At 42.7% G+C, this 110,790-nt stretch overlaps 3 protein-coding genes across 3 annotated transcripts; all 3 read right to left on the bottom strand.

The window, feature by feature from the left end:
• Window positions 1–16,405: 16,405 nt before the first annotated feature.
• LOC115384437 (alpha-tectorin-like) lies at window positions 16,406–34,324 on the bottom strand. The gene is made up of 23 exons (XM_030086711.1): window positions 34,318–34,324; window positions 25,027–25,142; window positions 24,659–24,941; window positions 24,464–24,555; window positions 24,212–24,371; window positions 23,699–24,099; window positions 23,028–23,601; window positions 22,355–22,938; window positions 21,709–22,261; window positions 20,944–21,539; window positions 20,430–20,587; window positions 19,857–20,254; window positions 19,576–19,772; window positions 19,044–19,439; window positions 18,666–18,949; window positions 18,243–18,520; window positions 17,970–18,089; window positions 17,693–17,877; window positions 17,448–17,608; window positions 17,057–17,308; window positions 16,812–16,971; window positions 16,632–16,737; window positions 16,406–16,548 (listed from the first exon to the last, which is right to left on the bottom strand). The coding sequence occupies exons 1-23, from the start codon at window positions 34,322–34,324 to the stop codon at window positions 16,406–16,408; spliced, it is 6,204 nt and encodes a 2,067-aa protein (XP_029942571.1).
• A 6,859-nt stretch (window positions 34,325–41,183) lies between these two features.
• LOC115384436 (alpha-tectorin-like) lies at window positions 41,184–70,421 on the bottom strand. Its single transcript, XM_030086710.1, has 24 exons — window positions 70,376–70,421; window positions 70,267–70,290; window positions 69,612–69,727; window positions 69,245–69,527; window positions 69,063–69,154; window positions 68,811–68,970; window positions 48,470–48,870; window positions 47,799–48,372; window positions 47,126–47,709; window positions 46,480–47,032; window positions 45,715–46,310; window positions 45,203–45,360; window positions 44,630–45,027; window positions 44,349–44,545; window positions 43,817–44,212; window positions 43,439–43,722; window positions 43,020–43,297; window positions 42,746–42,865; window positions 42,470–42,654; window positions 42,226–42,386; window positions 41,835–42,086; window positions 41,590–41,749; window positions 41,410–41,515; window positions 41,184–41,326 (listed from the first exon to the last, which is right to left on the bottom strand). The coding sequence occupies exons 1-24, from the start codon at window positions 70,419–70,421 to the stop codon at window positions 41,184–41,186; spliced, it is 6,267 nt and encodes a 2,088-aa protein (XP_029942570.1).
• A 14,061-nt stretch (window positions 70,422–84,482) lies between these two features.
• LOC115384435 (alpha-tectorin-like) lies at window positions 84,483–94,970 on the bottom strand. Its single transcript, XM_030086709.1, has 23 exons — window positions 94,952–94,970; window positions 94,282–94,397; window positions 93,914–94,196; window positions 93,718–93,809; window positions 93,469–93,628; window positions 92,956–93,356; window positions 92,281–92,854; window positions 91,607–92,190; window positions 90,961–91,513; window positions 89,480–90,075; window positions 88,968–89,125; window positions 88,402–88,799; window positions 88,121–88,317; window positions 87,635–88,030; window positions 87,257–87,540; window positions 86,826–87,103; window positions 86,552–86,671; window positions 86,271–86,455; window positions 86,027–86,187; window positions 85,672–85,923; window positions 85,426–85,585; window positions 85,251–85,356; window positions 84,483–85,167 (listed from the first exon to the last, which is right to left on the bottom strand). The coding sequence occupies exons 1-23, from the start codon at window positions 94,968–94,970 to the stop codon at window positions 85,022–85,024; spliced, it is 6,219 nt and encodes a 2,072-aa protein (XP_029942569.1). The 3' UTR covers window positions 84,483–85,021.
• Between the last annotated feature and the right edge of the window lie 15,820 nt (window positions 94,971–110,790).

Below are 110,790 nucleotides of genomic sequence, written 5' to 3'. Positions count from 1 at the left end.
TAATAAGCCACCTCGTACCAGGTTGCTACAAACCACCGAGACGGCTTGGAAAGTTCAGCCCCGGGAAATACTGATTGACGTCCCTGCGTAGCTTGTGGAGAATGTGGCCACCTCTGTGTTCTTTGTAGATGATCTGACCTCTTTCACGGTTGTCTATGTCTGTCCAAAACGGAGCGATGACGTCTCTTGATCCATTGATCGGGAAGCGTTGAGGCTGTGAAACTCTCCACGGAGCCGGTGCAAGGTCAGGTGTCCGTTATGGGTCACCTGCGAAAAAAACACACAGTCAGCTCTCAGTACAACCACTGCGAGGTTAGAACATTTCAAGTTCTCGAAAAGAAAGAGAAACATACATAAATCTGTGAGTACGAATGTCCGAAGTAAACAAATGGTTGGCTGAGAATGAATCCGAGGCGAATTGCCATCGTCGATCGTGAACTTCGTCTTCCATTATTCGGGTACAGAGGTCCTATGAGGTAGAATAATGCAAATATTTGAAGTAACAAAAAATAATATATCTATAGCCATAGTCTTTCTGTATTGCTTTAATATTGGTTGAATTCACTTTTTTAATGAAGGTATACAAAACAAAAAAATTAAAAGAAACATGTATGAGCACTTAAATCTAAAAATCTTTTTCTGGAAAAAAATTATTTAAATTCTTTATTTGATGATTTCAGCTGCACAGGTCTGAGGCCCTATTTCTCTTGACAGAGATCGAGGATTAGGATTTCAGTGAACTCACCTGACTGCCGAGGAGCCACTCAACTAGAAAAAAAAAACATTATAAAATGAAAAATGCATGAATTTGGGTTCATACACCCACATAAATGTGATGAATTGACTTTTATAACTTACTTATGATGCTGAAAAGCACCACAAACAAAATCATGTGTCTTGGCCATTCTCTGACGCTCAGAAGAAAAACCTGTGAACAGAAAATGAATGAAAGTGAAAGATGGACAAGGTCATATACAGTTTGAGTAATTGATTATCAAAACTGCAAATAATAAATACAACTTGAAAATCTCCCTATCTTGCTATGCTGCAACAGCAGTTTGAAAAACAATGCTCAATCCAAATTGATTACCTTCTCCTGTCTTCTCCCTGTGTTCCCATCAAGTTGATGTGAGCTCCGAAGGATACCTGAAGGGTTTATATACGCAAATGTAGTTCCTCATAGCATTCAGTCATTTCTTTGCAATGCCCTCTGGCAAAGAAATTATGGGCCAAAAGCCTGTTTTAAAAAAATCTGTCCTGGCCCCGATCGCAAAAGTCTTTGGGCCCATATCTGGCCCATCCCCTGACATGTTCATATGGCCCACATACCGCATGAAAGGATGGCACTTGGGAGGGCCGCTCCTGTTTGCCAAAAGTGGGCCACAACCAAGCCTAGAGCAATTTCAGATTGTCAACCAGAACAGGCCAAATAAACCAGCTCTCAACACCGAATGTGGGCCACTAGCAAAATTCTTTTGGCCCATATCTGGCCCATATCTGACAGGTTCAAACGGCCCACATATCCGAATTGAATGCTGGCATTTGGGAGGCCCCGTCTCTGTTGCCAAAAGTAGGCCACACTAAGCCTTCACATGTCACATGTCAACCAGAACAGACCAAATTGATTGATTGATTTTATGTTGTTTCATTCTTTTAAAAGAAATGAAAGGGAAAGAAAGAAGTGAGACTTATAATGTCTGCCCCCCATCAAATAAAATAAATGACAATTGCCCAAATTTGTCAACAGATATCAAAAAACTTTACGAAAGCAAATACAACCATTTCACAAAATCAAATACAAAAAACCATCACGAAATATTTACAACAAAGTAAAGAAGCAATCACTCTAATTTTTTGACTATACTTTAAAGCAGAGTCGTAGCCTCCCAATAACTGTGCTTTTAAACATTTCTGAAGGTGTAAATGGACTGAGACCTCTTAATTTTCACTGTCAAGTTTTATTCCATAATTTGAGTTCCTTTTGTTGTAATGCATCTTTCCTTCAATTTAGTTCTTTACTCCGGTAGTTTGAAGACTTCAGTTCCTCTTAAACTATATTGACTGTCTCGCTTTGCAATCTATTCTGTATGTTATATGGTACCGTATTGGCCCAAATATAAGCGATGTTTTATTACAGAAATTGCATCCTCAAAAGTGGGGTCGCGTTATAATCGGGACTTACGGTAGATGGTCAATACGCATCCGCACCGCGACATGGAGCCAAAGTATCACTGACCAGAGAGCGAGTGGAGCGACGAAATGAGATCAAATGATCTGATGAAAAATGGCGGATCATCTGGAACAAAGGGGCTCCAACGCTGGACAACTGAGCAAACAACAGAGGCGACGTTATGATACCAACTTTAAACTGATGGTGATCAATGCAGCAGAGTCAAAAATGAAAAAAATGCCCACCACCAGAGCCGGGATTTAGCTAAAAGAACTGGAAAGTTATTTACATCATTTATGCAGTTTTGACCTCTTGAGGCTTCTTATTTGTTGCTTATTGTTTCTTATTTTGAGAAAGAGAATATATTTTTTCATTTTATATCACGGAAATGTTATCTCAGTTGTGCATTTTTGAGTTTATAATTGTATAATAAAAAGTTGTTTTATGAGTGACCTTATTGTCTTCAGCATTTTTTTTTTTTTTTTTCACAAAATGATCTTTGAAAATAGGGGTCGTGTTATAATCGGAGTCGTCTTATATTCGGGCCAATACGGTAATTTTTTCCAGTGAGCTTTATACATTGTTTTAAGAAGGTTTCGTTCAACCAATTCCTTGAGTTTTAAGGATTTCAATGTTATAAGTATTGTATAGTGTTGTCTCTGTAACCACTTCCATTCACCACACGAATCGCTCGTTTCGGTAAAAGGAAGAGTGGTTCAATGTAGGTCTTACAAGCATTTCCCCAGACTTCAACACAGTAGGTCAGATATGGTATGATCAATGAATTTTACAATAGAAACAAAGAATTATTGTGAAGTGACTTTCAATTTGTACATCACGGCGATGGTTTGAGAAATCTTAGTTTTAACGTACTCTATATGGGATTTCCATGTTAGTTGTTCGTCCAGCGATACACCTAAGAACTTAACTTCATTTGTTCTTTCAATCTCTATACCTTCCACTGTCAGTGTTGAGTCGACATCTTCTTTCCTTCTGCAACGAGAAATCATATTTGGTTTACTGATATTCAGAGAAAGTTTTTAGCGTTGAACCATTTTATAACATTCTTAACCTCTTTCTCCACATTTTCTAATACTTCATTCATATTGTCTCCAGCATAATACAACATAGTATCGTCCACAAACAAGATGCATTTCAATAAGTTGGAAGCAGTTTCAATGTCAATAATATAGAGAAGAAAGAGTACTGGTCCAAGAATGGATCCTTGAGGAACCCCTACACGTTACGTTACTATTTTTAGATGTTATGTCGTTAATTTGAACAAATTGTTCTCCATCTTTTATATAACTTTGACCCATTCATAAGCAACATCTCTTATACCGTACCTATTAATTTACACAGTAATATGTCATGATCTAGATATCAAATGCTTTTGAAGATCCACGAAGACACTTACTAAAAACATTTCTTGTCTATTGCATTTGTAATTTCTTTTTGCCAGTTCCGTAATTGCTGTGGCGGTGGAGTGTGATTAGTCCGGCAATCCATATTGATTGTTACTTAAAATTTTTTGTTTATCAATAAATTTATTTAATCTGATCACAAATAATTTTTATAAAATTTTAGAAAGCTGAGGACAGGTAACGATATGGGTCTGTAATTGGAGACATCAATTTTATTTCCTTTTTGAAAGTAGAATTACTTTGGCTATTTTCACACTCTGGAAATGTTCCTGTGGTAAATGACAAGCTACAGATTTATTTAAAGGTTCAATCACAACATCTATTATTTGTTTATTAGTAACATGTTCATGTCTGTATAGTCATTGGAATTTTTATTTGGAAAATTACGAACAATACTGAATATTTCACTTGCTCGTACAGGCTCAAGAAAGATGCACATTGATTATTTTGTATTATTCCAATATCTATGTTTCGTCTGGGATATTTTGAGATAGATGTTTTTTCCTATATTCTCAAGTAATAATTAGATTCCTCTACAATGTCCTTTTTTCAAAAATGTCTATTTGTTTTTTGTTAATAGTTTGGAATTATGGGTTTAAACTTGCCTTTGTGCAAGACTGTGTTGATTACAACCCAGGTGTTTTTTGTACTATTTTGCTTTTCTCTATTAATTATGTGTTGTAATCCTTTTCTGTTGTCTTAAGATTGATATCAGTTTATTTTATATTTTTTATACCAAACCTCAGCTTCTTTGTTCTTAGGTTGAGAAACTGTGTAGAGATATTTTTTTTCTTACAGGCGTTATTCAGACTGCTTGTCACCATGGGTTTTAATAGTATTTTTCTCACCACAAGCAATTTTCGTTACTTGCAATTTTGCTATATAAATTAATAAGTATTTGCAGGCATATTTAAATTTCCCGTATAAACTTGATCCCAATTTTGCTTCTTTAATCCTCTCTGATGGCATCAATAGCTTTGTTGGATTTGTCTCGTAGAAAAATTGAAGGTTTTCAGGTAAGGTGATCACTCACATCGGTCATAAGATTGCCAATAAATATGGCTCCGTGGAAACTGTGGTACTATGTTATCAATGATTGGGTGCGCTATGGGTAGTAATTCTGGTTGGTTTTGTAATCATCGGACATAGTCACTGCCATTTGCATATAATTGTTAAAATCATTTGATGCTGCATTATTACTCACCACAGACTACAATTGATTTATTTTTAAACATCTGCCAACAATGCCAATAACCAAATCAACCAGCTCTCTAACCGAAATGTGGGCCACTTGCAAAATTCTTTTGTCCCATATCTGGCCCATACCTGACATGTTCAAACGGCCCACATACCGCATGGAATGATGGCACCTGGGAGGGCCGCTTCCTGTTGCCAAAACTAGGCCGCAACTAAGCCTTCACAATGTTACATGTCAACCAGAAACAGGCGAATAAACCAGCACTCAACCCGAATGTGGGCCACTGTACGCTTTTATTCTGTCCAAGTACAATAGTGGAATGATGGCACAAAGGTGGTCAACAGTTGTTTGCCAGCAGTGGGCCACAACAAAACCAACACAGTGCCTAATATCAGCCAAGAAGAGACCAAATAAACCAGCACTCACCCAAATTTGGGCCACTACGCACTTTATTCTGACCCACCTACCACATGGACTGACACGAGTGGTCCACACTTATTTCTCACATATGACCCACAGCCCAGTCATAATGCCACATTTCAAGCAAGAGCGTGAATACGTTAGTACTCAGTCAACGGAGCCACAGCTCTCAGACTTACCCAGAACTGGTTTACAGTCTATGATCTTGTCTAGCCTAAACCATGACAAAGTTCTAGGTCAAATATGAACACATCATATAAGTAAACCAGAACTAGTCTGAATTTGTGGCTACATTTCATTATGGTGCCTCCAGATATTGTGTTCAATGGTGGCATGCAGTGGTCCAGTCTTGCTGGGACTCATCTCAGGGTCAAAGATGAAGATACGTTCTGAAGAATTGAAGAACTAACCAGACACGAGAAACAACTTGTGAAAAGTAGAGAACTATGATCTTTTATTTTTTTTGACCTGTGCCACAAAATAGGCAAAACAAAATCAAACATGAACAAAATTCTGACTAAATGTGGAACACTGTTGTTGACCTCTAATGCTCATTGCGAAACAATCATGGCCCCAACATTGTCTCGTCTTCATTGGCCCTTTAAGAAATGCACAAAAGAACATATTTTGTTGACTCAGTACAGCAGTTCTGTAGTTCCTGCTCATGGTTTCAGTGAAGTGCAAAGCACAAAACCTTGTCAGGAGACAAACTAAAAAAAGGTTTTTAATTACAATTATTCTGAAGCTACAGTTGATATTATGTCTGATCACTGACCCAATATCTGCTTGCTCAGAAAACAATGAAGGCAGAGACTGAAGCTCACTAACCTGTTGTTAACACAGCAAAAAATATGGAACAGTGAAGCTGTGGAGGAGCTGCGGACATGTGTAGCGTAGATGTGTAGTATGTTATGTGAGAGAGTCCTGCTTTGGCGATGAGAAGAGTCCTGCTTTGGACATGGAAAGAGTCCTGCTTTGGCCTAGGTGAGGTCCAGTTGTGGCCTGGCTTAGGGTCCTGTTATGAAGAAATGATACATATACACCTTTCAGACATAACATTTTGTTATGTTTTGTTAAAACATTCACAATTTGCACAATGATGTGTGATGTTGCTTGTGATTATCGCACTCCAACTGTTGTAGATTTAAATTTTACCTTATTTTTCATGTCTGCCTTCTCACTTCTCCAATGGTTGTACACTTTGTCCAGGTTGATGGCTTCGTCTGCTTCTTGCTTTGACTTTATGCTCATCAGCTGGTCCAAATGTGCCATTTCAAGACGATTTCTGGATGCTGTTTTGATGTGATTCATTAAACTAAATCCTCTTTCACAATCTGCACTGGAAGCTTGAAATGTAGCACAAATATCCACAAGTTAGCTGTAGATCTCTTTTAGCTCCTCACATCGAAGTGCTGCAGCAACCGTATCTAAGAATGTGCTGACTGACTCCATTTTAAGTTTTGCTTCATTATGTACTTGAATTCGGCGTATTGACTGTTGATGGCCTCCATAGACTGTGGGTGGTGGAGAATGGCCTCATACTTCTTTGCCAAGTGGCAACATCTGATCCATAGTCAAACTAGTGATGTGTCCAGCAATACCGATGCGTCGCGCGTGCGTCGAGCTCATAGAGCGAAACCCGTGTCGGTGCATGTATCGCTTTAAGAAAGTCACGTGACCGATACTGGAACTGTTTCAAACTGACACTGACGCGCCAAACTGTGTGAAAAGGAAGCGCATCTGTCGTGTATCGGGATGTATGGGCCATCTCTGAGAGACGAATCTCTGATGTACTCAAACGTGATCATCCTAAAATTCATCAAGAATTATGGAGCAGCCTCAAGCAAAGAGAAAGGTTTCCACCTTGTGGGACCATTTTGATCTCGTGAAATAAGGTAATTGTTTTAACATCCTTGTTGTTTCATCCTGTTCCTCTCAGATTTTCCGCTTGATTTGTCTGAATTCAAATTAATTTCAAAGTGGCTCTTAGTTTAATATTCATATTGTTTTCTGCAGATGTCGCATTTGTTCAACAGAACTCTCTTATTTGAACAGAAGCACCTATTCAGTGCTGAGGCATTATCGGGCCAAGCATGAAAATGAAGTCCCAGATACATCCAGGATGAACTCAGGTATTATTTCACTTTATTTTATGTATCGATTTGTTATTATTATTTTATTTATTTATTTTCTCTTTTTACCGGTTTTCTATCTGCCTCTTCTATCTTCCTGATGTAATGTTGTCAACCTTCAACAGTCTTAAATTAATCTATGTATCTGTACGAGTTATTTTCTTGTCATTATGCATTTTACCAGCTGTTTCAATCCATCCACTTTATTCTGTTTTTCTCTCATTTGTTGTTTAGTTATACTAAAACATGACCTAGTTTTTCTAACTAGGTCATGGAATCAGTGTCAGTTGAGTCTTTCAACTCGGTTGCCTGTAGGGATTTTTAGGGACCAGCAGGTGTCAGTATTCAGCGACACAGTATCAAACACAGTATCAATACAGTTTTGCATTGTGTCGAAATGCTTCATGACGCCTCATTGACCCATCACTAGTCAAAACTGATGTCGGAGCTCAGTGCTTCAATATCAAATGCAGACCACTCCTTTTTTTTTTTTTTTATCAAGTCTTTATTTTTTACTTGGTACATGACAATCATACCTCCTCAATACTAACCAGTACCTCCTTTAAATGTAAATAAAGACCAACTCAAAAGTTTTGAACATTGCTTCAAGAGAGAGAAAGATCAATCAATCAATCAATCAATTTATTTTTGTATAGCCCAGTGTCACAACAACAGTTGCCTCAGAGGGCTTCAAGATGTTACATTGGTTGGTAAAAAAAAAAAGAAAAAAAAAGTGAATAACCATAATGTTAATATGTCAAATTCACAGTAACGAGACAAAACGAAGCAACCACCGCCTTAGACCCTCACATCTGGCAAGAAAAAACTCCAAAAAGCCCAGTGGGAAAAGAAGAAATCTTGGGGAGAACCACAGCATGGAAGGATCCACTCCAGGGACGGACAGCTTTGGCAACAGCTGGCATGTGACAATAAGAAGTAAAGCCTAGGACAATGTTGAGTACAGTCCGTTGGACGGTCCAGCACAAGAAGCACGGATCCCAGAAGTAGAACCGAAGCCAGTCCGCAGGCACAGCACCGACAGGAGTGTCCTCCCGGTCCGGACGGAGCTTGTTCGTAGGCCCTCGTAATAGTGGAGTCAGCAACTGAAACTCGAGAAGACTCCCCCTCGAAGGGGGGGACAACAGGTGAAAAGCAATGAATGGACTAAAGGGAATAACATTCAGACATTAGAGGATAGGGCTCAGTGCACCGTACTTCCCACAGCATTCTAGCTCCGAGGGCAGCTTTGTGGATAGTTTAGTATTTAAACTAGTATTAGCAGAGTAGTCTTCAATCAAAACCTGAAAAGTAATCAAAAAAATGGTCTGAGAGTATGGGGTTCTGAGAGAGAACATTTAGGTCACTGACCTCTATCCCATATCTTAAGACCAGATCCAGGGTGTGCTTGTGACTATGAGTGGATTCATCAACATTTGGAGTGAAACCGATGCCATCTAATACTGCAATAAACGCATTACTCAAACTGTCACCAGAATCATCCACATGGATGTTAAAGTCACCTATTATAAGGATCTTGTTATGAGCCAATACTATATTGCTTAAAAACTCTGAGAACTCAGTTAAAAAGTCAGAGTAAGGACCAGGAGGTCGATACACAATAATTAATAGCACAGCTTTTTGATTCTTCCAATTTGGACAAGTAAGCGTGAGTATTAAGCTTTCAAAAGAGTTGAATTTAACATTAGTTTTGGGTTTAAGAAGAAGACTGGAGTGCGATATCACTGCCACACCACCACCTCGACCTGCTGATGCAGCTGTTTGGAAATTAACATAGGTTGGAGGGGTACATTCATTGAGCCTCACATAGTCATCTTGCTGAAGCCAAGTTTCTGTTAGAGCAAGGAAAAGAGAAGAAAAAAGAGAAAAGAGAGAGAAGAAAGACAAAAAATCACAAGTTAGACAAAATAATTAATACACCAGAAAAAAGAGGGAGGAGAAAAAAGAAAAAAAAATAGGTATCATCCAATTGGGCAGTATTAACAGTAATATAAGACCAGAAATGTTCCCAATCAGCTGCTGTGGCCACTGAAATCCCTACCATAATAACAGAGAATTTGATTTTGATATGTTAGCTATCTGTCCTTTATCACCCAGTAAACACAGTCTTGGGCTGAGTGGCACATTTCTACCCAACCACGCCTCCAGCACACAAACAACAAGTCACCAAGCACATTGTGGATCGAGTGTCCCATGGTGGTGGTTGGGTTACTCACCGGACATGTCACCCATTGAGCATGTTTGGGATGTGCTTGACCGGCGTATACGACAGCGTGGACCAGTTCCCACTAATATCCAGCAACTTCGCACAGCCTTGGAAGAGGAGTGGACAAACATTCCACACGCCACAACTGATAATCTGACAAACTCTGTGCGAAGAAGATGCGTTGCACTGCATGACGCAAATGCTGGTCACACCAGATACTGACTGGTTCTGAGTCCCCAGACCCCCAATAAAGCAAAAAAACAAAACAAAGAAAGCACATTTCAGGGTTTCAGGGTGGCCTTTTATTGTGGACAGTGTGAGGCACATCTGTGCACCAATCATGGTGTCTTGATGTAGCATACCTGTGAGGTGGGATGGATTATCTCAGCAAAGCAACAGTGCTCACAAACACACATTTAGACAGATTTGTGAACAATGTTTGAAAGAAATGGTAATATTGTGTATCTGCAATGGATTTTCGATCTTTAAGTCCATCTCATGAAAAATGGGAGCAAAAACAAGTGTTGCGTTTATATTTTGTTGAGTGTTATATATATATATATATATATATATAATATATATATATATATATATATATATATATATACATATACAAAATGAGAAGTGGTTCATCTTTACACAGTGCTCACATCAAACATGTCCATAAACTCAAACAGATCCAAGTAAACGGACACCTTTCCAGCTGTTTTTGTAATTGTTTATTGTTTTAGAAATTCTTCTTCCTGCGCATAAGAAACCCAAACAAAATACGTGACAGGAACAAACGGAAAACAATTGATTCCATCACTCAGTGGCCAAGGCCTCAAACAATGGCCAAAGGCCTCTGACAGGCCAGCCACAGCAACGGTCTGGCCTTGGCTGAGAGGGGACCTGCACTTTGGGCAACCATCACCTCTTGCAGGCTGCGGTGGGAGACAGCAGGGCCCTCCATCTCCGCTGAAACGACATTAATACAACAAAGACGGCCAATGTCGTTCAAATTAATAAAGACATCATATACTGTGACAATAAAAAATACAACCTTGAAGAAGAAATGTTGAGGTTTCAGCTGTCTTTGAATGAAGAAATTATTAAAATATCCCCACTGCTTCCAGTAAAACATTGTATTGCTGTGTCCTGTATCATACTTACTTTATGTAGAAACACGGATGAGATGCTGCAGAGCATCCTCTCATGGCCCGGGATTATTGTTGACTGTGTGGTCAAACAATGCTGAGAGATCTCCAAAAGCTTCTGAGAAACGTCCCTGTGCATGATCTCTCTCTTCCTCAGATGCAAAAGGATCGCTCCCGAATGAGGACTGTCTGGTCAACGATGAGCCTCTCTCCGCATCATAAAGATCAGCTACATCTGAAGCGCAGGGTAGGAGATCCCCAGCTATCCTGACTGGACAGCCACCTGATGCCAAAGCATTAGGAATCCCTCTGCCTGATAGAAATTTGAACACATAGCATTACTGGCACAAGGCAAAAAATGAAGATCCAGAGCTTAAAAAAAATAGGAGGTAGGTAAATTTCAAAATGGGATAGCCTTCCTCAGACTAAGTTGTATTCCAGACTCCTGAGAATAACAACAATTAAGCAACTGCAAAATATTAAACATACTGAATGTATCAAATTACAAGTTAATTATTTCCAATACCAAAACAACATGCAACATGCAAAATTAGAAAAAGAAAGACATACAGAGAGGAAGACTGACAGTGAGAGTGTGAGAATATGAACACCTGGCACCCTGTGGGCATTCCATGACTCAACAAAATGGTTCAAGCCGACACAAGCAACCTGGCACGCTAAAGCTGACACACAGAGTTTGATGGTCTGATCCTCCATATTTATGACCTCTTGATTCAGCAAATGAGTCAGGACAGGCCCTTAACAAGGTAATTGACCCTATTATTCACCTAGAAGGAAAGCATACATGATGTCAAAGATCAATTTCTGAATTGATATGACCAGTATTATTATATGTTACTAGTTAAACTAAAAAAAAAAAATTCCTGCACTGTAGTGCTTGTTAACTACTAACTACTACTAACGGTAGAAAAAGGTAAAGACGTTTTACACTATGGAAAAAGCTTTTGTTTGAACAGACAACCTCTGGCCAAATCCTCTCAATACGATAGTTCTGGAATTGAGCAAGGAAAAGTTATGTTCAAGTTTATAAATGTGAATGGAAGCAAAACATCTCAACGGCTCTACCCAACAATGCATTACATTTACTCCCAAACCAAACTTACCAATGTTGACGTTGTCTGAAGAAATGGTGGTCGGTCTGTGCTGTGTCTGCAGGCTGCCAGTTTCTCCTCCATGAACACGGTCAGGTGGAACTCGATCCCACAGTCAGTTCACAGCTGATCCCATAATCCATAGCTACAAACTGCTTCCCTAAGACACAAATGAATGAACAAAAATAAACGAAATGGAAAAAAAAGAAGATATTTTTCTCGCTAACAGGTTTTAAATAGATCTGAATTGAATAGATGATCGATGGTTCTATAAATCACAGTAGAACCATTCAGCTCTATAATTTATATTTTGCAATTTGACCTGAATTTTAAATAGTTATTCATGATCTTTTCTAAGAATACTATGGATACTTAGAAGATGATTTATTCTGGGTTAAGTTGTTCTGTCTTTTTTTTCTTTCAACTTCAACCCACCTAAATTACACAACTGTAAAAGCTATGAAATAATATACACAACACAACACACAACTCAACATTGCAGGCATACCTGCAAATCTCTCCATAGATGGTGAGGTTATGTTTATGGGCATTGTGGAATAGCCACCACCTTTCCACTATAGCCATCAATGGCTACCACATGAGTCATACCGAACATGACCAGCTTTTCATTTTGGTCCATGTGAAGTTTCTGGCCAAAATATTCTGCACAGTAAGGGTGAGGATTCAGGTTCCGGGCACTCTGAGAAGACATGAAAAGTAATAATAAGAAGAATAACGAGAGAGAGAGAGAGAGAGAGAGAGAGAGAGAGAGAGAGAGAGAGAGAGAGAGAGAGAGTTACTTATTGATCTCAAACTGGGAAATTCTGTAATAGATAAAGATATTCATATCTTCATAATAATCATCATGATAGGGCTGGACAAAATTTCGATATCAATATATACCTCGGTATATTTTTTTTCAATAACGGTGATATGAGTTTTAAACACATTTTCGATATAGTGCATTACAGTATGCGTTTCACAATCACTAATTGCTGTTCACGGCACCACTGATTCAAGCCGAGCAGAAAGCGATGCAAGAGAGTGGTCACTACTCCGCACGCACACCACAGCTGGCTGTCCTCAGCTCAGGCTACAAGCTAGCTCCACCGCGGTAAGTTTGAGCTCCAAAATGAGAACTCATGATGTCAGCGCGACTGAATAAGCTTCCACAAGCTAATTTGTGGCCGCGAAATAATAAATTGTGCACACGAATTACTCATTCGTGGCTACGAATTAGGTATATCATTCACTGAACAGTCCATTAAAGTTAGCAGCGTATTGACAGATGCGGACTTTCGGTCTCAAGAACTCTTTAACAAACGCCAGTAACATACAAAGGGCGCCTCCAGCCCATCGTTGTGAGGTGGACTATTTGCTACAAGCTCATTTTTATTAAAAGTATCTGTCTATCAAGCGCCAGAAGCAATATTGTTTTCGATTAGCAGCTGGTGGTGCTGCGGGATTAAGGGACCATCTACAACAGGGTGTTCCTAACAGACGTCACGTGACCTTCCACAACAGTCGCCATGTTGGAGGGCACACACACGGTGTGGTCACACAGCGGTTTCAGGGGGACTGAATAGATTGTCCGGTTCAAATCATCGCCCGTGCATGACTAGAATAGTCCAGACTGACAATGGTGAACTTTTGTGCTGTTGTGGGATGCGGGCAGACCGCGATGTGCTCGTTTTTTTTTTTTGTTTTTTTTTTATTTCGGATACCGGCTGTTTTCACGCACCAAGGAGAGCAGACTCAACAAGTCTCTCAAAGAAGACGGCTAGCTGGCTAACGAGGATTTCAAGAGCAGATGTGCTGGAATCAAGCATAAAGAACATGAGAGTCTATGATCTCCACTTTGTATCCGGTAAGCTCAGCGTTATTACTTGATGATTTTATGCAGCATTTGATCAGAATGACTTTTGTGGGAACCCTGTGCTCTGCACTGTGGCGCAACCGAACTTATATTAGACTACTGTCTAAAATTAGAGCATACGTTTTGGTGTTGGAGTTAGGATTGACTATTACTGAGGGTTAGTGCTGCTTCAGAAACAATTTCGAATCAGAGCAACTGATACTTGGGAGCAGCCACTCCAGGGGACCCTCAAGTAAATGTGCCCAAAATAACAAATCAACTTCCAATGCACCATATAACTTGTTTGGTATTGTAAGGATAGAGTTCAGCATTTCTTAATCTTCAAGGTTTAGAGTAATTCTGTGAGCATGTATGGATGTGTATAGAATACTACAGCCTTTATTCATCTCACCATGGAGAAATTTACCATTACAGAGGCTCAAAGAACACATAGGGGCAAAACAGTCAGGCAATGTGTAAATAAGGAATAAGAATAAATAATAGTCCAAATCTTAATAAGAATTTCAATAGGATAATATAATAATAATATAGATCTAAAAGGAGGAAAGACCTAACTTAAAATAGAGCATGAATCTAAAATATAACAGGAGCTATAATATATATACTAATATGTACAGTATGTTTTAGTGCAACAGAATGTGTGGATGATGAAGTGACTATGATTTATTATGAGAGTTAAAAGTGACCGTGATTACAAGACAGTATGTCCAGGGTTATTCCTCATATTCTATATAGTAGAGTCTATGTAAATTGTAGTTCATGTAATGACCTGTTTGTGACACAGATTTTTTTTTTTAATGTCTTTTTTTTTTTTTTTTTTCATCTGTCCACTCCAGGACATCCATCAGACCTGTTTCCCCCAGACACAACTGACTGGTTGCCATTAGTGGATCTGGGCCACAACAAGGTCCCAGCACCACCTCCAGCAGCCCAGGCCTGTGATGAACATGCTAGAGGCTGCAACAAGAGGAGGAAAAATTTAGAAGCTGCTGAGAGTTTGGTGGCTTTACAGACCATGTCATGAAGTGACTGTGCGACCAGTGGTTGTGAACCAGTGGAGGAGCAGACCTACATGCTGCAGCCAGAAGAGGATGAAGACAAAACTGTGCAACTGTGCTGTGCACTGACAAACATCGGTGACACCGTTGTGCCTTTTGACTGAACTATAAATGTGTTTGTGCAGTATTAAAGAACAGCTGTATTCTTTTTCATGAAAACTTCGGACTTCATTAGGACTTCGCTTTTTACGTTTTGTCATAACATGTTTCACATGACTTGTATTTGAACTGCCAAATAAATAAATGCCCTTCCGTTTTAGCCGGTTACCAATTGAATGATAAACAAAGAAACAATTCCACTCGAAACACAGCTTTATTTGGTATCAGCATGCCTGCAGATTCACGGATAATTAAGAGGTAAGAACCTATTACATTAAACACATATATTGTAGGTTCCTGAATAATGAAGCCCAACCTTGATGCTCCAATCTCCTCTTGAAATCCACACATGAAATACAAAAAACTCCACAGAATCCTCTCGATTCACTCAAACTGTTAAACTTCAAAGTCGTGTGACAAAACATAATGTCTAGAGAAATAAATAAATAGCAAAGGTAATGTCCAGAGGTATAAAGAAAAAGAGAAAGAGAGGTAAAAAAAAAAAACTGTGGCTCCACTCCACTTGCCCAACTGTCTGTCTGATGCAGGACAGCCACACCCAAAGCGAAACTTTTTTTTAACAGGCAATTAAAGATGCAAACTTCCAGAAAACCTCAGTTTACTCCATAACATCCAACAAACCTTATCCATATGGATTTTTAACCTTCACTTATTTATACACATATTTTAAAAAGTAATTAACCACAACATGAACTGTACCTAATCATCTGTGAATATTTTAACCTGTAATTACAGGTTAAATGCTTATTTGTGTTTGAGATGTGAAGTGATCATTTAAATAATCACTTCACATCTAAAACACAAATGAGCATTTAAATATGAAATGGCAATTTTCACATTGATAACTCAAACTGTATTTAAGCTCCTTCATATGTTGGTATGGATTTTGTCACAATCACTTCAGAATATGTAAAATGTTTCAGCAAGCTGAGTATACATCAAAACACATCTCCAGCATTTATATAAAAACAAACAAGAAAAGGCCAGATAACTTCAAAATAACACATATCGATCAATTACTACCACAGCTTGAGTCACATGTCACATCAGACTTCAGTAACAACTCGAGCAGGTGTAAAGCAACTGAGGAGCTGTAATGTCATGAGCTGCTTTTAACGACTATTTTTTCCTGCTACCTCTGCATTCTGGACAGAACCCAGAACCCCGCACACCCTTTGGGGTTTCCTTGATGTTCACACAGCCTAAATAGAACCGCTGCTGTTTTCATTGTCACAGCGTACAGACGGTTTGATCTAATGGCAGCAGTTAAAGTTTCTTGGCCTTCATTATACATAATTACATCCAACAATAATATAATAAAATAATTTAAATCAATACAATCAATAATTATTATTAATCATAAAAGAAACAACTGAAAGCAATCAGTGCAGTACGTTTTAAAAGTTGCCCTCTCCCCTCATCTTTTCAAAACTTCACATAAACAATATATTTGAATACTATTGCAAGCATCTCAAGAAAAAAAAACCTTCTGAGAAAGAATACCACCAAGACGTTAATTCACAGAAAGTGATGCCTCAGTTCTTTTTCTGTTGGATCTTTCTTTTCACCCAGAGCACAACTGTGGCCATCAGGACGGTGCCGAGCAGGGCCGCCGCCGCCGCCGCCACGTGGGCCGGCGTCGCTTGGGCCACAGCACTCTGTGCACGAACCACCAAGCCTGTAAGAGAGGAAATGGAGTCCAGTGATTCACAATAAATGGATTGATCAGGCTCTGAGTCATCCACAAGATGGCAGAGTCACCTCTTTTGTCCCGTTTCAGGGTGAGCGGTCCGACCGAGATGGCCGTCGAGTCGTGGTAGGACACGTCCCTCCGAGATCGCCGGTGGCTGTAACCCGGGTAGCAGTTCTGTGGAGAGAGACGCCACGCCGTTAGAGAGCTCCGGAGACGCCACGCTGCACCGTCCACCAGCAGAGACGTACCGTGGTGCAGTTGTTGTGCTGCAACAGGCACAGGTGCACATGGCAGTGCAGGTAGATGGAGGTGTAGTTGGTGAAGGTGAACATCCTGAAGGAGAAACGGGACACGGTGGAGACGCCGTTCTGGATCACGTCTACGGTCCCATCTGCTGGATTAGGACACCTGAAGATAAGGAGAGTGGAATAATGATTATTACAAAGGAGATTCACAATCAGAAAACTGAGTCAAAGATAGTAAGAATAGTTACTGTGAAATGAGGAGATCCCAGCGGACAGGGTGGTCAGCAACGTTGACGGGTGTGGCCCAGCATGAGTCCAGGATGGTGGAGAGCTGGCTGGCATCGACCCCTTCGGACTGCACTTCCACATACAGCTCCTGGTCCAATTCTATCGTTGCATTCCTGTTGCTGGCGAAGGGTTGACGGAACTCGGCGTCGTAGTAGGGCAGCATCTTAGTCTGATACAGTCCCCGGCCGGCCGGGAGCTTCTTCCCAACGATGCTATGAGAGGAACATGAAAGAGGAAAAGAAGTCTAAATATTAACATGTTTCATTTGTTTTGACTGTATTATCAGTCTGAATGTAAGACTTCAAACACATTTTAATCACAAGCTGAAGAATGGAAGGAAACCATCGTCACCTTTCTACCGGGTTGATTCCCACAGCCATGGACAGGGCTTGAGTCAGAGGGTATTCACAGCAGAACCGCAGATTGATGCTCCTCTGGCGGCTGATCAGACCTCCGTGAGAATCTATGTCTCCTTTTATGACGTTCTCGTACATGAAGTGGGTTCCATTGCTCTTTCAATCGAAAAGACAAAACAAAAAAAATCATCAATCACCTGCAGTAAGATCATTATTGCAGTCGACAATAGAAATCTGTACCCTGAGGACAGTCCCACACAGCTGGTCGCTGTTGTCAAAGCGGAACACCAGGCGTCCGTTCTCAAGCGTCCCGTTGCAGGAGTCATCTTGAAGGTGCAGGACGGTGAAGGGGAAACCAGCCTCAAACAGCTGACAGCGGGACACAGACATGGTGCCTGAGCTGCTCACACAAGTGACGGACGAATCTGTGGGATACAAATGGGAAACAATTTGTGCAAAGTTCATCCAGACGATCAATTTTTACTGTTTGGAGCAAAAATCGTGGAGTTGCTGATACCATAGCTCTCATTGTTGGGCCGATGGTGGTGTTCGTCACAGAAGCAGCCATACACGCCGTTCTTCTGGCCACACCACTCATGTTCTACACAGTCCAGCTGCTCACAGGGATCTGACTCGGCTGCATGGACAAAAAAGAGGAAAAACCGACAAGTTACACAAAGAAACAGCAAATTCTGAAACAAAGTTCAGAAAGATCCCCGATCTGCTCTATTCAGTCATCACATGATCACTTTTTGTAGAAGAACAACCTGAGGGGGGAAATAGAACATACCACAGGACAATCCAGAGCGCCACTCGGAGACGTTCACTCCCGCCACGGCGCAGGTTCTCTCGTAAGCGGCCACTGCAGAACACAGCATGCCATTGGCTGTGGTGTAGAGGCAGAGGTCATAGACGCAGGAGCTGAAGAACGGTCGAGGGTCCGAGTGTGGGTGGCAGGCGGCGAAGGGGCCGCTGGTGTTGGTGATGATGCTGCAGAGCGCAGAGTATCCTTCCACGTTGGTGAGGTCACTCAGCTGATCGGTGATTCTCTCATCAGTGGATCCACATCTGGACAAACACAGCAGCCTTTAAACAACCTAGAAAATGTTTTTATCTTGCCTGGTTGCGTATAATAACTTTCAAAATTACCATTTAGGACATGTTCTTTTTGATTTATTTATTTGCAGTAATTAAGTATTTCATAAGTGTTCACCTTGGTTGGCTTGTGGATGCCTTCCAGCTGTGTCCAAACTCATCGTCGTTCACTGCCAGAGTGCCGTTGGGAAACGCTTTGTCATCTGCTGGATCATTGTTGGCGTTCCCGCACATCCCCGTGAGTCTGTTCTTGCGGTTCTCGGCCGTTCTGACGAGCAGAGTACTCTGACCGTCGAACTGGACAACCAAGTCCCCGGCATTGACCACTATGAAGTTTCCCTGCCGTTCCAGCTGAGCTAAGGTCCCTGCAATGGTGGGAAGAGACACCGCACTTCCATTTATCTGTGAGGGTGAAAGGTCAAAGGCAGGTTAGAAGTAAAGAAACATCTGTTTTCCCAACAGATCAAGCAGCAAATGTTAAAGTTAAAGATATTACCTTTACTCTCCTGTTGGGTCCAATCCTGACATGCACGCTCTCAGGGTGGTTTGAGAGGTAAACATCCACTGCTGATACAAATGACACAAGGTTGTTGCCACGGTGGTTATTGGTTCCTATCACTCTAAACTGGGTTTCGTTGGCGCGGTGCCGGACACTCTTGGTAATAATGTAAGAGCATGTGCCCTGGAAATGACTCAGCGCTCCATCAAAGCTGACATAGTGTGGATCTCCCCACACGGTGCAAGTCGACATTGCATCAAAGCAGCCCAGAAGACCGTTTTTGATGGTGCAGCGTTGGTCTAAGATGCAAGACGCAGCAGAGCAGCGCAGGTCATTGGGAGCATGACATTTGCACCTCTGGGAGCAGCCGTCTGTCCAGAAGGAGTCTCCAGCCTGTCGTATGACAGAAAGGTTAGATGACTCTTATATTAATATTATATAATGTAATATATAATATTATATTAATATTCTTAATATTCTGACAAAAAGTTCCAATCAATGACGACTGGGTGAAGCAAATGTCACTTACATTGTAGTAGAAGCCGTCATACTGGCAGCCGCAGCTTTCCATAGGAACACACTGCGTCCCACTCCTCAGGAAGCCTTCATCACAGAAGCATCCCTCAGAGCAAACATGCTCACAGGTGGCATCGGGGCTGCTGGCACAGGTGTGCCCACAGTCGGTACCACACAGCTCATAGTGACTGTTAGCCGGACAGTCCAGTCCTAACAAAGCAAGGGAATAAAAGATGGTGTTCATCGATTTACAGACTTACACAGACTTGCTTCAAAAATGACAGCTGGACTCACTGCATGTGGTGTTCTGTCTCCACGGGAAGATTGGAACATTAGCAGACTGACAGGCACTGACGTAAGCCTCGATGGCTTGGCACAAAAGATCGGGACCCCCGCTCCCTGACACGCATACGTCGAACACGCAGTCACTGAAAAATGGCGCTGGGTCCACCTGGTCGTGGCAGAAGCTGAAGGGGCCGTCGGCTGCTCGGATCACCTGGCACTGGTCTCTGGCAGGCTGTTCGTCGGTACACCGTGGGCAGGAAGAGCCACAGCCGTCACTGCAGCTGTAATTACCCGCCACCTTCCAGGCGGCCCCGAATTCATCTGGAGATGTGACTGTTCCAGATGGTGCGTCGAAATCGTCGCTGCTGTTTCCATTGAAGTTTCCACAAAGTCCACATGTTTTTCCTCTGATGGTATTGAATGAAACAGGAAATGTCTCGTTATTATGAGTCGAAGGAAGATTGACTTTTATTGGAAAAAAATAAAGCAAGACAACTAGTGTTTCAACAAAATGCATGGAATGTTTTCAACCATTTCAGGTTGCTGGTAGTTGAAATCAAAGCATTTGAATTTAAAAAGTACCTGAAGTCGGAGGGCAGAGTGATGAACACCGTGGAGCGTCCGTCGAAAGTGACACTCAGGCCAAAATCAGCATTGACGAATGTTCGAGACCCAGAAACAAAGATAGTGACGCGACTTCCATTCAAGACCACTGGCAAGTTTGTTATTATTCCATCCACCTGTAGAATCACAGAACAAATCATAAAAGCAGGCTAATATCATGTGACTGTTCACTTAATTTTTTTTTTTTTTTTTTTTTTTGTGACTATTGATGATGGTGAAAGCTCAACAGATATGTATATCTATCCTGACGAATACATTCAGAGCTATGTTCAATGAATTTAAAATGACTGTATGTGGACCAAATAATGCATTAGTATTGCTGCATCGAAACTACTTTATAAATATCTTAATCTACTTGGATTTCTGGTCATAAAACAACAGTCCTGGGTCATAGTTGGGGTGAAATATCATCTGCACTCGGAAAGATTGACAACTTTGCTGAAATTAGACATTTGGAAATGATTCCTCTCACCTCCACCATGCCCCGATTGTTTCTTGACATGCGCACTTCATACCCCCAGACTTTCACAAAAACCTCAGCTGTTACTGAAACCAGCTGGCCATTCCACGGCTCATTCTTAGCTTCCACAGAAAACTGACGGAGCCCGGTCGCATTGCAGTCTTTTGCCAGGATGTAGCGGCAGGTTCCCTGAAAGTCATATTTCATGCCGTCAAAGGTTTTGTAGTGAGGGTCTCCGGAGGCGTAGCAGGTGCCGTGGGGTTTGGGGTGGCAGCCAAAGACGCCCTCCACCACACGACAGGACTCCTGAGGACCGCAGGAGCTGGGGACACAGTGAACAGTCCCAGTTGTGCCGTTACATGTGCACAAGCTCTGGCATTCCTCGCCATCATTGAATTGCTCGCCGCCGTGCCGATAGCGTCCTTGATGATAGCATCCACAGGATGTAGGCGGCACACACTGGTTCCCATTGAGGACAAAACCGTCATCACACTGGCAGCCCTCTTGACACTGAGTGTTGCAGGTGAAGGGGAAAGAGAGGCTGGGGCAGGCAGAAGGGCAGGAGTCTCCACAGAGTTCATAATGACTGTTTGCAGGGCAGGCCAACTCTGTCAAGACAGAAAAATACAAGAGATTTAAGTTAATAATCAAAGTGTTTCAGCCATATGGATTGATGGTGAATGAAATATAACAGGCGTGAAATGGTCAATTGCAGTTTTAAAAACAACAAATCAAATCTCGAAAAGAAAGAAAAATTTTAAGTATTTTGGCACTTACCACAGCCTGTCACATTCCTCCACTCTTCCAGGACAACACCGTTCTGTTGACACATGAGTGCATAATCTCGGAGAACCTCACACACCTTCGATGCCGGATCCTCAGATCCCTGAATGATCTGCTCACACACATGCACCTGCTGGTGTGGGTCCACCGTCGACCAACACGGCGCAAAAGGTCCTTGCGGCGAGGTGAGAATGCCACAGTACTCACTGACGTTGTGATTATTCTTGGTATCTTCATCCAGATTTTCCACACAGTGTGCGGACAGGGAGCCATCTCTCCAGCTGTCCCCAAACGCCTGAGAAATGTTGACCAGCACACCGTTGGGCGTGTGGAAGTCATCACGAGGGTGACCATTGTAATTACCACAGAGTCCACCGAGTGAACCAGCATAGACGCTTGGCGCAGTGACCTGGACAAAGTGAGGCCAAACGGTCTGCACGGTCACGCCAAAGGAGGTGCGAAGGGTGACACTGTGGAGGCTGCTGTGATAGATTTGGATCCGGTTGGATGCAGAGCTGTAGGGCAGTTTGATCAGCTGACTGTCGACCTGCAAGTATGAAAATATGTTGAAATGTATGTTTTCAGTATTCATGACATAAAATAAAATTGAACGATGTTTTACTTTTATTGGGTGTCTTACCTGAACATGACTGAACATTGACATCTCTATGGAGATTTGTGTTCCCTCTGCCTCAAAGTTTAAAATCCGGATGAAACCCTCCCTGACCCTCGGCACCTTTTCTGCAGTAACCATAAAGTGCGGGTGGCTCGACGTCCCCATTACTTTTGCGAGGGTCAATCGGCATGCTCCGGGATATCGGTAGGTCAGTTTGTCGAATGTCTGGTAGGACCCCGGGCCCCTTATCCAACACGTCGCATAGCTATTTGGTCGGCATCCTCGCTCTCCTTCCTCCACGCTGCAGGATTCATGCGGGCCACAAGCGTGAGAGCTGCAAGTCATGGAGCCGTAACTGCAGCTGCAGCGTCTCCCACAGTCCTCGCGGAGTATCACAGTTTCCCCAGAGCTGTAGTAGCGGCCTTCGAAGCTGCAACCGCACTCGGCATGAGGAACGCAGACTCCAGCGCTGAGGACGTAGCCCGCATTGCAGACGCAGCTCTCTCGGGCAGGAAGGGGGCAGTCTTCGGTGAAATTGGGATTGACGCAAGTCGGTGGACATCCAGTGCCTTGGGATTCAAAGTGGCTGTTGGCTGGGCAGGGAATTTCTAAAAGATCAAAAAGAAATTACCATAAACTTGACAAGAAAATATTAAAAAGACTGGTGAAATGAATTATTAGGGAATAACAGTCTTACCACAGAAGCCAGGTCTCCTCCAGCTTACTTGTACACCGTTTTGTTGGCACTGAGTGGCGTAGGCTTCAATGGCTTGACAGAGAAAAGGCTGGTACCCTCCTCCTACACACAGATCATACACACAACTCTCCACAAACCTCTGGGGGGGATGTTGTTGATGGCAGGCAGCAAAAGGTCCTGAGCTGCTCTGAATGATGCCACAATGGGCAGTGGTGCTGTAGAGCTCCGTCTGCTCAGCTGTGCAGCCAGAGCAGTCCAGACCTCCACATCGGACATTACAGCTGGGCTCGTCATCTCCGGACGCTCTCCAGCTGTTGGCGAAATCCACATCCGAGCTCACGATCTCACCCTGACGGGTTCGGAAGTCGTCTTCGGGACGATTGTTGAAATTTCCACACAGGCCACACGTGGAGTTTCGGTAATTGAGGGGCACGCTGATCCGGACATGATGATTGGTGTCATAAGACACCTCCAAGCCAAAGTCAGTGTTGATGACCACGAAAAAACCTGACTGATAAACCTGCACTGTGCCATTATTGAGAGAGATTGGAGTTGACACAAAGTCCCCGTTAACCTGTAAACATAACAGCAAGAATGCTCAGTTTGATAAACCTGCATTTAATCAAACATTGTATTTCTTTATACTAGAATCAATAAAGGCAATAACCAACCTTCGCTTTGCCACGATGTCCTTTGACCAACTCGATGACTTCATCGTAGACAAACACTTTGACCAGTCGAACCCAAGACACTCTGGTACTTCCCCTGTGCTCATTTTTGCCTTCGACTCTGTAATATGGCAGCGCACTGCCACACTGCTCAGAGAGGACATAAGTGCACGTGCCCTGAAAGTGAAAGACTTGGTTGTCGAAGGTGTAGTAATGGGGATCGCCGACGATGGTGCACGTGCGTCTCTGTATCGTCTGGCAGGAGAACTGAAAGGCGGCGGGCCGACAGATCTGGGAAAAGGAGCAGGGCTGGCTTTGACACTGCAGGCCTTCTGATGTGCACGTGCACCTCTCCGCACACGTCCCGTCGCTCCAGAAGGAGTCGCCCAGCTGCACCGGCACACCTGCAGAGGAAGCAGAAGAAATTCCTCCTTGAAAGGCTTTGATTTCATCAACAGTCATTCTAACGTTGGCCAGCATTCAGAAAAGCAGGTCATCAAGCTGCTTAAGTCTCACCATCAAAAGCACAGCCACTCGTTCCAGAGTCTGTCCGGAAGGCAAAGCGACCGGGGACATTCACGTTGCTTCTCTGTTGGAAAACCCTCCCATCGGCATCAGTGCCAAAGTAGAAGGGGATGGAGTGATGATGAACTGAATGGACTGTGTCGTACCCAATCTGGAAATCACAAGGCACACAGCATTTTAAGTTGTACTTCACTCATTTTCAAAAAAATTCAACATTATAAAGTAGAATTTAATGACTCTTACCTGTATGCTGAGATTCGTCCTGTCTATTGCCCCATAATTCATGAGCACAAATGAGTACCGTCCACCAGAAATCAGGACTGCCTGAAATGTGGCTTCCTGAAAAAGAAAAAAATTAAAGGTTCATTTTATTCATATAATCAGCATGCACATGAAATCACCAAGCACATAAACATTTGTTTTGAGGATAAAGAGGACTCACAGTTGATGTTCTTGGATAATAAGCCACCTCGTACCAGGTTGCTACAAACACCGAGACGGCTTGGAAGTTCAGCCCCGGGAAATACTGATTGACGTCCTGCGTAGCTTGTTGGAGAATGTGGCCACTTCTGTGTTCTTTGTAGATGATCTGACCTCTTTCACGGTTGTCTATGTCTGTCCAAAACGGAGCGATGACGTCTCTTGATCCATTGATCGGGAAGCGTTGAGGCGTGAAACTTCTCCACGGGCCGGTGAAGGTCAGGTGTCCGTTATGGTTCACCTGCGAAAAAAACACACAGTCAGCTCTCAGTACAACCACTGCGAGGTAGAACCATTTCAAGTTCTCGAAAGAAAGAGAAACATACATAAATCTGTGAGTACGAATGTCCGAAGTAAACAAATGGTTGGCTGAGATGAATCCGAGGCGAATTGCCATCGTCCGATCGTGAACTTCGTCTTCCATTTATCGGGTACAGAGGTCCTATGAGGTAGAATAATGCAAATATTGAAGTAACAAAAAATAATATATCTATAGCCATAGTCTTTCTGTATTGCTTTAATATTGGTTGAATTCACTTTTTTAATGAAGGTATACAAAACAAAAAAATTAAAAGAAACATGTATGAGCACTTAAATCTAAAAATCTTTTTCTGGAAAAAAATTATTTAAATTCTTTATTTGATGATTTCAGCTGCACACGTCTGAGGCCCTATTTCTCTTGACAGAGATCGAGGATTAGGATTTCAGTGAACTCACCTGACTGCCGAGGAGCCACTCCAACTAGAAAAAAAAACATTATAAAATGAAAAATGCATGAATTTGGGTTCATACACCCACATAAATGTGATTGAATTGACTTTTATAACTTACTTATGATGCTGAAAAGCACCACAAACAAAATCATGTGTCTTGCCATTCTCTGACGCTCAGAAGAAAAACCTGTGAACAGAAAATGAATGAAAGTGAAAGATGGACAAGGTCATATACAGTTTAGTAATTGATTATCAAAACTGCAAATAATAAATACAACTTGAAAATCTCCCTATCTTGCTATGCTGAACAGCAGTTTGAAAACAATGCTCAATCCAAATTGATTACCTTCTCCTGTCTTCTCCCTGTGTTCCCATCAAGTTGATGTGAGCTCCGAGGATACCTGAAGGGTTTATATACGCAAATGTAGTTCCTCATAGCATTCAGTCATTTCTTTGCAATGCCTCTGGCAAAAGAAATTATGGGCCAAAAGCCTGTTTTAAAAAAATCTGTCCTGGCCCAGATCGCAAAATTCTTTGGGCCCATATCTGGCCCATCCCTGACATGTTCATATGGCCCACATACCGCATGAAAGGATGGCACTTGGGAGGGCCGCTCCTGTTTGCCAAAAGTGGGCCACAACCAAGCCTAGACAATTTCAGATGTCAACCAGAAACAGGCCAAATAAACCAGCTCTCAACCGAATGTGGGCCACTAGCAAAATTCTTTTGGCCCATATCTGGCCCATATCTGACAGGTTCAAACGGCCCACATACCGAATTGAATGATGGCATTTGGGAGGGCCGCTCCTGTTTGCCAAAAGTAGGCCACAACTAAGCCTTCACAATGTCACATGTCAACCAGAAACAGACCAAATTGATTGATTGATTTTATTTGTTTCATTCTTTTAAAAGAAATGAAAGGGAACAGAAAGAAGTGAGACTTATAATGTCTGCCCCCATCAACATAAAATAAATGACAATTTGCCAAAATTTGTCAACAGATATCAAAAAACTTTACGAAATCAAATACAACCATTTCACAAAATCAAAATACAAAAAAACATCACGAAATATTTACAACAAAATAAAGAAGCAATCACTCTAATTTTTGACTATACTTTAAAGCAGAGTCGTAGCCTCCCAATAACTGTGCTTTTAAAACATTTCCTGAAGGTGTAAATGGACTGAGACCTCTTATTTTCACTGTCAAGTTTATTCCATAATTTGATTCCTTTTGTTGTAATGCATCTTTCCTTCAATTTAGTTCTTGACTCCGGTAGTTTGAAGACTTCAGTTCCTCTTAAACTATATTGACTGTCTCGCTTTGCAGATCTATTCTGTATGTTATATGGTACCGTATTGACCCAAATATAAGACGATGTTTTATTACAGAAATTGCATCCTCAAAAGTGGGGTCGTGTTATAATCGTGGACTTACGGTAGATGGTCAATACGCATCCGCGCTGCTACATGGAGCTAAAGTATCACTGACCAGAGAGCGAGTGGAGCGACGAAATGAGATCAAATGATCTGATGAAAAATGGCGGATCATCTGGAACAAAGGGGCTCCAACGCTGGACAACTGAGCAAACAACAGAGGCGACGTTATGATACCAACTTTAAACTGATGGTGATCAATGCAGCAGAGTCAAAAGAATGAAAAAAGAATGCCCACCACCAGAGCCGGGATTTAGCTAAAAGAACTGGAAAGTTATTTACATCATTTATGCAGTTTTGACCTCTTGAGGCTTCTTATTTGTTGCTTATTGTTTCTTATTTTGAGAAAGAGAATATATTTTTTCATTTTATATCACGTGAAATGTTATCTCAGTTGTGCATTTTTGAGTTTATAATTGTATAATAAAAAGTTGTTTTATGAGTGACCTTATTGTCTTCAGCATTTTTTTTTTTTTTTTCACAAAATGATCTTTGAAAAATAGGGGTCGTGTTATAATCGGAGTCGTCTTATATTCGGGCCAATACGGTAATTTTTTCCAGTGAGCTTTATACATTGTTTTAAGAAGGTTTCGTTCAACCAATTCCTTGAGTTTTAAGGATTTCAATGTTATAAGTATTGTATTAGTGTTGTCTCTGTAACCACTTCCATTCACCACACGAATCGCTCGTTTCGGTAAAAGGAAGAGTGGTTCACTGTAGGTCTTACAAGCATTTCCCCAGACTTCAACACAGTAGGTCAGATATGGTATGATCAATGAATTTTACAATAGAAACAAAGAATTATTGTGAAGTGACTTTCAATTTGTACATCACGGCGATGGTTTGAGAAATCTTAGTTTTAACGTACTCTATATGGGATTTCCATGTTAGTTGTTCGTCCAGCGATACACCTAAGAACTTAACTTCATTTGTTCTTTCAATCTCTATACCTTCCACTGTCAGTGTTGAGTCGACATCTTCTTTCCTTCTGCAACGAGAAATCGTATATTTGGTTTTACTGATATTCAGAGAAAGTTTGTTAGCGTTGAACCATTTTATAACATTCTTAACCTCTTTCTCCACATTTTCTAATACTTCATTCATATTGTCTCCAGCATAATACAGCATGGTATCGTCCACAAACAAGATGCATTTCAATAAGTTGGAAGCAGTTTCAATGTCAATAATATAGAGAAGAAAGAGTACTGGTCCAAGAATGGATCCTTGAGGAACCCCACACGTTACATTACTATTTTTAGATTTTATGTCGTTAATTTGAACAAATTGTTCTCCATCTTTTATATAACTTTTGACCCATTCATAAGCAACATCTCTTATACCGTACCTATATAATTTACACAGTAATATGTCATGATCTAGAGTATCAAATGCTTTTTGAAGATCCACGAAGACACTTACTAAAAAACATTTCTTGTCTATTGCATTTGTAATTTCTTTTGCCAGTTCCGTAATTGCTGTGGCGGTTGAGTGATTAGTCCGGAATCCATATTGATTGTTACTTAAAATTTTGTGTTTATCAATAAATTTATTTAATCTGATCACAAATAATTTTTATAAAATTTTAGAAAGCTGAGGAAGTAACGATATGGGTCTGTAATTGGAGACATCAATTTTATTTCCTTTTTTGAAAAGTAGAATTACTTTGGCTATTTTCACACTCTGGAAATGTTCCTGTGGTAAATGACAAGCTACAGATTTATTTAAAGGGTTCAATCACAACATCTATTATTTGTTTTATTAGTAACATGTTCATGTCTGTATAGTCATTGGAATTTTTATTTGGAAAATTACGAACAATACTGAATATTTCACTTGCTCGTACAGGCTCAAGAAAGATGCTGCATTCATTATTTTGTATTATTCCAATATCTATGTTTTCGTCTGGGATATTTTGAGATAGATTTTTTTTCCTATATTCTCAAGGTAATAATTAAATTCCTCTACAATGTCCTTTTTTTCAAAAATGTCTATTTTGTTTTTGGTTATATAGTTTGGAATTATGGGTTTAAACTTGCCTTTGTGCAAGACTGTGTTGATTACAACCCAGGTGTTTTTTGTACTATTTTTGCTTTTCTCTATTAATTATGTGTAGTAATCCTTTTTCTGTTGTCTTAAGATTGATATCAGTTTATTTTTATATTTTTTATACCAAACCTCAGCTTCTTTTGTTCTTAGGTTGAGAAACTCTGTAGAGATATTTTTTTTCTTACAAGCGTTATTCAGACCGCTTGTCATCCATGGGTTGTTAATAGTATTTTTCTCACCACAAGCAATTTTTGTTACTTTGCAATTTTTGCTATATAAATTAATAAGGTATTGCAGGCATAATTTAAATTTCCCGTATAAACTTGATCCCAATTTTGCTTCTTTAAATCCTCTCTGATGGCCTCAATAGCTTTGTTGGATTTGTCTCGTAGAAAAATTGAAGGTTTTTCAGGTAAGTGATCACTCACATCGGTCATAAGATTGCCAATAAATATGGCTCCGTGGAAACTTGTGTATATGTTATCAATGATGGTTGCGCTATGGGTAGTAATTCTGGTTGGTTTTGTAATCATCGGACATAGTCCTGCCATTTGCATATAATTTTTAAAATCATTTGATGCTGCATTATTACTCACCACAGACTACAATTGATTTATTTTTAACATCTGCCAACAATGCAATAACCAAATAAACCAGCTCTCAACCGAATGTGGGCCACTTGCAAAAATTCTTTTGTCCCATATCTGGCCCATACCTGACATGTTCAAACGGCCCACATACCGCATGGAATGATGGCACCTGGGAGGGCCGCTCCTGTTTGCCAAAACTAGGCCGCAACTAAGCCTTCACAATGTTACATGTCAACCAGAAACAGGCCGAATAAACCAGCACTCAACCGAATGTGGGCCACTGTACGCTTTTATTCTGGTCCAAGTACGATGTGGAATGATGGCACAAAGGTGGTCAACAGTTGTTTGCCAGCAGTGGGCCACAACAAAACCAACACAGTGCCTAATATCAGCCAAGAAGAGACCAAATAAACCAGCACTCACCCAAATTTGGGCCACTACGCACTTTTATTCTGACCCACCTACCACATGGAATGACACGAGTGGTCCACACTTATTTCTCACATATGACCCACAGCCCAGTCATAATGCCACATTTCAAACAAGAGCTGAATACGTTAGTACTCACTCAAACGGGAGCCACAGCTCTCAGACTTACCCAGAACTGGTTTACAGTCTATGATCTTGTCTAGCCTAAACCATGACAAAGTTCTAGGTCAAATATGAACACATCATATAAGTAAACCAGAACTAGTCTGAATTTGTGGCTACATTTCATTATGGTGCCTCCAGATATTGTGTTAAATGGTGGCATGCAGTGGTCCAGTCTTGTTGGGACTCATCTCAGGGTCAAAGATGAAGATACCTTCTGAAGAATTGAAGAACTAACCAGACACGAGAAACAACTTGTGAAAAGTAGAGAACTATGATCTTTTATTTTTTTTAACCTGTGCTACAAAATAGGCAAAACAAAATCAAACATGAACAAAATTCTGACTAAATGTGGAACACTGTTGTTGACCTCTAATGCTCATTGCGAAACAATCATGGCCCCAACATTGTCTCGTCTTCATCTGGCCCTTTAAGAAATGCACAAAAGAACATATTTTGTTGACTCAGTACAGCAGTTCTGTAGTTCCTGCTCATGGTTTCAGTGAAGTGCAAAGCACAAAACCTTGTCAGGAGACCAAACTAAAAAAAGGTTTTTAATTACAATTATTCTGAAGCTACAGTTGATATTATGTCTGATCACTGACCCAATATCTGCTTGCTCAGAAAACAATGAAGGCAGAGACTGAAGCTCACTAAACCTGTTGTTAACACAGCAAAAAATATGGACCAGTGAAGCTGTGGAGGAGCTGCGGACATGTGTAGCGTAGATGTGTAGTATGTTATGTGAGAGAGTCCTGCTTTGGCGATGAGAAGAGTCCTGCTTTGGCGATGAGAAGAGTCCTGTTTTGGACATGGAAAGAGTCCTGCTTTGGCCTAGGTGAGGTCCAGTTGTGGCCTGGCTTAGGGTCCTGTTATGAAAGAAATGATACATATACACCTTTCAGACATAACATTTTGTTATGTTTTGTTAAAACATTCACAATTTGCACAATGATGTGTGATGTTGCTTGTGATTGTCGCACTCCAACTGTTGTAGATTTAAATTTTACCTTATTTTTCATGTCTGGCCTTCTCACTTCTCCAATGGTTGTACACTTTGTCCAGGTTGATGGCTTCGTCTGCTTCTTGCTTTGACTTTATGCTCATCAGCTGGTCCAAATGTGCCACTTCAAGACGATTTCTGGATGCTGTTTTGATGTGATTCATTAAACTAAATCCTCTTTCACAATCTGCACTGGAAGCTTGAAATGTAGCACAAATATCCACAAGTTAGCTGCCAGATCTCTTTTAGCTCCTCACATCGAAGTGCTGCAGCAACCGTATCTAAGAATGTGCTGACTGACTCCATTTTAAGTTTTTGCTTCATTATGTACTTGAATTCGGCATATTGACTGTTGATGGCCTCCATAGACTGTGGATGGTGGAGAATGGCCTCATACTTCTTTGCCAAAGTGGCAACATCTGCTGATCCATAGTCAAAACTAGTGATGTGTCCAGCAATACCGATGCGTCGGCGCGTGCGTCGAGCTCATAGAGCGAAACCCTGTGTCGGTGCATGTATCGCTTTAAGAAAGTCACGTGACCGATACTGGAACTGTTTCAAACTGACACTGACGCGCCAAACTGTGTTGAAAAGGAAGCGCATCTGTCATGTATCGGGATGTATGGGCCATCTCTGAGAGACGAATCTCTGATGTACTCAAACGTGATCATCCTAAAATTCATCAAGAATTATGGAGCAGCCTCAAGCAAAGAGAAAGGTTTCCACCTTGTGGGACCATTTTGATCTCGTGAAATAAGGTAATTGTTTTAACATCCTTGTTGTTTCGTCCTGTTCCTCTCAGATTTTCTGCTTGATTTGTCTGAATTCAGATTAATTTCATAGTGGCTCTGAGTTTAATATTCATATTGTTTTCTGCAGATGTCGCATTTGTTCAACAGAACTCTCTTATTTGAACAGAAGCACCTATTCAGTGCTGAGGCATTATCGGGCCAAGCATGAAAATGAAGTCCCAGATACATCCAGGATGAACTCAGGTATTATTTCACTTTATTTTATGTATCGATTTGTTATTATTTTATTTATTTATTTATTTTCTCTTTTTACCGGTTTTCTATCTCCCTCTTCTATCTTCCTGATGTAATGTTGTCAACCTTCAACAGTCTTAAATTAATCTATGTATCTGTACGAGTTATTTTCTTGTCATTATGCATTTTACCAGCTGTTTCAATCCATCCACTTTATTCTGTTTTTCTCTCATTTGTTGTTTTAGTTATACTAAAACATGACCTAGTTATACTAACTAGGTCATGGAATCAGTGTCAGTTGAGTCTTTCAACTAGGTTGCCTGTAGGGATTTTTAGGGACCAGCAGGTGTCAGTATTCAGCGACACAGTATCAAACACAGTATCAATACAGTTTTGCATTGTGTCGAAATGCTTCATGACGCCTCATTGACCCATCACTAGTCAAAACTGATGTCGGAGCTCAGTGCTTCAATATCAAATGCAGACCACTCCTTTTTTTTTTTTTTTTATCAAGTCTTTATTTTTTACTTGGTACATGACAATCATACCTCCTCAATACTAAGCAGTAACCTCCTTTAAATGTAAATAAAGACCAACCCAAAAGTTTTGAACATTGCTTCAAGAGAGAGAAAGATCAATCAATAAATCAATCAATTTATTTTTGTATAGCCCAGTGTCACAACAACAGTTGCCTCAGAGGGCTTCAAGATGTTACATTGGTTGGAAAAAAAAAAAAAGGAAAAAAAGGTGAATAAGCATAATGTTAATATGTCAAATTCAAAGTAACGAGACAAAACGAAGCAACCACCGCCTTAGACCCTCACATCCGGCAAGAAAAAACTCCAAAAAGCCCAGTGGGAAAAGAAGAAATCTTGGGGAGAACCACAGCATGGAGGGATCCCACTCCCAGGGACGGACAGCTTTGGCAACAGCTGGCATGTGACAATAAGAACTAAAGCCTAGGACAATGTTGAGTACAGTCCGTTGGACGGTCCAGCACAAGAAGCACGGATCCCAGAAGTAGAACCGAAGCCAGTCCGCAGGCACAGCACCGACAGGAGTGTCCTCCCGGTCCGGACGGAGCTTGTTCGTAGGCCCTCGTAATAGTGGAGTCAGCAACTGAAACTCGAGAAGACTCCCCCTCGAAGGGGGGGACAACAGGTGAAAAGCAATGAATGGACTAAAGGGAATAACATTCAGACATTAGAGGATAGGGCTCAGTGCACCGTACTTCCCACAGCATTCTAGCTCCGAGGGCAGCTTTGTGGATAGTTTAGTATTTAAACTAGTATTAGCAGAGTAGTCTTCAATCAAAACCTGAAAAGTAATCAAAAAATGGTCTGAGAGTATGGGGTTCTGAGAGAGAACATTTAGGTCACTGACCTCTATCCCATATCTTAAGACCAGATCCAGGGTGTGCTTGTGACTATGAGTGGATTCATCAACATTTTGAGTGAAACCGATGCTATCTCATACTGCAATAAACGCATTACTCAAACTGTCACCAGAATCATCCACATGGATGTTAAAGTCACCTATTATAAGGATCTTGTTATGAGCCAATACTATATTGCTTAAAAACTCTGAGAACTCAGTTAAAAAGTCAGAGTAAGGACCAGGAGGTCGATACACAATAATTAATAGCACAGCTTTTTGATTCTTCCAATTTGGACAAGTAAGCGTGAGTATTAAGCTTTCAAAAGAGTTGAATTTAACATTAGTTTTGGGTTTAAGAAGAAGACTGGAGTGCGATATCACTGCCACACCTCCACCTCGACCTGTTGATCCAGCTGTTTGGAAATTAACATAGGTTGGAGGGGTACATTCATTGAGCCTCACATAGTCATCTTGCTGAAGCCAAGTTTCTGTTAGAGCAAGGAAAAGAGAAGAAAAAAGAGAAAAGAGAGAGAAGAAAGAGAAAAAAAATCACAAGTTAGACAAAATAATTAATACACCAGAAAAAAGAGGGAGGAGAAAAAAAGAAAAAAAATAGGTATCATCCAATTGGGCAGTATTAACAGTAATATAAGACCAGAAATGTTCCCAATCAGCTGCTGTGGCCATTGAAATCCCTACCATAATAACAGAGAATTTGATTTTGATATGTTAGCTATCTGTCCTTTATCACCCAGTAAACACAGTCTTGGGCTGAGTGGCACATTTCTACCCAACCACGCCTCCAGCACACAAACAACAAGTAACCAAGCACATTGTGGATCGAGTGTCCCATGGTGGTGGTTGGGTTACTCACCGGACATGTCACCCATTGAGCATGTTTGGGATGTGCTTGACCGGCGTATACGACAGCGTGGACCAGTTCCCACTAATATCCAGCAACTTCGCACAGCCTTGGAAGAGGAGTGGACAAACATTCCACACGCCACAACTGATAATCTGACAAACTCTGTGCGAAGAAGATGCGTTGCACTGCATGACGCAAATGCTGGTCACACCAGATACTGACTGGTTCTGAGTCCCCAGACCCCCAATAAAGCAAAAAACAAAACAAAGAAAGCACATTTCAGGGTTTCAGGGTGGCCTTTTATTGTGGACAGTGTGAGGCACATCTGTGCACCAATCATGGTGTCTTGATGTAGCATACCTGTGAGGTGGGATGGATTATCTCAGCAAAGCAACAGTGCTCACTATCACACATTTAGACAGATTTGTGAACAATGTTTGAAAGAAATGGTAATATTGTGTTTCTGGAATGGATTTTCGATCTTTAAGTCCATCTCATGAAAAATGGGAGCAAAAACAAGTGTTGCGTTTATATTTTTGTTGAGTGTATATATATATATATATATATATATATATATATATATATATATATATATATATATATATATATATATATATATATATATATATATATACATATACAAAAATGAGAAGTGGTTCATCTTTACACAGTGCTCACATCAAACATGTCCATAAACTCAAACAGATCCAAGTAAACGGACACCTTTCCAGCTGTTTTTGTAATTGTTTATTGTTTTAGAAATTCTTCTTCCTGCGCATAAGAAACCCAAACAAAATACGTGACAGGAACAAACGGAAAACAATTGATTCCATCACTCAGTGGCCAAGGCCTCAAACAATGGCCAAAGGCCTCTGACAGGCCAGCCACAGCAACGGTCTGGCCTTGGCTGAGAGGGGACCTGCACTTTGGGCAACCATCACCTCTTGCAGGCTGCGGTGGGAGACAGCAGGGCCCTCCATCTCCGCTGAAACGACATTAATACAACAAAGACGGCCAATGTCGTTCAAATTAATAAAGACATCATATACTGTGACAATAAAAAATACAACCTTGAAGAAGAAATGTTGAGGTTCAGCTGTCTTTGAATGAAGAAATTATTAAAATATCCCCACTGCTTCCAGTAAAACATTTGTATTGCTGTGTCCTGTATCATACTTACTTTATGTAGAAACACGGATGAGATGCTGCAGAGCATCCTCTCATGGCCCGGGATTATTGTTGACTGTGTGGTCAAACAATGCTGAGAGATCTCCAAAAGCTTCTGAGAAACGTCCCTGTGCATGATCTCTCTCTTCCTCAGATGCAAAAGGATCGCTCCCGAATGAGGACTGTCTGGTCAACGATGAGCCTCTCTCCGCATCATAAAGATCAGCTACATCTGAAGCGCAGGGTAGGAGATCCCCAGCTATCCTGACTGGACAGCCACCTGATGCCAAAGCATTAGGAATCCCTCTGCCTGATAGAAATTTGAACACATAGCATTACTGGCACAAGGCAAAAAATGAAGATCCAGAGCTTAAAAAAAATAGGAGGTAGGTAAATTTCAAAATGGGATAGCCTTCCTCAGACTAAGTTGTATTCCAGACTCCTGAGAATAACAACAATTAAGCAACTGCAAAATATTAAACATACTGAATGTATCAAATTACAAGTTAATTATTTCCAATACCAAAACAACATGCAACATGCAAAATTAGAAAAAGAAAGACATACAGAGAGGAAGACTGACAGTGAGAGTGTGAGAATATGAACACCTGGCACCCTGTGGGCATTCCATGACTCAACAAAATGGTTCAAGCCGACACAAGCAACCTGGCACGCTAAAGCTGACACACAGAGTTTGATGGTCTGATCCTCCATATTTATGACCTCTTGATTCAGCAAATGAGTCAGACAGGCCTTAACAAGGTAATTGACCCTATTATTCACCTAGAAAGGAAAGCATACATGATGTCAAAGATCAATTTCTGAATTGATATGACCAGTATTATTATATGTTACTAGTTAAACTAAAAAAAAAAAAATTCCTGCACTGTAGTGCTTGTTAACTACTAACTACTACTAACGGTAGAAAAAGGTAAAGACGTTTTTACACTATGGAAAAAGCTTTTGTTTGAACAGACAAACCTCTGGCCAAATCCTCTCAATACGATAGTTCTGGAATTGAGCAAGGAAAAGTTATGTTCAAGTTTATAAATGTGAATGGAAGCAAAACATCTCAACGGCTCTACCCAACAATGCATTACATTTACTCCCAAACCAAACTTACCAATGTTGACGTTGTCTGAAGAAATGGTGGTCGGTCTGTGCTGTATCTGTAGGCTGCCAGTTTCTCCTCCATGAACACGGTCAGGTGGAACTCGATCCCACAGTCAGTTCACAGCTGATCCCATAATCCATAGCTACAAACTGCTTCCCTAAGACACAAATGAATGAACAAAAATAAACGAAATGGAAAAAAAAGAAGATATTTTTCTCGCTAACAGGTTTTAAATAGATCTGAATTGAATAGATGATCGATGGTTCTATAAATCACAGTAGAACCATTCAGCTCTATAATTTATATTTTGCAATTTGACCTGAATTTTAAATAGTTATTCATGATCTTTTCTAAGAATACTATGGATACTTAGAAGATGATTTATTCTGGGTTAAGTTGTTCTGTCTTTTTTTTCTTTCAACTTCAACCCACCTAAATTACACAACTGTAAAAGCTATGAAATAATATACACAACACAACACACAACTCAACATTGCAGGCATACCTGCAAATCTCTCCATAGATGGTGAGGTTATGTTTTATGGGCATTGTGGAATAGCCAACCACCTTTCCACTATAGCCATCAATGGCTACCACATGAGTCATACCGAACATGACCAGCTTTTCATTTTGGTCCATGTGAAGTTTCTGGCCAAAATATTCTGCACAGTAAGGGTGAGGATTCAGGTTCCGGGCACTCTGAGAAGACATGAAAAGTAATAATAAGAAGAATAACGAGAGAGAGAGAGAGAGAGAGAGAGAGAGAGAGAGAGAGAGAGAGAGAGAGAGAGAGTTACTTTATTGATCTCAAACTGGGAAATTCTGTAATAGATAAAGATATTCATATCTTCATAATAATCATCATGATAGGGCTGGACAAAATTTCGATATCAATATATACCTCGGTATATTTTTTTTCAATAACGGTGATATGAGTTTTAAACACATTTTCGATATAGTGCATTACAGTATGCGTTTCACAATCACTAATTGCTGTTCACGGCACCACTGATTCAAGCCGAGCAGAAAGCGATGCAAGAGAGTGGTCACTACTCCGCACGCACACCACAGCTGGCTGTCCTCAGCTCAGGCTACAAGCTAGCTCCACCGCGGTAAGTTTGAGCTCCAAAATGAGAACTCATGATGTCAGCGCGACTGAATAAGCTTCCACAAGCTAATTTGTGGCCGCGAAATAATAAATTGTGCACACGAATTACTCATTCGTGGCTACGAATTAGGTATATCATTCACTGAACAGTCCATTAAAGTTAGCAGCGTATTGACAGATGCGGACTTTCGGTCTCAAGAACTCTTTAACAAACGCCAGTAACATACAAAGGGCGCCTCCAGCCCATCGTTGTGAGGTGGACTATTTGCTACAAGCTCATTTTTATTAAAAGTATCTGTCTATCAAGCGCCAGAAGCAATATTGTTTTCGATTAGCAGCTGGTGGTGCTGCGGGATTAAGGGACCATCTACAACAGGGTGTTCCTAACAGACGTCACGTGACCTTCCACAACAGTCGCCATGTTGGAGGGCACACACACGGTGTGGTCACACAGCGGTTTCAGGGGGACTGAATAGATTGTCCGGTTCAAATCATCGCCCGTGCATGACTAGAATAGTCCAGACTGACAATGGTGAACTTTTGTGCTGTTGTGGGATGCGGGCAGACCGCGATGTGCTCGTTTTTTTTTTTTTTTTTTTTTTTTATTTCGGATACCGGCTGTTTTCACGCACCAAGGAGAGCAGACTCAACAAGTCTCTCAAAGAAGACGGCTAGCTGGCTAACGAGGATTTCAAGAGCAGATGTGCTGGAATCAAGCATAAAGAACATGAGAGTCTATGATCTCCACTTTGTATCCGGTAAGCTCAGCGTTATTACTTGATGATTTTATGCAGCATTTGATCAGAATGACTTTTGTGGGAACCCTGTGCTCTGCACTGTGGCGCAACCGAACTTATATTAGACTACTGTCTAAAATTAGAGCATACGTTTTGGTGTTGGAGTTAGGATTGACTATTACTGAGGGTTAGTGCTGCTTCAGAAACAATTTCGAATCAGAGCAACTGATACTTGGGAGCAGCCACTCCAGGGGACCCTCAAGTAAATGTGCCCAAAATAACAAATCAACTTCCAATGCACCATATAACTTGTTTGGTATTGTAAGGATAGAGTTCAGCATTTCTTAATCTTCAAGGTTTAGAGTAATTCTGTGAGCATGTATGGATGTGTATAGAATACTACAGCCTTTATTCATCTCACCATGGAGAAATTTACCATTACAGAGGCTCAAAGAACACACAGGGGCAAAACAGTCAGGCAATGTGTAAATAAGGAATAAGAATAAATAATAGTCCAAATCTTAATAAGAATTTCAATAGGATAATATAATAATAATATAGATCTAAAAGGAGGAAAGACCTAACTTAAAATAGAGCATGAATCTAAAATATAACAGGAGCTATAATATATATACTAATATGTACAGTATGTTTTAGTGCAACAGAATGTGTGGATGATGAAGTGACTATGATTTATTATGAGAGTTAAAAAGTGACCGTGATTACAAGACAGTATGTCCAGGGTTATTCCTCATATTCTATATAGTAGAGTCTATGTAAATTGTAGTTCATGTAATGACCTGTTTGTGACACAGATTTTTTTTTTTAATGTCTTTTTTTTTTTTTTTTTTTCATCTGTCCACTCCAGGACATCCATCAGACCTGTTTCCCCCAGACACAACTGACTGGTTGCCATTAGTGGATCTGGGCCACAACAAGGTCCCAGCACCACCTCCAGCAGCCCAGGCCTGTGATGAACATGCTAGAGGCTGCAACAAGAGGAGGAAAAATTTAGAAGCTGCTGAGAGTTTGGTGGCTTTACAGACCATGTCATGAAGTGACTGTGCGACCAGTGGTTGTGAACCAGTGGAGGAGCAGACCTACATGCTGCAGCCAGAAGAGGATGAAGACAAAACTGTGCAACTGTGCTGTGCACTGACAAACATCGGTGACACCGTTGTGCCTTTTGACTGAACTATAAATGTGTTTGTGCAGTATTAAAGAACAGCTGTATTCTTTTTCATGAAAACTTCGGACTTCATTAGGACTTCGCTTTTTACGTTTTGTCATAACATGTTTCACATGACTTGTATTTGAACTGCCAAATAAATAAATGCCCTTCCGTTTTAGCCGGTTACCAATTGAATGATAAACAAAGAAACAATTCCACTCGAAACACAGCTTTATTTGGTATCAGCATGCCTGCAGATTCACGGATAATTAAGAGGTAAGAACCTATTACATTAAACACATATATTGTAGGTTCCTGAATAATGAAGCCCAACCTTGATGCTCCAATCTCCTCTTGAAATCCACACATGAAATACAAAAAACTCCACAGAATCCTCTCGATTCACTCAAACTGTTAAACTTCAAAGTCGTGTGACAAAAACATAATGTCTAGAGAAATAAATAAAATAGCAAAGGTAATGTCCAGAGGTATAAAGAAAAAGAGAAAGAGAGGTAAAAAAAAAAAACTGTGGCTCCACTCCACTTGCCCAACTGTCTGTCTGATGCAGGACAGCCACACCCAAAGCGAAACTTTTTTTTAACAGGCAATTAAAGATGCAAACTTCCAGAAAACCTCAGTTTACTCCATAACATCCAACAAACCTTATCCATATGGATTTTTAACCTTCACTTATTTATACACATATTTTAAAAAGTAATTAACCACAACATGAACTGTACCTAATCATCTGTGAATATTTTAACCTGTAATTACAGGTTAAATGCTTATTTGTGTTTGAGATGTGAAGTGATCATTTAAATAATCACTTCACATCTAAAACACAAATGAGCATTTAAATATGAAATGGCAATTTTCACATTGATAAACTCAAACTGTATTTAAGCTCCTTCATATGTTGGTATGGATTTTGTCACAATCACTTCAGAATATGTAAAATGTTTCAGCAAGCTGAGTATACATCAAAACACATCTCCAGCATTTATATAAAAACAAACAAGAAAAGGCCAGATAACTTCAAAATAACACATATCGATCAATTACTACCACAGCTTGAGTCACATGTCACATCAGACTTCAGTAACAACTCGAGCAGGTGTAAAGCAACTGAGGAGCTGTAATGTCATGAGCTGCTTTTAACGACTATTTTTTCCTGCTACCTCTGCATTCTGGACAGAACCCAGAACCCCGCACACCCTTTGGGGTTTCCTTGATGTTCACACAGCCTAAATAGAACCGCTGCTGTTTTCATTGTCACAGCGTACAGACGGTTTGATCTAATGGCAGCAGTTAAAGTTTCTTGGCCTTCATTATACATAATTACATCCAACAATAATATAATAAAATAATTTAAATCAATACAATCAACAATTATTATTAATCATAAAAGAAACAACTGAAAGCAATCAGTGCAGTACGTTTTAAAAGTTGCCCTCTCCCCTCATCTTTTCAAAACTTCACATAAACAATATATTTGAATACTATTGCAAGCATCTCAAGAAAAAAAAACCTTCTGAGAAAGAAAAACCACCAAGACGTTAATTCACAGAAAGTGATGCCTCAGTTCTTTTTCTGTTGGATCTTTCTTTTCACCCAGAGCACAACTGTGGCCATCAGGACGGTGCCGAGCAGGGCCGCCGCCGCCGCCGCCACGTGGGCCGGCGTCGCTTGGGCCACAGCACTCTGTGCACGAACCACCAAGCCTGTAAGAGAGGAAATGGAGTCCAGTGATTCACAATAAATGGATTGATCAGGCTCTGAGTGATCCACAAGATGGCAGAGTCACCTCTTTTGTCCCGCTTCAGGGTGAGCGGTCCGACCGAGATGGCCGTCGAGTCGTGGTAGGACACGTCCCTCCGAGATCGCCGGTGGCTGTAACCCGGGTAGCAGTTCTGTGGAGAGAGACGCCACGCCGTTAGAGAGCTCCGGAGACGCCACGCTGCACCATCCACCAGCAGAGACGTACCGTGGTGCAGTTGTTGTGCTGCAACAGGCACAGGTGCACCTGGCAGTGCAGGTAGATGGAGGTGTAGTTGGTGAAGGTGAACATCCTGAAGGAGAAACGGGACACGGTGGAGACGCCGTTCTGGATCACGTCTACGGTCCCATCTGCTGGATTAGGACACCTGAAGATAAGGAGAGTGGAACAATGATTATTACAAAGGAGATTCACAATCAGAAAACTGAGTCAAAGATTGTAAGAATAGTTACTGTGAAATGAGGAGATCCCAGCGGACAGGGTGGTCAGCAACGTTGACGGGTGTGGCCCAGCAGGAGTCCAGGATGGTGGAGAGCTGGCTGGCATCGACCCCTTCGGACTGCACTTCCACATACAGCTCCTGGTCCAATTCTATCGTTGCATTCCTGTTGCTGGCGAAGGGTTGGCGGAACTCGGCGTCGTAGTAGGGCAGCATCTTAGTCTGATACAGTCCCCGGCCGGCCGGGAGCTTCTTCCCAACGATGCTATGAGAGGAACATAAAAGAGGAAAAGAAGTCTAAATATTAACATGTTTCATTTGTTTTGACTGTATTATCAGTCTGAATGTAAGACTTCAAACACATTTTAATCACAAGCTGAAGAATGGAAGGAAACCATCGTCACCTTTCTACCGGGTTGATTCCCACAGCCATGGACAGGGCTTGAGTCAGAGGGTATTCACAGCAGAACCGCAGATTGATGCTCCTCTGGCGGCTGATCAGACCTCCGTGAGAATCTATGTCTCCTTTTATGACGTTCTCGTACATGAAGTGGGTTCCATTGCTCTTGAAATCGAAAAGACAAAACAAAAAAATCATGAATCACCTGCAGTAAGATCATTATTGCAGTCGACAATAGAAATCTGTACCCTGAGGACGGTCCCACACAGCTGGTCGCTGTTGTCAAAGCGGAACACCAGGCGTCCGTCCTCAAGCGTCCCGTTGCAGGAGTCATCTTGAAGGTGCAGGACAGTGAAGGGGAAACCAGCCTCAAACAGCTGACAGCGGGACACAGACATGGTGCCTGAGCTGCTCACACAAGTGATGGACGAATCTGTGGGATACAAATGGGAAACAATTTGTGCAAAGTTCATCCAGACGATCAATTTTACTGTTTGGAGCAAAAATCGTGGAGTTGCTGGTACCATAGCTCTCATTGTTGGGCCGATGGTGGTGTTCGTCACAGAAGCAGCCATACACGCCGTTCTTCTGGCCACACCACTCATGTTCTGCGCAGTCCAGCTGCTCACAGGGATCTGACTCGGCTGCACGGACAAAAAAGAGGAAAAACCGACAAGTTACACAAAGAAACAGCAAATTCTGAAACAAAGTTCAGAAAGATCCCCCGATCTGCTCTATTCAGTCATCACATGATCACTTTTTGTAGAAGAACAACCTGAGGGGGGAAATAGAACATACCACAGGACAATCCAGAGCGCCACTCGGAGACGTTCACTCCCGCCACGGCGCAGGTTCTCTCGTAAGCGGCCACTGCAGAACACAGCATGCCATTGGCTGTGGTGTAGAGGCAGAGGTCATAGACGCAGGAGCTGAAGAACGGTCGAGGGTCCGAGTGTGGGTGGCAGGCAGCGAAGGGGCCGCTGGTGTTGGTGATGATGCTGCAGAGCGCAGAGTATCCTTCCACGTTGGTGAGGTCGCTCAGCTGATCGGTGATTCTCTCATCAGTGGATCCACATCTGGACAAACACAGCAGCCTTTAAACAACCTAGAAAATGTTTTTATCTTGCCTGGTTGTGTATAATAACTTTCAAAATTACCATTTAGGACATGTTCTTTTTGATTTATTTGCAGTAATTAAGTATTTCATAAGTGTTCACCTTGGTTGGCTTGTGGATGCCTTCCAGCTGTGTCCAAACTCATTGTCGTTCACCGCCAGAGTGCCGTTGGGAAACACTTTGTCATCTGCTGGATCATTGTTGGCATTCCCGCACATCCCCGTGAGTCTGTTCTTGCGGTTCTCGGCTGTTCTGACGAGCAGAGTACTCTGACCGTCGAACTGGACAACCAAGTCCCCGGCATTGACCACTATGAAGTTTCCCTGCCGTTCCAGCTGAGCTAAGGTCCCTGCAATGGTGGGAAGAGACACCGCACTTCCATTTATCTGTGAGGGTGAAAGGTCAAAGACAGGTTAGAAGTAAAGAAACATCTGTTTTCCCAACAGATCAAGCAGCAAATGTTAAAGTTAAAGATATTACCTTTACTCTTCTGTTGGGTCCAATCCTGACGTGCACACTCTCAGGGTGGTTTGAGAGGTAAACATCCACTGCTGATACAAATGACACAAGGTTGTTGCCACGGTGATTATTGGTTCCTATCACTCTAAACTGGGTTTCGTTGGCGCGGTGCCGGACACTCTCGGTAATAATGTAAGAGCATGTGCCCTGGAAATGACTCAGCGCTCCATCAAAGCTGACATAGTGTGGATCTCCCCACACGGTGCAAGTCGACATCGCATCAAAGCAGCCCAGAAGACCGTTTTTGATGGTGCAGCGTTGGTCTAAGATGCAAGACGCAGCAGAGCAGCGCAGGTCATTGGGAGCATGACATTTGCACCTCTGGGAGCAGCCATCTGTCCAGAAAGAGTCTCCAGCCTGTCGTATGACAGAAAGGTTAGATGACTCTTATATTAATATTATATAATGTAATATATAATATTATATTAATATTCTTAATATTCTGACAAAAAGTTCCAATCAATGAGGACTGGATGAAGCAAATGTCACTTACATTGTAGTAGAAGCCGTCATACTGGCAGCCGCAGCTTTCCATAGGAACACACTGCGTCCCACTCCTCAGGAAGCCTTCATCACAGAAGCATCCCTCAGAGCAAACATGCTCACAGGTGGCATCGGGGCTGCTGGCACAGGTGTGCCCACAGTCCGTACCACACAGCTCATAGTGACTGTTAGCCGGACAGTCCAGTCCTAACAAAGCAAGGGAATAAAAGATGGTGTTCATCGATTTACAGACTTACACAGACTTGCTTCAAAAATGACAGCTGGACTCACTGCATGTGGTGTTCTGTCTCCATGGGAAGATTGGAACATTAGCAGACTGACAGGCACTGACGTAAGCCTCGATGGCTTGGCACAAAAGATCGGGACCCCCGCTCCCTGACACGCATACGTCGAACACGCAGTCACTGAAAAATGGCGCTGGGTCCACCTGGTCGTGGCAGAAGCTGAAGGGGCCGTCGGCTGCTCGGATCACCTGGCACTGGTCTCTGGCAGGCTGCTCGTCGGTACACCGTGGGCAGGACGAGCCACACCCGTCACTGCAGCTGTAATTACCCGCCACCTTCCAGGCGGCCCCGAATTCATCTGGAGATGTGACTGTTCCAGATGGTGTGTCGAAATCGTCGCTGCTGTTTCCATTGAAGTTTCCACAAAGTCCACATGTTTTTCCTCTGATGGTATTGAATGAAGCAGGAAATGTCTCGTTATTATGAGTCGAAGGAAGATTGACTTTTATTGGAAAAAAATAAAGCAAGACAACTAGTGTTTCAACAAAATGCATGGAATGTTTTCAACCATTTCAGGTTGCTGGTAGTTGAAATCAAAGCATTTGAATTTAAAAAGTACCTGAAGTCAGAGGGCAGAGTGATGAACACCGTGGAGCGTCCGTCGAAAGTGACACTCAGGCCAAAATCAGCATTGACGAATGTTCGAGACCCAGAAACAAAGATAGTGACGCGACTTCCATTCAAGACCACTGGCAAGTTTGTTATTATTCCATCCACCTGTAGAATCACAGAACAAATCATAAAGGCAGGCTAATATCATGTGACTGTTCACTTAATGTTTTTTTTTTTTTTTTTTTGTGACTATTGATGATGGTGAAAGCTCAACAGATATGTATATCTATCCTGACGAATACATTCAGAGCTATGTTCAATGAATTTAAAATGACTGTATGTGGACCAAATAATGCATTAGTATTGCTGCATCGAAACTACTTTTTAAATATCTTAATCTACTTGGATTTCTGGTCATAAAACAACAGTCCTGGATCATAGTTGGGGTGAAATATCATCTGCACTCGGAAAGATTGACAACTTTGCTGAAATTAGACATTTGGAAATGATTCCTCTCACCTCCACCATGCCCCGATTGTTCCTTGACATGCGCACTTCATACCCCCAGACTTTCACAAAAACCTCAGCTGTTACTGAAACCAGCTGGCCATTCCACGGCTCATTCTTAGCTTCCACAGAAAACTGACGGAGCCCGGTCGCATTGCAGTCTTTTGCCAGGATGTAGCGGCAGGTTCCCTGAAAGTCATATTTCATGCCGTCAAAGGTTTTGTAGTGAGGGTCTCCGGAGGCGTAGCAGGTGCCGTGGGGTTTGGGGTGGCAGCCAAAGACGCCCTCCACCACACGACAGGACTCCTGAGGACCGCAGGAGCTGGGGACACAGTGAACAGTCCCAGTTGTGCCGTTACATGTGCACAAGCTCTGGCATTCCTCGCCATCCTTGAATTGCTCGCCGCCGTGCCGATAGCGTCCTTGATGATAGCATCCACAGGATGTAGGCGGCACACACTGGTTCCCATTGAGGACAAAACCGTCATCACACTGGCAGCCCTCTTGACACTGAGTGTTGCAGGTGAAGGGGAAAGAGAGGCTGGGGCAGGCAGAAGGGCAGGAGTCTCCACAGAGTTCATAATGACTGTTTGCAGGGCAGGCCAACTCTGTCAAGACAGAAAAATACAAGAGATTTAAGTTAATAATCAAAGTGTTTCAGCCATATGGATTGATGGTGAATGAAATATAACAGGCGTGAAATGGTCAATTGCAGTTTTAAAAACAACAAATCAAATCTCGAAAACAAAGAAAAATTTTAAGTATTTTGGCACTTACCACAGCCTGTCACATTCCTCCACTCTTCCAGGACAACACCGTTCTGTTGACACATGAGTGCATAATCTCGGAGAACCTCACACACCTTCGATGCCGGATCCTCAGATCCCTGAATGATCTGCTCACACACATGCACCTGCTGCTGTGGGTCCACCGTCGACCAACACGGCGCAAAAGGTCCTTGTGGCGAGGTGAGAATGCCACAGTACTCACTGACGTTGTGATTATTCTCGGTATCTTCATCCAGATTTTCCACACAGTGTGCGGACAGGGAGCCATCTCTCCAGCTATCCCCAAACGTCTGAGAACTGTTGACCAGGAAGCCGTTGGGCGTGCGGAAGTCATCATGAGGGTGACCATTGTAATTACCACAGAGTCCACCGAGTGAACCAGCATAGACGCTTGGCGCAGTGACCTGGACAAAGTGAGGCCAAACGGTCTGCACGGTCACGCCAAAGGAGGTGCGAAGGGTGACACTGTGGAGGCTGCTGTGATAGATTTGGATCCGGTTGGATGCAGAGCTGTAGGGCAGTTTGATCAGCTGACTGTCGACCTGCAAGTATGAAAATATGTTGAAATGTATGTTTTCAGTATTCATGACATAAAATAAAATTGAACGATGTTTTACTTTTATTGGGTGTCTTACCTGAACATGACTGAACATTGACATCTCTATGGAGATTTGTGTTCCCTCTGCCTCAAAGTTTAAAATCTGGATGAAACCCTCCCTGATCCTCGGCACCTTTTCTGCAGTCACCATAAAGTGCGGGTGGCTCGACGTCCCCATTACTTTTGCGAGGGTCAATCGGCATGCTCCGGGATATCGGTAGGTCAGTTTGTCGAATGTCTGGTAGGACCCCGGGCCCCTTATCCAACACGTCGCATAGCTATTTGGTCGGCATCCTCGCTCTCCTTCCTCCACGCTGCAGGATTCATGCGGGCCACAAGCGTGAGAGCTGCAAGTCATGGAGCCGTAACTGCAGCTGCAGCGTCTCCCACAGTCCTCGCCGAGTATCACAGTTTCCCCAGAGCTGTAGTAGCGGCCTTCGAAGCTGCAACCGCACTCGGCATGAGGAACGCAGACTCCAGCGCTGAGGACGTAGCCCGCATTGCAGACGCAGCTCTCTCGGGCAGGAAGGGGGCAGTCTTCGGTGAAATTGGGATTGACGCAAGTCGGTGGACATCCAGTGCCTTGGGATTCAAAGTGGCTGTTGGCTGGGCAGGGGATTTCTAAAAGATCAAAAAGAAATTACCATAAACTTGACAAGAAAATATTAAAAAGACTGGTGAAATGAATTATTAGGGAATAACAGTCTTACCACAGAAGCCAGGTCTCCTCCAGCTTACTTGTACACCGTTTTGTTGGCACTGACTGGCGTAGGCTTCAATGGCTTGACAGAGAAAAGGCTGGTACCCTCCTCCTACACACAGATCATACACACAACTCTCCACAAACCTCTGGGGGGGATGTTGTTGATGGCAGGCAGCAAAAGGTCCTGAGCTGCTCTGAATGATGCCACAATGGGCAGTGGTGCTGTAGAGCTCCGTCTGCTCAGCTGTGCAGCCAGAGCAGTCCAGACCTCCACATCGGACATCACAGCTGGGCTCGTCATCTCCGGACGCTCTCCAGCTGTTGGCGAAATCCACATCCGAGCTCACGATCGCACCCTGACGGGTTCGGAAGTCGTCTTCGGGACGATTGTTGAAATTTCCACACAGGCCACACGTGGAGTTTCGGTAATCGAGGGGCACGCTGATCCGGACATGATGATTGGTGTCATAAGACACCTCCAAGCCAAAGTCAGTGTTGATGACCACAAAAAAACCTGACTGATAAACCTGCACTGTGCCATTATTGAGAGAGATTGGAGTTGACACAAAGTCCCCATTAACCTGTAAACAGAACAGCAAGAATGCTCAGTTTGATAAACCTGCATTTAATCAAATATTGTATTTCTTTATACTAGAATCAATAAAGGCAATAACCAACCTTCGCTTTACCACGATGTCCTTTGACCAACTCGATGACTTCATCGTAGACAAACACTTTGACCAGTCGAACCCAAGACACTCTGGTACTTCCCCTGTGCTCATTTTTGCCTTCGACTCTGTAATATGGCAGCGCACTGCCACACTGCTCAGAGAGGACATAAGTGCACGTGCCCTGAAAGTGAAAGACTTGGTTGTCTAAGGTGTAGTAATGGGGATCGCCGACGATGTTGCACGTGCGTCTCTGTATCGTCTGGCAGGAGAACTGAAAGGCGGCGGGCCGACAGATCTGGGAAAAGGAGCAGGGCTGGCTTTGACACTGCAGGCCTTCTGATGTGCACGTGCACCTCTCCGCACACGTCCCGTCGCTCCAGAAGGAGTCGCCCAGCTGCACCGGCACACCTGCAGAGGAAGCAGAAGAAATTCCTCCTTGAAAGGCTTTGATTTCATCAACAGTCACTCTAATGTTGGCCAGCATTCAGAAAAGCAGGTCATCAAGCTGCTTAAGTCTCACCATCAAAAGCACAGCCACTCGTTCCAGAGTCTGTCCGGAAGGCAAAGCGACCGGGGACATTCACGTTGCTTCTCTGCTGGAAAACCCTCCCATCTGCGTCAGTGCCAAAGTAGAACGGGATGGAGTGATAATGAACTGAATGGACTGTGTCGTACCCAATCTGGAAATCACAAGGCACATGGCATTTTAAGTTGTACTTCACTCATTTTCAAAAAAATTCAGCATTATAAAGTAGAATTTAATGACTCTTACCTGTATGCTGAGATTCGTCCTGTCTATTGCCCCATAATTCATGAGCACAAATGAGTACCGTCCACCAGAAATCAGGACTGCCTGAAATGTTGCTTCCTGAAAAAGAAAAAAATTAAAGGTTCATTTTATTCATATAATCAGCATGCACATGAAGTCACCAAGCACATAAACATTTGTTTTGAGGATAAAGAGGACTCACAGTTGATGTTCTTGGATAATAAGCCACCTCGTACCAGGTTGCTACAAACACCGAGACGGCTTGGAAGTTCAGCCCCGGGAAATACTGATTGACGTCCTGAGTAGCTTGTTGGAGAATGTGGCCACCTCTGTGTTCTTTGTAGATGATCTGACCTCTTTCACGGTTGTCTATGTATGTCCAAAATGGAGCAATGACGTCTCTTGATCCATTGATCGGGAAGCGTTGAGGCGTGAAACTTCTCCACGGGCCGGTGAAGGTCAGGTGTCCGTTATGGTTCACCTGCGAAAAAAACACACAGTCAGCTCTCAGTACAACCATTGCGAGTTTGAACTATTTCAAGTTCTCGAAAGAAAGAGAAACATACATAAATCTGTGAGTACGAATGTCCGAAGTAAACAAATGGTTGGCTGAGATGAATCCGAGGCGAATTGCCGTCGTCCGATCGTGAACTTCGTCTTCCATTTATCGGGTACAGAGGTCCTATGAGGTAGAATAATGCAAATATTGAAGTAACAAAAAATAATATATCTATAGCCATAGTCTTTCTGTATTGCTTTAATATTGGTTGAATTCACTTTTTTAATGAAGGTATACAAAACAAAAAAATTAAAAGAAACATGTATGAGCACTTAAATCTAAAAATCTTTTTCTGGAAAAAAAATTATTTAAATTCTTTATTTGATGATTTCAGCTGCACACGTCTGAGGCCCTATTTCTCTTGACAGAGATCGAGGATTAGGATTTCAGTGAACTCACCTGACTGCCGAGGAGCCACTCCAACTAGAAAAAAAAACATTATAAAATGAAAAATGCATGAATTTGGGTTCATACACCCACATAAATGTGACTGAATTGACTTTTATAACTTACTTATGATGCTGAAAAGCACCACAAACAAAATCATGTGTCTTGCCATTCTCTGACGCTCAGAAGAAAAACCTGTGAACAGAAAATGAATGAAAGTGAAAGATGGACAAGGTCATATACAGTTTAGTAATTGATTATCAAAACTGCAAATAATAAATACAACTTGAAAATCTCCCTATCTTGCTATGCTCAACAACAGTTTGAAAACAATGTTCAATCCAAATTGATTACCTTCTCCTGTCTTCTCCCTGTGTTCCCATCAAGTTGATGTGAGCTCCGAGGATACCTGAAGGGTTTATATACGCAAATGTAGTTCCTCATAGCATTCAGTCATTTCTTTGCAATGCCTCTGGCAAAAGAAATTATGGGCCAAAAGCCTGTTTTAAAAAAATCTGTCCTGGCCCAGATAGCAAAATTCTTTGGGCCCATATCTGGCCCATCCCTGACATGTTCATATGGCCCACATACCGCATGAAAGGATGGCACTTGGGAGGGCCGCTCCTGTTTGCCAAAAGTGGGCCACAACCAAGCCTAGACAATTTCAGATGTCAACCAGAAACAGGCCAAATAAACCAGCTCTCAACCGAATGTGGGCCACTTGCAAAATTCTTTTGGCCCATATCTGGCCCATATCTGACAGGTTCAAACGGCCCACATACCACATTGAATGATGGCATTTGGGAGGGCCGCTCCTGTTTGCCAAAAGTAAGCCACAACTAAGCCTTCACAATGTCACATGTCAACCAGAAACAGACCAAATTGATTGATTGATTTTATTTGTTTCATTCTTTTAAAAGAAATGAAAGGGAACAGAAAGAAGTGATACTTATAATGTCTGCCCCTATCAACATAAAATAAATGACAATTTGCCAAGATTTGTTAACAGATAACAAAAAACTTTACGAAATCAAATACAACCATTTCACAAAATCAAAATACAAAAAACCATCACGAAATATTTACAACAAAATAAAGAAGCAATCACTCTAATTTTTGACTATACTTTAAAGCAGAGTCGTACCCTACCAATAACTGTGCTTTTAAACATTTCCTGAAGGTGTAAATGGACTGAGACCTCTTAATTTCACTGTCAAGTTTATTCCATAATTTGATTCCTTTTGTTGTAATGCATCTTTCCTTCAATTTCGTTCTTGACTCCGGTAGTTTGAAGACTTCAGTTCCTCTTAAACTATATTGACTGTCTCGCTTTGCAAATCTATTCTGTATGTTATATGGTACCGTATTGACCCAAATATAAGACGATGTTTTATTACAGAAATTGCATCCTCAAAAGTGGGGTCGTGTTATAATCGTGGACTTACGGTAGATGGTCAATACGCATCCACACCGCTACATGGAGCCAAAGTATCACTGACCAGAGAGCGAGTGGAGCGACGAAATGAGATCAAATGATCTGATGAAAAATGGCGGATCATCTGGAACAAAGGGGCTCCAACGCTGGACAACTGAGCAAACAACAGAGGCGAAGTTATGATACCAACTTTAAACTGATGGTGATCAATGCAGCAGAGTTAAAAAATTGAAAAAAGAATGCCCACCACCAGAGCCGGGATTTAGCTAAAAGAACTGGAAAGTTATTTGCATCATTTATGCAGTTTTGACCTCTTGAGGCTTCTTATTTGTTGCTTATTGTTTCTTATTTTGAGAAAGAGAATATATTTTTTCATTTTATATCACGTGAAATGTTATCTCAGTTGTGCATTTTTGAGTTTATAATTGTATAATAAAAAGTTGTTTCATGAGTGACCTTATTGTCTTCAGCATTTTTTTTTTTTTTTTTCACAAAATGATTTTTGAAAAATAGGGGTCGTGTTATAATCGGAGTCGTCTTATATTCGGGCCAATACGGTAATTTTTTCCAGTGAACTTTATACATTGTTTTAAGAAGGTTTCGTTCAACCAATTCCTTGAGTTTTAAGGATTTCAATGTTATAAGTATTGTATTAGTGTTGTCTCTGTAACCACTTCCATTCACCACACGAATCGCTCGTTTCGGTAAAAGGAAGTGTGGTTCACTGTGGGTCTTACAAGCATTTCCCCAGACTTCAACACAGTAGGTCAGATATGGTATGATCAATGAATTTTACAATAGAAACAAAGAATTATTGTGAAGTGACTCTTTCAATTTATACATCACGGCGATGGTTTGAGAAACCTCAGTTTTAACGTACTCTATATGGGATTTCCATGTTAGTTGTTCGTCCAGCGATACACCTAAGAACTTAACTTCATTTGTTCTTTCAATCTCTATACCTTCCACTGTCAGTGTTGAGTCGACATCTTCTTTCCTTCTGCAACGAGAAATCGTATATTTGGTTTTACTGATATTCAGAGAAAGTTTGTTAGCGTTGAACCATTTTAAAACATTCTTAACCTCTTTCTCCACATTTTCTAATACTTCATTCATATTGTCTCCAGCATAATACATCATGGTATCGTCCACAAACAAGATGCATTTCAATAAGTTGGAAGCAGTTTCAATGTCATTAATATAGAGAAGAAAGAGTACTGGTCCAAGAATGGATCCTTGAGGAACCCTACAAGTTACGTTACAATTTTTAGATTTTATGTCGTTAATTTGAACAAATTGTTCTCCATCTTTTATATAACTTTTGACCCATTCATAAGCAACATCTCTTATACCGTACCTATATAATTTACACAGTAATATGTCATGATCTAGAGTATCAAATGCTTTTTGAAGATCCACGAAGACACTTACTAAAAAACATTTCTTGTCTATTGCATTTGTAATTTCTTTTGCCAGTTCTGTAATTGCTGTGGCGGTTGAGTGATTAGTCCGAAATCCATATTGATTGTTACTTAAAATTTTTTGTTTATCAATAAATTTATTTAATCTGATCACAAATAATTTTTATAAAATTTTAGAAAGCTGAGGAAGTAACGATATGGGTCTGTAATTGGAGACGTCAATTTTATTTCCTTTTTTGAAAAGTAGAATTACTTTGGCTATTTTCACACTCTGAAAATGTTCCTGTGGTAAATGACAAGCTACAGATTTATTTAAAGGGTTCAATCACAACATCTATTATTTGTTTTATTAGTAACATGTTCATGTCTGTATAGTCATTGGAATTTTTATTTGGAAAATTACGAACAATACTGAATATTTCACTTGCTCGTACAGGCTCAAGAAAGATGCTGCATTCATTATTTTGTATTATTCCAATATCTATGTTTTCGTCTGGGATATTTTGAGATATATTTTTTTTTCCTATATTCTCAAGGTAATAATTAAATTCCTCTACAATGTCCTTTTTTTCAAAAATGTCTATTTTGTTTTTGGTTATATAGTTTGGAATTATGGGTTTAAACTTGCCTTTGTGCAAGACTGTGTTGATTACAACCCAGGTGTTTTTTGTACTATTTTTGCTTTTCTCTATTAATTATGTGTAGTAATCATTTTTCTGTTGTCTTAAGATTTATATCAGTTTATTTTTATATTTTTTATACCAAACCTCAGCTTCTTTTGTTCTTAGGTTGAGAAACTCTGTAGAGATATTTTTTTTCTTACAGGCGTTATTCAGACTGCTTGTCATCCATGGGTTATTAATAGTATGTTTCTCACCACAAGCAATTTTCGTTACTTTGCAATTTTTGCTATATGAATTAATAAGGTATTGTAGGCATTATTTAAATTGAAGGATTTTCAGGTAAGTGATCACTCACATCGGTCATAAGATTGCCAATAAATATGTCTCTGTGGAAACTTGTGTATATGTTATCAATGATGGTTGCGCTATGGGTAGTAATTCTGGTTGGTTTTGTAATCATATTACATAGTCCTGCCATTTGCATATAATTTTTAAAATCATTTGATGCTGCATTATTACTCACCACAGACTACAATTGATTTATTTTTAACATCTGCCAACAATGCAATAACCAAATAAACCAGCTCTCAACCGAATGTGGGCCACTTGCAAAAATTCTTTTGTCCCATATCTGGCCCATACCTGACATGTTCAAACGGCCCACATACCGCATGGAATGATGGCACCTGGGAGGGCCGCTCCTGTTTGCCAAAACTAGGCCGCAACTAAGCCTTCACAATGTTACATGTCAACCAGAAACAGGCCGAATAAACCAGCACTCAACCGAATGTGGGCCACTGTACGCTTTTATTCTGGTCCAAGTACGATGTGGAATGATGGCACAAAGGTGGTCAACAGTTGTTTGCCAGCAGTGGGCCACAACAAAACCAACACAGTGCCTAATATCAGCCAAGAAGAGACCAAATAAACCAGCACTCACCCAAATTTGGGCCACTATGCACTTTTATTCTGACCCACCTACCACATGGAATGACACGAGTGGTCCACACTTATTTCTCACATATGACCCACAGCCCAGTCATAATGCCACATTTCAAGCAAGAGCTGAATACGTTAGTACTCAGTCAAACGGGAGCCACAGCTCTCAGACTTACCACGAACTTGGTTTACAGTCTATGATCTTGTCTAGCCTAAACCATGACAAAGTTCTAGGTCAAATATGAACACATCATATAAGTAAACCAGAACTAGTCTGAATTTGTGGCTGCATTTCATTATGGTGCCTCCAGATATTGTGTTAAATGGTGGCATGCAGTGGTCCAGTCTTGTTGGGACTCATCTCAGGGTCAAAGATGAAGATACCTTCTGAAGAATTGAAGAACTAACCAGACACGAGAAACAACTTGTGAAAAGTAGAGAACTATGATCTTTTATTTTTTTTAACCTGTGCTACAAAATAGGCAAAACAAAATCAAACATGAACAAAATTCTGACTAAATGTGGAACACTGTTGTTGACCTCTAATGCTCATTGCGAAACAATCATGGCCCCAACACTGTCTCGTCTTCATTTGGCCCTTTAAGAAATGCACAAAAGAACATATTTTGTTGACTCAGTACAGCAGTTCTGTAGTTCCTGCTCATGGTTTCAGTGAAGTGCAAAGCACAAAACCTTGTCAGGAGACCAAACTAAAAAAAGGTTTTTAATTACAATTATTCTGAAGCTACAGTTGATATTATGTCTGATCACTGACCCAATATCTGCTTGCTCAGAAAACAATGAAGGCAGAGACTGAAGCTCACTAAACCTGTTGTTAAGACAGCAAAAAATATGGACCAGTGAAGCTGTGGAGGAGCTGCGGACATGTGTAGCGTAGATGTGTAGTATGTTATGTGAGAGAGTCCTGCTTTGGCGATGAGAAGAGTCCTGCTTTGGACATGGAAAGAGTCCTGCTTTGGCCTAGGTGAGGTCCAGTTGTGGCCTGGCTTAGGGTCCTGTTATGGAAGAAATGATACATATACACCTTTCAGACATAACATTTTGTTATGTTTTGTTAAAACATTCACAATTTGCACAATGATGTGTGATGTTGCTTGTGATTATCGCACTCCAACTGTTGTAGATTTAAATTTTACCTTATTTTTCATGTCTCGCCTTCTCACTTCTCCAATGGTTGTACACTTTGTCCAGGTTGATGGCTTCGTCTGCTTCTTGCTTTGACTTTATGCTCATCAGCTGGTCCAAATGTGCCATTTCAAGACGATTTCTGGATGCTGTTTTGATGTGATTCATTAAACTAAATCCTCTTTCACAATCTGCACTGGAAGCTTGAAATGTAGCACAAATATCCACAAGTTAGCTGTGAGATCTCTTTTAGCTCCTCACATCGAAGTGCTGCAGCAACCGTATCTAAGAATGTGCTAACTGACTCCATTTTAAGTATTTGCTTCATTATGTACTTGAATTCGGCGTATTGACTGTTGATGGCCTCCATAGACTGTGGGTGGTGGAGAATGGCCTCATACTTCTTTGCTAAAGTGGCAACATCTGCTGATCCATAGTCAAAACTAGTGATGTGTCCAGCAATACCGATGCGTCAGCGCGTGCGTCGAGCTCATAGAGCGAAACCCCGTGTCGGTGCATGTATCGCTTTAAGAAAGTCACGTGACCGATACTGGAACTGTTTCAAACTGACACTGACGCGCCAAACTGTGTTGAAAAGGAAGCGCATCTGTCGTGTATCGGGATGTATGGGCCATCTCTGAGAGACGAATCTCTGATCTACTCAAACGTGATCATCCTAAAATTCATCAAGAATTATGGAGCAGCCTCAAGCAAAGAGAAAGGTTTCCACCTTGTGGGACCATTTTGATCTCGTGAAATAAGGTAATTGTTTTAATATCCTTGTTGTTTCATCCTGTTCCTCTTGGATTTTCCGCTTGATTTGTCTGAATTCAGATTAATTTCAAAGTGGCTCTGAGTTTAATATTCATATTGTTTTCTGCAGATGTCGCATTTGTTCAACAGAATTCTCTTATTTGAACAGAAGCACCTATTCAGTGCTGAGGCATTATCGGGCCAAGCATGAAAATGAAGTCCCAGATACAACCAGGATGAACTCAGGTATTATTTCACTTTATTTTATGTATCGATTTGTTATTGTTATTTTATTTATTTATTTTCTCTTTTTACCGGTTTTCTATCTGCCTCTTCTATCCTCCTGATGTAATGTTGTCAACCTTCAACAGTCTTAAATTAATCTATGTATCTGTACGATTATTTTCTTGTCATTATGCATTTTACCAGCTGTTTCAATCCATCCACTTTATTCTGTTTTTCTCTCATTTGTTGTTTTAGTTATACTAAAACATGACCTAGTTATACTAACTAGGTCATGGAATCAGTGTCAGTTGAGTCTTTCAACTAGGTTGCCTGTAGGGATTTTTAGGGTCCAGCAGGTGTCAGTATTCAGCGACACAGTATCAAACACAGTATCAATACAGTTTTGCATTGTGTCGAAATGCTTCATGACGCCTCATCGACCCATCACTAGTCAAAACTGATGTCGGAGCTCAGTGCTTCAATATCAAATGCAGACCACTCCTTTTTTTTTTTTTTTTATCAAGTTTTTATTTTCTACTTGGTACATGACAATCATACCTCCTCAATACTAAGCAGTAACCTCCTTTAAATGTAAATAAAGACCAACCCAAAAGTTTTGAACATTGCTTCAAGAGAGAGAAAGATCAATCAATCAATCAATCAATCAATTTATTTTTGTATAGCCCAGTGTCACAACAACAGTTGCCTCAGAGGGCTTCAAGATGTTACATTGGTTGGTAAAAAAAAAAAAAAAAAAAACAGTGAATAACCATAATGCTAATTTGTCAAATTCACAGTAACGAGACAAAACGAAGCAACCACCGCCTTAGACCCTCACATCTGGCAAGAAAAAACTCCAAAAACCCAGTGGGAAAAGAAGAAATCTTGGGGAGAACCACAGCATGGAGGGATCCCACTCCCAGGGACGGACAGCTTTGGCAACAGCTGGCATGAGACAATAAGAAGTAAAGCTTAGGACTATGTTGAGTACAGTCCGTTGGACGGTCCAGCACAAGAAGCATGGATCCCAGAAGTAGAACCGAAGCTAGTCTGCGGGCACAGCACCGACAGGAGTGTCCTCCCCGTCCGGACGGAGCTTGTTCGTAGGCCCTCGTAATAATGGAGTCAGCAACTGAAACTCGAGAAGACTCCCCCTCGAAGGGGGGGACAACAGGTGAAAAGCAGTGAACGGACTAAAGGGAATAACATTCAGACATTAGAGGATAGGGCTCAGTGCACCGTACTTCCCACAGCATTCTCGCTCCTGGGGCGGCTTTGTGGATAGTTTAGTATTTAAACTAGTATTTAGTTAGTTTCGTTTAGTTTAGTTTAGTTTAGTTTAGTTTAGTTTAGTTTAGATTAGTTTAGAATACCTAGCTGACCTGATCATAGGCTGCATCGAAGAGAAACGTCTTGAGCCTAACCTTAAATGTGGAGACTGTGTCTGCCTCTTTGACACCACTTGGAAGCTGGTTCCATAAAAACGGTGCCTGATAGCTAAAGGCTCTTCCACCTAGTGTCCATTTAGAGACCCCAGGAGTCACCAGTAACCCTGCATTTTGAGAGTGAAGTGCTCTGATTGGTTGATAAGGCGTTAAAGCATCTTGGAGATAGGTTGGAGCCATCCCATTTAGGATTTTGTAAGTGAGGAGAAGGATTTTAAATCTAACTCTAAACTCGACAGGAAGCCAGTGAAGAGATTTTAGAACGGGAGTAATGTGTTCACGTCTTCTAGTTCCGGTTAATAATCTGGCGGCCGCATTTTGAACCAATTGAAAGTTTTTTAATGCACTTTTTGAGCAGGCTGCAAGAAGGGAGTTGCAGTAGTCCAGTCTCGTAGAAACAAATGCATGGATGAGTTTTTCTGCATCACTTCTAAGTAAAATGTTTCTTATTTTAGCTATGTTGCGCAAGTGGAAATATGCTGTTTTACAAGTCAGGTTGATGTGTGCTTTAAAGGAGATATCCTGATCAAAAAAGACCCCGAGGTTCCTGACAGTAGAGGAGGAGGATACACTGACGTTATCTATCTGTTCAGATAGACACTCTCTCAGTTTATGGGGGCCTAGTATAATGACCTCTGTTTTGCCAGGATTAAGACGGAGATAGTTCGTAGTCATCCAGGTTTTAATTTCTCTGATACAGTCACTGAGTCTGTCTATTTGATTAGTTTGATCAGGTTTTATAGATAAATACAATTGTGTGTCATCTGCATAGCAATGAAAATTGATATCGTGACTTCTAATTTTGTTCCCTAAAGGAAGCATATACAACAGAAATAAAATTGGCCCGAGCACGGACCCTTGAGGAACCCCATAACTGACCTGGGAGCACGGTGAGGACTGTTGGTTAACGTGGAAAATTGGTACCTATTAGATAAATGGGATTTGAACCAGCAGAGGGCTTTTCCTCTGATGCCGACCTCACATTCTAACCTCTGCAGGAGAATATTGTGGTCAGTTGTATCAAAAGCTGCACTGAGGTCTAGGAGAACCAGGATTGAGACTAGACCTGCGTCAGCCGCCAATAGCAAGTCATTGGTGACTTTAACTAACACAGTCTCAGTGCTGTGATAAGCTCTATATCCTGACTGAAATTTCTCAAATAAACTATTGTCCTGTAGGTGGCGGCAAAGCTGTTTAACCACGACTTTTTCCAGAACTTTTGAAATAAAAGGCAGATTTGATATCAGTCTGTCGTTGGCTAGAATATCAGGATCAAGATTAGGTTTTTTTCAGCAGTGGTTTGATTACTGCGAATTTAAATGACTGTGGCACATAGCCAATTTCTAGAGACGTATTTATTATAGTTATGATCGTATTTAAGATAACTGGAAGAATATTTTTGAAAAGCTTAATTGGAATTGGATAAAACCTGAAAAGTAATTAAGAAATGGTCTGAGAGTATGGGGTTCTGAGGGAGAACATTTAGGTCACTGACCTCTATCCCATATGTTAAGACCAGATCCAGGGTGTGCTTGTGACTATGAGTGGATTCATCAACATTTTGAGTGAAACCGATGCCATCTAATACTGCAATAAACGCATTACTCAAACTGTCACCAGAATCATCCACATGGATGTTAAAGTCACCTATTATAAGGATCTTGTTATGAGCCAATACTATATTGCTTAAAAACTCTGAGAACTCAGTTAAAAAGTCAGAGTAAGGACCAGGAGGTCGATACACAATAATTAATAGCACAGCTTTTTGATTCTTCCAATTTGGACAAGTAAGCGTTAGTATTAAGCTTTCAAAAGAGTTGAATTTAACATTAGTTTTGGGTTTAAGAAGAAGACTGGAGTGCGATATCACTGCCACACCTCCACCTCGACCTGTTGATCCAGCTGTTTGGAAATTAACATAGGTTGGAGGGGTACATTCATTGAGCCTCACATAGTCATCTTGCTTAAGCCAAGTTTCTGTTAGAGCAAGGAAAAGAGAAGAAAAAAAGAAAAAAGAGAGAGAAGAAAGAGAAAAAAAATCACAAGTTAGACAAAATAATTAATACACCAGAAGAAAGAGGGAGGAGAAAAAAAGAAACCAAATACTCCAGAATATGGTTCTCTTCTGTTTTCCAGCAGACCATTCCTTTAATTCATCCTCTGGAAAACGAGCATCCATGTGATCACAGAGCTTACTAATGAAAAGAGTAATCTCACCAGTATTTCTGCCATCAGCTGATGAGGCCCCCATTGCCTGTTTGACAAGGTCACTCCACTGTATATCCTCCTTCAGGTATTGGGAGCGCAACTTCTCAATCTTTGCTCTAGCAAAGCAATGTCCTTCCATCACAGTTAGGTTGCATCTTTGTAAAGTGAGGCAGAGTTGTGCCAGCTCACCCAAAACATCTCCCAGAGCAGTGACAGTAACCTTGAACTTTGAATAACTCAGCTTTTTGTAGCAGTATTTTGCCACTGGATCTCTGTTTTCAGTGAATTCTCTTTTGCAGAATTCTTGAAGCACAGTGTAGTTCCTCAGAACAGCATTGACAGCTTGGTGTCACGACAGTCATCACACTTCGTTCAGAGGCCTGAATGACAATGTATCTTCATCAAGAATCTTTGCTCGGTCCTCCATTTTGCCCTTCTTCACAGTGGACCGAGAGAAAGTGGAATACACAGTTCTAAGAAGAGTTTCCACATCTCACATCAAAGGCACATCTTTCCAGGCATCATCAATACCCAAGTCCTTTCTATGGGCCACACAATGTTGTTCAGTTAGGTGTGGTATTTGGTGCTTTAACAAAGCTGCAACTCCGTTGTGTTTTCCTTGCGCTACTGAGGGATCGGAGGTCAGCATCACCATTCTCTGCATGGCCAGTCTTTGTTTACAGTAAAACTTAGTTATTGCCTGCACAATATCCTGAGCAGTGCATGGTGTCAGCTGGATGATGCCACCAAACACAGTTTTATAGTTAACATCATTTTCCTCCCCTCCTCCCTCCAAGAATGATTTCAGATTTTTGTTTGTTCAATCTCGCTACATCATGTTCTTGTGCAGATCTCTGCAAATTATCATCTCACAAAGTTGAACAGGGAAAGCACACACAGCGCTGACGTCAGCACAGCAGGACCCCCTTCTTTGGAAAACCACAAAATGGTGGAACACATCACTAAACGCGATTAGCGCGCAAGCATCAGATTTTCTTTTTTGCTGGGAAAAACAGCATCAGAAACACTCACCATGGTCCAGGAGGCATATAAAGATGGTGCCCTGGGGAGAACGCAGGTTTTTGAGTGGAATGGTATGGAATGGTATGGTATGTTATGGTATGGTATGGGCGCTTTAAAAGGGGCGAAATGTACATTGAAGACTAGCCCCACTCCGGACGACCCACATCCTCACGCACGCAGGAAAAGATCCGCGAGGTGGAAGCTGTGGTCTTGGCTGACAGGCGAAGGACGATCGGGTAGGTGTCCACCTTGACGGGGGTTCCGTGGAGTTCCTGTCAGGAGATCCTGTCCCAGGATTTGGGCTTGCGGCGGGTCGCAGCGAAGATGGTTCCGCGCGTCCTCACTCAGGAGCAGAAGGCGGGCCGTGTGGATGTGTGCCGGGAAATCCTCCAGCACACTGAAGAGGATCCTGGACTGCTGGGCAAAGTCATCACAGCGGATGAGACCTGGTGTCACGCCTACGATCCCAAGATGAAGCAGCAGTCGAACCAGTGGCGACACCCGGACTCCCCTCGGCCGAACAAAGCGCGCCAGTCCCGGTCAGCGGTAAAAGCCATGCTGATCTGCTTTTTCGATGCAAAAGGGGTAGTCCACAGCGAGTTTGTGCCGCCTGGGCAGTCTGTTAACCAGGACCACTACATCCAAGTCCTGAGGCGGCTCCGAGAAGCAGTGAGGCAGAAGCGTCCGGAGCTTTGGCGGGATGGCGAGTGGTGGCTGCACCACGATAACGCGCCGGTGCACCGGGCCCTGCGTGTAATGCAGTTCCTGGTGAAAAACGGGATGATCCTGCTGCCTCATCTGCCCTATTCGCCGGACTTAGCCCCGTGTGACTTTTTTCTCTTCCCAGGAATGAAAAAAGAGCTGAAGGGGCGGAGATTTGAGGACATCAAGGAGGTTAAAAAAAAATCGAAAGAGGCACTGAACGGCATCATTACGCACGAGTTTTCAAACGCCTTTGAAAGCTGGAAAACACGGATGCAACGGTGTATTCAAACCAGTGGGTATTACTTTGAAGGCGACAGCTTTGAATAATTGTTAAAATAAAACAAATGAAAATTTATAACCAGTGTCCGTTTTTTTTCCGGTTCTCCCTCATATAATATCCCCAGTTGAGGTCAGCAGCTCCCCGACTCCACTGTAAACAGTGTGAGTGGAGACCTGCTTTCCCCTCCTGAGGCGTCGGACGGTTTGCCAGAATTTATTCGAAGCCAACCAGTAGTCCTCCTCCATGGCCTCCCCAAACTCCTCCCAAACCCGAGTTTTTGCCTCCACAATCACTCGGGCTGCAGTTCGCTTGGTCTGCCGGTACCTGTCAGCTGCTTCGGGGGTCCCACGTGCCAACAAAGCTCGATAGGACTCCTTCAGCTTGACAGCACCCCTTACTTCCGGTGTACACCACCGGGTTCGGAGGTTGCTGCCACGACAGGCACCGGAGACCTTACGTTTTCCTGATGCTTGAGTCAGCAGAATGCTGAAACACTGGAATAAAGGTAAGAAGGATCATCAGAGGAAGAACATGCAGCCTCCACATGCTTTGTGCCATGTTTGCATGAATCCTGTGAAGTAGCAGATCATGGCAAGCTTTGTCTACTTAGAGCCCATTAGTTTGCTTTTGCACATACTTTTGTTTGTAATAATGTTATTTAAATAAGCATTGCATGGATGTAGATGAGATTTTGTTTACTTTGGACTTTCTGCCTTTTGCAGTTTGTCTTTGAAAATGTGTTTGTTGAAAGATAAGCAAGTTCATTTTGTGTGAATGCATAAACAACACACACACACACACACACACACACACACACACACACACACACACACACACACACACACACTTTGTTGTATAAAACTTGTATTTATATTGAATTATTCTATTTTTGGAAGGTTCTGGGAAATTCATGTTCGTCTGGCCTTTCAATCAGATCTGAGGTTTTATTGTTAGTTGAGCAGAAGATTTCATAATTTTGGAATGAGCTTTGGCGTTCTGGAATAGCTACTCTACAGCTTTGAAAGAGTTTATGGTCATTTTTGTTGTGGTTGCCCCGTGCTAAACCAACCTGTCCAGAGTAACCTGGTCTTTGGGTTGAGCTCCAGACCTCAGTGACCCTGAGGAGGAACACATTCCTCCAGTCCTGCTCTGAATGCATGAACTCTCCCACTAAAGCTTCGTCATCCTTCACGGCATTCAGACAATTGATCTCCAGTAAATCCAGGCCTTTGCATTCGATTTGCCCGGAAATTTCCCCCCTACAGTAATGACTTGCAGATATCAGTTCCCGTCTGAGCGCCGCATCACTTGGCCGTCTAGGTTGAACTCTCTCATTCATGTTCACATAAGCCTGAGAAAAACCACAGAAGCCTCAGGATTAACCTCCCAAAGGTGTATTGTGAGGACAGCAAAGCTATTACATACAATATACTGAAAAGAGAAACAATGATTGAAGGAGAAAGTACTTTCCAAGTAAGTAACCAGTTCAACCAGGTGGATTTGAGACGAACGTGTTGTGGACACGTTTGCCTCTTCCTAGAAGACACTGACGGATAATGATCAATTCCTCCTCCAATAGAGAAGACACAGTAAAGCCATCAGCTCTGTCGGCCTCCACAATAAACGAGACTCGCCACAAAAGACAGAAACCTGACCTTGTGTTTCACGGAAAGCTTCTTCCATACTGAATGGGAGCCGTCTTGTTCTGATGGTTCCGATTGATTGTGGATTTGGTTACAGTGCTGTAACAGTATAGTTGAATTTACTTTGTTTTCCGCTGCTATTTTCAGACTAGTTGATGCAATTTCAAGAGATATCTTGAGCATCCTTTCAAATTTGAATTCAGAAATAGAGAAAACTGGAAGAATAGTTCAGTTCAATTGCATTACTAACATTTTGGTGGGACTAACTTTGTTGGATTAAAAATGATTAACAATATCTTTCCTGTTTTCCCACAACTACAATCCAATCAATCAACTTTGATTGTATTTAATAATAATAACTGGCATTTTTCCATTAGGGGTCGCATTTCAATGTTTCCTGTGTCCTGCATTCTCCTCCAGTGTCAGACGAAATTTCTTTATGACTGATATTGGAAAGTATCCCAAATAGGCTACAGATAATGAATGACCAGGGAACACAGGCTGAGTGAGGCTGTGAGTTTGACACTTTGCTGCCCTCTACTGTTGTATATAGGAACTGAAATAATTTTAGAACAAATTCAAAAACCTGAACCGAGATTTTAACAGAAACTAAAGTTCAGTTTCAACATTATGCCTTTTTAATTATGAAATACAAGGAAAAATCAAAATCCTTCACTGTGTAGAAAAGTCTATGTGCAAATACAACAAAAAGGCTCAACATTGTACCTTGTTGACTCTTCACTTCATTTCACAGTCAAACAAAACTGCTTGTTTAAAACTACAGTCTAATATTCTCAGGTCGAATCCAGTTATTTGATCCCACCTGAAATTTTAAACATTGTGAATCCTCAAATAAAATAATGCACATCAAAAATGCAAATAAAAAGGAAACGATTCACAATGATCATAAACCCTTATTTTATTCACAACAGAGCATCAACGTTTCAGAAAGCAAGACGTTAAATTATTGCATTTCTTGATATTTTGAGCGACACACACAGTTCAAACTATCCATGAGTACAATAAGTCTGAATTCATTGTAAATACATTTCAATACATCTATGTCAATTCATCATCCAATTCTGAATATATTGGTGGGAGTAGGCAGGACATTTACTTAAAAAAAAATTCATGACATTCATTGTTAAAATTTGTTCACATTCATAAAACTGTCCCATTTAAAGTTTATTAGTTATTTAACACAAGCAGACGCTCATCGTTTGTCTGGTGTATGAGTTATAGTATAGTACTCAGTGGCGTTACTAGGATGCCAGGTGTGGGTGGGCGGGGGGGGGGGGGGGGGGGGGGGGGATCTGTGATATCGTTTGCAGTGGCAACACCAGGCTATTTTTTTGCAGGTGCTACGAGTTGCTAAGCCAACAGCTGATGGTGCTTTTAAATTCACGATGAAATGCCATAAATGCCATATCAACACCCATGACGCTCAAAAATAGTCTACAAACATATTCAACGCCCATTCGGCACGATTTAAAGCAGGGGTGGGGAACCCTGGTCCTGGAGGGCCGCAAACCTGCATGTTTTCCATGTCTCCCTGCTTCAACACAGCTGATTGCAATGAGGCTCGTTATCTGCCTTTCTGCTGGACTTGGCCATGAATCTTGATTTGATTCAGGTGTGATGAAGCAGGGAGACATGGAAAACATGCAGGTTTGCGGCCCTCCAGGACCAGGGTTCCCCACCCCTGATTTAAAGGTTCTAAATTAAAATGCGAAATTCATCTAATCTTACCTTAATACAACAGTGAACAAATAAGCAGCAGCATGCAGCAACGCCACCAAAGTGCTGCATGTTACGCATGCACACGACAGCTTTGGTTACAAAATCCACCAAATTCTGAATAATATGCAGCTGAGAAATCAACAGACCTTCTTATATCACATCCAGAATATATAGCCCATATATAAACAACAAGAACTCAAAATAAATGCCCCTCCCCGAGGGTATATTACCAACAATCCCGGCGGCGAGCTCTGTTCTTCTTCCTCATCCCTTGAGACTTACAAGAAGCCATTCAAGACCTTCACGATCAAGATCAAGATGGACAAGCTGGCCCGCGACGAGTCGCCATCGGGCATCGGACCTTTCACCTGCCGCTGCTACAGCACCGCTCTCATGGAGCAGGATCACCATGAGCACTGCTTCGTCTGCCTCAGCTGGCAGCATCACCGCCAGCGGACTTCCTGCCCTGCCTGCCTTGCCCTGCCACAAGAAGAAACTCAGCGGCCTTCATGGGCGCTGCGTCACCGGCCTCCGAGCATGAAAAAGCAGCAGAAAAAGTAATATCCTCCTGTCAGTAGTCGCCAAAACATATGCCCCTACACAGATCAATTAATAACAAAATGAGCATCTCATAACAAGTTTATGCTAATTACTACAGGCATTTCCCCAGACTCAAAAGCTGCTTACCTCTCTCCCGCATCAGTGACAAAAGGGAAGAGAACTGGATGCAAGAACTGCACTTATAAAGGGCAGTGTTACACAGAATGTGACACCCAAACCAAAGTTCCACTTACTGACTAGGAGGTACAAACAGTCAGGCATTAACTGAAACAAAAACAAACAAGAACCACAGATACAGATTTTGTGTAATTATTACAAAAACTAATATACATATTCCCAATACACACAGATATGTAGCTGTATAATCGACCCTCTCACACTTGCGGCCAGGAGTGAATGCCACAGTACTCTCGGTATTTTCATTCAGATTTTACACACAGGCCCAAACCCAGTTCTCTGCTTAATCCTCACTCCTCAACCTTGATCCTCAATCTCAAATTAAGTGCCTCCTAAAAACAAGTGTTAAGGAATGTAATGTCACTTGGAAATGGGACAACCCTTAAAGACAGTTACGTCCCTGGACCGCAGGGGGCAGCACTGCGCAAGAGAGTAGAGGAAAGCCAAAAGTGGAAGAGCAGCAGTAATAATTTTGGTCAATGATCAATAACAACGCCCTTTATAACTGTAAGTAATGTGCGAAGGGTGACACTGCGGAGGCTGCTGTGGTAGATTTGGAACCGGTTGGACGCAGAGCTGTAGGGCAGTTTGATCAGTTGACTGTCGACCTACAAGAATGAAAATATGTTGAAAGATGTGTTTTCAGTATCATGACATTAAGCAAAATTGAACAATGCTTTACTGGGTGTCTTACCCATTTGGTCGGCATCCTCGCTCTCCTTCCTCCACGCTGCAGGATTCATGCGGGCCACAAAGGTGAGAGCTGCAAGTCATAGAGCCGTACCTGCAGCTGCAGCGTGTCCCACAGTCCTCGCCGAGTATCACAGTTTCCCCAGAGCTGTAGTAGCGGCCTTCGAAGCTGCAACCGCACTCGGCATGAGGAATGCAGACTCCAGCGCTGAGGACGTAGCCCGCATTGCAGACGCAGCTCTCTTGGCCAGGAAAGGGGCAGTCGTCGGTGGAATTGGGATTGACGCAAGTCGGTGGACATCCAGTGCCTTGGGATTCAAAGTGGCTGTTGGCTGGGCAAGGGATTTCTAAAAGATCCAACGGAAATTACTATAAACTTGACAAGAAAATGTTAACAAAAACTGAAATGAAGTATTATAGAACAACAGTCTTACCACAGAAGCCAGGTCTCCTCCAGCTTACTTGTACACCGTTTTGTTGGCACAGACTGGCGTAGGGTTCAATGGCTTGACAGAGAAGAGGCTGGGAGCCTCCTCCTACACACAGATCATGCACACAACTCTCCTCAAACCTCTCGGGGGGATGTTGTTGATGGCAGGCAGCAAAAGGCCCCGAGCTGCTCTGAATGATACCACAAAAGAGAGTGGTGCTGTAGAGCGCCGTCTGCTCAGCTGTGCAGCCGGAGCAGTCCAGACCTCCACATCGGACGTCACAACCAGGCTCGTCGTCTCCGGACGCTCTCCAGCTGTTGGTGAAATCCACATCCGAGCTCACGATCGCACCCTGACGGGTTCGGAAGTCGTCTTCGGAACGATTGTTGAAGTTTCCACACAGGCCACACGTGGAGTTTCGGTAATCGAGGGGCACGCTGATCCGGACATGATGATTGGTGTCATAAGACACCTCCAAGCCAAAGTCAGTGCTGATGACCACAGAAAAACCTGACTGATAAACCTGCACTGTGCCATTATTGAGAGAGATTGGAGGTGACACAAAGTCCCCGTTAACCTGTAAACATAACAGCAAGAATGCTCAGTTTGCTAAAAAATACATTTAATCAAATATTGTATTTGTTTGTACTAGAATCAATAAAGGCAATAACCAACCTTTGCTTTACCACGATGTCCTTTGACCAACTCGATGACTTCATCGTAGACAAACACTTTGACCAATCGAACCCAAGAAACTCTGGTACTTCCTCTGTGCTCATTTTTGCCTTCGACTCTGTAATATGGCAGCGCACTGCCACACTGCTCAGAGAGGACATAAGTGCACGTGCCCTGAAAGTGAAAGACTTGGTTGTCGAAGGTGTAGCAATGGGGATCGCCAGCCATGTTGCATGTGCGTCTCTGTATTGTCTGGCAGGAGAACTGAAAGGCGGCGGGCCTACAGATCTGGGAAAAGGAGCAGGGCTGGCTTTGACACTGCAGGCCTTCTGATGTGCACGTGCACCTCTCCGCACAGGTCCTGTCGCTCCAGAAGGAGTCGCCCAGCTGCACTGGCGCATCTGTGGAGGAGGCGGAAGGAAATCCTCCTTAAAAGGCTTTGAATTCATCAACAGTCACTCTAACGTTGGCCAGCATTCAGAAAAGCAGGTCATCAGCTGCTTCGGGCCTCACCATCAAAAGTGCAGCCACTCGTTCCAGAGTCTGTCCGGAAGGCAAAGCGACCGGGAACATTCACGTTGCTTCTCTGCTGGAAAACCTTCCCATCGGCGTCAGTGCCAAAGTAGAACGGGATGGAGTGATGATGAACTGAATGGACTGTGTCGTACCCAATCTGGAAATCACAAGGCACACGGCATTTTAAGTTGTACTTCACTGATTTTCAAGCGATTTCAACATTATAAAGTAGATTTTAAAAACTCTTACCTGTATGCTGTGAGTCGTCCTATCTATTTCCCCATAATTCATGAGCACAAATGAGTACCGTCCACCAGAAATCAGGACTGCCTGAAATGTTGCTTCCTGAGAAAGAAAAAAATTAAAGGTCCATTTTAAAATTTGATATAATCAGCATGCACATAAACATTAGTTTTCAGGAAAAGGAGGACTCACAGTGGATGTTCTTGGATAATAAGCCACCTTGTGCCAGGTCGCTACAAACACCGAGACGGCTCGGAAGTTCAGCCCCGGGAAATACTGATTGACATCCTGTGTAGCTTGTTGGAGAATGTGGCCACTTCTGTGTTCTTTGTAGAGGATCCGACCTCTTAATCGGTTATCTATGTCTGTCCAAAATGGAGCGATGATGTCCCTTGATCCTTGCATTGGGAAGCATTGAGGTGTGGAACTTCTCCACGGGCCGGTGAAGGTCAGGTGTCCGTTATGGTTCACCTCCGAAAAAACACACAGTCAACTCTCAGTATAACCACTGCAAGTTAGAACTATTTCAAGTTCTCGAAAGAAAGAGAGACATACATAAATCTGTGAGTACGACTGTCCAAAGTAAACGAATGGTTGATTGAGATGAATCCGAGGCGAACTGCCATCGTCCGATTGTGGACTTCGTCTTCCATTTATCAGGTACAGAGGTCCTGTGAGGTAGAATAATGCAAATATTGAAGTAAAAAAATAACATATATATATAGCCATAGTCTTTCTGTATAGTTTTAATTTTGGTTAATTAACTTTTTTATGAAGGTACACTTCAAAAAAACATAGGTAACACTTTACTTGAAGCCCCTCTTTATAACACATTGTAAGTAGTTATAAACACTAATACATGATCACAATGCTTTATAACTCACTATACAGCAGTATACAGCATAGGATTAAGGTTAGGGTTAGGGTTAGGGTTAGGGTTTGGTCCTGGCATTGTGATCATCTATGAATGTTTATAACTACAGCTACACATGTTATAATGGCATTATAATGCTTTATGAATGTACTTATAATGTGTTATGCAGGGGGGCTTCAAGTAAAGTGTTACCAAAACATATATGAGCACTTAAATCTAAAAAATCTTTTATATAAAAAAATGATTTCAATTCTTTATTTGATGATTTCAGCTGCACACATCTGAGGCCCTTTTTCTTTTGAACGAGACCTGGGATTAGGATTTCAGTGAACTCACCTGACTGCTGAGGAGCCACTCCAACTAGAAAAGAACCTCATAAAAAGAAAAATGCATGAAAAATTCATACACCCACATAAATGTGACTGAATTGACTTTAATAACTTACTTATGATGCTGAAAAGCAGCAAAAACAAAATCATGTGTCTTGCCATTCTCCGACGCTCAAAAGAAAAACCTGTTAACAGAAAATGAATGAAAGTGAAAGATGCACAAGGTTATATACCGTATTGGCCCGAATATAAGACGATGTTTTTTTCCAGAAATTGCATCCTCAAAAGTGGGGTCGTGTTATAATCGCGGACTTACGGTAGATGGTCAATACACATCCGCGCCGCTAGATGGAGCCAAAGTATCACTGAGCAGAGAGCGAGTGGAGCGATGAAATGAGATCAAATGATCTGATTAAAAATGGCGGATCATCTGGAACAAAGGGGCTCGAACGCTGGACAACCGAGCAAACAACAGAGGAGAAGTTATGATACCAACTTTAAACTGATGGTGATCAACGCAGCAGAGTCATCAAACTACTGCCAAGCTGCCAGGAGATCTGGTGGAGCAGAGCCTCGTTCTTATTGGAGAGCACAGAAATAACACTACAGATGCTAACGCTATGAGAAAAGCTTTCGTGGTCCCGAGAGAGACGCTTCAGAGAGACTGATAGAAGGGTGAGTGAATACATCTCTGAAAAACGGAAAGACGGAATGTCCACCACCAGAGCCTGATTCAGCTGAAGGCACTGGAAAGTTATTTACATCATTTATGCAGTTTGGACCCCTTGAGGCTTCTTATTTGTTGCTCATTGTTTCTTATTTTGAGAAAGAGAATATATTTTTTACTCAATACAGTAATATTTTTTTCATTTTATATCTCGTGAAATATTATCTCAGTGGTGAGTTTTTGGGTTTATAATAATTTTATAATAAAAAGTTGTTTTATGAGTGACCTTATTGTCTTCAGCATTTTTTTTTTTTCACAAAATGATCTTTGAAAAATAGGGGTCGTGTTATAATCGGAGTCGTCTTATATTCGGGCCAATACGGTAGTTTAGTAATTGATGATCAAAACTGCAAATAATAATTACAACTTGAAAATCTCCCTATATTGCTACGCTGCACAACAGTTTGAAAACAATGTCCAATCCTAATTGATTACCTTCTGCTGTCTTCTCCCTGTGTTCCCATCAAGTTGATGTGAACTCCTAGGATACCTGAAGGGTTTATATACGCAAATGTAGTTCCTCATAGCATTCAGTCATTTCTTCATAATGCCTGTTGCAATAGACAGTTATGGGCCAAAAGCCTTTTGTAAAAAAAAAATCTGTCCTGGCCCAGATAGCAAAATTCTTTTGTCCCATATCTGGCCCATCCCTGACATGTTTATATGGCCCACATACCGCATGGAATGATGGCACTTGGGAGGGCCGCTCCTGTTTGCCAAAAGTAGGCTGCAGCCAAGCCTTCACAATGTCACATGTCGACCAGAAACAGACCAAATAAACCAGCTCACAACCGAATGTGGGCCACTGTACGCTTTTATTCTGGTCCAAGTACGATATGGAATGATGGCACAAAGGTGGTCAACTGTTGTTTGCCAGTAGTGGGCCACAACAAAACCAACACAGTGCCAAATATCAGCCAAGAAGAGACCAAATAAGCCAGCACTCACCCAAATTTGGGCCACTCCGCACTTTTATCTGAGTGGTCTGCACTTATTTCTCACATATGACTCACAGCCGAGTCATAATGCTGCATTTCAAGCAGGAGCTGAATACGTTAGTACTCACTCAAACGGGAGCCACAGCTCTCAGACTTAACAAGAACTGGTTTACAGTCTATGATCTTGTCGAGCCTCAACCATGACAAAGTTCTAGGTCAAATATGAGCACATCATATAAGTAAGCCAGAACTAGTCTGAATTTGTGGCTACATTTTATTATGGTGCCTCCAGATATTGTGTTAAATGGTGGCATGCAGTGGTCCAGTCTTGTTGGGACTCATCTCAGGGTCAAAGATGAAGATACCTTCTGAAGAATTGAAGAACTAACCAGACACGAGAAACAACTTGTGAAAAGTAGAGAACTATGTTCCTTTATTTTTTTTTAACCTGTGCCACAAAATAGGCAAAACAAAATCAAACTCAAACATGTACAAAATTCTGACTAAATGTGGAACACTGTTGTTGACCTCCAACGCTCATTGCGAAACAATCATGGCCCCAACATTGTCTCGTCTTCATCTGGCCCTTTAAGAAATGCACAAAAGAATATATTTTGTTGACTCAGTACAGCAGTTCTGTAGTTGCCGGACATGGTTTCAGTGAAGTGCAAAGCACAAAACCTTATCAGGAGACCAACAAAAAAAGGTTTTTAATTACTATTATTCTGAAGCCATAGTTGATATTATGTCTGATCACTGACCCAATATCTGCTTGCTCAGACAACAATGAAGGCAGAGACTGAGGCTCACTAAACCTGTTAAGACAGCAAAAATATGGACCAGTGAAGCTGCGCACATGTTTAGGAACAACAGATTGGGAGGTGTTTAAAGATGCCACAGACAATCTGGATGAGTACACGAACACTGTGACCTCATACATCCACTTCTGTGAGGCGCGCATTGTGCCATTGCGCATCTGGGTGAGTTATTCTAATGACAAACCCTGGTTCACAGCCAAGCTCAGACAGATCAAAAAGGAGAATGAAGCAGCATTTAAAAGTGGTGACAGGGATTTCTACAAGGAGGCCAAATACCGTTTTAGCAGGGAGGTGAGGAGAGCAGAAACTGAGCATTCCCAGAGACTACAGCAGCAGTTTACTGCTAACGACCCTGCTTCTGTGTGGCGGGGGCTGAGGGAAATCACCAACTACAGACATTAGGCCCCTAAAGGACATGATGACAAAACTGTTTGTCAATGACTGTTGTCACACTATGCCCACTTCAACACCTCCTCAGCTAATCCTGACCTCCTCAAGACCATCACCACCACCCCTCCTGGCCCCTATGCAGTCCGCCTACAGAGCCAACAGGTCTGCAGATGATGCAGTTAACCTGGCCCTCCATTCCATTTTGCAGCATCTGGACTTCCCAGGAACCTATGCTAGGATTCTGTGCGTGGACTTCACAGCTCAGCCTTCAATACAATCTGCCCAGCCCTGTTCCAGGACAAGTTGTCCCAGCTCAACATGCCTGACTCCCTCTCCAGATGGATCACCGATTTCCTGATGGACCAGAGGCAGCATGTGCAGCTGAGGAAGACTGTCTCGTACTCAGTAGCCATCAGCATTGGATCTCGTCAGGGCTCTGTACTTTCCTCCTTGCTCTTCTCCCTGTATACGAACTGCTGTACCTCCAGCCACCAGCCCGTTAAACTGCATAAGTTTGCAGATGACACCACCCTCATTGGGCTCATCTCAGATGGTGATGAGTCGGCCTACAGGAAGGAGGTGGACCGGGTGGGACCAATCATCAGCTCTCTCACCAAGAGGGCCCAGCAGAGGATGTTCTTCCTGTGGCAGCTGAGGAAACTCAAGCTGCCCACCAAGATGTTGGTGCAGTTTACACGGCCATCATCAAATCCATCCTCATACAGCGCATTGTGCGAGCTGCTGAGAAGGTGATTGACTGCAGGCTCACATTTCTAAAGGACCTGTGTGTCTCCAGGACCCTCAGACATGCTGGTCGGATCACAGCCGATCCCTTTCATCCCGGACACAGTCTGTTTGTCCCTCTCCCCTCTGGCAGGAGGCTAAGGTCCATCCGGACGAGAACCTCCCGCTTCAACAACAGTTTCTTCCCCTCTGCCGTCAGACTGATGAACACAAAATAACTATAATATCCCATATACACCAGCAGCTCTCATGAATATAACTATATCTTGTCTGCAGTACTACATGTGCACTATGTGGGTAACTCCACACTACCTGCTGCGACTGTGATCCACCACCCGAGCTGCTATGTTGTTCTATCTGGTGTATATTTAGCCTATTTTAACACTTATTGCATGCCTTTATTGCACATTTTATACTTATTTTTTATTACCTTATCCTTTTATTTTTGCTGGTTTATGTTTAATGTTGCAGCGTTTGCACTGAGTAAAATTCCGAGGTGGTGAACTTGTTCACTGTGGCAATAAACATCTTTCTGATTTCTGATGAAAGATGGCACTCATAACAAGCTAAGTGAACTGGAGTAAAGCAGCTTGATCAAACAATCTGACAAGCTTCACATTTAACCTGAAGTTACAGTGATAAAAGATAATGTATATTTCAGTTTGTGCCAAGGGAAGTATTATATTCCATTGCAACATGGCTGAGGCTCTCAGTTAGAAACAACCTCCATCGGGGGTGTTACCAGGGGGGGCACGTGCATGCTTTGTCCATGCACACCATGCAGCGCGGATTTGGAGCTTTGCCCCCCTGGAAAGACAAATACCCACCCACACCTTGCATCTTAATGATGCCACTGAACTCCATCCTACTAACCCTGCTACATATTAAGTCTGAGATGAAAATGAGTCAGCCTCACTCGCACAATCGCTGTGTAGTTACACCAGTCAACCACATGGTGGAGCTGAAGACCATGAATGCAGCAGTAAAGGCAAAAAATTGAGGTTAGACAGATGACATATTAAGACACAAAACTTCTTCCACTCGTGTTAACAAAAGAAGTATGTTTTTGTGCTTGACAGTGGGCTCTTTTATTCCAGCTCAATTAAGCAGGGAGATGGCATGTAATATTAATAAATGTAAAATTGTATTCATATTCATGAATTTATTTTGTGGATAGAATGTTACACTCATGTCAAATACGTTTTTCATTAAAGATGTGTTTCTAACTGAAATGTGATTTCCCTATTTTTCAGACCCATGTACCGGCTTTTAAGAAAGGTAATGGGTGACAATTCCAGTTACAGCTTGCATTACTGTCCCATCACTGCCAGAGAAGTCTTTACATCTACAGGAATATCTCTCTGCTGCATGGTGGCTGAACAAGCTTCAAATTCCTAAGTGATCATATTAAAGGAAAAAATGGCAAAAATCACAACACTGCCTTTTTTAATTTCATTTGTTCATTTAGAATTGGAGAGATTTGTTCTGTAATTTGCCCTAATTTTTTTTTTTTTTTTTTTTACATATGCTGACAGCTTCATCTTGATTTCCGCTGTAGAACAGTATCACACATACACTGCAAAATAGGTATATATAAAAGTGAATGTTAACTAGCTAACATTTTTGCAGCACTGGCAACCTGACAAAACAATGTAAAGTTACAACAATAAGAGGTAAATAATTCCCACAGACAGATTCATTCATTCATTTATTTTTCATTCAGGGACTCACCTCACCGTGACTTATGTTCTCGTCTGGAGTTGATAGATAGACCTTGCAGCTGCAAGCTTTTTGCTTTCTTGCGCCCATTCGTCAATTCAAATATGATGTATTTAAAGGACTCAGTAATTTAGAAAACTCCAACTTGAAGCGGAGAAAAACCACAACAGAAAGTAGAGTTTGAATAAAGACACGATCCTTCACGGCATACAGACTTAATAATGTTGACTTCATTACCTCCGCCAGGAGGTTATGTAATCATGTCGGTTTGTTGGTTGGTTTGTTGGTTGGTTTGTTGGTTTGTTGATTTGTTGGTTGGTTGGTTGGTTTGTTGGTTGGTTTGTTAGCAATATCCCGGAAAAAGTAATTAATTGACGGACTGCAATGAAACTTTGTGGAAAGGTGGGTCTTGGGCTAACTTAGGATTGATTAAATTTTGGGGATGATTCGGATCACTGTCTGGATCCAGGAATTTTTTAATTTTTAATTCTTTATCATTAAGAGATATGGTGCGTTCACACCGGACGCGTTACAAGCGTCACGGGCGTCACTGATGCCTCAAAGTTGACGCGAGTAAAGTGTGGAATTCGACGCGTGTTCAAATTACACATGACGCTTGCAACGCTCGCGACGCGCGGCAGCTCACTGGCGGGAGTGGGAGGAGCTTGTATCCTGTCTTCATGTTGACAATGGCGGGATCGGTGCAGAAATCAATTTAGCTCTAAACTCTTAAAATGTATAACATTATCGATTTTTTTTTTTAAATTAGGCGACAAAGTGGTCGTTTAGAGCCCGACTGTGTCATTTGTTTGTCTGAATACCAACTGTTTATGATTTTGTTCGGACGAATTCGACGAAATGTAAGCGAGCCGCAGTGAGCGGCTCCAGCACGGAGGTGTCAGAGAAGCAGAGAAGCAGGGAGAGAAGCAGAGCACACACGAACCCTGGACCCGCCAAGGGGGCCCCCCGCCCGGCACGGCGCCCAGCGTTGTTCCCCCGTCCCAGCAGCCCAGCCTCCAGGCCCGGTCGGGCTTTGGCGGCGGGCGACGCGGATCACACCTTCGGCCGTCCCCGCCTCTCCGACCGGCTTCCCGGCAACCCGCAGCAGAACCGAGACGCGCAGTCTCACCCAGCGGTCCTACGGAGCGGGCCCACTCCGGGCGTCGCAACGAGTCGGTCCCGGGGGTCCGACGGCGGACCCCCGGGCCCCCTGGGGCGGCGCGTCACCCCAGCGGCGGACCCGCCGGCGAGCCTCCGCCTCTCCCGGGCCCAGTTTGACGAGCTTCTGGCCCGCGTCAGCGCTCAGAATGCTCGTCTGTGATTGGATGACGCGTGTTGACGCTTCCAAAGTTCAATTTTCCCAACTTCAGGCGTTGACACCTGCAACGCTTGACGCGCTTGACGCGCGTGACGCGCGTCGCCAACGCTCAAAACGCTCGGAAAGCGACGCTCGTAAAGCGCCTGACACGCGTTAGGTGCGTTGAAGCTCGTCCACCATGGACTTTGAATGTAAAAGCGATGCCCGTGACGCTTGCAACGTGTCCGGTGTGAACACACCATTAGGGAGTCTTTCACATGGTCGGGCAGGCCCGCTGACAGGGGGTGACAAACGCCTGGTTCACACAGGACGCACTGCTTCCGACACGGAAGTGGGAAGCGCTGCACACCGCGCACCGACTGTCTGATCGGCGCCCCTGTTAACCGATCTGACAGGTCATACAGGAGACGCGGGGGACCGCCGCGTCCATAGCGGCTCGCGTCATGGACCGCGGCCATTCTGCTCCTCTCTATTTTCTCCGCGAGCTGTGCACCGCCAGTTGTAAAGCTGGACAGAGCAGATCGCACCACACAGGAAGTCGGGAACGGAAAATACGACAGAATCCAGTAAATTTTCAAATTAAAATGAAGTAAAATAACATAAATTATGTTGCTTTTTGGTTTTCCTTTTCAGTTAAAGACACACACACACACACAGGGAGAGAGGGTGACAGGGTGACAGACAGAGGCACCGCACGCTGCAGCGCTCCGCTCCCATCACACCCCCGATCACAATGTTGTGTGATTATATATGGTGTTCTTATGGTTGTTGGTGACTGATTTGAGCTGTGGCGGAGGTCTGCGCTCTCTGAGTGCCAATTTCTAGTTTAAAAAAAAAAAACTGTCACTGTGGGTGATATGTTCAGGTGAATGTAGGTATTTACATGTTCCAGTATGTCTATAGGGTGTAATTTATTGAGGTTGGTTACCCTTACTCTAAAGGGGGTTGGAAGTGAAGGGGCGGGATCTACCGGTGACTGAGCAGACTAGTTTTATGTTCACAGTGTGAAGGGACTCACAAAACGATTGACTGGTTGAATCTCTGAATCTCGTTCTCCTGTCAAGTTATTTTACACAATCAGACAGACATTGCTCGGTGTCAGAAGAAACTTGAAATGCTTGGCAGTTATAGTACACTTTAAGCCACTGCCGTCTTTTAGTCTGGAGGGGAATTTTGCAGAGACGTAGCTTCAATCTTTTGAGCTTTTCTCTGTAGCCAGTGGAGTATCGGAGAAACGGTCCAGTGCACCACCTTCCTGCATGTAGCGGGAGATGAAGCCATAAAAGTGAGTAACACATTTGTTTTCACGGAGGGAAAGAAGGACAAAATTGCTGTCTTGAAGCAAAAGTTCAAAGAGTACTGTGAGCCTTGGAGGAACCTGGCATACATAAGGCACATGTTTTTCACCTTTGCACAAGGTGCGTCAGAAATAATAGATGTCTGTGTCACCGAAAAAAGCAAAAGACTGAATTTGGTGACTTTGCAGCTTATTGATATGTGACAGAATTATGTGTGGGATACATGATGATCAAGTGATAGCCAGGTTGCTTAGAGAGGCTGATGTCTCGTTAGATAAGGCACTTGACATAAGACGTGTCAGTGAAATAACGTTCACACAGATGAAAGCTTTACATGATGAAGTGGAGGTGCAGAAGTTAAGCTCAGCCAGGGCTAACAAAAAAGAAAGCCCAATGACAAGTGAAAAGAAAGGTGACTGTGATTGATGTGGCTACAAACATGAGCAAGGAAAGTGCCCAGCATATGGTCAAACATGCAGGAGATGTGGTAAAAGAAGTCACTTTGCAAAAATGTGTCTTGCAAATAGTCAACCCAAGAAAATGCATGTTGTGGAATGACGGAGGCATGCACCCACAGACCGGGAGGGACAACCGTCAATTTTGGGTGCATGCATCCACTCGAGGGCCCGAGGTAATGCGTGCGTGCGTGCGCGCGCAGTGTTGGAATCCTCTCGCGGGCCGGATTGGACGGTTCGGCCGGCCACATTTGGCCCGCGGGCTGCTAATTGCCGACCCCTGCTGTACAGCGTGGAGAAAGGAGGCGACGTGCTGAGTAACTATGACCATCTATTCTGTGGACTTGGCTGCTTACCAGGCGAGCACAGCATCAAAATAGACCCTAAAATAAAGCCTATGATACATGCACCAAGGAGGATCCCAGTTGCTCTGAGGGAGAGGGTGATTGAACAGCTTCACAAAATGGAGCAGTCAGATGTGATCACAAGGCAACATGGACCAACACAGTGGGTGAACAGCAAGGTGACAGTAGTCACGCCTAATAAACTAAGGATTTGAATAGATCCTAAAGATCTCAACACAGCAATAAAAAGAGAGCACTATCCAGTCCTCACAGTGGAGGAAGTGGTGTCACGCATGCCCAATGCAAAACACTTCTCTGTGCTGGATGCTAAAGCTGGATGAGGAAAGCTCCAAACTGCACGTTCAACACACCCATTGGAAGGAACCGCTTTAAAGGTATACTCCGAAGATTTTGGACCCCACACCCTTTCCCTATCACTGACAAAGTGAGACAAGCTCAGAAATACCTTTGTTGTGTCTCGGCGTCCAGTGGCTGGCTCTCAGCTGTTAGCATCATAGTTAGCTTAGCTCAATTGCTGGAGGTCAATAGGAGTCAGAGCTGAGGTTCGTCTATTGGTCGAATCCTCCTCTCCAGTACCCTGGCATAGACTTTCCCGGGGAGGCTGAGGAGTGCGATCCCACTATAGCTGGAGCACACCCTCCGGTCCCTTTATTTAAATAGGAGAACCACCACCCCGGTCTGCCAATCCAGAGGCACTGTCCCCGACCGCCACACGATGTTGCAGAGACGTGTCAACCAAGACATTCCCTGCACATCCAGAGACTTAAGGTATTCAAGGCAAATCTCATCCAACCCCGGTGCCTTGCCACTGAGGAGCTTACCAACTACCTCAGTGACTTCAGCTTGGGTGATTGGTGAATCCGCCTCTGAGACCTCAGCCTCTGCTTCCTCCATGGAAGACATAGTGTCAGGATTTCCTCAAAGTATGACTTCCACCGTCCAACAATATTTGTTGACATCAGCAGCTCCGCACCTCCACTGTAAACAGTGTTGGTGGAGACCTGCTTTCCCCTCCTGAGGCGCTGGACGGTTTGCCACAATTTCTTCAAGACTGACCGGTAGTCGTCCTCCATTGTCTTCCCGAACTCCTCCCAGACCCGAGTTTTCGCCTCCACAACCACTCGGGTTGCAGTTTGCTTGGCCTGCCGGTACCTGTCAGCTGCTTCGGGAGTCCCACAAGCCAACAAAACTCGATGGGACTCCTTCTTCAGCTTGACGGCAGCCCTTACTTCTGGTGTCTGCCACCGGGTTTGGGGGTTGCCGCCATGACAGGCACCGGAGACCTTACGACCACAGCTCCGATCAGCTGCTTCGACAATGGAGGTGGAGAACATGGTTCACTCGGACTCAATGTCCCCAGCCTCCCTCGGGACATGAGCGAAGCTCTCCCGGAGGTGGAAGTTGAAAACCATGCCGACAGAGGGTTCCACCAGACGTTCCCAGCAGACCCTCACAGCAAGTTTGGGTCTGCCAAGTCTGTCCGGTTTCCTCCTCCACCAGCGAATCCAACTCACCACCAGGTGGTGGTAAGGCCGGAGATCAGATGACACGACAACAAAGTCGATCATCGGCCTCCGACCTAGGGTGTCCTGGTGCCAAGTGCACTTGAGCCCCGAGTCAGGGCACTGTTCAGCACCCCTCCCAGGAACTCCAAGAAGGCCGGGTACTCTGAACTGCTGTTCCGCCCGTAAGCCGAAACACCAGTGAGGCACCTGTCCCCGACCCGAAGGCGCAGGGACATGACCCTCTCGTTCACTGGGGTGAACTCCAACACGTGGCGGCTGAGCTGTGGGGCCAGGCCAGCTGACAGCTTTGCCTGGGCCTGGGACAACATAATTTTAGTTGGGCCCAGTCCCGACCATCGGCCAGGGGTGGCAGGGGGGGTGCGGCACGTCACGGACTGCGGCAACACGTGGAGCGGTGCGGCAGGGCAATGTGCGTACTGGTGCGGCGCGACATGGTGCCTGCATGTGGTGTCTGACACCATGAGTGGGGTGCTGGATGGGCCCCCACCTTTAATTCTGGGCCCCCCCAACCCTGGGCCCGGGACAACAGACCCGTTTGTCCCCCCCTGTCGGCGGGCCTGTGTGGGGCTATAAGCAGACCTATACCAGCCCGCTATCTCTCACCACGGGCAACACAAGAGAAGCGGAGAGTCCAGCCCTTCTTGAGAGATTGGGTTCCAGAGCCCAGGCTATGTGCGGAGGTGAGGCCGACTATTCTAGCCGCTACCTCTCAACCTCCCTCACAAGCAAAGGCTCCTTCCTACCCACGAGGTGACATTCCATGTCCCGAGAGCTCGTGTCTGTGTCCGGGGATCGGGTCGCTGGGCACCTTATCATCGGCTGCCACCCAATCCACACTGCAACTGGCCCCGGCTGAAACACTGGAATGAAGGTTAGAAGGATCATCAAGGCGGAACATGCAGACTTCACATGCTTTGTGCCATGTTTGCATGAATACTGTGAAGTAGCAGATCTGTGGTAAGTTTTGTCTACTTGGAGCCCAATAGTTTGCTTTTGCACATAATTTTGTTTGAAATAATGTTATGTAAACAAGCATTGCATGGGTGTAGATGAGATTTTTATTCTGCCTTTGCAGTTTATCTTTGAAAATGTGTTTGTTGAAAGATAAGCAAGTTCATTTTGTGTGGATGCATGAATAACACACACACGCACACACACACACACACACACACACACACAAACACACAATTTTTTTGCATAAAACCAATATTTGGATTGAATTATTCAGTTTCTGGAAGTTTCAGGGAAATTCATGTCAGTCTGGTCTTTCAGTCAGATCTGAGGTTTTATTAGTGGTTAAGCTGCAGAAGATTTCATAATTTTGTAATGAGCTTTGGCGTTCTTGGGTTTTGGAATAGCTACTCCACAAAGATTAGTTTTTGCATGAAATCATGGTCATTTCTGTTGTGGTTGCCCCGTGTTAAACCAACCTGTCCAGAGTAACCTGGTCTTTGGGTTGAGCTCCAGACCTCAGTGACCCTGAGGAGGAACACATTCCTCCAGTCCTGCTCTGAATGCATGAACTCTCCCAATAAAGCTTTGTCATCCTTCACTGAGTTCAGACAATTGATCTCCAGTAAATCCAGACCTTTACATTCGATTTGCCCGGAGATTCGATTTGAGTTCGATTCCCAGCTTCCCCTGTCTGCATATCGAAGTGTCCTTGGGGAAGACACTGAACCCCAAAATACCCCCACTGTTGTACGTCACTTTGGACCAAAGCGTCTGCTAAACGAAATTGTAGAAGATATTGACAAATAATGATCAATTCCTCCACAGTATAGAGACCAGCTCTGTAGGCCTCCACAATGAACTAGACTCGCCACAAAAGACAGAAACCTGACCTCGTGTTTCACAAAAAACTTCTCTCATACTGAATGGGAGCCGTCTTGTTCTGATGGTTCCGATTGATTGTGGATTTTTTTTCTTTTTTTACAGTGCTGTAACAGTATAGTTGAATTTTTTGTTTTCCGCTGCTATTTTCAGACTATTTGATGTGATTTCAAGAGATATCTCGGGCAGCCTTTCAAATTTGGATTCAGAAACAGAGAAAACTGGAAGAAGTGTTCAGTTTAATTGCATTACTAACATTTTGATGGGACTAACTTTGTTAGATTTAAAATATTATTGACAATATTGTTCCTGTTTTCCCACAACTACAATCCAATCAATCAACTCTTGTTGTATTCATTAATAATAACTGGTATTTTGCCATTAGGGATCATCTTTTAATGTCTTCTGTGTCCTGTAGTCCCATCCAGTGTCTGTGTATATTTCTTTTTGATTGATATTGATAAGTATCTCTTAGAAAGGTTGTGAGTTTGACACTTTGCTGCCCTCTACTGTTGCATATAGGAGCTGAAATGATTTTAGGACAAATTTGTTTGAACACACTCCAATAAAATAAAAGATAATACCTTTTCACAAAACCTGAACCGAGAATTTACCTTAAAAAAATGTCAGTTCAGTTTCAACGTTATGCCTTTTTAATTATGAAATACAAGGAAAAATAAAAATCCTTCACTGTGTAAAAAAGTCTATATGCAAATGCAACAAAAAGTTTCAACATTGTACTTTGTTGACTCTTCGCTTCATTTCACATTCAAACAAAACTGCTTGTTTAAAACTACAGTCTAATATTCAGGGGTCAAATCCAGTTATTTCATCCCTCCTGAAATTTTAAACATTGTGTTTCCTCAAATAAAATAATGTACATCAAAAATGCAACCAAAAAAAAAAAAGGAAAAACAATTATTCACAATGATCATAAACCTTTTTTTTATTCAAAACAGAGCATCAACGTTTCAGAATGCGAGACGTAAAAGTTTGTATTTCTTGATATTTTGAAACACACAGTTCAAACTACCCATGAGTACAGTAAGTCTGAAATCATTGTAAATATATTTCAATACATGTCTGCCAATCAAAAGTGTCAAGTTGTTATGAAATGATTCATCATCCTATGCTGAGTGGTGGAAGTCGGCACAGCATTTAGGCTACTGAAAAAACATTCGTGAATTCATGACATTCATCGTTAAAATGTGTTCACATTCATACAACTGTTGCATTTAAAGTTTATTAGTTATTTAACACAAGCAGACTCACATAGGATACCTGGTGTACTTCTGAGTTATAGTATTGTACTTATTAATATTTATTTCAAGAATACGAAGAAGAATATGGACTATAAGAATAATACGAATTATAGCTATAATTGTATTTATTTTTTGCTTACAGAGCATCCAGAGAACAAAGAGCTGTTTTTCATGCTGAAATAAAAGAAAGCTCAGAAGAAATAAAGGTGAAACTCTCTGAGATTCTCATTAAAAAGCAATTCCTTCGAAAATCTTTAACAAATAAAATAAAAATCCAACCTGGTTTCATGGTATTTTAAAATAAAAGAAACAGATATTTTCAATTTCTTTACAATTCTTTCGTAGGTGCTTCATTTCACATCACAATGTTGACATGGCTCAAACCCTGGTCCCTCACATACAGAGCTTTGTTTTTTTATATATTTCTTTATTATAATAGCATTTTTAAGCACTACTGCCACAGTCACATTTAATGATTTCGTCTCTTGACTATTTATTTGTTATAAATCCAACTGACTGCATTCAGTCAACTTTTTAAATAATTCAGTGTTTTTGTAAGTTAAAGAATTCGTTGCCTCCATCTACACAAAGTTATTTCTTCAAGACCGCAGTCGCTCCTATTTTCCTGTGCAGGGCACTGAAGGCACAGCAATATGAGTGATTTGAGTATGAACTGCTCTCAGCTTGACGTAATGCACGCTCCCACTGCCCTGATATTCTTCAGTTTCGTTTTGTCCGCCATTACTCAGCCAGATGCTTAGCAGCAACAACTGAGCAGTACTGAGGATGGAGCTTATATAAAGTAAGAAAAGATCGGCTTCCAGCACTGCCACAACTCAAACACAGACCCCACCAGGCAAAAGAAACTTAAATTTTACTCAAGCGCTACTAAAAGAGTGAGGAAGGAGTTCCCCTCTTCTGTGCACATACATGGGCTCAAGCAACAGACATGAGCGTTTCACTAAGCTGCAGTTACGCCCAAGGCCTGCAGGGGTCGGTGTTTCGCATAAAACAAGCAAACTGCTTAATGCACCTTTAAATGTGATTCTTTGCAACACTTACTTGCAAAAGTGATGGATCTAGTGGCAGTAGTTAAAGTTTGTCTTGGCCTTCATTATACATAATTACATCCAACAATAATATAATAAAATAATTTAAGTCAATACAATCAACAATAATTATTAATTGAAAAAGAAACGAAACAACTGAAAGCAATCAGTGCAGCATGTTTTAAAAGTTGCCTTCTCCCCTCATCTTTTCAAAACATCACATAAACAACATATTTGAATACTGTTGCAAGCATCTCAAGAAAAAAAAACCTTCTGAGAAAGAAAAACCACCAAGACGTTAATTCACAGAAAGAGTGTCCTCAGTTCTTTTTCTGTTGGATCTTTCTTTTAACCCAGAGCAAAACTGTGGCCATCAGGACGGTGCCGAGCAGGGCCGCCGCTGGCATCACGTGGGCCGTCGCCGGCGTCACGTGGGCTGCAGCTCTCTGTGCGCGAAGCACCGAGCCTGTAAGAGAGGAAACGGAGTTCAGTGGTTCACAATAAATGGATTGATCAGGCTCTGAGTGATCCACAAGATGGCAGATTCACCTCTTCTGTCCCGCCTCAGGATGAGCGGTCCGACCGAGATGGCCGTCGAGTCGTGGTAGGACACGTCCCTCCGTGATCGCCGGTGGTTGTAACCCGGGTAGCAGTTCTGCGGAGAGAGACGCCACGCCGTTAGAGAGCTTCGGAAACGCTGTGTCGTCCACCAGCAGAGACGTACCGTGGTGCAGTTGTTGTGCTGCAACAGGCACAGGTGCACCTGGCAGTGCAGGTAGATGGAGGTGTAGTTGGTGAAGGTGAACATCCTGAAGGAGAAACGGGCCACGGTGGAGACGCCGTTCTGGATCACGTCTACGGTCCCATCTGCTGGATTAGGACACCTGAAGATAAGGAGCGTGGAATAACGATTAATGACAAGGCACATTTGCAATCAGAAAACTGAGTCAAAAATAGTAAGAATAGTTACTGTGAAATGAGGAGATCCCAGCGGACAGGGTGGTCTGCAGCGTTGACAGGTGTGGCCCAGCAGGAGTCCAGGATGGTGGAGAGCTGGCTGGCATCGACCCCTTCAGTCTGCACTTCCACATACAGCTCCTGGTCCAGTTCTATCTCTGCATTCCTGTCACTGGCGAAGGGGTGGCGGAACTCGGCGTCGTAGTAGGGCAGCATCTTAGTCTGATACAGTCCCCGGCCGGCCGGGAGCTTCTTCCCAACGATGCTATGAGAGGAACATGAAAGAAGAAAGACTGTTATCAGTCTGAATGTAAGACTTCAAACACATTTTAATCACAAGATGAAGAATGGAAGGAAACCACCGTCACCTTTCAAGCGGGTTGATTCCCACAGCCATGGACAGGGCTTGAGTCAGAGGGTATTCGCAGCAGAACCGCAGATTAATGCTCCTCTGGCGGCTGATCAGACCTCCGTGAGTATCCACGTCTCCCTGTATGACATTCTCATACATGAAGTGGGTTCCATTGCTCTTGAAATCGAAAAGACAAAACAAAAAAATCATGAATCACCTGCAGTAAGGTCATTATTGCAGTCTACAATAGAAATCTGTACCCTGAGGACGGTCCCACACAGCTGGTCGCTGTTGTCAAAGTGGAACACCAGGCGTCCGTCCTCAAGCGTTCCGTTGCAGGAGTCATCTCGAAGGTGCAGGACAGTGAAGTGGAAACCAGCCTCAAACAGCTGACAGCGGGACACAGACATGGTGCCTGAGCTGCTCACGCAAGTGATGGACGAATCTGTGAGATACAAATGAGAAACAATTTGTGTAAATTTCATCCAAAAGGGCCATTGATTTTTACTGTCTGGAGTAAAAATCATGGAGTTGCTGGTACCATAGCTCTCATTGTTGGGCCGATGGTGGTGTTCATCACAGAAGCAGCCATACACGCCATTCTTCTGGCCACACCACTCGTGTTCAGCACAGTCCAGCTGCTCACAGGGATCTGACTCAGCTGTGCAGACAAAAAAGAGGAAAAACCGACAAGTTACACAAGGCAACAGCAAATTCTGAAACAAAGTTCAGAAAGATCATCCGATCCGCTCTATTCAGTCATCGCACGTTCACTTTTTGCAGAAGAACAACCTGATGGGGGAAATAGAACATACCACAGGACAATCCAGAGCGCCACTCGGAGACGTTCACTCCCGCCACGGCGCAGGTTCTCTCGTAGGCGGCCACTGCAGAACACAGCATGCCATTGGCTGTGGTGTAGAGGCAGAGGTCATAGACGCAGGAGCTGAAGAACGGTCGAGGGTCTGAGTGTGGGTGGCAGGCGGCGAAGGGGCCGCTGGTGTTGGTGATGATGCTGCAGAGCGCAGAGTATCCTTCCACGTTGGTGAGGTCGCTCAGCTGATCGGTGATTCTCTCATCGGTGGATCCACATCTGGAAAAACACAGCAGCCTTTAAACAACAACCTATAAATGTTTTTATCTGTTTGTATCTTGCCTGTTTGCGTATAATAACTTTCAAAATTACCAGTTAGGACATGTTCTTTTTTATTTATTTGCAGTAATTAAATATTTCATAAGTGTTCACCTTGGTTGGCTTGTGGATGCCTTCCAGCTGTGTCCAAACTCATCGTCGTTCACTGCCAGAGTGCCATTGGGAAACGCTTTGTCATCTGCTGGATCATTGTTGGCGTTCCCACACATCCCCGTGAGTCTGTTGTTGCGGTTCTCGGCCGTTCTGACGAGCAGAGTACTCTGACCGTCGAACTGGACAACCAAGTCCCCGGCATTGACCACTATGAAGTTTCCCTGCCGTTCCAGCTGAGCTAAGTTCCCTGCAGTGGTGGGAAGAGACACCGCACTTCCATTTATCTGTGAGGGTGAAAGGTCAAAGACAGGTTAGAAGTAAAGAAACATCTGTTTCCCCAACAGATCAAGCAGCAAATGTTAAAGTTAAAGATATTACCTTTACTATTCTGTTGGGTCCAATCCTGACGTGCACGCTCTCAGGGTGGTTTGAGAGGTAAACATCCACTGCTGATACAAATGACACAAGGTTGTTGCCACGGTGATTATTGGTTCCTACCACCCGAAACTGGATTTCGTTGGCACGGTGCCGGACACTCTCGGTAATAATGTAAGAGCATGTGCCCTGGAAATGACTCAGCGCTCCATCGAAGCTGACATAGTGTGGATCTCCCCACACGGTGCAAGTCGACATTGCATCAAAGCAGCCCAGAAGACCGTTTTTGATGGTGCAGCGTTGGTCTAAGATGCAAGACGCAGCAGAGCAGCGCAGGTCATTGGGAGCATGACATCTGCACCTCTGGGAGCAGCCGTCTGTCCAGAAGGAGTCTCCAGCCTGTCGTATGACAGAAAGGTTAGATGACTCTTTAATATTCTGACAAAAACTTCCAAACAATGAGGACTGGGTGAAGCAAATGTCACTTACATTGTAGTAGAAGCCGTCATACTGGCAGCCGCAGCTTTCCATAGGAACACACTGCGTCCCACTCCTCAGGAAGCCTTCATCACAGAAGCATCCCTCAGAGCAAACATGCTCACAGGTGGCATCAGGGCTGCTGGCACAGGTGTGCCCACAGTCAGTACCACACAGCTCATAGTGACTGTTTGCCGGACAGTCCAGTCCTAACAAAGCAAGGGAATAAAAGATGGTGTTCATCGATTTACAGACTTACACAGACTTGCTTCAAAAATGACAGCTGGACTCACTGCATGTGGTGTTCTGTCTCCACGGGAAGATTGGAACATTAGCAGACTGACAGGCACTGACGTAAGCCTCGATGGCTTGGCACAAAAGATCGGGACCCCCGCTTCCTGACACGCATACGTCGAACACGCAGTCACTGAAAAATGGCGCTGGGTCCACCTGGTCGTGGCAGAAGCTGAAGGGGCCGTCGGCTGCTCGGATCACCTGGCACTGGTCTCTGGCGGGCTGCTCGTCGGTGCACACCGGGCAGGATGAGCCACAGCCATCACTGCAGCTGTAATCACTCACCACCTTCCAGGCCGCCCCGAATTCATCTGGAGATGTGACTGTTCCAGATGGTGTGTAGAAATCATCGCTGCTGTTTCCATTGAAGTTTCCACAAAGTCCACATGTTTCTCCTCTGATGGTATTGAATGAAGCAGGAAATGTCTCGTTATTATGAGTCACCTTGACTTTTATTGAAACAAATAAAGCAAGACAACTAGTGTTTCAACAAAATACATGGAATATTTTCAACCATTTCAGCCTGCTGGTAGTTGAAATGAAAGCGTTTGAATTTAAAAAGTACCTGAAGTCAGAGGGCAGAGTGATGAACACCGTGGAGCGTCCGTCGAAAGTGACACTCAGGCCAAAATCAGCATTGACGAATGTTCGAGACCCAGAAACAAAGATAGTGACGCGACTTCCATTCAAGACCACTGGCAAGTTTGTTATTATTCCATCCACCTGTAGAATCACAGAACAAATCATAAAAGCAGGCTAATTTCATGTGACTGTTCACTTAATGTTATTTTTTTGTGACTATTGATGATGGTGAAAGCTCAACAGATATGTATCTATATCCTGACTGATACATTTATTAAACTCAGAGCTATGTTCAATGAATTTAAAATGACTGTATGTGGACCAAATAATGCATTAGTATTGCTGCATCTAAATTACTTTATAAATGTCTTAATCTACTTGGATTTCTGGTCATAAAACAACAGTCCTGGGTCATAGTTGGGGTGTAATATCATCTGCACTTGGAAAGATTGACAACTTTGCTGAAATTAGACATTTGGAAATGATTCCACTCACCTCCACCATGCCCCGATTGTTTCTTGACATGCGCACTTCATACCCGCAAACTTTCACAAAAACCTCAGCTGTTACTGAAACCAGCTGGCCATTCCACGGCTCATTCTTAGCTTCCACAGAAAACTGACTTGGGCCGGTCCCATTGCAGTCTTTTGCCAGGACGTAGCGGCAGGTTCCCTGAAAGTCAAATTTCTTCCCGTCAAAGGTTTGGTAGTGAGGGTCTCCGGAGGCGTAGCAGGTGCCGTGGGGTTTCGGGTGGCAGCCAAAGACGCCCTCCACCACACGACAGGATTCCTGAGGACCGCAGGAGCTGGGGACACAGTGAACTACCCCCGTGGTGCCGTCACATGTGCACAAGCTCTGGCATTCCTCGCCATCCTTGAATTGCTCGCCGCCGTGCCGATAGCGTCCTTGATGATAGCAACCACAGGATGTAGGCGGCACACACTGGTTCCCATTGAGGACAAAACCGTCATCACACTGGCAGCCCTCTTGACACTGAGTGTCGCAGGTGAAGGGGAAAGAGAGGCTGGGGCAGGCAGAAGGGCAAGAGTCTCCACAGAGTTCATAATGACTGTTTGCAGGGCAGGCCAACTCTGTAAAGACAGAAAAATACAAGAGAATTAAGTTAAAGGAATACTCCAAAGATTTTTGACCCACGCCCTATCCCTATCATTGACAAAGTGAGATCAGCTCATAAATACCTTTTTTGTGTCTCTGCGTCCAGTGGCTGGTTCCCAGCTGTTAGCATCGTAGTTAGCTTAGCTCAATTGCTGGAAGTCAATAGGAAACAGAGCCGGACTGACGAAAGTGGACAAAATACTCCTTACAGTGGTCCAGGGGATGGCATATTAGCACGTGAAGTAAATCCGAATGATTATAAAACATTTTAACAAACGTGTTTTCTTTTCAATCCGTTAAAATAACGTTTAGATAGACACAGACCTGCGCATGGGCAGTGCTCCACGGAAGGATATACTGGAGCACAGCAGTAGAAGCCATAGACTCAGCTGCTGTGCGCCAGTATATCCTTCAACAGAGCACTATGCTTGTGCAGATCTGTGTTTATAAAACGTTATTTTAACGGATTGAGAAGAAAACACGTCTTTTAAAATGTTTTATAACCATTCGTATTACTTCACATGCTAATACGCCATCCCCTGGACCACTGTAAGGTGTATTTTGTCCACTTTCTTCAGTCCAGCTCTATCTCCTATTTACTTCCAGCAATTGAGCTAAGCTAACTATGACGCTAATAACTGGGAACCAACAACTGGACACAGAGACACAAAAAAGGTGTTTATGAGCTTGCCTAACTTTGTCAGTGACAGGGATAGGGCGTGGGTCAAAAATCTTCAGAGTATTCCTTTAACAATCAAAGTGTTTCAGACATATATGGTGAATGAAATGACCTAACAGGAGTGAGATGGTATATTACAGTTTTAATGACAACAAATCTAAAAATGTATTTTGACACTTACCACAGCCTGTCACATTCCTCCACTCTTCCAGGACAACACCATTCTGTTGACACATGAGTGCATAATCTCGGAGAACCTCACACACCTTCGATGCCGGATCCGCAGATCCCTGAATGATCTGCTCACACACATGCACCTGCTGCTGTGGGTCCACCGTCGACCAACACGGCGCAAAAGGTCCTTGCTGCGAGGTGAGAATGCCACAGTACTCACTAACATTGTGATTATTCTCGGTATTGTCATCCAGATTTTCCACACAGTGTGCGGACAGGGAGCCATCTCTCCAGCTGTCCCCAAACGCCTGAGAACTGTCGACCAGGAAGCCGTTGGGCGTGCGGAAGTCATCATGAGGGTGACCATTGTAATCACCACAAAGTCCACCGAGTGAACCGGCATAGACGCTTGGCGCAGTGACCTGGACAAAGTGAGGCCAAACGGTCTGCACGGTCACGCCAAAGGAGGTGCGAAGGGTGACACTGTGGAGGCTGCTGTGATAGATTTGGATCCGGTTGGATGCAGAGCTGTAGGGCAGTTTGATCAGCTGACTGTCGACCTACAAGTATGAAAATATGTTGAAATTTATGTTTTCAGTATTCATGACATAAAATAAAATGGAACAATGTTTTACTTTTATTGGGTGTCTTACCTGAACATGACTGAACATTGACATCTCTATGGAGATTTGTGTTCCCTCTGCCTCAAAGTTTAAAATCCGGATGAAACCCTCCCTGCCCCTCGGCACCTTTTCTGCAGTAACCATAAAGTGCGGGTGGCTCGACGTCCCCATTACTTTTGCAAGGGTCAATCGGCATGCTCCGGGATATCGGTAGGTCAGTTCATCGAATGTCTGGTAGGACCCCGGGCCCCTTATCCAACATGTCGCATAGCCATTCGGTCGGCATCCTCGCTCTCCTTCCTCCACGCTGCAGGATTCATGCGGGCCACAAGCGTGAGAGCTGCAAGTCATGGAGCCGTAACTGCAGCTGCAGCGTCTCCCACAGTCCTCGCCGAGTATCACAGTTTCCCCAGAGCTGTAGTAGCGGCCTTCGAAGCTGCAACCGCACTCGGCATGAGGAACGCAGACTCCAGCGCTGAGGACGTAGCCCGCATTGCAGACGCAGCTCTCTCGGGCAGGAAGGGGGCAGTCGTCGGTGGAATTGGGATTGACGCAAGTCGGTGGACATCCAGTGCCTTGGGATTCAAAGTGGCTGTTGGCTGGGCAGGGGATTTCTAAAAGATCAAAAGGAAATTCCCATAAACTTGCCAAGAAAATGTTAACAAATACTGGAGAAATGAAGTATTATAGAATAACAGTCTTACCACAGAAGCCAGGTCTCCTCCAGCTTACTTGTACACCATTTTGTTGGCACTGCCTGGCGTAGGCTTCAATGGCTTGACAGAGAAAAGGCTGGTACCCTCCTCCTACACACAGATCATACACACAACTCTCCACAAACCTCTGGGGGGGAAGTTGTTGATGGCAGGCAGCAAAAGGTCCTGAGCTGCTCTGAATGATGCCACAATGGGCAGTGGTGCTGTAGAGCTCCGTCTGCTCATCTGTGCAGCCGGAGCAGTCCAGACCTCCACATCGGACGTCACAGCCAGGCTCGTTGTCTCCGGATGCTCTCCAGCTGTTGGCAAAATCCACATCCGAGCTCACGATCACACCCTGACGGGTTCGGAAGTCGTCTTCAGGACGATTGTTGAAGTTTCCACACAGGCCACACGTGGAGTTTCGGTAATCGAGGGGCACGCTGATCCGGACATGATGATTGGTGTCATAAGACACCTCCAGGCCAAAGTCAGTGTTGATGACAACAGAAAAACCTGACTGATAAACCTGCACTGTGCCATTATTGAGAGAGATTGGAGTTGACACAAAGTCCCCGTTAACCTGTAAACATAACAGCAAGTATACTCAGTTTGCTAAAAAAAAATATATTTAATAAAATATTGTATTTCTTTATACTAGAATCAATAAAGGCAATAACCAACCTTAGCTTTACCACGATGTCCTTTGACCAACTCGATGACTTCATCGTAGACAAACACTTTGACCAGTCGAACCCAAGAAACTCTGGTACTTCCCCTGTGCTCATTTTTGCCTTCGACTCTGTAATATGGCAGCGCACTGCCACACTGCTCAGAGAGGACATAAGTGCACGTGCCCTGAAAGTGAAAGACTTGGTTGTCGAAGGTGTAGTAATGGGGATCGCCGACGATGTTACACGTGCGTCTCTGTATTGTCCGGCAGGAGAACTGCAAGGCGGCGGGCCGACAGATCTGGGAAAAGGAGCAGGGTTGGCTTTGACACTGCAGGCCTTCTGATGTGCACGTGCACCTCTCCGCACAGGTCCTGTCGCTCCAGAAGGAGTCGCCCAGCTGCACTGGCGCACCTGCGGAGGAAGCGGAAGAAATTCCTCTTTGAAAGGCTTTGATTTCATCAACAATCACTCTGACGTTGGCCAGCATTCAGAAAAGCAGGTCATCAAGCTGCTTAAGTCTCACCATCAAAAGTGCAGCCGCTTGTTCCAGTGTCTGTCCGGAAGGCAAAGCGACCGGGAACATTCACGTTGCTTCTCTGCTGGAAAACCCTCCCATCAGCGTCAGTGCCAAAGTAGAACGGGATGGAGTGATGATGAGCTGAATGGACTGTGTCGTACCCAATCTGGAAATCACAAGGCACACGGCATTTTAAGTTGTACTTCACTGATTTTCAAGAGATTTCAACATTATAAAGATTTTAATGAGTCTTACCTGTATGCTGTGAGTCGTTCTGTCTATTGCCCCATAATTCATGAGCACAAATGAGTACCGTCCACCAGAAATCAGGACTGCCTGAAATGTTGCTTCCTGAGAAAGAAAAAAATTAAAGGTTCATTTTATTCATATAATCAGCATGCACATGAAATCACTGAAGCACATAAACATTTGTTTTGAGGAAAAAGAGGACTCACAGTTGATGTTTCTGGAAAATAAGCCACCTCGTGCCAGGTCGCTACAAACACCGAGACGGCTCGGAAGTTCAGCCCCGGGAAATACTGATTGACATCCTGCGTAGCTTGTTGGAGAATGTGGCCACTTCTGTGTTCTTTGTAGAGGATCTGACCTCTTTCACGGTTGTCTATGTCTGTCCAAAACGGAGCGATGACGTCTCTTGATCCATTGATCGGGAAGCGTTGAGGCGTGAAACTTCTCCACGGGCCGGTGAAGGTCAGGTGTCCGTTATGGTTCACCTGAAAAAAAAAACACACAATCAGCCCCCAGGACAACCACTGTGAGTTAAACTATTTCAAGTTCTCAAAAGAAAGAGAGACATACATAAATCTGTGAGTAGGATTGTCCGAAGTAAACAAATGGTTGGTTGAGATGAATCCGAGGCGAACTGCCATCGTCTGATCGTGAACTTCGTCTTCCATTTATCGGGTACAGAGGTCCTATGAGGTAGAATAATGTAAATATTCAAGTAAAAAATAATATATCTATAGCAATAGTTTTTCTGCATTGTTTTAATATTGGTTGAATTCACTTTTTTATGAAGGTGCACTTCAAAACAACATACATGAGCATTTAAATCTAAAATCTTTTGTGGAAAAATAAAATGACTTCAATTCTTTATTTGATTATTTCAGCTGCAAACGTCTCAGACCCTTTTTCTGTTGAGAGAGATTTAGGATTAGGATTTCTGTGAACTCACCTGACTGCCGAGGAGCCACTCCAACTGGAAAAAAACGTCGTAAAAAGAAGAATGCATGAATTTAGGTTCATACACCCACAGAAATGTGACTGAAGAGGCTTCCGGTATGACGTGGGCGGAGTAGTAGACGCGCGTCTGGCTCGCTCCCACAACCGCTCTTTCATTTCCATTTAAAACCTCGTTACTTTAACGGATAAGTGCTGGCATTAGTAAATCGTTAGTGCTTACTGCAGATCCATTTGAAAATGCCTAAGGGAAAACCGTCGGAAAAAAACTTGGATTCCGTGTCTTCACCTCCCGCTAACATAACCATGGCGGACATTAGCTCACTGCTAAACGAACACAGAGAGGCGTTGTCGGCGGAGTTCAAGTTATCGTTTGAATCCCTGGCAACATCGCTGGACAGCATTCACAGCATGGTTAAGGATCACGGGCAACGCATCACCACCCTGGAAACCAGTGCTGCTGAGACCGATGCACGTATCAGAGAACTCGAGGACGCTTGTGTAGCCTTGAAAAAAGACAACGAAACATCCAAAGCTAAATTAGCGGACTTGGAGGGACGCAGCAGACGTCTGAACCTCCGGATTATTGGTCTACCTGAATCAATTGAGGGCCCGCGTCCATCCGAGTTCTTCTCTCAGCTTCTCGTCGATGTCCTTGGCAAGGACATACTTCCCTCTCCTCCTGAACTGGATCGAGCGCATCGGTCCCTCGCACCAAAACCCGCAGCAGGGGAGAGACCACGACCTGTCATCCTGCGTTTCCACCGCTTCAAAGTGAAAGACCTGGTGATACGCGAGGCCCGCAAGCGGAGCGACCTGGTGTACAAAGACCACAAGATCCGCTTCTATGAGGATTACTGCCCCGACGTGTTAAAACAGAGGTCAGAATATAAGAGCTGCATGTCTGAGCTGTACAAGCGCGGATACAAGCCTTCTCTCCTGTATCCTGCCAAACTTCACATCAAGCTGCCCAGCGGGGACATCAAGTGGCTCCGGTCGGCTACAGAAGCTGACAAGTTTGTGCAGGACTTGATCAAGAACTCGTAAGCACTCGTCTATGTTCTTTACTGTCTTTGCAGCATTTATATCTCTGTTTTATCTCTCCCTGTTTGCTGTGCTAAAACGTCCAAACCTGTTTATCTTTTATTTCAATAATGCGTCATTCGATTCTCTATCTTTCTCCACTTCAGTGCTTTTTGAAGCCTAAAATTAATTTTAATTAATTTAGTCTGAATGACTGTTGGCAAGTTGGAGATCATAAGAATTTTTTTTTCTTTTCTTCTTAAGTATGTATATCTATTAATAGATACAGCAGACGATTAGATTATTGACTCTCCTTTTTTTTTTTTTTTTTTTTCCTTTTAGTCTGTTTGATGTTTTTGTTTTTTTTTCTCTTTTCTTCTTCCTACCAAGTGTAACCCTTTTCTGGCACTAAGAATACTAACTGAGGTTACTAGCTATTATTCAACAGGATCCCAGGTTTTTAGCAGTTGATGGTGAATTGGCTAATTCCTCGATCACCAGTAGATGTTGTTTCAGGCATTAGTGTATCAAAGACAATAATAATAGCGCGGTGCCTCCACTGAGAAATCACTTAACTCACCCTCTATGAGTCGAACATGTAATTACTCAGAAACCATAGAAATATATATACATCAAATGTTAGGAAACCTCAAAGGAACAGAATATCCAGAATCATCAAAGAAACTGTACAAAAACACTGCATTTATTTTCTTTCAAAATCAAAATCTGGTCCCCAAAAAAATAAAGTGTAAGAAACAGGGAGAAGGAAAAAAAAATATTGGGACCTCACACTCTTCTTCAAAAATAAATACGACCTCTTTTCTGAACCAGGGCAAATAGAAAGTCAAAATACCCCATCTACTGTCAAGAACTCTGTGAAACTCACAATGAAACACACCCCACACTGCAAAGACAAATCAATCAATTCACCATATCTCTCTTTTTTTTTTTTATGTCCGAGATTTTACCAAGCGCTTGGGTTTAATCGTTGGGGCCCTTTCAGTTGGTGCACATCAATCAAATCCCTCGCTCCTTTAACGAGCACGACGCAAGCAGTGTCTGAGAAAAAAACTTATTTTACTCACGTATCCACCGGGTTGGAAGAGTATGAAAAAAACACAAGCGAGAAGAAGCAGCCTCAGATGGAGATGTCACAACAGCCTGCAGCTCCAGCGGTACAGCAAACTGCAGGTGAGAGGAAGCTGGCAGTCTTCAACCTGATAATGCAGATCCTATGTCGAAGTCCGTCCTCCCAGGGGAATCAAATCCAAATTTTCCGTCTCTCTCTGTCCCAACATCTGCGTCCCTCCAGCGTTTCTCTTACTTCCCGTTTTTTTTCTGTCCTTTTTCCCTCCAACCCAAGAAGAACATCTCTGATTGGATGCAGCAACTTATTCAATCAAGCATTGGCCAGTCCAGCATCGCAATGCATCATGGGACATGTAGTTTCCAAATACATACAGCCATATTCAATAACTAAAACACTTTAAATCATACCATTTTCTTAAAGTCCTTACATCCTCCCCCCACCAAAATCCAGCGTGCCCCCACACTGGCTACATGATGAACAAGAACAATCCATTGACATACCTTCCAAGGGGATCTAAGAAACAATTACAGGTATTAAACAGAGCAAAGGTAGGGATTTCTCCATAGCACATGACCTGCATTGGGCAAAACAATTACACCACCATGCATGATAACTGTTGTAGTGTTCAGGAAAAAGTAGTGGAGAATTTTCCTTTTTTGCACAGACATTATTAACCACCACGGACTCGATGCTAGGCTCACCAAGCCTTGAATAAGTAAACCGTTCAGCTGGTTTTCTCTGTCTCTCAGATTTTCTGACCTCAGAGTCTTTGTCATCTACGCTTGGTTCATCTATAGGGTCTGCAATAGTCTCAACAGAGGGTTCAGGCCCAACTTCAGTGCTGTCACCTAATACAACAGGGGAATCTTGAGAAGCTGTCAAGTCCACTACAGTTTCTGGTACCTCTGTCGTGGGAATAGGAGCATTGAAGTCAGTCGTAAGTTCAACTTCCTCTTCTGGCTGCTCAATGAGTCCATCTGCACTGTTTGTAATCATCCACATGTGGTCTTCCACATAATTTCCATAATCTGACTCAGAGTCTGATGAACAACAGTCTCCTTGGGGTCTGTCAACTAGAGAGTCATTTTCGTCAACCATGGAAGTTTCCTTCCTCTCCTTAGCTTTTCTGCGTCTGAGGGCTCTGGGAGAGGGAGTGTGACTGAGATCAACCTCGGGCCTCAATCTGACTTCTTGTCCAAGAGGCAAAAGATGATTTCGGTGCATGACTTTAGCAGGCCCTGAACCAGATGCAGGCGTAAGCCGATAGACAGGAAGATCAGTCATTTGACTTTCCACCACATAAGGGACTGCACTCCAACGATCTGCAAGCTTTTGCTTACCCTTTAGGCCAAGATTTCTGATGAGGACTCTATCACCAGGTTTCAAGCAGTGGTAGCGTACTTTTTGATCATATCGGTCCTTGTTGCCTTGGTTCAACTTGGCAGAAGTGGCTTGAGCCAGCTGATAGGCTGCTTGCAGTTCCTTTTTCATGTTGGACACATATTTCAGGTAGGAAGTTGTTGAGGTCCCATCTGATGACACACCAAAGCTCACATCCACAGGGAGACGGGCTTCCCTTCCAAACATTAAGAAGTAGGGTGAAAACCCAGTAGCTTCATTGGGTGTATTGTTATAGGCGTGCACAAGGTGAGCAATATGCTGACTCCATCTGGACTTTTGACTGGGCTCCAGAGTGCCCAACATGTTCAGGAGAGTTCTATTAAACCTCTCAGGTTGAGGGTCACCTTGGGGGTGGTATGGTGAAGTGCGAGATTTCTTCACACCCAGCATGGTTAACATTTCTTTCACCAACTGACTTTCAAAATCTCGACCCTGGTCGGAATGTATGCGATTTGGAAGCCCATAGTGGACAAAATACTTCTCCCACAAAGTTCTGGCAACCGTTAGGGCTTTCTGATCTCTGGTAGGTATGGCTTGAGCGTAACGGGTGTAATGGTCGGTTACCACTAACACATTACACACATTCCGGGAGTCTGGTTCAATAGTGAGAAAGTCTATACAGACTAAATCCATGGGCCCAGAGCTTTTGATGTGTGACAGGGGTGCTGCTCTTTGTGGTAATGTTTTTCTCTTTATGCAGCGTTCACAGGTCTTGCAGTAGGTTTCTACATCCAGCTTCATGCGGGGCCAGAAAAATCTGTCACAGACAAGGGCATATGTTTTGTCAAAACCCAAATGGCCATTACTGTCATGAAGTGAGTTCAGAACCATACTATGAAACTGTTTGGGGAGCAAAAGCTGTCGGCGTGGGCGCTGATCAGCCTGTTTAATTGTTCTGTACAACAGGCCTTGTTCAATGGACAGTTTCTTCCATTCTCTTTTCAGAAGTGTGAGGTCTGGGTGGTTTGTCTGCACTTGGCTTGCTGGTGCCTTTTGACTGATTGCATACCACACCTCACCAATACAGGGGTCACTTTTCTGAGCTGCTTGCAGTTCATCTGAACTAAGTGTGGGAAGATTATTAGATGTTATAGTAGCAGCTTGACAGAATGCTTTGGGCATCGCGGAAACGGGTGCACCTATCTGTTCAATGACACATGGGTAGCGTTTGTCACTGCTTGACACATGCTGACAAAGAACTCGTACTCCTGGACTTGAGATTTCTTGCCACTCATCTTCAGGTGCCATGGTGTCATGGGGACGACGAGACAGTGAGTCTGCATCAACATTTTGTCGACCTGGTCTATACTTCAAACTGAAGTTGTAGGTGGATAGTGCTGACAGCCACCGATGACCTGTAGCGTCCAGTTTCGCTGATGTCAAAATATAAGTTAATGGGTTGTTATCTGTTGTGACTTGCACATCAGCTCCATACAGATAATCATGCAGTTTGTCAACAATAGCCCATTTCAGAGCTAAAAACTCAAGTTTGTGTGCTGGATAGTTTTTCTCAGAAGGGGAGAGACTTCTGCTGATGAACGCAACTGGGCGGAGACCATCATCACCCTCTTGATACAAGACACCACCTAGCCCATCCATGCTAGCATCCACATGTAAGAGGTAGGGTTTCTGTGGATCTGCAAATGCTAACACAGGTGCCTTGGTCAATTGAGACTTGAGATCCTGAAATGCATGTTCGCATTCTTCAGTCCATCGAGAGCCAAAGGGTTCAGATGGTTGGAAGTAGGTCTTCTCAGGGGACTCTGTATTCGCGTTTCTTTTGGAATGGGTACGGGGTAGATAGCCTTGAAGAAGTCTATTGAGAGGTCGGCTGCGCTTGGAGAAATCTTTGACAAAGCGGCGATAGTAGCCACAGAATCCCAGAAAGGATCGGAGCTCTGTCACAGTTTGGGGTTTTGGCCAAGAGACTACAGCCTCAATCTTAGATGGGTCAGTTGCAATTCCATCCTGTGACACTACATGTCCGACATAGTTCACAGAAGTTCGTCCAAACTGGCATTTGTCAAGAGATAACTTTAGACCCTCCTCTTTGAGCCTGTCGAGCACTTTGAGCAAACGTTCCTCATGCTCTTCGAGTGTGCGACCAAACACAATGAGGTCATCCAGATACACCAGCACCTCCAGAAAATTCATGTCACCCACAGTGCGTTCCATGACTCTCTGAAAAGTAGCTGGGGCACCTGAAATCCCTTGAGGCATGCGTTCAAATTGGTAAAAGCCCAATGGACAGATAAAAGCTGTCTTCTCCTTGTCTGCCTCATTCATGGGTATCTGATAGTATCCGCTCCTCAGATCGAGGACACTAAACCATTTACTCCCAGACAAACAATGGAGAGCATCCTCAATCTTTGGGACGGTATACTGATCTGGTACTGTCCGAAGGTTAAGCGTTCTGTAATCGACACACATTCGTACTTTGCCTGACTTTTTGCGTACGATTACAATGGGTGATGCATAGGGACTGCGTGACTCGGCTATGATGCCATGGTTCTGCAGTTCCTGAAGATGTTGACGCAGATCGTCAAAGTCAGCAGGTGGTACCCGTCTTGATCGCTCTCGAAAGGGTCTTGCATCTTTCAGTCTTATTTCATGAGTAGTGCTTTTGGAGCATCCTACATCCCATTCATGGTGAGAAAAGACTTCTTTTCTTTCCAACATTTTCTCACAGAGACGTGCTTTTGCTTCCTCTGGCATGGGGGAAGTGCCAAAGTCGAAGGAGGCTGGATCCAGTTCGTTAACAGTTTTCTCAGTACAACTAGTCTTTGGTGGAGGTACTGAGGTCACTGGAAAAATGTGAGCTAGTGGAGTCCCACGCTTCAGTGTGATTTCTTTTGTTGAGTGATTTCTTACAGTCACAGTAACACGCTTACTAGAAACCACTGTTGCAGGGTGAACCTCAGGCCTGACCCACAATTCCTCAGGGGAAAAGGTGTCTTTAGGTTGATCTATAAGTGCAAGGTGATCAGTGAAATCGCCTGGAAATTTGGGGATGCCTATTACTTTAAACACCTGTCCTGGTTGTACAGTGACTGACTTGTTCTGGGTAAACCACACAGTACCATGTTTGTCAGTATTTTCTGAAGTGTCAGAACGAGTGATGGTCTCATAAGCCTCTCTGAGGGCAGGGTGTATGGTCAGAGTGCTCAAGAACTGTTCACCTGCTTGCTCTTTACAGGACTCAAACATTTTTCTCACCAACTTGGTATTTGTCCCCACAAGAATGGCAACTTCTTCACCATTTGTGTGGTCAGGACAAACTAAGGCCAACGTGTCAACAGTCTGTGCGACCCCAGTCACTGCAGCAGAGAACTCCAGTTTAATGGATAAGTAACCATCATATGGGTATTGTTCATTGCTTAAACCCCATAATTCAAGATCTTTGAGAGGATGGATTGGTAAGTGTTTCAGGTAGGTGTTGTAAAAACTACGGTACAGAATAGTTACGACTGAACCACTGTCCATCAGAGCTTTTGCATAAATGCCTTCAATCTGCACAGGAGCAATAGAGCGGGGTCCAATCAAACCATCAGGTAAGTGCTTCGTGTCTCCCATTCCAGGAGTTGAGCTTTGGGTGGAACGTGTGTCACATGGAGCCAAATGCCGTTCCTTCACTGAGCTCCTGGGAAGTTTCCCTGGTTCTTGTTTGCCCTGATCAGTTTCTGAGTAACTTTTCTGAGATCTTCAGCCTCTTTGCACTCTCTTTTTGTGTGTCCATCCTGTCCACAATTGTAACAGAAAACATTTGAAGTCGGTGGTCGGGAAGGTTTGACTTTAAATGCTGCTTCCCGAGCAGCAGAATCTGTCACTCGTTGAGGAGGTGAAGTGTTTTCAGTCATTTTTTCAGATTTTGGGGCAGTGGAAGCAGCACCTAACAGCTTGGCTACTTGGGCAGACAACTCTTTGACTTCATTTCTCAGACTGCTGAGTTCAGATGACACCGAGGACTGGGGTACAGTAGTGGTAGCTGTCGAAACAGTTGTTTTCACTCCTTCCCGTGCACTTATCCAGTTTTCCTCTTCTCTCACTTCACGCATCAGCTGGGAGAAGGAAGGGGGATTATCCGGTCTGTGACTCATTCTGATGCGAAGTGCGACCATGTCATGAGTGAGTGCACCTTTAACTAGCTGTTCCATGCGAGCTCTGTTCATGTCTGCAGTTTGAATACCTCCTTTAAGAAGGGCATGATGAAGAAGTTTGTCAAGGCGATACAGGAAAGCAGACAGCTTTTCTCCTTCATTTTGGAATGTATGTCGAAATTTGGCTAAGATGTCAGCCCCACTCTCTGTAGTGCCATATGCTGTGTCAAGAGCAGACAAGTAGTCAGTGGCAGTAGCAGTGGGATTGCTAACTTTCAGAAAGCGAATAATGTCAGCAGCTGGGCCCTTTAAACTTTCAACAATACGCTGTCTCTTGGCTGCATCAGTACATTGCCACTCAGTGATCATTTGTGTTGCCTGCTCCATCCAGGCTTCATACTCTTCTTCACCTGGGGGCAGAGGTCTCAGTCCTGAAAATAACCTCAGCTTTCTGTAGCTTGGCCCATCAGAGGATGCTTGGTTACACTTGTCCACTAGTTTGCCAATAGCAGTCACTAGATCGACATTTACATCTGTTTTTGGAGTTTGCTTTTCAGCTACAATGGCCTTGAAGTCCTCCATTGATTTGCCTTCCTCTTGGAGCAGTGTCATCAGTTTTGTATGGAAAGAATCTTCCTCTGAAACAGCATTGTAGGTGCTGAGGCTTTCAACAATGTGCACGGGCCATGGACCAAGCTCTCCTTCTATGCCCACTTCTACAGGTACTGAGTCAGGGGTCAAGTCAAGGCTTGTCTCTACCAAAATGAACAACTGTGTGCCAGTAGAGTCTCCACGTCGGTCACCTATCTTAGTGCGACCAAACACTTTCACTGTGCTTAAGACTTTCTGAATATTGTCATCACTGGTCATTATTGGTACATTTCTCAGTAATATAGTACGAGAAGGGCTGCCAGCCTTCTGACTCCACTCAACAGCTTGAGAAAAATCCATGACTTAATCGAACTAATAACACTGTCACTTTCACTTATATTTCTTTTTTTTCTTTTTAATGTTCACTTTATTGACAATGGGGAGGAAAAATTTTGCCTGTCTGGTGAACGAGGGGATACCCAGCGGTGCGTCCAAAATGTAACCCTTTTCTGGCACTAAGAATACTAACTGAGGTTACTAGCTATTATTCAACAGGATCCCAGGTTTTTAGCAGTTGATGGTGAATTGGCTAATTCCTCGATCACCAGTAGATGTTGTTTCAGGCATTAGTGTATCAAAGACAATAATAATAGCGCGGTGCCTCCACTGAGAAATCACTTAACTCACCCTCTATGAGTCGAACATGTAATTACTCAGAAACCATAGAAATATATATACATCAAATGTTAGGAAACCTCAAAGGAACAGAATATCCAGAATCATCAAAGAAACTGTACAAAAACACTGCATTTATTTTCTTTCAAAATCAAAATCTGGTCCCCAAAAAAATAAAGTGTAAGAAACAGGGAGAAGGAAAAAAAAATATTGGGACCTCACACTCTTCTTCAAAAATAAATACGACCTCTTTTCTGAACCAGGGCAAATAGAAAGTCAAAATACCCCATCTACTGTCAAGAACTCTGTGAAACTCACAATGAAACACACCCCACACTGCAAAGACAAATCAATCAATTCACCATATCTCTCTTTTTTTTTTTTTATGTCCGAGATTTTACCAAGCGCTTGGGTTTAATCGTTGGGGCCCTTTCAGTTGGTGCACATCAATCAAATCCCTCGCTCCTTTAACGAGCACGACGCAAGCAGTGTCTGAGAAAAAAACTTATTTTACTCACGTATCCACCGGGTTGGAAGAGTATGAAAAAAACACAAGCGAGAAGAAGCAGCCTCAGATGGAGATGTCACAACAGCCTGCAGCTCCAGCGGTACAGCAAACTGCAGGTGAGAGGAAGCTGGCAGTCTTCAACCTGATAATGCAGATCCTATGTCGAAGTCCGTCCTCCCAGGGGAATCAAATCCAAATTTTCCGTCTCTCTCTGTCCCAACATCTGCGTCCCTCCAGCGTTTCTCTTACTTCCCGTTTTTTTTCTGTCCTTTTTCCCTCCAACCCAAGAAGAACATCTCTGATTGGATGCAGCAACTTATTCAATCAAGCATTGGCCAGTCCAGCATCGCAATGCATCATGGGACATGTAGTTTCCAAATACATACAGCCATATTCAATAACTAAAACACTTTAAATCATACCATTTTCTTAAAGTCCTTACACAAGTTTTATCTCTCTCCACTTTTTTTTTCTTTCTCTTTTTATGTTTGGTAGGTAACTGCAAAGGTTTGACGTCTTGAGATTAGTTTATTAACCTGAGTGATTCCGTTAATGCCAGATACTTAATTCTTCATAACTCATCTTAGTTAGTTTAAGAGGTTGATTTATGGCTCCTAATGGGGTTTTTTTTTTTTTTTTTTTTTTTTTCCTTTTTTTCATGGTAGTGGTGAAGGAGCAATAGGAGTAAGGAAGCAATAAGAGATGCTGATCAGTGTATCAGAGTGTCTACTACTGGGGTTCTTAGTAGTAGCTAAGGGGTTGATTTGGGGTGTATTGTTATTTTTGTGTTTTTTTGTGTTTCTTTTTTCTTTCTCTTTAAGTGCACTGTTTTGTTTTTTGTTTGCTTTGTTTTTTTTTTGTCTTTTTTTTTCTATTCAGGTCATCTACTTTGTTACCCATGTGCTTTTTCATTTCCATTTTTACCATTTTGAACTCGGCAATATGCGTTCTGTGTTGCTCTTATACTATCAGTCACTATATAAGGGTTGCCAGCCGCTGGGGCAGGCACAGAATGGAGTACTCACTTAGTTCTCAAAGTATCTCTTCATGTTAAGCTCTAACCTTGATCTCAAAGTATTTCTTCATGTTAAGCTCTAACCTTACTACTGCACCTAGTGGTGCATTAAGATTCATTAGTTGGAATGTGAAAGGTTTAAATTCAACTGCTAAATGTTGTAACGTTATCAACCATCTAAAACATTTAAACACTAGAATCGCTTTCCTGCAGGAGACACATCTTAAACCCTCTGATCACTCAAAACTTCGTAGAGGGTGGGTGGGCCAGCTCTTCCACTCGTCATTTTCAAGTAAAGCTAGAGGGGCTGCAATTCTTATTCATAAGTCAGTACCCTTCTCTGTATCCCAAATTATTTCAGATCCCAATGGGCGCTTTATTATCGTAACTGGTAAAATTTGTGGCAATAACTTGACATTGGCAAATGTATATGGTCCAAACTGGGACAATGAAGATTTTTTCAAGAAGTTATTTATCTCTCTCCCTGATTTGAATTCTAGTCGGCTCATTTTGGGCGGGGACTTCAACTGCTGTTTAGATCCATCAATTGACCGATCATCTAATAGGCCCGCTACTCTGTCTAAATCTTCTAAAACTATCCAGCTGTTTATGGATCAATATGCAGTTTCTGATGTCTGGCGCTTTTTTAATCCTACTTCCAGACAGTTCTCTTTTTTTTCTCCTGTACACAGATCTTTCTCCCGTATAGATTTTTTCCTTATAGATAACACATTATTATCCTCTGTTAGATCATGCACCTATACTCCTATTGTAATTTCAGACCATGCAGCCGTAATCTTAGATATTTCTTTACCTGGCCGATCCTTATCTCGCTTACCTTGGCGTCTTAATCCACTCTTACTTAATGATCCGGATTTCATTAAAACAATTAACAGTCGCATTGATCTTTTTACCACTACTAATCTTAATTCAGATATCTCTGCATCAATAATTTGGGAAACATGCAAAGCCTTCCTACGTGGAGAAATAATTTCGTACTCTGCCTACCAGAGGAGGATTATCATTGAAAAAAGAGCTAGTCTCCTCAATGAACTGTCAGAATTGCAGATTAAATGTACAGAGTCGCGTGATGCAAATCTCATCAACGAATTGCTTATAAAAAGGTCTGAGTTTGATGTTTTGGCATCATGTGAAACATCAAAGCTACTGTTAAAATCCCGCTATAAATTTTATGAGTCTGGCGATAAGCCTAGTAAAGTACTTGCCCACCAAATCCGTCAATCTGCTTCATCCTCATACATCAGTCAAATAGATTCTACAGTGGGTACAACCTTAAATCCACAATGCATCAATGATGAGTTTAAAAACTTTTATGCTTCATTATATACATCTGAGAGTTCATCGGAGAAAATAGATTACATAAACTTTTTCACAGAACTGAATATTCCTACCATCGACTCTGTCACTTCTGCCCAATTAGATGAACCATTGACAGTCGAAGAAATCAAAAATGCCTTAAAAACAATGCAGAATGGTAAAAGCCCGGGTCCGGACGGTTTCCCTGTTGAATTTTTTAAGACATTCGCTGATAAACTGTCCCCACTTTTATTAGATATGTTTAATGAGTCACTACTTGCTGGTACACTCCCCCCAACAGTACGACAGGCCATTATTACTTTAATTTTAAAAAAGGACAAAGATCCTCTCCAATGCAGCAACTATCGCCCCATTTCTCTGCTCGGTGCAGATATAAAGTTATTAGCTAAGGTACTAGCAAAGCGCTTAGAGAAGGTCCTAACCAAAATAATTTCTACAGATCAAACAGGGTTTATTAAGGATAGACACTCTTTCAACAATATCAGAAGGCTTTTTGACATATTATATTCATCCTCATCTTCTAACATGCCTGAGATGGTTATCTCAATGGATGCCGAAAAGGCCTTTGACCGAGTTGAGTGGTCCTATTTATTCTATACATTGAAGAAGTTTGGGTTTGGTAACCACTTTATATCATGGATTAAGTTGTTATATTCATCTCCTCTTGCTTGTGTACGTACAAACAATGATTTTTCTAGCTACTTCCCCCTTAATCGTGGCACCCGGCAGGGTTGTCCTCTTTCTCCGCTTTTATTTGCAATTGCAATTGAACCTCTGGCGATAGCACTTAGAACCAGTCAAATATATGGGATTTCAAGAGGGGGTATTGAACATAGGCTGGCCCTGTATGCTGATGATCTTTTATTATTTATCTCTGACCCTGAGAATTCTATCCCCTTGCTGTTAGTTTTACTGAAGAGATTCGGAAAGATTTCAGGGTATAAATTAAATTTCCATAAAAGCGAACTTTTACCTGTTAATGATTTGGCTTTATCCTATCCCATTTCAAAACTACCATTTAAGGTGTCTCCAGAAAAAATTAAATACCTTGGTATCTGTGTTACAAAGAACTTCTCAGATATGTTTAAATGTAACTTTGCTCCTTTGCTGACTCAAGTCAATCAAGATCTCCAACGTTGGTCTCTTCTTCCTCTCTCTCTTGCTGGCAGGATAAACTGTGTCAAGATGAATGTTCTCCCCAAATTTCTATATCTCTTCCAGTGTATACCAGTTTTCATTCCAAAAACTTTCTTCCAATCACTAGATAGCCTGATTTCTCAGTTTATATGGAATAAACAAACCCCCAGAATTAAAAAGCATATTCTACAACAAAATAAAGATTCTGGAGGTTTAGCCCTGCCAAATTTCTTATTGTATTACTGGGCTACGAACATCCGAACATTATTATTCTGGGCTAATGGAAAGAACCGGCCCCCACCGTGGTTTCAGATTGAACGATCTTCGTGTGATTCATCATCCCTGTTGTCACTCTTGTGTCTTCCCCTCTCAGCTCAGCCAATAGCCTACACCAACAATATGGTAGTAAAAAACAGTCTCAAGATCTGGACCCAGGCTAGGCGTCACCTTGGACTTCAAGCATTGCCCCTCCTAACCCCCCTACATGCCAACCCCTTGTTTTCTCCTTCCGTTTTGGATCAATCTTTCGCATCCTGGGTGGACCATGGGATCGTCTCTATTAAGCATCTCTACATTAATGGAACCTTTGCCTCATTTGACCAGTTAGCTTGCACATTTAACCTACCAAGAACTGACTTTTTTAAATATCTGCAAGCCCGAAACTTTGTCCGTAGTAATTTTCCTGGTTTTCCTGCTGCCCCTACAAATACTCTGATTGACATTCTTTTTGATATTAATCCTGTTCACAAGGGTACAATTTCCAAGTTGTATAATACTCTCTTTGAATACAAACCTTCAGCTTATGATAAACTACGCTCTCAGTGGTCCGAAGATCTGAGTATAGAAATAAGCATTGAAGTCTGGCAATTAGCGCTGAAACGTGTTCATACTTCCTCCATTTGTGCCCGTCACAGAGTCTTACAATGCAAAGTAGTTCATAGAGCCCACTGGTCTAAAAGTAAACTAGCTCATATATATCCCGGTACTGATCCTAACTGTAATAGATGCCATACAGGACCAGCTAGTCTTGCACATATGTTTTGGACCTGCCCAGCTTTACTCCATTATTGGGAATCTATATTTGCTTCACTCTCAGCCATCACATCTGTTATAATTCTTCCCTCTCCACTGGTTGGACTGTTTGGGGTCTTACCTTTTGATCAGTTACTGCCCCCTCATTTTGCTGACTTCATAGCTTTTTTAACTTTGATTGCAAGACGTGCAATTTTGATGTGTTGGAAGAGCTCCCACCCGCCCTCCCACACCAAATGGATCAAGGATGTCTTAACCTTTCTGAAACTGGAAAAAATTAGATACTCCTTGCATCGTCCCACTTCAAACTTTAATAAAATTTGGCTACCATTTATAGAGCATGTTAGATCCCTTCAACTGGATACTGACCCTGTAGACTGAGCAACCCTCTATATCTCATTCAGACATAATCACGTATTGACCGAGTTTTACTATTTGTTTTGATAGCACGTGGAACACATGGAATGATATCTTTTTTTTTTTTTTTTTTTTTTTTTTTTTCTGTGTAATTTACTGTATATGTTTTATTTTTTTTTGTTTATTTTACTTCTTTTTTTCACCTTTTCTTTTTTTTATTATTACTATTTTTGTACTTTTTCTTTTATATATGTATGTATGTGTATATGTGTGTGCATGTGTATTGGCATATGTACATATGTGTGTATGTGTATGTATGTATGCGTGTATATGTGTGTATATGTATATATTTGTATTCTTTTTTTTTCTTTTCTTCTTCTTCTTTTTCTCTCTTTTTTGGGTTCTTGTATTTTTGTACCTTTCTTGGGACTGATGCATTACAATCTGCTCTCAGATTAGGCGCTGCGTAGTTGAAGCTCGCATCATGATCATGGTGTTTGTTTGTGTTTGTATGTGTTATTATTTGAAAATTTGTAAATAAATCATATATAAAAAAAGAAATGTGACTGAATTGACTTTAATAACTTACTTATGACGCTGAAAAGCAGCACAAACAAAATCATTTGTCTTGCCATTCTCTGACGCTCAAAAGAAAAACCTGTGAACAGAAAATGAATGAAAGTGAAAGATGCACAAGGAATGAATACAGTTTAGTGGTCGATAATTAAAAATGAAAAGAAAAATTGAAAACAATGTTCAATCCAAACAGTATGAATTAATTACCTTCTCCTGTCTTCTTGTGTTTCCATCAAGCTGACATGAGTTCCTCAACCACCTGAAGGGTTTATATATTCCTAAACTTGCTTAAAATATTTGGTTCAACCAATCAGACCACAGGGAGGTGTAGAAAATCTAGTTCCTGATGGTAATCAGTCATTTCTTCATAATGCCTCTGGCAAAAGACAATTACGAGCCAAAAACCGGTCGTACAAAATCTGTCCTGGAATAAAGAATTCAGAGAGAAAAATGTCTTTCTGATCTTTGATTGAAGCTTCAAGGCATTAAGTGTGTGCCCGACTTCACCCAACTGTCAGATTTACCTGGCTTCATTTTACAATTATGATTCTCAGAACATCTCAATTCTGTCGATGTGCACAGATGGAAGATGAAAATGCTTGTACAGCATTTCAAAAAGTTTCCACTGTAAACTGAACATACGAGCTTATCTTTATCGAGAAAATCCAACTTCATTATTAATGAATGAGAACCGAAATAAAAAACTGTTGGACTTGTAACTACTGTAACTTCTTGAATCAGTCATTAGTTTGACCCACACAATGCTGACAGGTTACTCATTTTTGTTCAGCGTTAATGTAACTGCATATTAAGTTTCAACACTAACAGTAATCCACAAGCTTCACTCTGCAGGCAGGGAATGGTTTTGTTTTAGCCCACTTCAGTTTCTTAAAATACTGATCTTGTTTACCGTTTTTATACTTTTATAGTTTAGACAGTGTTTAAAGACCACAAGATTTCATTCCAGAAAGTTACAGCCACAGTAAGAAGGTATCATACTGATGTGATCGAAATGATATGGAGGATGTTTTCTGACACTTGTTGGGAAGTATGTGAACCTTTTCTTGTGTTTTTTTCCCCCTTTTTTAATCAAAATACTCAACTTTTGTGCATTTTTAACGTCTCAAAAAACTCTCTCTGTATATACAGCATATATAATGTATGATGTAACTTTGGAAAGGAAAAGAAATGCAGCCTTCTTTCTGGAAATGTAAAGCCATTTACATAATCCAGCTGAGTAATGCCAATGAGAGGGGCGACTGCTCACTGTCACATTATATAACAGATG

The sequence above is a fragment of the Salarias fasciatus genome, unplaced genomic scaffold (genome assembly GCF_902148845.1).
Source record: "Salarias fasciatus unplaced genomic scaffold, fSalaFa1.1, whole genome shotgun sequence".
Taxonomy (NCBI): Eukaryota; Metazoa; Chordata; class Actinopteri; order Blenniiformes; family Blenniidae; genus Salarias; species Salarias fasciatus.
Note: the sequence above shows the minus strand (reverse complement) of the source record. Positions and strands in the feature narration are given on the sequence as shown.

Coding starts and splice junctions, on each gene's coding strand:
- LOC115384435 (XM_030086709.1), bottom strand. Junction 87,104..87,256: donor GCATCCACAAGCCAACCAAG/GTGAACACTTAT, acceptor GTGTTTTTCCAG/ATGTGGATCCACCGATGAGA. Junction 85,586..85,671: donor TGGGATCTCCTCATTTCACA/GTAACTATTCTT, acceptor CCTTATCTTCAG/GTGTCCTAATCCAGCAGATG.
- LOC115384436 (XM_030086710.1), bottom strand. CDS start 70,421: ATGGCAAGACACATGATTTTGTTTTTGCTGCTTTTCAGCATCATAA. Junction 69,528..69,611: donor AGTCGTACTCACAGATTTAT/GTATGTCTCTCT, acceptor GTTTTTTCGGAG/GTGAACCATAACGGACACCT. Junction 44,546..44,629: donor GAGACAGAACACCACATGCA/GTGAGTCCAGCT, acceptor TTGCTTTGTTAG/GACTGGACTGTCCGGCTAAC.
- LOC115384437 (XM_030086711.1), bottom strand. Junction 24,556..24,658: donor TCCAAGAACATCAACTGTGA/GTCCTCTTTATC, acceptor TTTTTCAGGAAG/CCACATTTCAGGCAGTCCTG. Junction 24,372..24,463: donor GGACGAATCTCAGCATACAG/GTAAGAGTCATT, acceptor TGTGATTTCCAG/ATTGGGTACGACACAGTCCA.